General features: G+C 47.7%; 17 non-coding genes across 17 annotated transcripts; all 17 read right to left on the minus strand.

Moving 5' to 3' along the window:
- Positions 1-13,021: 13,021 nt before the first annotated feature.
- On the minus strand, positions 13,022-13,093 carry Trnar-ucu (transfer RNA arginine (anticodon UCU)). The gene has a single exon. It is a non-coding gene; the product is annotated as a tRNA-Arg (tRNA).
- A 6,588-nt stretch (positions 13,094-19,681) lies between these two features.
- Trnar-ucu (transfer RNA arginine (anticodon UCU)) lies at positions 19,682-19,753 on the minus strand. The gene has a single exon. It is a non-coding gene; the product is annotated as a tRNA-Arg (tRNA).
- A 4,674-nt stretch (positions 19,754-24,427) lies between these two features.
- Positions 24,428-24,499, minus strand: Trnar-ucu (transfer RNA arginine (anticodon UCU)). Its single transcript has one exon. It is a non-coding gene; the product is annotated as a tRNA-Arg (tRNA).
- A 4,292-nt stretch (positions 24,500-28,791) lies between these two features.
- On the minus strand, positions 28,792-28,863 carry Trnar-ucu (transfer RNA arginine (anticodon UCU)). The gene has a single exon. It is a non-coding gene; the product is annotated as a tRNA-Arg (tRNA).
- Positions 28,864-35,435: 6,572 nt separating this feature from the next.
- On the minus strand, positions 35,436-35,507 carry Trnar-ucu (transfer RNA arginine (anticodon UCU)). Its single transcript has one exon. It is a non-coding gene; the product is annotated as a tRNA-Arg (tRNA).
- A 5,117-nt stretch (positions 35,508-40,624) lies between these two features.
- Trnak-uuu (transfer RNA lysine (anticodon UUU)) lies at positions 40,625-40,696 on the minus strand. The gene has a single exon. It is a non-coding gene; the product is annotated as a tRNA-Lys (tRNA).
- An 877-nt stretch (positions 40,697-41,573) lies between these two features.
- Trnar-ucu (transfer RNA arginine (anticodon UCU)) lies at positions 41,574-41,645 on the minus strand. Its single transcript has one exon. It is a non-coding gene; the product is annotated as a tRNA-Arg (tRNA).
- A 1,789-nt stretch (positions 41,646-43,434) lies between these two features.
- Trnar-ucu (transfer RNA arginine (anticodon UCU)) lies at positions 43,435-43,506 on the minus strand. Its single transcript has one exon. It is a non-coding gene; the product is annotated as a tRNA-Arg (tRNA).
- Positions 43,507-51,879: 8,373 nt separating this feature from the next.
- On the minus strand, positions 51,880-51,951 carry Trnar-ucu (transfer RNA arginine (anticodon UCU)). Its single transcript has one exon. It is a non-coding gene; the product is annotated as a tRNA-Arg (tRNA).
- A 6,101-nt stretch (positions 51,952-58,052) lies between these two features.
- Positions 58,053-58,124, minus strand: Trnar-ucu (transfer RNA arginine (anticodon UCU)). Its single transcript has one exon. It is a non-coding gene; the product is annotated as a tRNA-Arg (tRNA).
- Positions 58,125-61,381: 3,257 nt separating this feature from the next.
- On the minus strand, positions 61,382-61,453 carry Trnar-ucu (transfer RNA arginine (anticodon UCU)). The gene has a single exon. It is a non-coding gene; the product is annotated as a tRNA-Arg (tRNA).
- Positions 61,454-62,806: 1,353 nt separating this feature from the next.
- Positions 62,807-62,878, minus strand: Trnar-ucu (transfer RNA arginine (anticodon UCU)). The gene has a single exon. It is a non-coding gene; the product is annotated as a tRNA-Arg (tRNA).
- A 3,740-nt stretch (positions 62,879-66,618) lies between these two features.
- Positions 66,619-66,690, minus strand: Trnar-ucu (transfer RNA arginine (anticodon UCU)). The gene has a single exon. It is a non-coding gene; the product is annotated as a tRNA-Arg (tRNA).
- Positions 66,691-68,523: 1,833 nt separating this feature from the next.
- Trnar-ucu (transfer RNA arginine (anticodon UCU)) lies at positions 68,524-68,595 on the minus strand. The gene has a single exon. It is a non-coding gene; the product is annotated as a tRNA-Arg (tRNA).
- A 7,521-nt stretch (positions 68,596-76,116) lies between these two features.
- Trnar-ucu (transfer RNA arginine (anticodon UCU)) lies at positions 76,117-76,188 on the minus strand. Its single transcript has one exon. It is a non-coding gene; the product is annotated as a tRNA-Arg (tRNA).
- Positions 76,189-79,918: 3,730 nt separating this feature from the next.
- Trnar-ucu (transfer RNA arginine (anticodon UCU)) lies at positions 79,919-79,990 on the minus strand. The gene has a single exon. It is a non-coding gene; the product is annotated as a tRNA-Arg (tRNA).
- A 5,050-nt stretch (positions 79,991-85,040) lies between these two features.
- Trnak-uuu (transfer RNA lysine (anticodon UUU)) lies at positions 85,041-85,112 on the minus strand. Its single transcript has one exon. It is a non-coding gene; the product is annotated as a tRNA-Lys (tRNA).
- Between the last annotated feature and the right edge of the window lie 31,851 nt (positions 85,113-116,963).

Consider the following 116,963-nt stretch of genomic DNA (forward strand, 5'->3'; position numbering starts at 1 on the left):
GGCTGCCAGAACCGAGGCCCTCGGTAAGTTTTCGCACGATAATAGGGTTCAGAAATGAGGGGCTCGTTAGGAAATACAGAAATAAATGCCGGCAGTCTACAACGCCAAAGAAGGCATAGGGGAATGATTAGACTATTTTTTATCGTTAGTGACGTTACATTTTTTTTTGTATTATTTACATCAGAAAGAAAGAAAAACACGCGCCCAGAGTGGGGACCGAACCCACGCCTTTCGATTAGATCTCGAATGCCTTACCCATTCGGCTATCTGGGCGACTGTGTTCTCCGTGACGTTGTGGGGTATTTATATTTACTACAACTGTATCTGACGCTTGAGGGTGGTAGCCAGCGCCACTTAGACTACACGGGGAGAAGGGGACCTTCTTTTTCAACCCCCGGGGCGGGACGGGAACGTCTACAGCCTGTCATAAGCGGCTAACTGGCGGGAAACCCTCTTATGCTACCTTGGCATCAAGGCTGCCAGAACCGAGGCCCTCGCTAAGCTTTCGCACGATAATAGGGTTCAGAAATGAGGGGCTCGTTAGGAAATACAGAAATAAATGCCGGCAGTCTACAACGCCAAAGAAGGCATAGGGGAATGATTAGAATATTTTTAATTGTTAGTGACGTTACATTTTTTTGGTATTATTTACATGAGAAAGATAGAAAAACACGCGCCCAGAGTGGGGACCGAACCAACGCCTTTCGATTAGATCTCGAATGCCTTACCAATTCGGCTTTCTGGGCGACTGTTATCTCCGTCACTTTCTGGGGTATTTATATTTACTACAACTGTATCTGACGCTTGAGGGTGGTAGCCAGCGCCACTTAGACTACACGTGGAGAAGGGGACCTTCTTTTTCAACCCCCGGGGCGTGACGTTAACGTCTACAGCCTGTCATAAGCGGCTAACTGGCAGGAAACCCTCTTATGCTACCTTGGCATCAAGGCTGCCAGAACCGAGGCCCTCTTTAAGCTTTCGCACGAATATACGGTTCAGAAATGAGGGGCTCGTTAGGAAATACAGAAATAAATGCCGGCAGCCTACAACGCCAAAGAAGGCATAGGGGAATGATTAGACAATTTTTTATCGTTAGTGACGTTACATTTTTTTTGTTATTATTTACATGAGAAAGAAAGAAAGAAAAACACGCGCCCAGAGTGGGGACCGAACCCACGCCTTTCGATGAGATCTCGAATGCCTTACCTATTCGGCTATCTGGGCGACTGTGTTCTCCGTCACTTTCTGGGGTATTTATATTTACTACAACTGTATCTGACGCTTGAGGGTGGTAGCCAGCGCCACTTAAACTACACGGGGAGAAGGGGACCTTATTTTTCAACCCCCGGGACGTGACGCGAACGTCTACAGCCTATCATAAGCCGCTAACTTGCGGGAAACCCTCTCATGCTACCTTGGCATCAAGGCTGCCAGAACCGAGGCCCTCGCTAAGCTTTCGCACGATAATAGGGTTCAGAAATGAGGGGCTCGTTAGGAAATACAGAAATAAATGCCGGCAGCCTACAACGCCAAAGAAGGCATGGGGGAATGATTAGACAATTTTTTATCGTTAGTGACGTTACATTTTTTTTGTATTATTTACATCAGAAAGAAAGAAAAACACGCGCCCAGAGTGGGGACCGAACCCACGCCTTTCGATTAGATCTCGAATGGCTTACCCATTCGGCTATCTGGGCGACTGTGTTCTCCGTGACTTTCGGGGGTATTTATATTTACTACAACTGTATCTGACGCTTGAGGGTGGTAGCCAGCGCCACTTAGACTACAAGGGGAGAAGGGGACCTTCTTTTTCAACCCCCGGGGCGGGACGCGAACGTCTACAGCCTGTCATAAGCGGCTAACTGGCGGGAAACCCTCTTATGCTACCTTGGCATCAAGGCTGCCAGAACCGAGGCCCTCGCTAAGCTTTCGCACGATAATAGGGTTCAGAAATGAGGGGCTCGTTAGGAAATACAGAAATAAATGCCGGCAGTCTACAACGCCAAAGAAGGCATAGGGGAATGATTAGAATATTTTTAATTGTTAGTGACGTTACATTTTTTTTTGGTATTATTTACATGAGAAAGAAAGAAAAACACGCGCCCAGAGTGGGGACCGAACCCACGCCTTTCGATTAGATCTCGAATGCCTTACCAATTCGGCTATCTGGGCGACTGTGTTCTCCGTCACTTTCTCGGGTATTTATATTTACAACTGTATCTGACGCTTGAGGGTGGTAGCCTGCGCCACTTAGACTACACGGGCAGAAGGGGACCTTCTTTTTCAACCCCCGGGGCGTGACGCGAACGTCTACAGCCTGTCATAAGCGGCTCTTTGGTGGAAAACCCTCTTATGCTACCTTGGCATCAAGGCTGCCAGAACCGAGGCCCTCGCTAAGCTTTCGCACGATAATAGGGTTCAGAAATGAGGGGCTCGTTCGGAAATACAGAAATAAATGCCGGCAGTCTACAACGCCAAAGAAGGCATAGGGGAATGATTAGAATATTTTAATTGTTAGTGACGTTACATCTTTTTTGGTAATATTTACATGAGAAAGAAAGAAAAACACGCGCCCAGAGTGGGGACCGAACCCACGCCTTTCGATAAGATCTCGAATGCCTTACCAATTCGGCTTTCTGGGCGACTGTGTTCTCCGTCACTTTCTGGGGTATTTATATTCACTCCAACTGTATCTGACGCTTGAGGGTGGTAGCCAGCGCCACTTAGACTACACGGGGATAAGGGGACCTTCTTTTTCAACCCCCGGGGCGTGACGCGAACGTCTACAACCTGTCATAAGCGGCTAACTGGCGGAAAACCCTCTTATGCTACCTTGGCATCAAGGCTGCCAGAACCGAGGCCCTCGGTAAGTTTTCGCACGATAATAGGGTTCAGAAATGAGGGGCTCGTTAGGAAATACAGAAATAAATGCCGGCAGTCTACAACGCCAAAGAAGGCATAGGGGAATGATTATACTATTTTTTATCGTTAGTGACGTTACATTTTTTTGTTATTATTTACATGAGAAAGAAAGAAAGAAAAACACGAGCCCAGAGTGGGGACCGAACCCACGCCCTTCGATTAAATCTCGAATGCCTTACGAATTCGGCTATCTGGGAGACTGTGTTCTCCGTCACTTTCTGGGGTATTTATATATACTACAACTGTATCTGACGCTTGAGGGTGGTAGCCAGCGCCACTTAGACTACACGGGGAGAACGGGACCTTTTTTCAACCCCCGGGGCGTGACGCGAACGTCTACAGCCTGTCATAAGCGGCTAACTGGCGGGAAACCCTCTTATGCTACCTTGGCATCAAGGCTGCCAGAACCGAGGCCCTCGCTAAGCTTTCGCACGATAATAGGGTTCAGAAATGAGGGGCTCGTTAGGAAATACAGAAATAAATGCCGGCAGTCTACAATGCCAAAGAAGGCATAGGGGAATGATTAGACTATTTTTTATCGTTAGTGACGTTACAATTTTTTTAATATTATTTACATGATAAAGAAAGAAAGAAAAACACGCGCCCAGAGTGGGGACCGAACCCACGCCTTTCGATTAGATCTCGAATGCCTTACCAATTCGGCTTTCTGGGCGACTGTTATCTCCGTCACTTTCTGGGGTATTTATATTTACTACAACTGTATCTGACGCTTGAGGGTGGTAGCCAGCGCCACTTAGACTACACGTGGAGAAGGGGACCTTCTTTTTCAACCCCCGGGGCGTGACGTTAACGTCTACAGCCTGTCATAAGCGGCTAACTGGCAGGAAACCCTCTTATGCTACCTTGGCATCAAGGCTGCCAGAACCGAGGCCCTCTTTAAGCTTTCGCACGAATATAGGGTTCAGAAATGAGGGGCTCGTTAGGAAATACAGAAATAAATGCCGGCAGCCTACAACGCCAAAGAAGGCATAGGGGAATGATTAGACAATTTTTTATCGTTAGTGACGTTACATTTTTTTTGGTATTATTTACATGAGAAAGAAAGAAAAACACACGCCCAGAGTGGGGACCGAACCCACGCCTTTCGATTAGATCTCGAATGCCTTACCAATTCGGCTATCTGGGCGACTGTGTTCTCCGTCACTTTCTGGGGTATTTATATTTACTACAACTGTATCTGACGCTTGAGGGTGGTAGCCTGCGCCACTTAGACTACACGGGCAGAAGGGGACCTTCTTTTTCAACCCCCGGGGCGTGACGCGAACGTCTACAGCCTGTCATAAGTGGCTATTTGGTGGAAAACCCTCTTATGCTACCTTGGCATCAAGGCTGCCAGGACCGAGGCCCTCGCTAAGCTTTCGCACGATAATAGGGTTCAGAAATGAGGGGCTCGTTCGGAAATACAGAAATAAATGCCGGCAGTCTACAACGCCAAAGAAGGCATAGGGGAATGATTAGAATATTTTTAATTGTTAGTGACGTTACATTTTTTTTGGTATTATTTACATGAGAAAGAAAGAAAAACACACGCCCAGAGTGGGGACCGAACCCACGCCTTTCGATTAGATCTCGAATGCCTTACCAATTCGGCTTTCTGGGCGACTGTGATCTCCGTCACTTTCTGGGGTATTTATATATACTACAACTGTATCTGACGCTTGAGGGTGGTAGCCAGCGCCACTTAGACTACACGTGGAGAAGGGGACCTTCTTTTTCAACCCCCGGGGCGTGACGTTAACGTCTACAGCCTGTCATAGGTGGCTAACTGGCAGGAAACCCTCTTATGCTACCTTGGCATCAAGGCTGCCAGAACCGAGGCCCTCGCTAAGCTTTCGCACGAAAACAGGGTTCAGAAATGAGGGGCTCGTTAGGAAATACAGAAATAAATGCCGGCAGCCTACAACGCCAAAGAAGGCATAGGGGAATGATTAGACAATTTTTTATCGTTAGTGACGTTACATTGTTTTTTGTTATTATTTACATGAGAAAGAAAGAAAGAAAAACACGCGCCCAGAGTGGGGACCGAACCCGCGCCTTTCGATTAGATCTCGAATGCCTTACCAATTCGGCTATCTGGGCGACTGTGTTCTCCGTCACTTTCTGGGGTATTTATATTTACTACAACTGTATCTGACGCTTGAGGGTGGTAGCCAGCGCCACTTAAACTACACGGGGAGAAGGGGACCCTATTTTTCAACCCCCGGGACGTGACGCGAACGTCTACAGCCTATCATAAGCCGCTAACTTGCGGGAAACCCTCTCATGCTACCTTGGCATCAAGGCTGCCAGAACCGAGGCCCTCGCTAAGCTTTCGCACGATAATAGAGTTCAGAAATGAGGGGCTCGTTAGGAAATACAGAAATAAATGCCGGCAGCCTACAACGCGAAAGAAGGCATAGGGGAATGATTAGACAATTTTGTATCGTTAGTGACGTTACATTTTTTTTTTATTATTTACATGAAAAAGAAAGAAAGAAAAACACGCGCCCAGAGTGGGGACCGAACCCACGCCTTTCGATTAGATCTCGAATGCCTTAACAATTCGGCTATCTGGGCGACTGTGTTCTCCGTCACTTTCTGGGGTATTTATATTTACTACAACTGTATCTGACGCTTGAGGGTGGAAGCCAGCGCCACTTAAACTACACGGGGAGAAGGGGACCTTATTTTTCAACCCCCGGGGCGTGACGCGAACGTCTACAGCCTGTCATAAGCGGCTATTTGGTGGAAAACCCTCTTATGCTACCTTGGCATCAAGGCTGCCAGAACCGAGGCCCTCGCTAAGCTTTCGCACGATAATAGGGTTCAGAAATGAGGGGCTCGTTCGGAAATACAGAAATAAATGCCGGCAGCCTACAACGCCAAAGAAGGCATAGGGGAATGATTAGAATATTTTTAATTGTTAGTGACGTTACATTTTTTTTGGTATTATTTACATGAGAAAGAAAGAAAAACACGCGCCCAGAGTGGGGACCGAACCCACGCCTTTCGATTAGATCTCGAATGCCTTACCAATTCGGTTTTCTGGGCGACTGTGTTCTCCGTCACTTTCTGGGGTATTTATATTCACTCCAACTGTATCTGACGCTTCAGGGTGGTAGCCAGCGCCACTTAGACTACACGGGGAGAAGGGGACCTTCTTTTTCAACCCCCGGGGCGTGACGCGAACGTCTACAGCCTGTCATAAGCGGCTAACTGGCGGGAAACCCTCCTATGCAACCTTGGCATCAAGGCTGCCAGAACCGAGGCCCTCGTTAAGCTTTCGCACGATAATAGGGTTCAGAAATGAGGGGCTCGTTAGGAAATACAGAAATAAATGCCGGCAGTCCACAACGCCAAAGAAAGCATAGGGGAATGATTAGACTATTTTGTATCGTTAGTGACGTTACATTTTTTTGGTATTATTTACATTAGAAAGAAAGAAAGAAAAACACGTGCCCAGAGTGGGGACCGAACCCACGCCTTTCGATTAGATCTCGAATGCCTTACCCATTCGGCTATCTGGGCGACTGTGTTCTCCGTGACGTTCTGGGGTATTTATATTTACTACAACTGTATCTGACGCTTGAGGGTGGTAGCCAGCGCCACTTAGACTACACGGGGAGAAGGGGACCTTCTTTTTCAACCCCCGGGGCGGGACGGGAACGTCTACAGCCTGTCATAAGCGGCTAACTGGTGGGAAACCCTCTTATGCTACCTTGGCATCAAGGCTGCCAGAACCGAGGCCCTCGCTAAGCTTTCGCACGATAATAGGGTTCAGAAATGAGGGGCTCGTTAGGAAATACAGAAATAAATGCCGGCAGTCTACAACGCCAAAGAAGGCATAGGGGAATGATTAGACTATTTTTTATCGTTAGTGATGTTACATTTTTTTTTTGCATTATTTACATCAGAAAGAAAGAAAAACACGCGCCCAGAGTGGGGACCGAACCCACGCCTTCCGATTAGATCTCGAATGCCTTACCCATTCGGCTATCTGGGCGACTGTGTTCTCCGTGACGTTCTGGGGTATTTATATTTACTACAACTGTATCTGACGCTTGAGGGTGGTAGCCAGCGCCACTTAGACTACACGGGGAGAAGGGTACCTTCTTTTTCAACCCCCGGGGCGGGACGGGAACGTCTACAGCCTGTCATAAGCGGCTAACTGGCGGGAAACCCTCTTATGCTACCTTGGCATCAAGGCTGCCAGAACCGAGGCCCTCGCTAAGCTTTCGCACGATAATAGGGTTCAGAAATGAGGGGCTCGTTAGGAAATACAGAAATAAATGCCGGCAGTCTACAACGCCAAAGAAGGCATAGGGGAATGATTAGAATATTTTTAATTGTTAGTGACGTTACATTTTTTTGGTATTATTTACATGAGAAAGAAAGAAAAACACGCGCCCAGAGTGGGGACCGAACCCACGCCTTTCGATTAGATCTCGAATGCCTTACCAATTCGGCTTTCTGGGCGACTGTTATCTCCGTCACTTTCTGGGGTATTTATATATACTACAACTGTATCTGACGCTTGAGAGTGGTAGCCAGCGCCACTTAGACTACACGTGGAGAAGGGGACCTTCTTTTTCAACCCCCGGGGCGTGACGTTAACGTCTACAGCCTGTCATAAGCGGCTAACTGGCAGGAAACCCTCTTATGCTACCTTGGCATCAAGGCTGCCAGAACCGAGGCCCTCTTTAAGCTTTCGCACGAATATAGGGTTCAGAAATGAGGGGCTCGTTAGGAAATACAGAAATAAATGCCGGCAGCCTACAACGCCAAAGAAGGCATAGGGGAATGATTAGACAATTTTTTATCGTTAGTGACGTTACATTTTTTTTGTTATTATTTACATGAGAAAGAAAGAAAGAAAAACACGCGCCCAGAGTGGGGACCGAACCCACGCCTTTCGATTAGATCTCGAATGCCTTACCAATTCGGCTATCTGGGCGACTGTGTTCTCCGTCACTTTCTGGGGTATTTATATTTACTACAACTGTATCTGACGCTTGAGGGTGGTAGCCAGCGCCACTTAAACTACACGGGGAGAAGGGGACCTTATTTTTCAACCCCCGGGACGTGACGCGAACGTCTACAGCCTATCATAAGCCGCTAACTTGCGGGAAACCCTCTCATGCTACCTTGGCATCAAGGCTGCCAGAACCGAGGCCCTCGCTAAGCTTTCGCACGATAATAGGGTTCAGAAATGAGGGGCTCGTTAGGAAATACAGAAATAAATGCCGGCAGCCTACAACGCCAAAGAAGGCATAGGGGAATGATTAGACAATTTTTTATCGTTAGTGACGTAACATTTTTTTTGTTATTATTTACATGAGAAAGAAAGAAAGAAAAACACGCGCCCAGAGTGGGGACCGAACCCACGCCTTTCGATTAGATCTCGAATGCCTTACCCATTCGGCTATCTGGGCGACTGTGTTCTCCGTGACTTTCTGGGGTATTTATATTTACTACAACTGTATCTGACGCTTGAGGGTGGTAGCCAGCGCCACTTAGACTACACGGAGAGAAGGGGACCTTTTTTTTCAACCCCCGGGGCGTGACGCGAACGTCTACAGCCTGTCATAAGCGGCTAACTGGCGGAAAACCCTCTTATGCGACCTTGGCATCAAGGCTGCCAGAACCGAGGCCCTCGGTAAGTTTTCGCACGATAATAGGGTTCAGAAATGAGGGGCTCGTTCGGAAATACAGAAATAAATGCCGGCAGTCTACAACGCCAAAGAAGGCATAGGGGAATGATTAGACTATTTTTTATCGTTAGTGACGTTACATTTTTTTTTGTATTATTTACATCAGAAAGAAAGAAAAACACGCGCCCAGAGTGGGGACCGAACCCACGCCTTTCGATTAGATCTCGAATGCCTTACCCATTCGGCTATCTGGGCGACTGTGTTCTCCGTGACTTTCTGGGGTATTTATATTTACTACAACTGTATCTGACGCTTGAGGGTGGTAGCCAGCGCCACTTAGACTACACGGGGAGAAGGGGACCTTCTTTTTCAACCCCCGGGGCGGGACGCGAACGTATACAGCCTGTCATAAGCGGCTAACTGGCGGGAAACCCTCTTATGCTACCTTGGCATCAAGGCTGCCAGAACCGAGGCCCTCGCTAAGCTTTCGCACGATAATAGGGTTCAGAAATGAGGGGCTCGTTAGGAAATACAGAAATAAATGCCGGCAGTCTACAACGCCAAAGAAGGCATAGGGGAATGATTAGAATATTTTTAATTGTTAGTGACGTTACATTTTTTTGGTATTATTTACATGATAAAGAAAGAAAAACACGCGCCCAGAGTGGGGACCGAAACCACGCCTTTCGATTAGATCTCGAATGCCTTACCAATTCGGCTATCTGGGCGACTGTGTTCTCCGTCACTTTCTCGGGTAATTATATTTACAACTGTATCTGACGCTTGAGGGTGGTAGCCAGCGCCACTTAAACTACACGGGGAGAAGGGGACCTTATTTTTCAACCCCCGGGACGTGACGCGAACGTCTACAGCCTGTCATAAGCGGCTAACTGGCAGGAAACCATCTTATGCTACCTTGGCATCAAGGCTGCCAGAACCGAGGCCCTCTTTAAGCTTTCGCACGAAAATAGGGTTCAGAAATGAGGGGCTCGTTAGGAAATACAGAAATAAATGCCGGCAGCCAACAACGCCAAAGAAGGCATAGGGGAATGATTAGACAATTTTTTATCGTTAGTGACGTTACATTTTTTTTTGTTAATATTTACATGAGAAAGAAAGAAAGAAAAACACGCGCCCAGAGTGGGGACCGAACCCACGCCTTTCGATTAGATCTCGAATGCCTTACCAATTCGGCTTTCTGGGCGACTGTGTTCTCCGTCACTTTCTGGGGTATTTATATTCACTCCAACTGTATCTGACGCTTGAGGGTGGTAGCCAGCGCCACTTAGACTACACGGAGAGAAGGGGACCTTTTTTTTCAACCCCCGGGGCGTGACGCGAACGTCTACAGCCTGTCATAAGCGGCTAACTGGCGGAAAACCCTCTTATGCGACCTTGGCATCAAGGCTGCCAGAACCGAGGCCCTCGGTAAGTTTTCGCACGATAATAGGGTTCAGAAATGAGGGGCTCGTTCGGAAATACAGAAATAAATGCCGGCAGTCTACAACGCCAAAGAAGGCATAGGGGAATGATTAGACTATTTTTTATCGTTAGTGACGTTACATTTTTTTTTGTATTATTTACATCAGAAAGAAAGAAAAACACGCGCCCAGAGTGGGGACCGAACCCACGCCTTTCGATTAGATCTCGAATGCCTTACCCATTCGGCTATCTGGGCGACTGTGTTCTCCGTGACGTTCTGGGGTATTTATATTTACTACAACTGTATCTGACGCTTGAGGGTGGTAGCCAGCGCCACTTAGACTACACGGGGAGAAGGGGACCTTCTTTTTCAACCCCCGGGGCGGGACGGGAACGTCTACAGCCTGTCATAAGCGGCTAACTGGCGGGAAACCCTCTTATGCTACCTTGGCATCAAGGCTGCCAGAACCGAGGCCCTCGCTAAGCTTTCGCACGATAATAGGGTTCAGAAATGAGGGGCTCGTTAGGAAATACAGAAATAAATGCCGGCAGTCTACAACGCCAAAGAAGGCATAGGGGAATGATTAGAATATTTTTAATTGTTAGTGACGTTACATTTTTTTGGTATTATTTACATGAGAAAGAAAGAAAAACGCGCCCAGAGTGGGGACCAAACCCACGCCTTTCGATTAGATCTCGAATGCCTTACCAATTCGGCTTTCTGGGCGACTGTTATCTCCGTCACTTTCTGGGGTATTTATATTTACTACAACTGTATCTGACGCTTGAGGGTGGTAGCCAGCGCCACTTAGACTACACGTGGAGAAGGGGACCTTCTTTTTCAACCCCCGGGGCGTGACGTTAACGTCTACAGCCTGTCATAAGCGGCTAACTGGCAGGAAACCCTCTTATGCTACCTTGGCATCAAGGCTGCCAGAACCGAGGCCCTCGCTAAGCTTTCGCACGATAATAGGGTTCAGAAATGAGGGGCTCGTTAGGAAATACAGAAATAAATGCCGGCAGTCTACAACGCCAAAGAAGGCATAGGGGAATGATTAGACAATTTTTTATCGTTAGTGACGTTACATTTTTTTTTGTTATTATTTACATGAGAAAGAAAGAAAGAAAAACACGCGCCCAGAGTGGGGACCGAACCCACGCCTTTCGATTAGATCTCGAATGCCTTACCAATTCGGCTATCTGGGCGACTGTGTTCTCCGTCACTTTCTGGGGTATTTATATTTACTACAAGTGTATCTGACGCTTGAGGGTGGTAGCCAGCGCCACTTAAACTACACGGGGAGAAGGGGACCTTATTTTTCAACCCCCGGGACGTGACGCGAACGTCTACAGCCTATCATAAGCCGCTAACTTGCGGGAAACCCTCTCATGCTACCTTGGCATCAAGGCTGCCAGAACCGAGGCCCTCGCTAAGCTTTCGCACGATAATAGGGTTCAGAAATGAGGGGCTCGTTAGGAAATACAGAAATAAATGCCGGCAGTCTACAACGCCAAAGAAGGCATAGGGGAATGATTAGACTATTTTTTATCGTTAGTGACGTTACATTTTTTTTGTATTATTTACATCAGAAAGAAAGAAAAACGCGCCCAGAGTGGGGACCGAACCCACGCCTTTCGATTAGATCTCGAATGCCTTACCCATTCGGCTATCTGGGCGACTGTGTTCTCCGTGACTTTCTGGGGTATTTATATTTACTACAACTGTATCTGACGCTTGAGGGTGGTAGCCAGCGCCACTTAGACTACACGGGGAGAAGGGGACCTTCTTTTTCAACCCCCGGGGCGGGACGCGAACGTCTACAGCCTGTCATAAGCGGCTAACTCGCGGGAAACCCTCTTATGCTACCTTGGCATCAAGGCTGCCAGAACCGAGGCCCTCGCTAAGCTTTCGCACGATAATAGGGTTCAGAAATGAGGGGCTCGTTAGGAAATACAGAAATAAATGCCGGCAGTCTACAACGCCAAAGAAGGCATAGGGGAATGATTAGAATATTTTTAATTGTTAGTGACGTTACATTTTTTTGGTATTATTTACATGAGAAAGAAAGAAAAACACGCGCCCAGAGTGGGGACCGAACCCACGCCATTCGATTAGATCTCGAATGCCTTACCAATTCGGCTATCTGGGCGACTGTGTTCTCCGTCACTTTCTCGGGTATTTATATTTACAACTGTATCTGACGCTTGAGGGTGGTAGCCTGCGCCACTTAGACTACACGGGCAGAAGGGGACCTTCTTTTTCAACCCCCGGGGCGTGACGCGAACGTCTACAGCCTGTCATAAGCGGCTATTTGGTGGAAAACCCTCTTATGCTACCTTGGCATCAAGGCTGCCAGAACCGAGGCCCTCGCTAAGCTTTCGCACGATAATAGGGTTCAGAAATGAGGGGCTCGTTCGGAAATACAGAAATAAATGCCGGCAGTCTACAACGCCAAAGAAGGCATAGGGGAATGATTAGAATATTTTAATTGTTAGTGACGTTACATCTTTTTTGGTATTATTTACATGAGAAAGAAAGAAAAACACGCGCCCAGAGTGGGGACCGAACCCACGCCTTTCGATAACATCTCGAATGCCTTACCAATTCGGCTTTCTGGGCGACTGTGTTCTCCGTCACTTTCTGGGGTATTTATATTCACTCCAACTGTATCTGACGCTTGAGGGTGGTAGCCAGCGCCACTTAGACTACACGGGGAGAAGGGGACCTTCTTTTTCAACCCCCGGGGCGTGACGCGAACGTCTACAGCCTGTCATAAGCGGCTAACTGGCGGGAAACCCTCCTATGCAACCTTGGCATCAAGGCTGCCAGAACCGAGGCCCTCGTTAAGCTTTCGCACGATAATAGGGTGCAGAAATGAGGGGCTCGTTAGGAAATACAGAAATAAATGCCGGCAGTCCACAACGCCAAAGAAAGCATAGGGGAATGATTAGACTATTTTGTATCGTTAGTGACGTTACGTTTTTTTTGGTATTATTTACATGAGAAAGAAAGAAAGAAAAACACGTGCCCAGAGTGGGGACCGAACCCACGCCTTTCGATTAGATCTCGAATGCCTTACCAATTCGGCTATCTGGGCGACTGTGTTCTCCGTCACTTTCTGGGGTATTTATATTAACTACAACTGTATCTGACATTTGAGGGTGGTAGCCAGCGCCACTTAGACTACACGGAGATAAGGGGACCTTCTTTTTCAACCCCCGGGGCGTGACGCGAACGTCTACAGCCTGTCATAAGCGGCTAACTGGCGGAAAACCCTCTTATGCTACCTTGGCATCAAGGCTGCCAGAACCGAGGCCCTCGGTAAGTTTTCGCACGATAATAGGGTTCAGAAATGAGGGGCTCGTTAGGAAATACAGAAATAAATTCCGGCAGTCTACAACGCCAAAGAAGGCATAGGAGAATGATTATACTATTTTTTATCGTTAGTGACGTTACATTTTTTTGTTATTATTTACATGAGAAAGAAAGAAAGAAAAACACGAGCCCAGAGTGGGGACCGAACCCACGCCCTTCGATTAAATCTCGAATGCCTTACGAATTCGGCCATCTGGGAGACTGTGTTCTCCGTCACTTTCTGGGGTATTTATATTTATTACAACTGTATCTGACGCTTGAGGGTGGTAGCCAGCGCCACTTAGACTACACGGGGAGAAGGGGACCTTCTTTTTCAACCCCCGGGGCGTGACGCGAACGTCTACAGCCTGTCATAAGCGGCTAACTGGCGGGAAACCCTCTTATGCTACCTTGGCATCAAGGCTGCCAGAACCGAGGCCCTCGCTGAGCTTTCGCACGATAATAGGGTTCAGAAATGAGGGGCTCGTTAGGAAATACAGAAATAAATGCCGGCAGTCTACAACGCCAAAGAAGGCATAGGGGAATGATTAGACTATTTTTTATCGTTAGTGACGTTACATTTTTTTTTTGTTATTTTTACATGAGGAAGAAAGAAAGAAAAACACGCGCCCAGAGTGGGGACCGAACCCACGCCTTTCTATTAGATCTCGAATGCCTTACCAATTCGGCTATCTGGGCGACTGTGTTCTCCGTCACATTCTGGGGTATGTATATTGACTACAACTGTATCTGACGCTTGAGGGTGGTAGCCAGCGCCACTTAGACTACACGGGGAGAATGGGACCTTTTTTTTCAACCCCCGGGGCGTGACGCGAACGTCTACAGCCTGTCATAAGCGGCTAACTGGCGGGAAACCCTCTTATGCTACCTTGGCATCAAGGCTGCCAGAACCGAGGCCCCCGCTAAGCTTTCGCACGATAATAGGGTTCAGAAATGAGGGGCTCGTTAGGAAATACAGAAATAAATGCCGGCAGTCTACAATGCCAAAGAAGGCATAGGGGAATGATTAGACTATTTTTTATCGTTAGTGACGTTACAATTTTTTTAATATTATTTACATGATAAAGAAAGAAAGAAAAACACGCGCCCAGAGTGGGGACCGAACCCACGCCTTTCGATTAGATCTCGAATGCCTTACCAATTCGGCTATCTGGGCGACTGTGTTCTCCGTCACTTTCTCGGGTATTTATATTTAGAACTGTATCTGACGCTTGAGGGTGGTAGCCTGCGCCACTTAGACTACACGGTCAGAAGGGGACCTTCTTTTTCAACCCCCGGGGCGTGACGCGAACGTCTACAGCCTGTCATAAGCGGCTATTTGGTGGAAAACCCTCTTATGCTACCTTGGCATCAAGGCTGCCAGAACCGAGGCCCTCGCTAAGCTTTCGCACGAATATAGGGTTCAGAAATGAGGGGCTCGTTAGGAAATACAGAAATAAATGCCGGCAGCCTACAACGCCAAAGAAGGCATAGGGGAATGATTAGACAATTTTTTATCGTTAGTGACGTTACATTTTTTTTGTTATTATTTACATGAGAAAGAAAGAAAGAAAAACACGCGCCCAGAGTGGGGACCGAACCCACGCCTTTCGATTAGATCTCGAATGCCTTACCAATTCGGCTATCTGGGCGACTGTGTTCTCCGTCACTTTCTGGGGTATTTATATTTACTACAACTGTATCTGACGCTTGAGGGTGGTAGCCAGCGCCCCTTAAACAACACGGGGAGAAGGGGACCTTATTTTTCAACCCCCGGGACGTGACGCGAACGTCTACAGCCTATCATAAGACGGTAACTTGCGGGAAACCCTCTCATGCTACCTTGGCATCAAGGCTGCCAGAACCGAGGCCCTCGCTAAGCTTTCGCACGATAATAGGGTTCAGAAATGAGGGGCTCGTTAGGAAATACAGAAATAAATGCCGGCAGTCTACAACGCCAAAGAAGGCATAGGGGAATGATTAGACTATTTTTTATCGTTAGTGACGTTAAATTTTTTTGTATTATTTACATCAGAAAGAAAGAAAAACACGCGCCCAGAGTGGGGACCGAACCCACGCCTTTCGATTAGATCTCGAATGCCTTACCCATTCGGCTATCTGGGCAACTGTGTTCTCCGTGACTTTCTGGGGTATTTATATTTACAACTGTATCTGACGCTTGAGGGTGGTAGCCTGCGCCACTTAAACTACACGGGCAGAAGGGGACCTTCTTTTTCAACCCCCGGGGCGTGACGCGAACGTCTACAGCCTGTCATAAGCGGCTAACTGGCGGGAAACCCTCTTATGCTACCTTGGCATCAAGGCTGCCAGAACCGAGGCCCTCGCTAAGCTTTCGCACGATAATAGGGTTCAGAAATGAGGGGCTCGTTAGGAAATACAGAAATAAATGCCGGCAGTCTACAACGCCAAAGAAGGCATAGGGGAATGATTAGACTATTTTGTATCGTTAATGACGTTACATTTTTTTGGTATTATTTACATGAGAAAGAAAGAAAAACACGCGCCCAGAGTGGGGACCGAACCCACGCCTTTCGATTACATCTCGAATGCCTTACCAATTCGGCTTTCTGGGCGACTGTGTTCTCCGTCACTTTCTGGGGTATTTATATTCACTCCAACTGTATCTGACGCTTGAGGGTGGTAGCCAGCGCCACTTAGACTACACGGGGAGAAGGGGACCTTCTTTTTCAACCCCCGGGGCGTGACGCGAACGTCTACAGCCTGTCATAAGCGGCTAACTGGCGGGAAACCCTCCTATGCAACCTTGGCATCAAGGCTGCCAGAACCGAGGCCCTCGTTAAGCTTTCGCACGATAATAGGGTTCAGAAATGAGGGGCTCGTTAGGAAATACAGAAATAAATGCCGGCAGTCTACAACGCCAAAGAAAGCATAGGGGAATGATTAGACTATTTTGTATCGTTAGTGACGTTACATTTTTTTTGGTATTATTTACATGAGAAAGAAAGAAAGAAAAACACGCGCCCAGAGTGGGGACCGAACCCACGCCTTTCGATTAGATCTCGAATGCCTTACCAATTCGGCTTTCTGGGCGACTGTGTTCTCCGTCACTTTCTGGGGTATTTATATTTACTACAACTGTATCTGACGCTTCAGGGTGGTATCCAGCGCCACTTAGACTACACGTGGAGAAGGGGACCTTCTTTTTCAACCCCCGGGGCGTGACGTTAACGTCTACAACCTGTCATAAGCGGCTAACTGGCAGGAAACCCTCTTATGCTACCTTGGCATCAAGGCTGCCAGAACCGAGGCCCTCTTTAAGCTTTCGCACGAATATAGGGTTCAGAAATGAGGGGCTCGTTAGGAAATACAGAAATAAATGCCGGCAGCCTACAACGCCAAAGAAGGCATAGGGGAATGATTAGACAATTTTTTATCGTTAGTGACGTTACATTTTTTTTGTTATTATTTACATGAGAAAGAAAGAAAGAAAAACACGCGCCCAGAGTGGGGACCGAACCCACGCCTTTCGATTACATCTCGAATGCCTTACAATTCGGCTATCTGGGCGACTGTGTTCTCCGTCCCTTTCTGGGGTATTTATATTTACTACAACTGTATCTGACGCTTGAGGGTGGTAGCCAGCGCCACTTAAACTACATGGGGAGAAGGGGACCTTATTTTTCAACCCCCGGGACGTGACGCGAACGTCTACAGCCTATCATAAGCCGCTAACTTGCGGGAAACCCTCTCATGCTACCTTGGCATCAAGGCTGCCAGAACCGACGCCCTCGCTAAGCTTTCGCACGATAATAGAGTTCAGAAATGAGGGGCTTGTTAGGAAATACAGAAATAAATGCCGGCAGTCTACAACGCCAAAGAAGGCATAGGGGAATGATTAGACTATTTTTTATCGTTAGTGACGTTACATTTTTTTTGTATTATTTACATCAGAAAGAAAGAAAAACACGCGCCCAGAGTGGGGACCGAACCCACGCCTTTCGATTAGATCTCGAATGCCTTACCCATTCGGCTAACTGGGCGACTGTGTTCTCCGTGACTTTCTGGGGTATTTATATTTACTACAACTGTATCTGACGCTTGAGGGTGGTAGCCAGCACCACTTAGACTACACGGGGAGAAGGGGACCTTCTTTTTCAACCCCCGTGGCGTGACGCGAACGTGTACAGCCTGTCATAAGCGGCTAACTGGCGGGAAACCCTCTTATGCTACCTTGGCATCAAGGCTGCCAGAACCGAGGCCCTCGCTAAGCTTTCGCACGATAATAGGGTTCAGAAATGAGGGGCTCGTTAGGAAATACAGAAATAAATGCCGGCAGTCTACAACGCCAAAGAAGGCATAGGGGAATGATTAGACTATTTTGTATCGTTAATGACGTTACATTTTTTTTTGGTATTATTTACATGAGAAAGAAAGAAAGAAAAACACGTGCCCAGAGTGGGGACCGAACCCACGCCTTTCGATTAGATCTCGAATGCCTTACCAATTCGGCTATCTGAGCGACTGTGTTCTCCGTCACTTTCTGGGGTATTTATATTTACTACAACTGTATCTGACGCTTGAGGGTGGTAGCCTGCGCCACTTAGACTACACGGGCAGAAGGGGACCTTCTTTTTCAACCCCCGGGGCGTGACACGAACGTCTACAGCCTGTCATAAGCGGCTAACTGGCGGGAAACCCTCTTATTGCTACCTTGGCATCAAGGCTGCCAGAACCGAGGCCCTCGCTAAGCTTTCGCACGATAATAGGGTTCAGAAATGAGGGGCTCGTTAGGAAATACAGAAATAAATGCCGGCAGTCTACAACGCCAAAAAGGCATAGGGGAATGATTAGACTATTTTTTATCGTTAGTGACGTTACATTTTTTTTGTTATTATTTACATGAGAAAGAAAGAAAGAAAAACACGCGCCCAGAGTGGGGACCGAACCCAGGCCTTTCGATTAGATCTCGAATGCCTTACCAATTCGGCTATCTGGGCGACTGTGTTCTCCGTCACTTTCTGGGGTATTTATATTTACTACAACTGCATCTGACGCTTGAGGGTGGTAGCCAGCGCCACTTAGACTACACGGGGAGAAGGGGACCTTCTTTTTCAACCCAAGGGGCGTGACGCGAACGTCTACAGCCTCTCATAAGCGGCTAACTGGCGGGAAACCCTCTTATGCTACCTTGGCATCAAGGTTGCCAGAACCGAGGCCCTCGCTAAGCTTTCGCACGATAATAGGGTGCAGAAATGAGGGGCTCGTTAGGAAATACAGAAATAAATGCCAGCCGTCTACAACGCCAAAGAAGGCATAGGGGATGGACTATTTTTATCGTTAGTGACGTTACATTTTTTTGTTATTATTTACATGAGAAAGAAAGAAAGAAAAACACGCGCCCAGAGTGGGGACCGAACCCACGCCTTTCTATTAGATCTCGAATGCCTTACCAATTCGGCTATCTGGGCGACTGTGTTCTCCGTCACTTTCTGGGGTATTTATATATACTACAACTGTATCTGACGCTTGAGGGTGGTAGCCAGCGCCACTTAGACTACACGGGGAGAAGGGGACCTTCTTTTTCAACCCCCGTGGCGTGACGCGAACGTCTACAGCCTGTCATAAGCGGCTAACTGGCGGGAAACCCTCTCATGCTACCTTGGCATCAAGGCTGCCAGAACCGAGGCCCTCGGTAAGCTTTCGCACGATAATAGGGTTCAGAAATGAGGGGCTCGTTAGGAAATATAGAAATAAATGCCGGCACTCTACAACGCCAAAGAAGGCATAGGGGAATGATTAGACTATTTTTTATCGTTAGTGACGTTACATTTTTTTTTGTATTATTTACATCAGAAAGAAAGAAAAACACGCGCTCAGAGTGGGGACCGAACCCACGCCTTTCGATTAGATCTCGAATGCCTTACCAATTCGGCTATCTGGGCGACTGTGTTCTCCGTCACTTTCTGGGGTATTTATATTTACTACAACTGTATCTGACGCTTGAGGGTGGTAGCCAGCGCCACTTATACTACACGTGGAGAAGGGGACCTTCTTTTTCAACCCCCGGGGCGTGACGTTAACGTCTACAGCCTGTCATAAGCGGCTAACTGGCAGGAAACCCTCTTATGCTACCTTGGCATCAAGGCTGCCAGAACCGAGGCCCTCGCTAAGCTTTCGCACGACTATAGGGTTCCGAAATGAGGGGATGGTTAGGAAATACAGAAATAAATGCCGGCAGCCTACAACGCCAAAGAAGGCATAGGGGAATGATTAGACATTTTTTTATCGTTAGTGACGTTACATTTTTTTTGTTATTATTTACATGAGTAAGAAAGAAAGAAAAAACACGCGCCCAGAGTGGGGATCGAACCCACGCCTTTCGATTAGATCTCGAATGCCTTACCAATTCGGCTATCTGGGCGACTGTGTTCTCCGTCACTTTCTGGGGTATTTATATTTACTACAACTGTATCTGACGCTTGAGGGTGGTAGCCAGCGCCACTTAAGCTACACGGGGAGAAGGGGACCCTATTTTTCAACCCCCGGGACGTGACGCGAACGTCTACAGCCTATCATAAGCCGCTAACTTGCGGGAAACCCTCTCATGCTACCTTGGCATCAAGGCTGCCAGAACCGAGGCCCTCGCTAAGCATTCGCACGATAATAGGGTTCAGAAATGAGGGGCTCGTTAGGAAATACAGAAATAAATGCCGGCAGTCTACAACGCCAAAGAAGGCATAGGGGAATGATTAGACTTTTTTTTATCGTTAGTGACGTTACATTTTTTTTTGTATTATTTACATCAGAAAGAAAGAAAAACACGCGCCCAGAGTGGGGACCGAACCCACGCCTTTCGATTAGATCTCGAAGGCCTTACCCATTCGGCTATCTGGGCGACTGTGTTCTCCGTCACTTTCTCGGGTATTTATAATTACAACTGTATCTGACGCTTGAGGGTGGTAGCCTGCGCCACTTAGACTACACGGGCAGAAGGGGACCTTCTTTTTCAACCCCCGGGGCGTGACGCGAACGTCTACAGCCTGTCATAAGCGGCTATTTGGTGGAAAACCCTCTTATGCTACATTGGCATCAAGGCTGCCAGAACCGAGGCCCTCGCTAAGCTTTCGCACGATAATAGGGTTCAGAAATGAGGGGCTCGTTCGGAAATACAGAAATAAATGCCAGCAGTCTACAACGCCAAAGAAGGCATAGGGGAATGATTAGAATATTTTTAATTGATAGTGACGTTACATTTTTTTTTGGTAATATTTACATGAGAAAGAAAGAAAAACACGCGCCCAGAGTCGGGACCGAACCCACGCCTTTCGATTAGATCTCGAATGCCTTACCAATTCGGCTTTCTGGGCGACTGTGTTCTCCGTCACTTTCTGGGGTATTTATATTCACTCCAACTGTATCTGACGCTTGAGGGTGGTAGCCAGCGCCACTTAGACTACACGGGGAGAAGGGGACCTTCTTTTTCAACCCCCGGGGCGTGACGCGAACGTCTACAGCCTGTCATAAGCGGCTAACTGGCGGGAAACCCTCCTATGCAACCTTGGCATCAAGGCTGCCAGAACCGAGGCCCTCGTTAAGCTTTCGCACGATAATAGGGTTCAGAAATGAGGGGCTCGTAAGGAAATACAGAAATAAATGCCGGCAGTCTACAACGCCAAAGAAAGCATAGGGGAATGATTAGACTATTTTGTATCGTTAGTGACGTTACATTTTTTTTGTATTATTTACATGAGAAAGAAAGAAAGAAAAACACGTGCCCAGAGTGGGGACCGAACCCACGCCTTTCGATTAGATCTCGAATGCCTTACCAATTCGGATATCTGGGCGACTGTGTTCTCCGTCACTTTCTGGGGTATTTATATATTAACTATAACTGTATCTGACACTTGAGGGTGGTAGCCAGCGCCACTTAGACTACACGGGGATAAGGGGACCTTCTTTTTCAACCCCCGGGGCGTGACGCGAACGTCTACAGCCTGTCATAAGCGGCTAACTGGCGGAAAACCCTCTTATGCTCCCTTGGCATCAAGGCTGCCAGAACCGAAGCCCTCGGTAAGTTTTCGCACGATACTAGGGTTCAGAAATGAGGGGCTCGTTCGGAAATACAGAAATAAATGCCGGCAGTCTACAATGCCAAAGAAGGCATAGGGGAATGATTAGACTATTTTTTATCGTTAGTGACGTTACATTTTTTTGTTATTATTTACATGAGAAAGAAAGAAAGAAAAACACGAGCCCAGAGTGGGGACCGAACCCACGCCCTTCGATTAAATCTCGAATGCCTTACCAATTCGGCTATCTGGGAGACTGTGTTCTCCGTCACTTTCTGGGGTATTTATATATTAACTATAACTGTATCTGACACTTGAGGGTGGTAGCCAGCGCCACTTAGACTACACGGGGATAAGGGGACCTTCTTTTTCAACCCCCGGGGCGTGACGCGAACGTCTACAGCCTGTCATAAGCGGCTAACTGGCGGAAAACCCTCTTATGCTCCCTTGGCATCAAGGCTGCCAGAACCGAAGCCCTCGGTAAGTTTTCGCACGATACTAGGGTTCAGAAATGAGGGGCTCGTTCGGAAATACAGAAATAAATGCCGGCAGTCTACAATGCCAAAGAAGGCATAGGGGAATGATTAGACTATTTTTTATCGTTAGTGACGTTACATTTTTTTGTTATTATTTACATGAGAAAGAAAGAAAGAAAAACACGCGCCCAGAGTGGGGACCGAACCCACGCCTTTCGATTAGATCTCGAATGCCTTACCAATTCGGCTATCTGGACGACTGTGTTCTCCGTGACTTTCTGGGGTATTTATATTAACTACAACTGTATCTGACGCTTGAGGGTGGTAGCCAGCGCCACTTAGACTACACGGGGAGAAGGGGACCTTCTTTTTCAACCCCCGGGGCGTGACGCGAACGTCTACAGCCTGTCATAAGCGGCTATTTGGTGGAAAACCCTCTTATGCTACCTTGGCATCAAGGCTGCCAGAACCGAGGCCCTCGGTAAGCTTTCGCACGATAATAGGGTTCAGAAATGAGGGCCTCGTTAGGAAATACAGAAATAAATGCCGGCCGTCTACAACGCCAAAGATGGCATAGCGGATAGACTATTTTTTATCGTTAGTGACGTTACATTTTTTTTGTTATTATTTACATGTGAAAGAAAGAAAGAAAAACACGTGCCCAGAGTGGGGACTGAACCCACGCCTTTCTATTAGATCTCGAATGCCTTACCAATTCGGCAATCTGGGCGACTGTGTTCTCCGTCACTTTCTGGGGTATTTAGATTGACTACAACTGTATCTGACAATTGAGGGTGGTAGCCAGCGCCACTTAGACTACACGGGGAGAAGGGGACCTTCTTTTTCAACCCCCGGGGCGTGACGCGAACGTCTACAGCCTGTCATAAGCGGTTAACTCGCGGGCAACCCTCTCATGCTACCTTGGCATCAAGGCTGCCAGAACCGAGGCCCTCGCTAAGCTTTGGATGATAATAGGGTTCAGAAATGAGGGGCTCGTTAGGAAATACAGAAATAAATGCCGGCAGTCTACAACGCCAAAGAAGGCATAGGGGAATGATTAGAATATTTTTTATCGTTAGTGACGTTACATTTTTTTTTGTAATATTTACATCAGAAAGAAAGAAAAACACGCGCCCAGAGTGGGGACCGAACCCACGCCTTTCGATTAGATCTCGAATGCCTTACCCATTCGGCTATCTGGGCGACTGTGTTCTCCGTGACTTTCTGGGGTATTTATATTTACTACAACTGTATCTGACGCTTGAGGGTGGTAGCCAGCGCCACTTAGACTACACGGGGAGAAGGGGACCTTCTTTTTCAACCCCCGGGGCGGGACGCGAACGTCTACACCCTGTCATAAGCGGCTAACTGGCGGGAAACCCTCTTATGCTACCTTGGCATCAAGGCTGCCAGAACCGAGGCCCTCGCTAAGCTTTCGCACGATAATAGGGTTCAGAAATGAGGGGCTCGTTAGGAAATACAGAAATAAATGCCGGCAGTCTACAACGCCAAAGAAGGCATAGGGGAATGATTAGAATATTTTTAATTGTTAGTGACGTTACATTTTTTTTGGTATTATTTACATGAGAAAGAAAGAAAAACACGCGCCCAGAGTGGAGCCGAACCCACGCCTTTCGATTAGATCTCGAATGACTTACCAATTCGGCTATCTGGGCGACTGTGTTCTCCGTCACTTTCTCGGGTATTTATATTTACAACTGTATCTGACGCTTGAGGGTGGTAGCCTGCGCCACTTAGACTACACGGGCAGAAGGGGACCTTCTTTTTCAACCCCCGGGGCGTGACGCGAACGTCTACAGCCTGTCATAAGCGGCTAACTGGCGGGAAACCCTTTTATGCTACCTTGGCATCAAGGCAGCCAGAACCGAGGCCCTCGCTAAGCTTTCGCACGATAATAGGGTTCAGAAATGAGGGGCTCGTTAGGAAATACAGAAATAAATGCCGGCCGTCTACAACGCCAAAGAAGGCATAGGGGATGGACTATTTTTTATCGTTAGTGACGTTACATTTTTTTGTTATTATTTACATGAGACAGAAAGAAAGAAAAACACGCGCCCAGAGTGGGGACCGAACCCACGCCTTTCGATTAGATCTCGAATGCCTTACCAATAAGGCTATCTGGGCGACTGTGTTCTCCGTCACTTTCTGGGGTATTTATATTTACTACAACTGTATCTGACGCTTGAGGGTGGTAGCCAGCGCCACTTAGACTACACGGGGAGAAGGGGACCTTCTTTTTCAACCCCCGGGGCGTGACGCGAACGTCTACAGCCTGTCATAAGCGGCTAACTGGCGGAAAACCCTCTTATGCTACCTTGGCATCAAGGCTGCCAGAACCGAGGCCCTCGCTAAGCTTTCGCACGATAATAGGGTTCAGAAATGAGGGGCTCGTTAGGAAATACAGAAATAAATGCCGGCAGTCTACAACGCCAAAGAAGGCATAGGGGAAAGATTAGACTATTTTGTATCGTTAATGACGTTACATTTTTTTGGTATTATTTACATGAGAAAGAAAGAAAGAAAAACACGTGCCCAGAGTGGGGACCGAACCCACGCCTTTCGATTAGATCTCGAATGCCTTACCAATTCGGCTATCTGGGCGACTGTGTTCTCCGTCACTTTCTCGGGTATTTATATTTACAACTGTATCTGACGCTTGAGGGTGGTAGCCTGCGCCACTTAGACTACACGGGCAGAAGGGGACCTTCTTTTTCAACCCCCGGGGCGTGACGCGAACGTCTACAGCCTGTCATAAGTGGCTATTTGGTGGAAAACCCTCTTATCCTCCTCAGTCCCGGGGTACCCAAATGGGTACCACAACCATAAAGGCAATAGCTTTCCCCCATTCGAAACTAGCGTGTCAAAAGTTGTATCCCCGCCAAAAGCAGGCCTTGCTTTCACTAAGCCCCCCTAGGTGGCGCGATGTGTCCAGGAATCTCTGAAGAGCGAGGCGGCGAAAATGGCTTTCACCGGCGCGAGCGCTCGAATGCGTCCACCGGGTAAGAAGACCCAGAGTACCCAAATGGGTACCATCAAATTTTATAACTTTCGTTTGCTTTTCTGCTATTGTAATTTTTTTGCACTTATTTCTATGGACAATGAACCAAATAAAAGTTTGTTGTAGCATTTTTGTAGCATTTTCGAAGCATTGTAGAATTTCGAAAATATGGCCTCTTGCATTCCACATGCACTGAAACCCAGAGTACCCAAATGGGTACCATCAAATTCTATTACTTTCGTTTGCATTTTTGCTACTGTAATTTTTTTGCGTTTATTTCTATGGATATTGAATCGAATAAAAGTGTGTTACGAAAGATTTTTCTATTTCCGCATTCTTGGGTCTGAAGAGGTTATGCTACCTTGGCATCAAGGCTGCCAGAACCGAGGCCCTCGCTAAGCTTTCGCACGATAATAGGGTTCAGAAATGAGGGGCTCGTTCGGAAATACAGAAATAAATGCCGGCAGTCTACAACGCCAAAGAAGGCATAGGGGAATGATTAGAATATTTTTAATTGTTAGTGACGTTACATTTTTTTTGGTATTATTTACATGAGAAAGAAAGAAAAACACACGCCCAGAGTGGGGACCGAACCCACGCCTTTCGATTAGATCTCGAATGCCTTACCAATTCGGCTTTCTGGGCGACTGTGATCTCCGTCACTTTCTGGGGTATTTATATTTACTAAAACTGTATCTGACGCTTGAGGGTGGTAGCCAGCGCCACTTAGAATACACGTGGAGAAGGGGACTTTCTTTTTCAACCCCCGGGGCGTGACGTTAACGTCTACAGCCTGTCAAAAGCGGCTAACTGGCAGGAAACCCTCTTATGGTACCTTGGCATCAAGGCTGCCAGAACCGAGGCCCTCGCTAAGCTTTCGCACGAATATAGGGTTCAGAAATGAGGGGCTCGTTAGGAAATACAGAAATAAATGCCGGCAGCCTACAACGCCAAAGAAGGCATAGGGGAATGATTAGACAATTTTTATCGTTAGTGACGTTACATTTTTTTTTGTTATTATTTACATGAGAAAGAAAGAAAGAAAAACACGCGCCCAGAGTGGGGACCGAACCCACGCCTTTCGATTAGATCTCGAATGCCTTACCAATTCGGCTATCTGGGCGACTGTGTTCTCCGTCACTTTCTGGGGTATTTATATTTACTAAAACTGTATCTGACGCTTGAGGGTGGTAGCCAGCACCACTTAAACTACACGGGGAGAAGGGGACCTTATTTCTCAACCCCCGGGACGTGACGCGAACGTCTACAGCCTATCATAAGCCGCTAACTTGCGGGAAACCCTCTCATGCTACCTTGGCATCAAGGCTGCCAGAACCGAGGCCCTCGCTAAGCTTTCGCACGATAATAGGGTTCAGAAATGAGGGGCTCGTTAGGAAATACAGAAATAAATGCCGGAAGCCTACAACGCCAAAGAAGGCATAGGGGAATGATTAGACAATTTTTTATCGTTAGTGACGTTACATTTTTTTTGTTATTATTTACATGAGAAAGAAAGAAAAACGCGCGCCCAGAGTGGGGACCGAACCCACGCCTTTCGATTAGATCTCGAATGCGTTAACAATTCGGCTATCTGGGCGACTGTGTTCTCCGTCACTTTCTGGGGTATTTATATTTACTGCAACTGTATCTGACGCTTGAGGGTGGTAGGCAGCGCCACTTAAACTACACGGGGAGGAGGGGACCTTATTTTTCAACCCCCGGGACGTGACGCGAACGTCTACAGCCTATCATAAGCCGCTAACTTGCGGGAAACCCTCTCATGCTACCTTGGCATCAAGGCTGCCAGAACCGAGGCCCTCGCTAAGCTTTCGCACGATAATAGGGTTCAGAAATGAGGGGCTCGTTAGGAAATACAGAAATAAATGCCGGCAGTCTACAACGCCAAAGAAGGCATAGGGGAATGATTAGAATATTTTTTATCGTTAGTGACGTTACATTTTTTTTTGTAATATTTACATCAGAAAGAAAGAAAAACACGCGCCCAGAGTGGGGACCGAACCCACGCCTTTCGATTAGATCTCGAATGCCTTACCCATTCGGCTATCTGGGCGACTGTGTTCTCCGTGACTTTCTGGGGTATTTATATTTACTACAACTGTATCTGACGCTTGAGGGTGGTAGCCAGCGCCACTTAGACTACACGGGGAGAAGGGGACCTTCTTTTTCAACCCCCGGGGCGGGACGCGAACGTCTACACCCTGTCATAAGCGGCTAACTGGCGGGAAACCCTCTTATGCTACCTTGGCATCAAGGCTGCCAGAACCGAGGCCCTCGCTAAGCTTTCGCACGATAATAGGGTTCAGAAATGAGGGGCTCGTTAGGAAATACAGAAATAAATGCCGGCAGTCTACAACGCCAAAGAAGGCATAGGGGAATGATTAGAATATTTTTAATTGTTAGTGACGTTACATTTTTTTGGTATTATTTACATGAGAAAGAAAGAAAAACACGCGCCCAGAGTGGAGCCGAACCCACGCCTTTCGATTAGATCTCGAATGACTTACCAATTCGGCTATCTGGGCGACTGTGTTCTCCGTCACTTTCTCGGGTATTTATATTTACAACTGTATCTGACGCTTGAGGGTGGTAGCCTGCGCCACTTAGACTACACGGGCAGAAGGGGACCTTCTTTTTCAACCCCCGGGGCGTGACGCGAACGTCTACAGCCTGTCATAAGCGGCTAACTGGCGGGAAACCCTTTTATGCTACCTTGGCATCAAGGCAGCCAGAACCGAGGCCCTCGCTAAGCTTTCGCACGATAATAGGGTTCAGAAATGAGGGGCTCGTTAGGAAATACAGAAATAAATGCCGGCCGTCTACAACGCCAAAGAAGGCATAGGGGATGGACTATTTTTTATCGTTAGTGACGTTACATTTTTTTGTTATTATTTACATGAGACAGAAAGAAAGAAAAACACGCGCCCAGAGTGGGGACCGAACCCACGCCTTTCGATTAGATCTCGAATGCCTTACCAATAAGGCTATCTGGGCGACTGTGTTCTCCGTCACTTTCTGGGGTATTTATATTTACTTCAACTATATCTGACGCTTGAGGGTGGTAGCCAGCGCCACTTAGACTACACGGGGAGAAGGGGACCTTCTTTTTCAACCCCCGGGGCGTGACGCGAACGTCTACAGCCTGTCATAAGCGGCTAACTGGCGGGAAACCCTTTTATGCTACCTTGGCATCAAGGCTGCCAGAACCGAGGCCCTCGCTAAGCTTTCGCACGATAATAGGGTGCAGAAATGAGGGGCTCGTTAGGAAATACAGAAATAAATGCCGGCAGTCTACAATGCCAAAGAAGGCATAGGGGAATGATTAGACTATTTTTTATCGTTAGTGACGTTACAATTTTTTTATTATTATTTACATGAGAAAGAAAGAAAGAAAAACACGCGCCCAGAGTGGGGACCGAACCCACGCCTTTCGATTAGATCTCGAATGCCTTACCAATTCGGCTATCTGGGCGACTGTGTTCTCCGTGACTTTCTGGGGTATTTATATTTACTACAACTGTATCTGACGCTTGAGGGTGGTAGCCAGCGCCACTTAGACTACACGGGGAGAAGGGGACCTTCTTTTTCAACCCCCGGGGCGTGACGCGAACGTCTACAGCCTGTCATAAGCGGCTAACTGGCGGAAAACCGTCTTATGCTACCTTGGCATCAAGGCTGCCAGAACCGAGGCCCTCGCTAAGCTTTCGCACGATAATAGGGTTCAGAAATGAGGGGCTCATTAGGAAATACAGAAATAAATGCCGGCAGTCTACAACGCCAAAGAAGGCATAGGGGAAAGATTAGACTATTTTGTATCGTTAATGACGTTACATTTTTTTGGTATTATTTACATGAGAAAGAAAGAAAGAAAAACACGTGCCCAGAGTGGGGACCGAACCCACGCCTTTCGATTAGATCTCGAATGCCTTACCAATTCGGCTATCTGGGCGATTGTGTTCTCCGTCACTTTCTCGGGTATTTATATTTACAACTGTATCTGACGCTTGAGGGTGGTAGCCTGCGCCACTTAGACTACACGGGCAGAAGGGGACCTTCTTTTTCAACCCCCGGGGCGTGACGCGAACGTCTACAGCCTGTCATAAGTGGCTATTTGGTGGAAAACCCTCTTATGCTACCTTGGCATCAAGGCTGCCAGAACCGAGGCCCTCGCTAAGCTTTCGCACGATAATAGGGTTCAGAAATGAGGGGCTCGTTCGGAAATACAGAAATAAATGCCGGCAGTCTACAACGCCAAAGAAGGCATAGGGGAATGATTAGAATATTTTTAATTGTTAGTGACGTTACATTTTTTTTGGTATTATTTACATGAGAAAGAAAGAAAAACACACGCCCAGAGTGGGGACCGAACCCACGCCTTTCGATTAGATCTCGAATGCCTTACCAATTCGGCTTTCTGGGCGACTGTGATCTCCGTCACTTTCTGGGGTATTTATATTTACTAAAACTGTATCTGACGCTTGAGGGTGGTAGCCAGCGCCACTTAGACTACACGTGGAGAAGGGGACTTTCTTTTTCAACCCCCGGGGCGTGACGTTAACGTCTACAGCCTGTCAAAAGCGGCTAACTGGCAGGAAACCCTCTTATGCTACCTTGGCATCAAGGCTGCCAGAACCGAGGCCCTCGCTAAGCTTTCGCACGAATATAGGGTTCAGAAATGAGGGGCTCGTTAGGAAATACAGAAATAAATGCCGGCAGCCTACAACGCCAAAGAAGGCATAGGGGAATGATTAGACAATTTTTTATCGTTAGTGACGTTACATTTTTTTTGTTATTATTTACATGAGAAAGAAAGAAAGAAAAACACGCGCCCAGAGTGGGGACCGAACCCACGCCTTTCGATTAGATCTCGAATGCCTTACCAATTCGGCTATCTGGGCGACTGTGTTCTCCGTCACTTTCTGGGGTATTTATATTTACTAAAACTGTATCTGACGCTTGAGGGTGGTAGCCAGCACCACTTAAACTACACGGGGAGAAGGGGACCTTATTTTTCAACCCCCGGGACGTGACGCGAACGTCTACAGCCTATCATAAGCCGCTAACTTGCGGGAAACCCTCTCATGCTACCTTGGCATCAAGGCTGCCAGAACCGAGGCCCTCGCTAAGCTTTCGCACGATAATAGGGTTCAGAAATGAGGGGCTCGTTAGGAAATACAGAAATAAATGCCGGAAGCCTACAACGCCAAAGAAGGCATAGGGGAATGATTAGACAATTTTTTATCGTTAGTGACGTTACATTTTTTTGTTATTATTTACATGAGAAAGAAAGAAAGAAAAACGCGCGCCCAGAGTGGGGACCGAACCCACGCCTTTCGATTAGATCTCGAATGCCTTAACAATTCGGCTATCTGGGCGACTGTGTTCTCCGTCACTTTCTGGGGTATTTATATTTACTGCAACTGTATCTGACGCTTGAGGGTGGTAGGCAGCGCCACTTAAACTACACGGGGAGGAGGGGACCTTATTTTTCAACCCCCGGGACGTGACGCGAACGTCTACAGCCTATCATAAGCCGCTAACTTGCGGGAAACCCTCTCATGCTACCTTGGCATCAAGGCTGCCAGAACCGAGGCCCTCGCTAAGCTTTCGCACGATAATAGGGTTCAGAAATGAGGGGCTCGTTAGGAAATACAGAAATAAATGCCGGCAGTCTACAACGCCAAAGAAGGCATAGGGGAATGATTAGAATATTTTTTATCGTTAGTGACGTTACATTTTTTTTGTAATATATACATCAGAAAGAAAGAAAAACACGCGCCCAGTGTGGGGACCGAACCCACGCCTTTCGATTAGATCTCGAATGCCTTACCCATTCGGCTATCTGGGCGACTGTGTTCTCCGTGACTTTCTGGGGTATTTATATTTACTACAACTGTATCTGACGCTTGAGGGTGGTAGCCAGCGCCACTTAGACTACACGGGGAGAAGGGGACCTTCTTTTTCAACCCCCGGGGCGGGACGCGAACGTCTACACCCTGTCATAAGCGGCTAACTGGCGGGAAACCCTCTTATGCTACCTTGGCATCAAGGCTGCCAGAACCGAGGCCCTCGCTAAGCTTTCGCACGATAATAGGGTTCAGAAATGAGGGGCTCGTTAGGAAATACAGAAATAAATGCCGGCAGTCTACAACGCCAAAGAAGGCATAGGGGAATGATTAGAATATTTTTAATTGTTAGTGACGTTACATTTTTTTTGGTATTATTTACATGAGAAAGAAAGAAAAACACGCGCCCAGAGTGGAGCCGAACCCACGCCTTTCGATTAGATCTCGAATGCCTTACCAATTCGGCTATCTGGGCGACTGTGTTCTCCGTCACTTTCTCGGGTATTTATATTTACAACTGTATCTGACGCTTGAGGGTGGTAGCCTGCGCCACTTAGACTACACGGGCAGAAGGGGACCTTCTTTTTCAACCCCCGGGGCGTGACGCGAACGTCTACAGCCTGTCATAAGCGGCTAACTGGCGGGAAACCCTTTTATGCTACCTTGGCATCAAGGCAGCCAGAACCGAGGCCCTCGCTAAGCTTTCGCACGATAATAGGGTTCAGAAATGAGGGGCTCGTTAGGAAATACAGAAATAAATGCCGGCCGTCTACAACGCCAAAGAAGGCATAGGGGATGGACTATTTTTTATCGTTAGTGACGTTACATTTTTTTGTTATTATTTACATGAGAAAGAAAGAAAGAAAAACACGCGCCCAGAGTGGGGACCGATCCCACGCCTTTCTATTAGATCTCGAATGCCTTACCAATTCGGCTATCTGGGCGACTGTGTTCTCCGTCACTTTCTGGGGTATTTATATTTACTACAACTGTATCTGACGCTTGAGGGTGGTAGCCAGCGCCACTTAGACTACACGGGGAGAAGGGGACCTTTTTTTTCAACCCCCCGGGGCGTGACGCGAACGTCTACAGCCTGTCATAAGCGGCTAACTGGCGGGAAACCCTCTTATGCTACCTTGGCATCAAGGCTGCCAGAACCGAGGCCCTCGCTAAGCTTTCGCCTGATAATAGGGTTCAGAAATGAGGGGCTCGTTAGGAAATACAGAAATAAATGCCGGCAGTCTACAACGCCAAAGAAGGCATAGGGGAATGATTAGACTATTTTTTATCGTTAGTGACGTTACATTTTTTTTTGTTATTTTTACATGAGGAAGAAAGAAAGAAAAACACGCGCCCAGAGTGGGGACCGAACCCACGCCTTTCGATTAGATCTCGAATGCCTTACCAATTCGGCTATCTGGGCGACTGTGTTCTCCGTCACTTTCTCGGGTATTTATATTTACAACTGTATCTGACGCTTGAGGGTGGTAGCCTGCGCCACTTAGACTACACGGGCAGAAGGGGACCTTCTTTTTCAACCCCCGGAGCGTGACGCGAACGTCTACAGCCTGTCATAAGTGGCTATTTGGTGGAAAACCCTCTTATGCTACCTTGGCATCAAGGCTGCCAGAACCGAGGCCCTCGCTAAGCTTTCGCACGATAATAGGGTTCAGAAATGAGGGGCTCGTTCGGAAATACAGCAATAAATGCCGGCAGTCTACAACGCCAAAGAAGGCGTAGGGGAATGATTAGAATATTTTTAATTGTTAGTGACGTTACATTTTTTTTGGTATTATTTACATGAGAAAGAAAGAAAAACACACGCCCAGAGTGGGGACCGAACCCACGCCTTTCGATTAGATCTCGAATGCCTTACCAATTCGGCTTTCTGGGCGACTGTGATCTCCGTCACTTTCTGGGGTATTTATATTTACTACAACTGTATCTGACGCTTGAGGGTGGTAGCCAGCGCCACTTAGACTACACGTGGAGAAGGGGACCTTCTTTTTCAACCCCCGGGGCGTGACGTTAATGTCTACAGCCTGTCATAAGCGGCCAACTGGCAGGAAACCCTCTTATGCTACCTTGGCATCAAGGCTGCCAGAACCGAGTCCCTCGCTAAGCTTTCGCACGAATATAGGGTTCAGAAATGAGGGGCTCGTTAGGAAATACAGAAATAAATGCCGGCAGCCTACAACGCCAAAGAAGGCATAGGGGAATGATTAGACAATTTTTTATCGTTAGTGACGTTACATTGTTTTTTGTTATTATTTACATGAGAAAGAAAGAAAGAAAAACACGCGCCCAGAGTGGGGACCGAACCCACGCCTTTCGATTAGATCTCGAATGCCTTACTAATTCGGCTATCTGGGCGACTGTGTTCTCCGTCACTTTCTGGGGCATTTATATTTACTACAACTGTATCTGACGCTTGAGGGTGGTAGCCAGCGCCACTTAAACTACACGGGGAGAAGGGGACCCTATTTTTCAACCCCCGGGACGTGACGCGAACGTCTACAGCCTATCATAAGCCGCTAACTTGCGGGAAACCCTCTCATGCTACCTTGGCATCAAGGCTGCCAGAACCGAGGCCCTCGCTAAGCTTTCGCACGATAATAGGGTTCAGAAATGAGGGGCTCGTTAGGAAATACAGAAATAAATGCCGGCAGCCTACAACGCCAAAGAAGGCACAGGGGAATGATTAGACAATTTTTTATCGTTAGTGACGTTACATTTTTTTTGTTATTATTTACATGACAAAGAAAGAAAGAAAAACACGCGCCCAGAGTGTTTACCGAACCCACGCCTTTCGATTAGATCTCGAATGCCTTAACAATTCGGCTATCTGGGCGACTGTGTTCTCCGTCACTTTCTGGGGTATTTATATATACTACAACTGTATCTGACGCTTGAGGGTGGTAGCCAGCGCCACTTAAACTACACGGGGAGAAGGGGACCTTATCTTTCAACCCCCGGGACGTGACGCGAACGTCTACAGCCTATCATAAGCCGCTAACTTGCGGGAAACCCTCTCATGCTACCTTGGCATCAAGGCTGCCAGAACCGAGGCCCTCGCTAAGCTTTCGCACGATAATAGGGTTCAGAAATGAGGGGCTCGTTAGGAAATACAGAAATAAATGCCGGCAGTCTACAACGCCAAAGAAGGCATAGGGGAATGATTAGACTATTTTTTATCGTTAGTGACGTTACATTTTTTTTTGTACTATTTACATCAGAAAGAAAGAAAAACACGCGCCCAGAGTGGGGACCGAACCCACGCCTTTCGATTAGATCTCGAATGCCTTACCCATTCGGCTATCTGGGCGACTGTGTTCTCCGTGACTTTCTGGGGTATTTATATATACTGCAACTGTATCTGACGCTTGAGGGTGGTAGCCAGCGCCACTTAGACTACACGGGGAGAAGGGGACCTTCTTTTTCAACCCCCGGGGCGGGACGCGAACGTCTACAGCCTGTCATAAGCGGCTAACTGGCGGGAAACCCTCTTATGCTACCTTGGCATCAAGGCTGCCAGAACCGAGGCCCTCGCTAAGCTTTCGCACGATAATAGGGTTCAGAAATGAGGGGCTCGTTAGGAAATACAGAAATAAATGCCGGCAGCCTACAACGCCAAAGAAGGCATAGGGGAATGATTAGAATATTTTTAATTGTTAGTGACGTTACATTTTTTTTATATTATTTACATGAGAAAGAAACAAAAACACGCGCCCAGAGTGGGGACCGAACCCACGCCTTTCGATTAGATCTCGAATGCCTTACCAATTCGGCTATCTGGGCGACTGTGTTCTCCATCACTTTCTCGGGTATTTATATTTACAACTGTATCTGACGCTTGAGGGTGGTAGCCTGCGCCACTTAGACTACACGGGCAGAAGGGGACCTTCTTTTTCAACCCCCGGGGTGTGACGCGAACGTCTACAGCCTGTCATAAGCGGCTATTTTGTGGAAAACCCTCTTATGCTACCTTGGCATCAAGGCTGCCAGAACCGAGGCCCTCGCTAAGCTTTCGCACGATAATAGGGTTCAGAAATGAGGGGCTCGTTCGGAAATACAGAAATAAATGCCGGCAGTCTACAACGCTAAAGAAGGCATAGGGGAATGATTAGAATATTTTTAATTGTTAGTGACGTTACATTTTTTTTGGTATTATTTACATGAGAAAGAAAGAAAAACACGCGCCCAGAGGGGGGACCGAACCCACGCCTTTCGATTAGATCTCGAATGCCTTACCAATTCGGCTTTCTGGGCGACTGTGTTCTCCGTCACTTTCTGGGGTATTTATATTCACTCCAACTGTATCTGACGCTTGAGGGTGGTAGCCAGCGCCACTTAGACTACACGGGGAGAAGGGGACCTTCTTTTTCAACCCCCGGGGCGTGACGCGAACGTCTACAGCCTGTCATAAGCGGCTAACTGGCGGGAAACCCTCCTATGCAACCTTGGCATCAAGGCTGCCAGAACCGAGGCCCTCGTTAAGCTTTCGCACGATAATAGGGTTCAGAAATGAGGGGCTCGTTTGGAAATACAGAAATAAATGCCGGCAGTCCACAACGCCAAAGAAAGCATAGGGGAATGATTAGACTATTTTGTATCGTTAGTGACGTTACATTTTTCTTGGTATTATTTACATGAGAAAGAAAGAAAGAAAAACACGTGCCCAGAGTGGGGACCGAACCCACGCCTTTCGATTAGATCTCGAATGCCTTACCAATTCGGCTATCTGGGCGACTGTTTTCTCCGTCACTTTCTGGGGTATTTATATTAACTACAACTGTATCTGACACTTGAGGGTGGTAGCCAGCACCACTTAGACTACACGGGGATAAGGGGACCTTCTTTTAAGAGCGAATGCTCTTTATAAGCGACCCCAAACCATCCACCGCCGGCGTCGGCGGCGGCGTCCTCAGTGCTCTTTAAAGAAAAAAAACAGCATCCGGCGCCAGGTTTCGATCCGAGGACTTTGCGGGCCGCAGCGCGACGCGCTACCGACCAAGCCACAGACGCGACGGTGATATCAGTGTTAGACGCGCCTTATATCTTTAACGCATTCGAACTACGTCGTCAGCGGCGTGCGTTGGCGACTCAGCGGCGTTATAGCGGCTTGATAACTGTGTGGTGTACACGTGATACTACAAACCCGATGGAAGAGATGGAAGAGAAGGCGGCGAGGCGGTGGGCTGCGGGGGCCGAGCTCAAGCGCCGCAAGCGGGCCGACAACCGTGCATTCGCACTTTCACATTCTCCCCCTCGGGGAAATGCGGGGGAATTTTTTTCAACCCCCGGGGCGTGACGCGAACGTCTACAGCCTGTCATAAGCGGCTAACAGGCGGGAAACCCTCTTATGCTACCTTGGCATCAAGGCTGCCAGAACCGAGGCCCTCGCTAAGCTTTCGCACGATAATAGGGTTCAGAAATGAGGGGCTCGTTAGGAAATACAGAAATAAATGCCGGCAGTCTACAACGCCAAAGAAGGCATAGGGGAATGATTAGACTATTTTTTATCGTTAGTGACGTTACATTTTTTTTTTGTTATTTTTACATGAGGAAGAAAGAAAGAAAAACACGCGCCCAGAGTGGGGACCGAACCCACGCCTTTCGATTAGATCTCGAAAGCCTTACCCATTCGGCTATCTGGGCGACTGTGTTCTCCGTGACTTTCTGGGGTATTTATATTTACTATAACTGTATCTGACGCTTGAGGGTGGTAGCCAGCGCCACTTAGACTACACGGGGAGAAGGGGACCTTCTTTTTCAACCCACGGGGGGTGACGCGAACGTCTACAGCCTGTCATAAGCGGCTAACTGGCGGAAAACCCTCTTATGCTACCTTGGCATCAAGGCTGCCAGAACCGAGGCCCTCGCTAAGCTTTCGCACGATAATAGGGTTCAGAAATGAGGGGCTCGTTCGGAAATACAGCAATAAATGCCGGCAGTCTACAACGCCAAAGAAGGCGTAGGGGAATGATTAGAATATTTTTAATTGTTAGTGACGTTACATTTTTTTTTGGTATTATTTACATGAGAAAGAAAGAAAAACACACGCCCAGAGTGGGGACCGAACCCACGCCTTTCGATTAGATCTCGAATGCCTTACCAATTCGGCTTCCTGGGCGACTGTGTTCTCCGTCACTTTCTGGGGCATTTATATTTACTACAACTGTATCTGACGCTTGAGGGTGGTAGCCAGCGCCACTTAAACTACACGGGGAGAAGGGGACCCTATTTTTCAACCCCCGGGACGTGACGCGAACGTCTACAGCCTATCATAAGCCGCTAACTTGCGGGAAACCCTCTCATGCTACCTTGGCATCAAGGCTGCCAGAACCGAGGCCCTCGCTAAGATTTCGCACGATAATAGGGTTCAGAAATGAGGGGCTCGTTAGGAAATACAGAAATAAATGCCGGCAGCCTACAACGCCAAAGAAGGCACAGGAGAATGATTAGACAATTTTTTATCGTTAGTGACGTTACATTTTTTTTGTTATTATTTACATGAGAAAGAAAGAAAGAAAAACACGCGCCCAGAGTGGGTACCGAACCCACGCCTTTCGATTAGATCTCGAATGCCTTAACAATTCGGCTATCTGGGCGACTGTGTTCTCCGTCACTTTCTGGGGTATTTATATTTACTACAACTGTATCTGACGCTTGAGGGTGGTAGCCAGCGCCACTTAAACTACACGGGGAGAAGGGGACCTTATCTTTCAACCCCCGGGACGTGACGCGAACGTCTACAGCCTATCATAAGCCGCTAACTTGCGGGAAACCCTCTCATGCTACCTTGGCATCAAGGCTGCCAGAACCGAGGCCCTCGCTAAGCTTTCGCACGATAATAGGGTTCAGAAATGAGGGGCTCGTTAGGAAATACAGAAATAAATGCCGGCAGCCTACAACGCCAAAGAAGGCATAGGGGAATGATTAGACAATTTTTTATCGTTAGTGACGTTACATTTTTTTTGTTATTGTTTACATGAGAAAGAAAGAAAAACACGCGCCCAGAGTGGGGACCGAACCCACGCCTTTCGATTAGATCTCGAATGCCTTACCAATTCGGCTATCTGGGCGACTGTGTTCTCCGTCACTTTCTGGGGTATTTATATTTACTACAACTGTATCTGACGCTTGAGGGTGGTAGCCAGCGCCACTTAGACTACACGGGGAGAAGGGGACCTTTTTTTTCAACCCCCGGGGCGTGACGCGAACGTCTACAGCCTGTCATAAGCGGCTAACTGGCGGGAAACCCTCTTATGCTACCTTGGCATCAAGGCTGCCAGAACCGAGGCCCTCGCTAAGCTTTCGCACGATAATAGGGTTCAGAAATGAGGGGCTCGTTAGGAAATACAGAAATAAATGCCGGCAGCCTACAACGCCAAAGAAGGCACAGGAGAATGATTAGACAATTTTTTATCGTTAGTGACGTTACATTTTTTTTGTTATTATTTACATGAGAAAGAAAGAAAGAAAAACACGCGCCCAGAGTGGGTACCGAACCCACGCCTTTCGATTAGATCTCGAATGCCTTAACAATTCGGCTATCTGGGCGACTGTGTTCTCCGTCACTTTCTGGGGTATTTATATTTACTACAACTGTATCTGACGCTTGAGGGTGGTAGCCAGCGCCACTTAAACTACACGGGGAGAAGGGGACCTTATCTTTCAACCCCCGGGACGTGACGCGAACGTCTACAGCCTATCATAAGCCGCTAACTTGCGGGAAACCCTCTCATGCTACCTTGGCATCAAGGCTGCCAGAACCGAGGCCCTCGCTAAGCTTTCGCACGATAATAGGGTTCAGAAATGAGGGGCTCGTTAGGAAATACAGAAATAAATGCCGGCAGCCTACAACGCCAAAGAAGGCATAGGGGAATGATTAGACAATTTTTTATCGTTAGTGACGTTACATTTTTTTTGTTATTGTTTACATGAGAAAGAAAGAAAAACACGCGCCCAGAGTGGGGACCGAACCCACGCCTTTCGATTAGATCTCGAATGCCTTACCAATTCGGCTATCTGGGCGACTGTGTTCTCCGTCACTTTCTGGGGTATTTATATTTACTATAACTGTATCTGACGCTTGAGGGTGGTAGCCAGCGCCACTTAGACTACACGGGGAGAAGGGGACCTTCTTTTTCAACCCACGGGGGGTGACGCGAACGTCTACAGCCTGTCATAAGCGGCTAACTGGCGGAAAACCCTCTTATGCTACCTTGGCATCAAGGCTGCCAGAACCGAGGCCCTCGCTAAGCTTTCGCACGATAATAGGGTTCAGAAATGAGGGGCTCGTTCGGAAATACAGCAATAAATGCCGGCAGTCTACAACGCCAAAGAAGGCGTAGGGGAATGATTAGAATATTTTTAATTGTTAGTGACGTTACATTTTTTTTGGTATTATTTACATGAGAAAGAAAGAAAAACACACGCCCAGAGTGGGGACCGAACCCACGCCTTTCGATTAGATCTCGAATGCCTTACCAATTCGGCTTCCTGGGCGACTGTGATCTCCGTCACTTTCTGGGGTATTTATATTTACTACAACTGTATCTGACGCTTGAGGGTGGTAGCCAGCGCCACTTAGACTACACGTGGAGAAGGGGACCTTCTTTTTCAACCCCCGGGGCGTGACGTTAATGTCTACAGCCTGTCATAAGCGGCTAACTGGCAGGAAACCCTCTTATGCTACCTTGGCATCAAGGCTGCCAGAACCGAGGCCCTCGCTAAGCTTTCGCACGAATATAGGGTTCAGAAATGAGGGGCTCGTTAGGAAATACAGAAATAAATGCCGGCAGCCTACAACGCCAAAGAAGGCATAGGGGAATGATTAGACAATTTTTTATCGTTAGTGACGTTACATTGTTTTTTGTTATTATTTACATGAGAAAGAAAGAAAGAAAAACACGCGCCCAGAGTGGGGACCGAACCCACGCCTTTCGATTAGATCTCGAATGCCTTACTAATTCGGCTATCTGGGCGACTGTGTTCTCCGTCACTTTCTGGGGTATTTATATTTACTACAACAGTATCTGACGCTTGAGGGTGGTAGCCAGCGCCACTTAAACTACACGGGGAGAAGGGGACCTTATCTTTCAACCCCCGGGACGTGACGCGAACGTCTACAGCCTATCATAAGCCGCTAACTTGCGGGAAACCCTCTCATGCTACCTTGGCATCAAGGCTGCCAGAACCGAAGCCCTCGCTAAGCTTTCGCACGATAATAGGGTTCAGAAATGAGGGGCTCGTTAGGAAATACAGAAATAAATGCCGGCAGTCTACAACGCCAAAGAAGGCATAGGGGAATGATTAGACTATTTTTTATCGTTAGTGACGTTACATTTTTTTTGTACTATTTACATCAGAAAGAAAGAAAAACACGCGCCCAGAGTGGGGACCGAACCCACGCCTTTCGATTAGATCTCGAATGCCTTACCCATTCGGCTATCTGGGCGACTGTGTTCTCCGTGACTTTCTGGGGTATTTATATATACTACAACTGTATCTGACGCTTGAGGGTGGTAGCCAGCGCCACTTAGACTACACGGGGAGAAGGGGACCTTCTTTTTCAACCCCCGGGGCGGGACGCGAACGTCTACAGCCTGTCATAAGCGGCTAACTGGCGGGAAACCCTCTTATGCTACCTTGGCATCAAGGCTGCCAGAACCGAGGCCCTCGCTAAGCTTTCGCACGATAATAGGGTTCAGAAATGAGGGGCTCGTTAGGAAATACAGAAATAAATGCCGGCAGCCTACAACGCCAAAGAAGGCATAGGGGAATGATTAGAATATTTTTAATTGTTAGTGACGTTACATTTTTTTTATGTTATTTACATGAGAAAGAAACAAAAACACGCGCCCAGAGTGGGGACCGAACCCACGCCTTTCGATTAAATCTCGAATGCCTTACCAATTCGGCTATCTGGGCGACTGTGTTCTCCGTCACTTTCTCGGGTATTTATATTTACAACTGTATCTGACGCTTGAGGGTGGTAGCCTGCGCCACTTAGACTACACGGGCAGAAGGGGACCTTCTTTTTCAACCCCCGGGGTGTGACGCGAACGTCTACAGCCTGTCATAAGCGGCTATTTGGTGGAAAACCCTCTATTGCTACCTTGGCATCAAGGCTGCCAGAACCGAGGCCCTCGCTAAGCTTTCGCACGATAATAGGGTTCAGAAATGAGGGGCTCGTTCGGAAATACAGAAATAAATGCCGGCAGTCTACAACGCCAAAGAAGGCATAGGGGAATGATTAGAATATTTTTAATTGTTAGTGACGTTACATTTTTTTTGGTATTATTTACATGAGAAAGAAAGAAAAACACGCGCCCAGAGGGGGGACCGAACCCACGCCTTTCGATTAGATCTCGAATGCCTTACCAATTCGGCTTTCTGGGCGACTGTGTTCTCCGTCACTTTCTGGGGTATTTATATTCACTCCAACTGTATCTGACGCTTGAGGGTGGTAGCCAGCGCCACTTAGACTACACGGGGAGAAGGGGACCTTCTTTTTCAACCCCCGGGGCGTGACGCGAACGTCTACAGCCTGTCATAAGCGGCTAACTGGCGGGAAACCCTCCTATGCAACCTTGGCATCAAGGCTGCCAGAACCGAGGCCCTCGTTAAGCTTTCGCACGATAATAGGGTTCAGAAATGAGGGGCTCGTTAGGAAATACAGAAATAAATGCCGGCAGTCCACAACGCCAAAGAAAGCATAGGGGAATGATTAGACTATTTTGTATCGTTAGTGACGTTACATTTTTTTTGGTATTATTTACATGAGAAAGAAAGAAAGAAAAACACGTGCCCAGAGTGGGGACCGAACCCACGCCTTTCGATTAGATCTCGAATGCCTTACCAATTCGGCTATCTGGGCGACTGTGTTCTCCGTCACTTTCTGGGGTATTTATATTAACTACAACTGTATCTGACACTTGAGGGTGGTAGCCAGCGCCACTTAGACTACAAGGGGATAAGGGGACCTTCTTTTAAGAGCTAATGCTCTTTATAAGCGACCCCAAACCATCCACCGCCGGCGTCGGCGGCGGCGTCCGCAGTGCTCTTTAAAGAAAAAAAACAGCATCCGGCGCCAGGTTTCGATCCGAGGACTTTGCGGGCCGCAGAGCGACGCGCTACCGACCAAGCCACAGACGCGACGGTGATATCAGTGTTAGACGCGCCTTATATCTTTAACGCATTCGAACTACGTCGTCAGCGGCGTGCGTTGGCGACTCAGCGGCGTTATAGCGGCTTGATAACTGCGTGGTGTACACGTGATACTACAAACCCGATGGAAGAGATGGAAGAGAAGGCGGCGAGGCGGTGGGCTGCGGGGGCCGAGCTCAAGCGCCGCAAGCGGGCCGACAACCGTGCATTCGCACTTTCACATTCTCCCCCTTGGGGAAATGCGGGGGAATTTTTTTCAACCCCCGGGGCGTGACGCGAACGTCTACAGCCTGTCATAAGCGGCTAACTGGCGGGAAACCCTCTTATGCTACCTTGGCATCAAGGCTGCCAGAACCGAGGCCCTCGCTAAGCTTTCGCACGATAATAGGGTTCAGAAATGAGGGGCTCGTTAGGAAATACAGAAATAAATGCCGGCAGTCTACAACGCCAAAGAAGGCATAGGGGAATGATTAGACTATTTTTTATCGTTAGTGACGTTACATTTTTTTTGTTATTTTTACATGAGGAAGAAAGAAAGAAAAACACGCGCCCAGAGTGGGGACCGAACCCACGCCTTTCGATTAGATCTCGAATGCCTTACCCATTCGGCTATCTGGGCGATTGTGTTCTCCGTGACTTTCTGGGGTATTTATATATACTACAACTGTATCTGACGCTTGAGGGTGGTAGCCAGCGCCACTTAGACTACACGGGGAGAAGGGGACCTTCTTTTTCAACCCCCGGGGCGGGACGCGAACGTCTACAGCCTGTCATAAGCGGCTAACTGGCGGGAAACCCTCTTATGCTACCTTGGCATCAAGGCTGCCAGAACCGAGGCCCTCGCTAAGCTTTCGCACGATAATAGGGTTCAGAAATGAGGGGCTCGTTATGAAATACAGAAATAAATGCCGGCAGTCTACAACGCCAAAGAAGGCATAGGGGAATGATTAGAATATTTTTAATTGTTAGTGACGTTACATTTTTTTTGGTATTATTTACATGAGAAAGAAAGAAAAACACACGCCCAGAGTGGGGACCGAACCCACGCCTTTCGATTAGATCTCGAATGCCTTACCAATTCGGCTTTCTGGGCGACTGTGATCTCCATCACTTTCTGGGGTATTTATATTCACTACAACTGTATCTGACGCTTGAGGGTGGTAGCCAGCGCCACTTAGACTACACGGGGAGAAGGGGACCTTCTTTTTCAACCCCCGGGGCGTGACGCGAACGTCTACAGCCTGTCATAAGCGGCTAACTGGCGGGAAACCCTCCTATGCAACCTTGGCATCAAGGCTGCCAGAACCGAGGCCCTCGTTAAGCTTTCGCACGATAATAGGGTTCAGAAATGAGGGGCTCGTTAGGAAATACAGAAATAAATGCCGGCAGTCCACAACGCCAAAGAAAGCATATAGGAATGATTAGACTATTTTGTATCGTTAGTGACGTTACATTTTTTTTGGTATTATTTACATGAGAAAGAAAGAAAGAAAAACACGTGCCCAGAGTGGGGACCGAACCCACGCCTTTCGATTAGATCTCGAATGCCTTACCAATTCGGCTATCTGGGCGACTGTGTTCTCCGTCACTTTCTGGGGTATTTATATTAACTACAACTGTATCTGACACTTGAGGGTGGTAGCCAGCGCCACTTAGACTACAAGGGGATAAGGGGACCTTCTTTTAAGAGCGAATGCTCTTTATAAGCGACCCCAAACCATCCACCGCCGTCGTCGGCGGCGGCGTCCGCAGTGCTCTTTAAAGAAAAAAAACAGCATCCGGCGCCAGGTTTCGATCCGAGGACTTTGCGGGCCGCAGCGCGACGCGCTACCGACCAAGCCACAGACGCGACGGTGATATCAGTGTTAGACGCGCCTTATATCTTTAACGCATTCGAACTACGTCGTCAGCGGCGTGCGTTGGCGACTCAGCGGCGTTATAGCGGCTTGATAACTGCGTGGTGTACACGTGATACTACAAACCCGATGGAAGAGATGGAAGAGAAGGCGGCGAGGCGGTGGGCTGCGGGGGCCGAGCTCAAGCGCCGCAAGCGGGCCGACAACCGTGCATTAGCACTTTCACATTCTCCCCCTCGGGGAAATGCGGGGGAATTTTTTTCAACCCCCGGGGCGTGACGCGAACGTCTACAGCCTGTCATAAGCGGCTAACTGGCGGGAAACCCTCTTATGCTACCTTGGCATCAAGGCTGCCAGAACCGAGGCCCTCGCTAAGCTTTCGCACGATAATAGGGTTCAGAAATGAGGGGCTCGTTAGGAAATACAGAAATAAATGCCGGCAGTCTACAACGCCAAAGAAGGCATAGGGGAATGATTAGACTATTTTTTATCGTTAGTGACGTTACATTTTTTTTGTTATTTTTACATGAGGAAGAAAGAAAGAAAAACACGCGCCCAGAGTGGGGACCGAACCCACGCCTTTCGATTAGATCTCGAATGCCTTACCCATTCGGCTATCTGGGCGATTGTGTTCTCCGTGACTTTCTGGGGTATTTATATTTACTACAACTGTATCTGACGCTTGAGGGTGGTAGCCAGCGCCACTTAGACTACACGGGGAGAAGGGGACCTTCTTTTTCAACCCCCGGGGCGGGACGCGAACGTCTACAGCCTGTCATAAGCGGCTAACTGGCGGGAAACCCTCTTATGCTACCTTGGCATCAAGGCTGCCAGAACCGAGGCCCTCGCTAAGCTTTCGCACGATAATAGGGTTCAGAAATGAGCGGCTCGTTATGAAATACAGAAATAAATGCCGGCAGTCTACAACGCCAAAGAAGGCATAGGGGAAGGATTAGAATATTTTTAATTGTTAGTGACGTTACATTTTTTTGGTATTATTTACATGAGAAAGAAAGAAAAACACACGCCCAGAGTGGGGACCGAACCCACGCCTTTCGATTAGATCTCGAATGCCTTACCAATTCGGCTTTCTGGGCGACTGTGATCTCCATCACTTTCTGGGGTATTTATATTCACTACAACTGTATCTGACGCTTGAGGGTGGTAGCCAGCGCCACTTAAACTACACGGGGAGAAGGGGACCTTATTTTTCAACCCCCGGGACGTGACGCGAACGTCTACAGCCTATCATAAGCCGCTAACTTGCGGGAAACCCTCTCATGCTACCTTGGCATCAAGGCTGCCAGAACCGAGGCCCTCGCTAAGCTTTCGCACGAATATAGGGTTCAGAAATGAGGGGCTCCTTAGGAAATACAGAAATAAATGCCGGCAGCCTACAACGCCAAAGAAGGCATAGGGGAATGATTAGACAATTTTTTATCGTTAGTGACGTTACATTGTTTTTTGTTATTATTTACATGAGAAAGAAAGAAAGAAAAACACGCGCCCAGAGTGGGGACCGAACCCACGCATTTCGATTAGATTTCGAATGCCTTACCAATTCGGCTATCTGGGCGACTGTGTTCTCCGTCACTTTCTGGGGTATTTATATTAACTACAACTGTATCTGACACTTGAGGGTGGTAGCCAGCGCCACTTAGACTACAAGGGGATAAGGGGACCTTCTTTTAAGAGCGAATGCTCTTTATAAGCGACCCCAAACCATCCACCGCCGGCGTCGGCGGCGGCGTCCGCAGTGCTCTTTAAAGAAAAAAAACAGCATCCGGCGCCAGGTTTCGATCCGAGGACTTTGCGGGCCGCAGCGCGACGCGCTACCGACCAAGCCACAGACGCGACGGTGATATCAGTGTTAGACGCGCCTTATATCTTTAACGCATTCGAACTACGTCGTCAGCGGCGTGCGTTGGCGACTCAGCGGCGTTATAGCGGCTTGATAACTGCGTGGTGTACACGTGATACTACAAACCCGATGGAAGAGATGGAAGAGAAGGCGGCGAGGCGGTGGGCTGCGGGGGCCGAGCTCAAGCGCCGCAAGCGGGCCGACAACCGTGCATTCGCACTTTCACATTCTCCCCCTCGGGGAAATGCGGGGGAATTTTTTTCAACCCCCGGGGCGTGACGCGAACGTCTACAGCCTGTCATAAGCGGCTAACTGGCGGGAAACCCTCTTATGCTACCTTGGCATCAAGGCTGCCAGAACCGAGGCCCTCGCTAAGCTTTCGCACGATAATAGGGTTCAGAAATGAGGGGCTCGTTAGGAAATACAGAAATAAATGCCGGCAGTCTACAACGCCAAAGAAGGCATAGGGGAATGATTAGACTATTTTTTATCGTTAGTGACGTTACATTTTTTTTTGTTATTTTTACATGAGGAAGAAAGAAAGAAAAACACGCGCCCAGAGTGGGGACCGAACCCACGCCTTTCGATTAGATCTCGAATGCCTTACCCATTCGGCTATCTGGGCGACTGTGTTCTCCGTGACTTTCTGGGGTATTTATATTTACTACAACTGTATCTGACGCTTGAGGGTGGTAGCCAGCGCCACTTAGACTACACGGGGAGAAGGGGACCTTCTTTTTCAACCCCCGGGGCGGGACGCGAACGTCTACAGCCTGTCATAAGCGGCTAACTGGCGGGAAACCCTCTTATGCTACCTTGGCATCAAGGCTGCCAGAACCGAGGCCCTCGCTAAGCTTTCGCACGATAATAGGGTTCAGAAATGAGGGGCTCGTTATGAAATACAGAAATAAATGCCGGCAGTCTACAACGCCAAAGAAGGCATAGGGGAATGATTAGAATATTTTTAATTGTTAGTGACGTTACATTTTTTTTGGTATTATTTACATGAGAAAGAAAGAAAAACACACGCCCAGAGTGGGGACCCAACCCACGCCTTTCGATTAGATCTCGAATGCCTTACCAATTCGGCTTTCTGGGCGACTGTGATCTCCATCACTTTCTGGGGTATTTATATTTACTACAACTGTATCTGACGCTTGAGGGTGGTAGCCAGCGCCACTTAAACTACACGGGGAGAAGGGGACCTTATTTTTCAACCCCCGGGACGTGACGCGAACGTCTACAGCCTATCATAAGCCGCTAACTTGCGGGAAACCCTCTCATGCTACCTTGGCATCAAGGCTGCCAGAACCGAGGCCCTCGCTAAGCTTTCGCACGAATATAGGGTTCAGAAATGAGGGGCTCCTTAGGAAATACAGAAATAAATGCCGGCAGCCTACAACGCCAAAGAAGGCATAGGGGAATGATTAGACAATTTTTTATCGTTAGTGACGTTACATTGTTTTTTGTTATTATTTACATGAGAAAGAAAGAAAGAAAAACACGCGCCCAGAGTGGGGACCGAACCCACGCATTTCGATTAGATTTCGAATGCCTTACCAATTCGGCTATCTGGGCGACTGTGTTCTCCGTCACTTTCTGGGGTATTTATATTTACTTCAACTGTATCTGACGCTTGAGGGTGGTAGCCAGCGCCACTTAAACTACACGGGGAGAAGGGGACCCTATTTTTCAACCCCCGGGACGTGACGCGAACGTCTACAGCCTATCATAAGCCGCTAACTTGCGGCAAACCCTCTCATGCTACCTTGGCATCAAGGCTGCCAGAACCGAGGCCCTCGCTAAGCTTTCGCACGATAATAGGGTTCAGAAATGAGGGGCTCGTTAGGAAATACAGAAATAAATGCCGGCAGCCTACAACGCCAAAGAAGGCATAGGGGAATGATTAGACAATTTTTTATCGTTAGTGACGTTACATTTTTTTTGTTATTGTTTACATGAGAAAGAAAGAAAGAAAAACACGCGCCCAGAGTGGGGACCGAACCCACGCCTTTCGATTAGATCTCGAATGCCTTAACAATTCGGCTATCTGGGCGACTGTGTTCTCCGTCACTTTCTGGGGTATTTATATATACTACAACTGTATCTGACGCTTGAGGGTGGTAGCCAGCGCCACTTAAACTACACGGGGAGAAGGGGACCTTATTTTTCAATCCCCGGGACGTGACGCGAACGTCTACAGCCTATCATAAGCCGCTAACTTGCGGGAAACCCTCTCATGCTACCTTGGCATCAAGGCTGCCAGAACCGAGGCCCTCGCTAAGCTTTCGCACGAATATAGGGTTCAGAAATGAGGGGCTCCTTAGGAAATACAGAAATAAATGCCGGCAGCCTACAACGCCAAAGAAGGCATAGGGGAATGATTAGACAATTTTTTATCGTTAGTGACGTTACATTGTTTTTTGTTATTATTTACATGAGAAAGAAAGAAAGAAAAACACGCGCCCAGAGTGGGGACCGAACCCACGCATTTCGATTAGATTTCGAATGCCTTACCAATTCGGCTATCTGGGCGACTGTGTTCTCCGTCACTTTCTGGGGTATTTATATTAACTACAACTGTATCTGACACTTGAGGGTGGTAGCCAGCGCCACTTAGACTACAAGGGGATAAGGGGACCTTCTTTTAAGAGCGAATGCTCTTTATAAGCGACCCCAAACCATCCACCGCCGGCGTCGGCGGCGGCGTCCGCAGTGCTCTTTAAAGAAAAAAAACAGCATCCGGCGCCAGGTTTCGATCCGAGGACTTTGCGGGCCGCAGCGCGACGCGCTACCGACCAAGCCACAGACGCGACGGTGATATCAGTGTTAGACGCGCCTTATATCTTTAACGCATTCGAACTACGTCGTCAGCGGCGTGCGTTGGCGACTCAGCGGCGTTATAGCGGCTTGATAACTGCGTGGTGTACACGTGATACTACAAACCCGATGGAAGAGATGGAAGAGAAGGCGGCGAGGCGGTGGGCTGCGGGGGCCGAGCTCAAGCGCCGCAAGCGGGCCGACAACCGTGCATTCGCACTTTCACATTCTCCCCCTCGGGGAAATGCGGGGGAATTTTTTTCAACCCCCGGGGCGTGACGCGAACGTCTACAGCCTGTCATAAGCGGCTAACTGGCGGGAAACCCTCTTATGCTACCTTGGCATCAAGGCTGCCAGAACCGAGGCCCTCGCTAAGCTTTCGCACGATAATAGGGTTCAGAAATGAGGGGCTCGTTAGGAAATACAGAAATAAATGCCGGCAGTCTACAACGCCAAAGAAGGCATAGGGGAATGATTAGACTATTTTTTATCGTTAGTGACGTTACATTTTTTTTTGTTATTTTTACATGAGGAAGAAAGAAAGAAAAACACGCGCCCAGAGTGGGGACCGAACCCACGCCTTTCGATTAGATCTCGAATGCCTTACCCATTCGGCTATCTGGGCGACTGTGTTCTCCGTGACTTTCTGGGGTATTTATATTTACTACAACTGTATCTGACGCTTGAGGGTGGTAGCCAGCGCCACTTAGACTACACGGGGAGAAGGGGACCTTCTTTTTCAACCCCCGGGGCGGGACGCGAACGTCTACAGCCTGTCATAAGCGGCTAACTGGCGGGAAACCCTCTTATGCTACCTTGGCATCAAGGCTGCCAGAACCGAGGCCCTCGCTAAGCTTTCGCACGATAATAGGGTTCAGAAATGAGGGGCTCGTTATGAAATACAGAAATAAATGCCGGCAGTCTACAACGCCAAAGAAGGCATAGGGGAATGATTAGAATATTTTTAATTGTTAGTGACGTTACATTTTTTTTGGTATTATTTACATGAGAAAGAAAGAAAAACACACGCCCAGAGTGGGGACCCAACCCACGCCTTTCGATTAGATCTCGAATGCCTTACCAATTCGGCTTTCTGGGCGACTGTGATCTCCATCACTTTCTGGGGTATTTATATTTACTACAACTGTATCTGACGCTTGAGGGTGGTAGCCAGCGCCACTTAAACTACACGGGGAGAAGGGGACCTTATTTTTCAACCCCCGGGACGTGACGCGAACGTCTACAGCCTATCATAAGCCGCTAACTTGCGGGAAACCCTCTCATGCTACCTTGGCATCAAGGCTGCCAGAACCGAGGCCCTCGCTAAGCTTTCGCACGAATATAGGGTTCAGAAATGAGGGGCTCCTTAGGAAATACAGAAATAAATGCCGGCAGCCTACAACGCCAAAGAAGGCATAGGGGAATGATTAGACAATTTTTTATCGTTAGTGACGTTACATTGTTTTTTGTTATTATTTACATGAGAAAGAAAGAAAGAAAAACACGCGCCCAGAGTGGGGACCGAACCCACGCATTTCGATTAGATTTCGAATGCCTTACCAATTCGGCTATCTGGGCGACTGTGTTCTCCGTCACTTTCTGGGGTATTTATATTTACTTCAACTGTATCTGACGCTTGAGGGTGGTAGCCAGCGCCACTTAAACTACACGGGGAGAAGGGGACCCTATTTTTCAACCCCCGGGACGTGACGCGAACGTCTACAGCCTATCATAAGCCGCTAACTTGCGGGAAACCCTCTCATGCTACCTTGGCATCAAGGCTGCCAGAACCGAGGCCCTCGCTAAGCTTTCGCACGATAATAGGGTTCAGAAATGAGGGGCTCGTTAGGAAATACAGAAATAAATGCCGGCAGCCTACAACGCCAAAGAAGGCATAGGGGAATGATTAGACAATTTTTTATCGTTAGTGACGTTACATTTTTTTTGTTATTGTTTACATGAGAAAGAAAGAAAGAAAAACACGCGCCCAGAGTGGGGACCGAACCCACGCCTTTCGATTAGATCTCGAATGCCTTAACAATTCGGCTATCTGGGCGACTGTGTTCTCCGTCACTTTCTGGGGTATTTATATATACTACAACTGTATCTGACGCTTGAGGGTGGTAGCCAGCGCCACTTAAACTACACGGGGAGAAGGGGACCTTATTTTTCAATCCCCGGGACGTGACGCGAACGTCTACAGCCTATCATAAGCCGCTAACTTGCGGGAAACCCTCTCATGCTACCTTGGCATCAAGGCTGCCAGAACCGAGGCCCTCGCTAAGCTTTCGCACGATAATAGGGTTCAGAAATGAGGGGCTCGTTAGAAAATACAGAAATAAATGCCGGCAGTCTACAACGCCAAAGAAGGCATAGGGGAATGATTAGAATATTTTTAATTGTTAGTGACGTTACATTTTTTTTGGTATTATTTACATGAGAAAGAAAGAAAAACACGCGCCCAGAGTGGGGACCGAACCCACGCCTTTCGATTAGATCTCGAATGCCTTACCAATTCGGCTATCTGGGCGACTGTGTTCTCCGTCACTTTCTCGGGTATTTATATTTACAACTGTATCTGACGCTTGAGGGTGGTAGCCTGCGCCACTTAGACTACACGGGCAGAAGGGGACCTTCTTTTTCAACCCCCGGGCCGTGACGCGAACGTCTACAGCCTGTCATAAGCGGCTATTTGGTGGAAAACCCTCTTATGCTACCTTGGCATCAAGGCTGCCAGAACCGAGGCCCTCGCTAAGCTTTCGCACGATAATAGGGTTCAGAAATGAGGGGCTCGTTCGGAAATACAGAAATAAATGCCGGCAGTCTACAATGCCAAAGAAGGCATAGGGGAATGATTAGAACATTTTTAATTGTTAGTGACGTTACATTTTTTTTTGTATTATTTACATGAGAAAGAAAGAAAAACACGCGCCCAGAGTGGGGACCGAACCCACGCCTTTCGATTAGATCTCGAATGCCTTACCAATTCGGCTTTCTGGGCGACTGTGTTCTCCGTCACTTTCTGGGGTATTTATATTCACTCCAACTGTATCTGACGCTTCAGGGTGGTAGCCAGCGCCACTTAGACTACACGGGGAGAAGGGGACCTTCTTTTTCAACCCCCGGGGCGTGACGCGAACGTCTACAGCCTGTCATAAGCGGCTAACTGGCGGGAAACCCTCCTATGCAACCTTGGCATCAAGGCTGCCAGAACCGAGGCCCTCGTTAAGCTTTCGCACGATAATAGGGTTCAGAAATGAGGGGCTCGTTAGGAAATACAGAAATAAATGCCGGCAGTCCACAACGCCAAAGAAAGCATAGGGGAATGATTAGACTATTTTGTATCGTTAGTGACGTTACATTTTTTTTGGTATTATTTACATGAGAAAGAAAGAAAGAAAAACACGTGCCCAGAGTGGGGACCGAACCCACGCCTTTCGATTAGATCTCGAATGCCTTACCAATTCGGCTATCTGGGCGACTGTGTTCTCCGTCACTTTCTGGGGTATTTATATTAACTACAACTGTATCTGACACTTGAGGGTGGTAGCCAGCGCCACTTACACTACACGGGGATAAGGGGACCTTCTTTTTCAACCCCCGGGGCGTGACGCGAACGTCTACAGCCTGTCATAAGCGGCTAACTGGCGGAAAACCCTCTTATGCTACCTTGGCATCAAGGCTGCCAGAACCGAGGCCCTCGGTAAGTTTTCGCACGATAATAGGGTTCAGAAATGAGGGGCTCGTTAGGAAATACAGAAATAAATGCCGGCAGTCCACAACGCCAAAGAAAGCATAGGGGAATGATTAGACTATTTTGTATCGTTAGTGACGTTACATTTTTTTTGGTATTATTTACATGAGAAAGAAAGAAAGAAAAACACGTGCCCAGAGTGGGGACCGAACCCACGCATTTCGATTAGATCTCGAATGCCTTACCAATTCGGCTATCTGGGCGACTGTGTTCTCCGTCACTTTCTGGGGTATTTATATTTACTACAACTGTATCTGACGCTTGAGGGTGGTAGCCAGCGCCACTTAGACTACACAAGGAGAAGGGGACCTTCTTTTTCAACCCCCGGGGCGGGACGCGAACGTCTACAGCCTGTCATAAGCGGCTAACTGGCGGGAAACCCTCTTATGCTACCTTGGCATCAAGGCTGCCAGAACCGAGGCCCTCGCTAAGCTTTCGCACGATAATAGGGTTCAGAAATGAGGGGCTCGTTAGGAAATACAGAAATAAATGCCGGCAGTCTACAACGCCAAAGAAGGCATAGGGGAATGATTAGAATATTTTTAATTGTTAGAGACGTTACGTTTTTTTGGTATTATTTACATGAGAAAGAAAGAAAAACACGCGCTCAGAGTGGGGACCGAACCCACGCCTTTCGATTAGATCTCGAATGCCTTACCAATTCGGCTATCTGGGCGACTGTGTTCTCCGTCACTTTCTGGGGTATTTATATATACTACAACTGTATCTGACGCTTGAGGGTGGTAGCCAGCGCCACTTAAACTACACGGGGAGAAGGGGACCTTATTTTTCAACCCCCGGGACGTGACGCGAACGTCTACAGCCTATCATAAGCCGCTAACTTGCGGGAAACCCTCTCATGCTACCTTGGCATCAAGGCTCCCAGAACCGAGGCCCTCGCTAAGCTTTCGCACGATAATAGGGTTCAGAAATGAGGGGCTCGTTAGGAAATACAGAAATAAATGCCGGCAGCCTACAACGCCAAAGAAGGCATAGGGGAATGATTAGACAATTTTTTATCGTTAGTGACGTTACATTTTTTTTGTTATTATTTACATGAGAAAGAAAGAAAGAAAAACACGCGCCCAGAGTGGGGACCGAACCCACGCCTTTCGATTAGATCTCGAATGCCTTAACAATTCGGCTATCTGGGCGACTGTGTTCTCCGTCACTTTCTGGGGTATTTATATTTACTTCAACTGTATCTGACGCTTGAGGGTGGTAGCCAGCGCCACTTAAACTACACGGGGAGAAGGGGACCTTATTTTTCAACCCCCGGGACGTGACGCGAACGTCTACAGCCTATCATAAGCCGCTAACTTGCGGGAAACCCTCTCATGCTACCTTGGCATCAAGGCTGCCAGAACCGAGGCCCTCGCTAAGCTTTCGCACGATAATAGGGTTCAGAAATGAGGGGCTCGTTAGGAAATACAGAAATAAATGCCGGCAGCCTACAACGCCAAAGAAGGCATAGGGGAATGATTAGACAATTTTTTATCGTTAGTGACGTTACATTTTTTTTGTTATTGTTTACATGAGAAAGAAAGAAAGAAAAACACGCGCCCAGAGTGGGGACCGAACCCACGCCTTTCGATTAGATCTCGAATGCCTTAACAATTCGGCTATCTGGGCGACTGTGTTCTCCGTCACTTTCTGGGGTATTTATATATACTACAACTGTATCTGACGCTTGAGGGTGGTAGCCAGCGCCACTTAAACTACACGGGGAGAAGGGGACCTTATTTTTCAACCCCCGGGACGTGACGCGAACGTCTACAGCCTATCATAAGCCGCTAACTTGCGGGAAACCCTCTCATGCTACCTTGGCATCAAGGCTGCCAGAACCGAGGCCCTCGCTAAGCTTTCGCACGATAATAGGGTTCAGAAATGAGGGGCTCGTTAGGAAATACAGAAATAAATGCCGGCAGTCTACAACGCCAAAGAAGGCATAGGGGAATGATTAGAATATTTTTAATTGTTAGTGACGTTACATTTTTTTTGGTATTATTTACATGAGAAAGAAAGAAAAACACGCGCCCAGAGTGGGGACCGAACCCACGCCTTTCGATTAGATCTCGAATGCCTTACCAATTCGGCTATCTGGGCGACTGTGTTCTCCGTCACTTTCTCGGGTATTTATATTTACAACTGTATCTGACGCTTGAGGGTGGTAGCCTGCGCCACTTAGACTACACGGGCAGAAGGGGACCTTCTTTTTCAACCCCCGGGGCGGGACGCGAACGTCTACAGCCTGTCATAAGCGGCTAAGTGGCGGGAAACCCTCTTATGCTACCTTGGCATCAAGGCTGCCAGAACCGAGGCCCTCGCTAAGCTTTCGCACGATAATAGGGTTCAGAAATGAGGGGCTCGTTAGGAAATACAGAAATAAATGCCGGCAGTCTACAACGCCAAAGAAGGCATAGGGGAATGATTAGAATATTTTTAATTGTTAGTGACGTTACATTTTTTTTGGTATTATTTACATGAGAAAGAAAGAAATACACGCGCCCAGAGTGGGGACCGAACCCACGCCTTTCGATTAGATCTCGAATGCCTTACCAATTCGGCTATCTGGGCGACTGTGTTCTCCGTCACTTTCTCGGGTATTTATATTTACAACTGTATCTGACGCTTGAGGGTGGTAGCCTGCGCCACTTAGACTACACGGGCAGAAGGGGACCTTCTTTTTCAACCCCCGGGGCGGGACGCGAACGTCTACAGCCTGTCATAAGCGGCTAACTGGCGGGAAACCCCCTTATGCTACCTTGGCATCAAGGCTCCCAGAACCGAGGCCCTCGCTAAGCTTTCGCACGATAATAGGGTTCAGAAATGAGGGGCTCGTTAGGAAATACAGAAATAAATGCCGGCAGCCTACAACGCCAAAGAAGGCATAGGGGAATGATTAGACAATTTTTTATCGTTAGTGACGTTACATTTTTTTTGTTATTATTTACATGAGAAAGAAAGAAAGAAAAACACGCGCCCAGAGTGGGGACCGAACCCACGCCTTTCGATTAGATCTCGAATGCCTTAACAATTCGGCTATCTGGGCGACTGTGTTCTCCGTCACTTTCTGGGGTATTTATATTTACTTCAACTGTATCTGACGCTTGAGGGTGGTAGCCAGCGCCACTTAAACTACACGGGGAGAAGGGGACCTTATTTTTCAACCCCCGGGACGTGACGCGAACGTCTACAGCCTATCATAAGCCGCTAACTTGCGGGAAACCCTCTCATGCTACCTTGGCATCAAGGCTGCCAGAACCGAGGCCCTCGCTAAGCTTTCGCACGATAATAGGGTTCAGAAATGAGGGGCTCGTTAGGAAATACAGAAATTAATGCCGGCAGCCTACAACGCCAAAGAAGGCATAGGGGAATGATTAGACAATTTTTTATCGTTAGTGACGTTACATTTTTTTGTTATTGTTTACATGAGAAAGAAAGAAAGAAAAACACGCGCCCAGAGTGGGGACCGAACCCACGCCTTTCGATTAGATCTCGAATGCCTTAACAATTCGGCTATCTGGGCGACTGTGTTCTCCGTCACTTTCTGGGGTATTTATATTTACTACAACTGTATCTGACGCTTGAGGGTGGTAGCCAGCGCCACTTAAACTACACGGGGAGAAGGGGACCTTATTTTTCAACCCCCGGGACGTGACGCGAACGTCTACAGCCTATCATAAGCCGCTAACTTGCGGGAAACCCTCTCATGCTACCTTGGCATCAAGGCTGCCAGACCCGAGGCCCTCGCTAAGCTTTCGCACGATAATAGGGTTCAGAAATGAGGGGCTCGTTAGGAAATACAGAAATAAATGCCGGCAGTCTACAACGCCAAAGAAGGCATAGGGGAATGATTAGACTATTTTTTATCGTTAGTGACGTTACATTTTTTTTTTGTATTATTTACATCAGAAAGAAAGAAAAACACGCGCCCAGAGTGGGGACCGAACCCACGCCTTTCGATTAGATCTCGAATGCCTTACCCATTCGGCTATCTGGGCGACTGTGTTCTCCGTGACTTTCTGGGGTATTGATATTTACTACAACTGTATCTGACGCTTGAGGGTGGTAGCCAGCGCCACTTAGACTACACGGGGAGAAGGGGACCTTCTTTTTCAACCCCCGGGGCGGGACGCGAACGTCTACAGCCTGTCATAAGCGGCTAAGTGGCGGGAAACCCTCTTATGCTACCTTGGCATCAAGGCTGCCAGAACCGAGGCCCTCGCTAAGCTTTCGCACGATAATAGGGTTCAGAAATGATGGGCTCGTTAGGAAATACAGAAATAAATGCCGGCAGTCTACAACGCCAAAGAAGGCATAGGGGAATGATTAGAATATTTTTAATTGTTATTGACGTTACATTTTTTTTGGTATTATTTACATGAGAAAGAAAGAAAAACACGCGCCCAGAGTGGGGACCGAACCCACGCCTTTCGATTAGATCTCGAATGCCTTACCAATTCGGCTATCTGGGCGACTGTGTTCTCCGTCACTTTCTCGGGTATTTATATTTACAACTGTATCTGACGCTTGAGGGTGGTAGCCTGCGCCACTTAGACTACACGGGCAGAAGGGGACCTTCTTTTTCAACCCCCGGGGCGGGACGCGAACGTCTACAGCCTGTCATAAGCGGCTAACTGGCGGGAAACCCTCTTATGCTACCTTGGCATCAAGGCTGCCAGAACCGAGGCCCTCGCTAAGCTTTCGCACGATAATAGGGTTCAGAAATGAGGGGCTCGTTAGGAAATACAGAAATAAATGCCGGCAGTCTACAACGCCAAAGAAGGCATAGGGGAATGATTAGAATATTTTTAATTGTTAGTGACGTTACATTTTTTTTGGTATTATTTACATGAGAAAGAAAGAAAAACACGCGCCCAGAGTGGGGACCGAACCCACGCCTTTCGATTAGATCTCGAATGCCTTACCAATTCGGCTATCTGGGCGACTGTGTTCTCCGTCACTTTCTCGGGAATTTATATTTACAATTGTATCTGACGCTTGAGGGTGGTAGCCTGCGCCACTTAGACTACACGGGCAGAAGGGGACCTTCTTTTTCAACCCCCGGGCCGTGACGCGAACGTCTACAGCCTGTCATAAGCGGCTATTTGGTGGAAAACCCTCTTATGCTACCTTGGCATCAAGGCTGCCAGAACCGAGGCCCTCGCTAAGCTTTCGCACGATAATAGGGTTCAGAAATGAGGGGCTCGTTCGGAAATACAGAAATAAATGCCGGCAGTCTACAACGCCAAAGAAGGCATAGGGGAATGATTAGAATATTTTTAATTGTTAGTGACGTTACATTTTTTTTGGTATTATTTACATGAGAAAGAAAGAAAAACACGCGCCCAGAGTGGGGACCGAACCCACGCCTTTCGATTAGATCTCGAATGCCTTACCAATTCGGCTATCTGGGCGACTGTGTTCTCCGTCACTTTCTGGGGTATTTATATTTACTTCAACTGTATCTGACGCTTGAGGGTGGTAGCCAGCGCCACTTAAACTACACGGGGAGAAGGGGACCTTATTTTTCAACCCCCGGGACGTGACGCGAACGTCTACAGCCTATCATAAGCCGCTAACTTGCGGGAAACCCTCTCATGCTACCTTGGCATCAAGGCTGCCAGAACCGAGGCCCTCGCTAAGCTTTCGCACGATAATAGGGTTCAGAAATGAGGGGCTCGTTAGGAAATACAGAAATAAATGCCGGCAGTCCACAACGCCAAAGAAAGCATAGGGGAATGATTAGACTATTTTGTATCGTTAGTGACGTTACATTTTTTTTGGTATTATTTACATGAGAAAGAAAGAAAGAAAAACACGTGCCCAGAGTGGGGACCGAACCCACGCCTTTCGATTAGATCTCGAATGCCTTACCAATTCGGCTATCTGGGCGACTGTGTTCTCCGTCACTTTCTGGGGTATTTATATTCACTCCAACTGTATCTGACGCTTCAGGGTGGTAGCCAGCGCCACTTAGACTACACGGGGATAAGGGGACCTTCTTTTTCAACCCCCGGGGCGTGACGCGAACGTCTACAGCCTGTCATAAGCGGCTAACTGGCGGAAAACCCTCTTATGCTACCTTGGCATCAAGGCTGCCAGAACCGAGGCCCTCGGTAAGTTTTCGCACGATAATAGGGTTCAGAAATGAGGGGCTCGTTAGGAAATACAGAAATAAATGCCGGCAGTCCACAACGCCAAAGAAAGCATAGGGGAATGATTAGACTATTTTGTATCGTTAGTGACGTTACATTTTTTTTTGTATTATTTACATGAGAAAGAAAGAAAAACACGTGCCCAGAGTGGGGACCGAACCCACGCATTTCGATTAGATCTCGAATGCCTTACCAATTCGGCTATCTGGGCGACTGTGTTCTCCGTCACTTTCTGGGGTATTTATATTTACTACAACTGTATCTGACGCTTGAGGGTGGTAGCCAGCGCCACTTAGACTACACGGGGAGAAGGGGACCTTCTTTTTCAACCCCCGGGGCGGGACGCGAACGTCTACAGCCTTTCATAAGCGGCTAACTGGCGGGAAACCCTCTTATGCTACCTTGGCATCAAGGCTGCCAGAACCGAGGCCCTCGCTAAGCTTTCGCACGATAATAGGGTTCAGAAATGAGGGGCTCGTTAGGAAATACAGAAATAAATGCCGGCAGTCTACAACGCCAAAGAAGGCATAGGGGAATGATTAGAATATTTTTAATTGTTAGAGACGTTACGTTTTTTTGGTATTATTTACATGAGAAAGAAAGAAAAACACGCGCCCAGAGTGGGGACCGAACCCACGCCTTTCGATTAGATCTCGAATGCCTTACCAATTCGGCTATCTGGGCGACTGTGTTCTCCGTCACTTTCTGGGGTATTTATATTTACTTCAACTGTATCTGACGCTTGAGGGTGGTAGCCAGCGCCACTTAAACTACACGGGGAGAAGGGGACCTTATTTTTCAACCCCCGGGACGTGACGCGAACGTCTACAGCCTATCATAAGCCGCTAACTTGCGGGAAACCCTCTCATGCTACCTTGGCATCAAGGCTGCCAGAACCGAGGCCCTCGCTAAGCTTTCGCACGATAATAGGGTTCAGAAATGAGGGGCTCGTTAGGAAATACAGAAATAAATGCCGGCAGCCTACAACGCCAAAGAAGGCATAGGGGAATGATTAGACAATTTTTTATCGTTAGTGACGTTACATTTTTTTTGTTATTATTTACATGAGAAAGAAAGAAAGAAAAACACGCGCCCAGAGTGGTGACCGAACCCACGCCTTTCGATTAGATCTCGAATGCCTTAACAATTCGGCTATCTGGGCGACTGTGTTCTCCGTCACTTTCTGGGGTATTTATATATTAACTACAACTGTATCTGACGCTTGAGGGTGGTAGCCAGCGCCACTTAAACTACACGGGGAGAAGGGGACCTTATTTTTCAACCCCCGGGACGTGACGCGAACGTGTACAGCCTATCATAAGCCGCTAACTTGCGGGAAACCCTCTCATGCTACCTTGGCATCAAGGCTGCCAGAACCGAGGCCCTCGCTAAGCTTTCGCACGATAATAGGGTTCAGAAATGAGGGGCTCGTTAGGAAATACAGAAATAAATGCCGGCGGTCCACAACGCCAAAGAAGGCATAGGGGAATGATTAGACTATTTTTTATCGTTAGTGACGTTACATTTTTTTTGTTATTATTTACATGACAAAGAAAGAAAGAAAAACACGCGCCCAGAGTGGGGACCGAACCCACGCCTTTCAATTAGATCTCGAATGCCTTACCAATTCGGCTATCTGGGCGACTGTGTTCTCCGTCACTTTCTGGGGTATTTATATTTACTATAACTGTATCTGACGCTTGAGGGTGGTAGCCAGCGCCACTTAGACTACACGGGGAGAAGGGGACCTTCTCTTTCAACCCCCGGGGCGTGACGCGAACGTCTACAGCCTGTCATAAGCGGCTAACTGGCGGGAAACCCTTTTATGCTACCTTGGCATCAAGGCAGCCAGAACCGAGGCCCTCGCTAAGCTTTCGCACGATAATAGGGTTCAGAAATGAGGGGCTCGTTAGAAAATACAGAAATAAATTCCGGCAGTCTACAATGCCAAAGAAGGCATAGGGGAATGATTAGACTATTTTTTATCGTTATTGACGTTACATTTTTTTTTGTAATTATTTACATCAGAAAGAAAGAAAAACACGCGCCCAGAGTGGGGACCGAACCCACGCCTTTCGATTAGATCTCGAATGCCTTACCAATTCGGCTATCTGGGCGACTGTGTTCTCCGTCACTTTCTCGGGAATTTATATTTACAACTGTATCTGACGCTTGAGGGTGGTAGCCTGCGCCACTTAGACTACACGGGCAGAAGGGGACCTTCTTTTTCAACCCCCGGGCCGTGACGCGAACGTCTACAGCCTGTCATAAGCGGCTATTTGGTGGAAAACCCTCTTATGCTACCTTGGCATCAAGGCTGCCAGAACCGAGGCCCTCGCTAAGCTTTCGCACGAAAATAGGGTTCAGAAATGAGGGGCTCGTTCGGAAATACAGAAATAAATGCCGGCAGTCTACAACGCCAAAGAAGGCATAGGGGAATGATTAGAATATTTTTAATTGTTAGTGACGTTACATTTTTTTTGGTATTATTTACATGAGAAAGAAAGAAAAACACGCGCCCAGAGTGGGGACCGAACCCACGCCTTTCGATTAGATCTCGAATGCCTTACCAATTCGGCTTTCTGGGCGCCTGTATTCTCCGTCACTTTCTGGGGTATTTATATTCACTCCAACTGTATCTGACGCTTCAGGGTGGTAGCCAGCGCCACTTAGACTACACGGGGATAAGGGGACCTTCTTTTTCAACCCCCGGGGCGTGACGCGAACGTCTACAGCCTGTCATAAGCGGCTAACTGGCAGGAAACCCTCCTATGCAACCTTGGCATCAAGGCTGCCAGAACCGAGGCCCTCGTTAAGCTTTCGCACGATAATAGGGTTCAGAAATGAGGGGCTCGTTAGGAAATACAGAAATAAATGCCGGCAGTCCACAACGCCAAAGAAAGCATAGGGGAATGATTAGACTATTTTGTATCGTTAGTGACGTTACATTTTTTTTGGTATTATTTACATGAGAAAGAAAGAAAGAAAAACACGTGCCCAGAGTGGGGACCGAACCCACGCCTTTCGATTAGATCTCGAATGCCTTACCAATTCGGCTATCTGGGCGACTGTGTTCTCCGTCACTTTCTGGGGTATTTATATTCACTCCAACTGTATCTGACGCTTCAGGGTGGTAGCCAGCGCCACTTAGACTACACGGGGATAAGGGGACCTTCTTTTTCAACCCCCGGGGCGTGACGCGAACGTCTACAGCCTGTCATAAGCGGCTAACTGGCGGAAAACCCTCTTATGCTACCTTGGCATCAAGGCTGCCAGAACCGAGGCCCTCGGTAAGTTTTCGCACGATAATAGGGTTCAGAAATGAGGGGCTCGTTAGGAAATACAGAAATAAATGCCGGCAGTCCACAACGCCAAAGAAAGCATAGGGGAATGATTAGACTATTTTGTATTGTTAGTGACGTTACATTTTTTTTGGTATTATTTACATGAGAAAGAAAGAAAAACACGTGCCCAGAGTGGGGACCGAACCCACGCATTTCGATTAGATCTCGAATGCCTTACCAATTCGGCTATCTGGGCGACTGTGTTCTCCGTCACTTTCTGGGGTATTTATATTTACTACAACTGTATCTGACGCTTGAGGGTGGTAGCCAGCGCCACTTAGACTACACGGGGAGAAGGGGACCTTCTTTTTCAACCCCCGGGGCGGGACGCGAACGTCTACAGCCTGTCATAAGCGGCTAACTGGCGGGAAACCCTCTTATGCTACCTTGGCATCAAGGCTGCCAGAACCGAGGCCCTCGCTAAGCTTTCGCACGATAATAGGGTTCAGAAATGAGGGGCTCGTTAGGAAATACAGAAATAAATGCCGGCAGTCTACAACGCCAAAGAAGGCATAGGGGAATGATTAGAATATTTTTAATTGTTAGAGACGTTACGTTTTTTTGGTATTATTTACATGAGAAAGAAAGAAAAACACGCGCCCAGAGTGGGGACCGAACCCACGCCTTTCGATTAGATCTCGAATGCCTTACCAATTCGGCTATCTGGGCGACTGTGTTCTCCGTCACTTTCTGGGGTATTTATATTTACTTCAACTGTATCTGACGCTTGAGGGTGGTAGCCAGCGCCACTTAAACTACACGGGGAGAAGGGGACCTTATTTTTCAACCCCCGGGACGTGACGCGAACGTCTACAGCCTATCATAAGCCGCTAACTTGCGGGAAACCCTCTCATGCTACCTTGGCATCAAGGCTGCCAGAACCGAGGCCCTCGCTAAGCTTTCGCACGATAATAGGGTTCAGAAATGAGGGGCTCTTTAGGAAATACAGAAATAAATGCCGGCAGTCCACAACGCCAAAGGAAGCATAGGGGAATGATTAGACTATTTTGTATCGTTAGTGACGTTACATTTTTTTTGGTATTATTTACATGAGAAAGAAAGAAAGAAAAACACGTGCCCAGAGTGGGGACCGAACCCACGCCTTTCGATTAGATCTCGAATGCCTTACCAATTCGGCTATCTGGGCGACTGTGTTCTCCGTCACTTTCTGGGGTATTTATATTCACTCCAACTGTATCTGACGCTTCAGGGTGGTAGCCAGCGCCACTTAGACTACACGGGGATAAGGGGACCTTCTTTTTCAACCCCCGGGGCGTGACGCGAACGTCTACAGCCTGTCATAAGCGGCTAACTGGCGGAAAACCCTCTTATGCTACCTTGGCATCAAGGCTGCCAGAACCGAGGCCCTCGGTAAGTTTTCGCACGATAATAGGGTTCAGAAATGAGGGGCTCGTTAGGAAATACAGAAATAAATGCCGGCAGTCCACAACGCCAAAGAAAGCATAGGGGAATGATTAGACTATTTTGTATCGTTAGTGACGTTACATTTTTTTTTGTATTATTTACATGAGAAAGAAAGAAAAACACGTGCCCAGAGTGGGGACCGAACCCACGCATTTCGATTAGATCTCGAATGCCTTACCAATTCGGCTATCTGGGCGACTGTGTTCTCCGTCACTTTCTGGGGTATTTATATTTACTACAACTGTATCTGACGCTTGAGGGTGGTAGCCAGCGCCACTTAGACTACACGGGGAGAAGGGGACCTTCTTTTTCAACCCCCGGGGCGGGACGCGAACGTCTACAGCCTGTCATAAGCGGCTAACTGGCGGGAAACCCTCTTATGCTACCTTGGCATCAAGGCTGCCAGAACCGAGGCCCTCGCTAAGCTTTCGCACGATAATAGGGTTCAGAAATGAGGGGCTCGTTAGGAAATACAGAAATAAATGCCGGCAGTCTACAACGCCAAAGAAGGCATAGGGGAATGATTAGAATATTTTTAATTGTTAGAGACGTTACGTTTTTTTGGTATTATTTACATGAGAAAGAAAGAAAAACACGCGCCCAGAGTGGGGACCGAACCCACGCCTTTCGATTAGATCTCGAATGCCTTACCAATTCGGCTATCTGGGCGACTGTGTTCTCCGTCACTTTCTGGGGTATTTATATTTACTTCAACTGTATCTGACGCTTGAGGGTGGTAGCCAGCGCCACTTAAACTACACGGGGAGAAGGGGACCTTATTTTTCAACCCCCGGGACGTGACGCGAACGTCTACAGCCTATCATAAGCCGCTAACTTGCGGGAAACCCTCTCATGCTACCTTGGCATCAAGGCTGCCAGAACCGAGGCCCTCGCTAAGCTTTCGCACGATAATAGGGTTCAGAAATGAGGGGCTCGTTAGGAAATACAGAAATAAATGCCGGCAGCCTACAACGCCAAAGAAGGCATAGGGGAATGATTAGCCAATTTTTTATCGTTAGTGACGTTACATTTTTTTGTTATTATTTACATGAGAAAGAAAGAAAGAAAAACACGCGCCCAGAGTGGTGACCGAACCCACGCCTTTCGATTAGATCTCGAATGCCTTAACAATTCGGCTATCTGGGCGACTGTGTTCTCCGTCACTTTCTGGGGTATTTATATATTAACTACAACTGTATCTGACGCTTGAGGGTGGTAGCCAGCGCCACTTAAACTACACGGGGAGAAGGGGACCTTATTTTTCAACCCCCGGGACGTGACGCGAACGTGTACAGCCTATCATAAGCCGCTAACTTGCGGGAAACCCTCTCATGCTACCTTGGCATCAAGGCTGCCAGAACCGAGGCCCTCGCTAAGCTTTCGCACGATAATAGGGTTCAGAAATGAGGGGCTCGTTAGGAAATACAGAAATAAATGCCGGCGGTCCACAACGCCAAAGAAGGCATAGGGGAATGATTAGACTATTTTTTATCGTTAGTGACGTTACATTTTTTTTGTTATTATTTACATGAAAAAGAAAGAAAGAAAAACACGCGCCCAGAGTGGGGACCGAACCCACGCCTTTCAATTAGATCTCGAATGCCTTACCAATTCGGCTATCTGGGCGACTGTGTTCTCCGTCACTTTCTGGGGTATTTATATTTACTATAACTGTATCTGACGCTTGAGGGTGGTAGCCAGCGCCACTTAGACTACACGGGGAGAAGGGGACCTTCTCTTTCAACCCCCGGGGCGTGACGCGAACGTCTACAGCCTGTCATAAGCGGCTAACTGGCGGGAAACCCTTTTATGCTACCTTGGCATCAAGGCAGCCAGAACCGAGGCCCTCGCTAAGCTTTCGCACGATAATAGGGTTCAGAAATGAGGGGCTCGTTAGAAAATACAGAAATAAATTCCGGCAGTCTACAATGCCAAAGAAGGCATAGGGGAATGATTAGACTATTTTTTATCGTTATTGACGTTACATTTTTTTTTGTAATTATTTACATGAGAAAGAAAGAAAGAAAAACACGCGCCCAGAGTGGGGACCGAACCCACGCCTTTCGATTAGATCTCGAATGCCTTACCAATTCGGCTATCTGGGCGACTGTGTTCTCCGTCACTTTCTGGGGTATTTATATTTACTACAACTATATCTGACGCTTGAGGGTGGTAGCCAGCGCCACTTAGACTACACGGGGAGAAGGGGACCTTCTTTTTCAACCCCCGGGGCGTGACGCGAACGTCTACGGCCTGTCATAAGCGGCTAACTGGCGGGAAACCCTTTTATGCTACCTTGGCATCAAGGCTGCCAGAACCGAGGCCCTCGCTAAGCTTTCGCACGATAATAGGGTGCAGAAATGAGGGGCTCGTTAGGAAATACAGAAATAAATGCCGGCCGTCTACAACGCCAAAGAAGGCATAGGGGATGGACTATTTTTTATCGTTAGTGACGTTACATTTTTTTGTTATTATTTACATGAGAAAGAAACAAAGAAAAACACGCGCCCAGAGTGGGGACCGAACCCACGCCTTTCTATTAGATCTCGAATGCCTTACCGATTCGGCTATCTGGGCGACTGTGTTCTCCGTCACTTTCTGGGGTATTTATATTTACTTCAACTGTATCTGACGCTTGAGGGTGGTATCCAGCGCCACTTAGACTACACGGGGAGAAGGGGACCTTTTTTTTCAATCCCCGGGGCGTGACGCGAACGTCTACAGCCTGTCATAAGCGGCTAACTGGCGGGAAACCCTCTTATGCTACCTTGGCATCAAGGCTGCCAGAACCGAGGCCCTCGCTAAGCTTTCGCACGATAATAGGGTTCAGAAATGAGGGGCTCGTTAGGAAATACAGAAATAAATGCCGGCAGTCTACAATGCCAAAGAAGGCATAGGGGAATGATTAGACTATTTTTTATCGTTAGTGACGTTACAATTTTTTTATTATTATTTACATGATAAAGAAAGAAAGAAAAACACGCGCCCAGAGTGGGGACCGAACCCACGCCTTTCGATTAGATCTCGAATGCCTTACCAATTCGGCTATCTGGGCGACTGTGTTCTCCGTGACTTTCTGGGGTATTTATATTTACTTCAACTGTATCTGACGCTTGAGGGTGGTAGCCAGCGCCACTTAGACTACACGGGGAGAAGGGGACCTTCTTTTTCAACCCCCGGGGCGTGACGCGAACGTGTACAGCCTGTCATAAGCGGCTAACTGGCGGAAAACCCTCTTATGCAACCTTGGCATCAAGGCTGCCAGAACCGAGGCCCTCGCTAAGCTTTCGCACGATAATAGGGTTCAGAAATGAGGGGCTCGTTAGGAAATACAGAAATAAATGCCGGCAGTCTACAACGCCAAAGAAGGCATAGGGGAATGATTAGACTATTTTGTATCGTTAATGACGTTACATTTTTTTTTGGTATTATTTACATGAGAAAGAAAGAAAGACAAACACGTGCCCAGAGTGGGGACCGAACCCACGCCTTTCGATTAGATCTCGAATGCCTTACCAATTCGGCTATCTGGGCGACTGTGTTCTCCGTCACTTTCTCGGGTATTTATATTTAGAACTGTATCTGACGCTTGAGGGTGGTAGCCTGCGCCACTTAGACTACACGGTCAGAAGGGGACCTTCTTTTTCAACCCCCGGGGCGTGACGCGAACGTCTACAGCCTGTCATAAGCGGCTATTTGGTGGAAAACCCTCTTATGCTACCTTGGCATCAAGGCTGCCAGAACCGAGGCCCTCGCTAAGCTTTCGCACGATAATAGGGTTCAGAAATAAGGGGCTCGTTCGGAAATATAGAAATAAATGCCGGCAGTCTACAACGCCAAAGAAGGCATAGGGGAATGATTAGAATATTTTTAATTGTTAGTGACGTTACATTTTTTTTGGTATTATTTACATGAGAAAGAAAGAAAAACACGCGCCCAGAGTGGGGACCGAACCCACGCCTTTCGATTAGATCTCGAATGCATTACCAATTCGGCTTTCTGGGCGACTGTGTTCTCCGTCACTTTCTGGGGTATTTATATTCACTACAACTGTATCTGACGCTTGAGGGTGGTAGCCAGCGCCACTTAGACTACACGTGGAGAAGGGGACCTTCTTTTTCAACCCCCGGGGCGTGACGTTAACGTCTACAGCCTGTCATAAGCGGCTAACTGGCAGGAAACCCTCTTATGCTACCTTGGCATCAAGGCTGCCAGAACCGAGGCCCTCGCTAAGCTTTCGCACGAATATAGGGTTCAGAAATGAGGGGCTCATTAGGAAATACTCAAATAAATGCCGGCAGCCTACAACGCCAAAGAAGGCATAGGGGAATGATTAGACAATTTTTTATCGTTAGTGACGTTACATTTTTTTTGTTATTATTTACATGAGAAAGAAAGAAAGAAAAACACGCGCCCAGAGTGGGGACCGAACCCACGCCTTTCGATTAGATCTCGAATGCCTTACCAATTCGGCTATCTGGGCGACTGTGTTCTCCGTCACTTTCTGGGGTATTTATATTTACTACAACTGTATCTGACGCTTGAGGGTGGTAGCCAGCGCCACTTAAACTACACGGGGAGAAGGGGACCTTTTTTTTCAACCCCCGGGGCGTGACGCGAACGTCTACAGCCTGTCATAAGCGGCTAACTGGCGGGAAACCCTCTTATGCTACCTTGGCATCAAGGCTGCCAGAACCGAGGCCCTCGCTAAGCTTTCGCACGATAATAGGGTTCAGAAATGAGGGGCTCGTTAGGAAATACAGAAATAAATGCCGGCAGTCTACAATGCCAAAGAAGGCATAGGGGAATGATTAGACTATTTTTTATCGTTAGTGACGTTACAATTTTTTTATTATTATTTACATGATAAAGAAAGAAAGAAAAACACGCGCCCAGAGTAGGGACCGAACCCACGCCTTTCGATTAGATCTCGAATGCCTTACCAATTCGGCTATCTGGGCGACTGTGTTCTCCGTGACTTTCTGGGGTATTTATATTTACTTCAACTGTATCTGACGCTTGAGGGTGGTAGCCAGCGCCACTTAGACTACACGGGGAGAAGGGGACCTTCTTTTTCAACCCCCGGGGCGTGACGCGAACGTCTACAGCCTGTCATAAGCGGCTAACTGGCGGAAAACCCTCTTATGCAACCTTGGCATCAAGGCTGCCAGAACCGAGGCCCTCGCTAAGCTTTCGCACGATAATAGGGTTCAGAAATGAGGGGCTCGTTAGGAAATACAGAAATAAATGCCGGCAGTCTACAACGCCAAAGAAGGCATAGGGGAATGATTAGACTATTTTGTATCGTTAATGACGTTACATTTTTTTTGGTATTATTTACATGAGAAAGAAAGAAAGAAAAACACGTGCCCAGAGTGGGGACCGAACCCACGCCTTTCGATTAGATCTCGAATGCCTTACCAATTCGGCTATCTGGGCGACTGTGTTCTCCGTCACTTTCTCGGGTATTTATATTTAGAACTGTATCTGACGCTTGAGGGTGGTAGCCTGCGCCACTTAGACTACACGGTCAGAAGGGGACCTTCTTTTTCAACCCCCGGGGCGTGACGCGAACGTCTACAGCCTGTCATAAGCGGCTATTTGGTGGAAAACCCTCTTATGCTACCTTGGCATCAAGGGTGCCAGAACCGAGGCCCTCGCTAAGCTTTCGCACGATAATAGGGTTCAGAAATGAGGGGCTCGTTCGGAAATACAGAAATAAATGCCGGCAGTCTACAACGCCAAAGAAGGCATAGGGGAATGATTAGAATATTTTTAATTGTTAGTGACGTTACATTTTTTTTGGTATTATTTACATGAGAAAGAAAGAAAAACACGCGCCCAGAGTGGGGACCGAACCCACGCCTTTCGATTAGATCTCCAATGCGTTACCAATTCGGCTTTCTGGGCGACTGTGTTCTCCGTCACTTTCTGGGGTATTTATATTCACTACAACTGTATCTGACGCTTGAGGGTGGTAGCCAGCGCCACTTAGACTACACGTAGAGAAGGGGACCTTCTTTTTCAACCCCCGGGGCGTGACGTTAACGTCTACAGCCTGTCATAAGCGGCTAACTGGCAGGAAACCCTCTTATGCTACCTTGGCATCAAGGCTGCCAGAACCGAGGCCCTCGCTAAGCTTTCGCACGAATATAGGGTTCAGAAATGAGGGGCTCGTTAGGAAATACAGAAATAAATGCCGGCAGTCTACAACGCCAAAGAAGGCATAGGGGAATGATTAGACTATTTTTTATTGTTAGTGACATTAAATTTTTTTTGTATTATTTACATCAGAAAGAAAGAAAAACACGCGCCCAGAGTGGGGACCGAACCCACGCCTTTCGATTAGATCTCGAATGCCTTACCCATTCGGCTATCTGGGCGACTGTGTTCTCCGTGACTTTCTGGGGTATTTATATTTACTACAACTGTATCTGACGCTTGAGGGTGGTAGCCAGCGCCACTTAGACTACACGGGGAGAAGGGGACCTTCTTTTTCAACCCCCGGGGCGGGACGCGAACGTCTACAGCCTGTCATAAGCGGCTAACTGGCGGGAAACCCTCTTATGCTACCTTGGCATCAAGGCTGCCAGAACCGAGGCCCTCGCTAAGCTTTCGCACGATAATAGGGTTCAGAAATGAGGGGCTCGTTATGAAATACAGAAATAAATGCCGGCAGTCTACAACGCCAAAGAAGGCATAGGGGAATGATTAGAATATTTTTAATTGTTAGTGACGTTACATTTTTTTTGGTATTATTTACATGAGAAAGAAAGAAAAACACACGCCCAGAGTGGGGACCGAACCCACGCCTTTCGATTAGATCTCGAATGCCTTACCAATTCGGCTTTCTGGGCGACTGTGATCTCCATCACTTTCTGGGGTATTTATATTTACTACAACTGTATCTGACGCTTGAGGGTGGTAGCCAGCGCCACTTAAACTACACGGGGAGAAGGGGACCTTATTTTTCAACCCCCGGGACGTGACGCGAACGTCTACAGCCTATCATAAGCCGCTAACTTGCGGGAAACCCTCTCATGCTACCTTGGCATCAAGGCTGCCAGAACCGAGGCCCTCGCTAAGCTTTCGCACGAATATAGGGTTCAGAAATGAGGGGCTCCTTAGGAAATACAGAAATAAATGCCGGCAGCCTACAATGCCAAAGAAGGCATAGGGGAATGATTAGACAATTTTTTATCGTTAGTGACGTTACATTGTTTTTTGTTATTATTTACATGAGAAAGAAAGAAAGAAAAACACGCGCCCAGAGTGGGGACCGAACCCACGCATTTCGATTAGATTTCGAATGCCTTACCAATTCGGCTATCTGGGCGACTGTGTTCTCCGTCACTTTCTGGGGTATTTATATTTACTACAACTGTATCTGACGCTTGAGGGTGGTAGCCAGCGCCACTTAAACTACACGGGGAGAAGGGGACCCTATTTTTCAACCCCCGGGACGTGACGCGAACGTCTACAGCCTATCATAAGCCGCTAACTTGCGGGAAACCCTCTCATGCTACCTTGGCATCAAGGCTGCCAGAACCGAGGCCCTCGCTAAGCTTTCGCACGATAATAGGGTTCAGAAATGAGGGGCTCGTTAGGAAATACAGAAATAAATGCCGGCAGCCTACAACGCCAAAGAAGGCATAGGGGAATGATTAGACAATTTTTTATCGTTAGTGACGTTACATTTTTTTTGTTATTGTTTACATGAGAAAGAAAGAAAGAAAAACACGCGCCCAGAGTGGGGACCGAACCCACGCCTTTCGATTAGATCTCGAATGCCTTAACAATTCGGCTATCTGGGCGACTGTGTTCTCCGTCACTTTCTGGGGTATTTATATATACTACACCTGTATCTGACGCTTGAGGGTGGTAGCCAGCGCCACTTAAACTACACGGGGAGAAGGGGACCTTATTTTTCAACCCCCGGGACGTGACGCGAACGTCTACAGCCTATCATAAGCCGCTAACTTGCGGGAAACCCTCTCATGCTACCTTGGCATCAAGGCTGCCAGAACCGAGGCCCTCGCTAAGCTTTCGCACGATAATAGGGTTCAGAAATGAGGGGCTCGTTAGGAAATACAGAAATAAATGCCGGCAGTCTACAACGCCAAAGAAGGCATAGGGGAATGATTAGAATATTTTTAATTGTTAGTGACGTTACATTTTTTTTGGTATTATTTACATGAGAAAGAAAGAAAAACACGCGCCCAGAGTGGGGACCGAACCCACGCCTTTCGATTAGATCTCGAATGCCTTACCAATTCGGCTATCTGGGCGACTGTGTTCTCCGTCACTTTCTCGGGTATTTATATTTACAACTGTATCTGACGCTTGAGGGTGGTAGCCTGCGCCACTTAGACTACACGGGCAGAAGGGGACCTTCTTTTTCAACCCCCGGGCCGTGACGCGAACGTCTACAGCCTGTCATAAGCGGCTATTTGGTGGAAAACCCTCTTATGCTACCTTGGCATCAAGGCTGCCAGAACCGAGGCCCTCGCTAAGCTTTCGCACGATAATAGGGTTCAGAAATGAGGGGCTCGTTCGGAAATACAGAAATAAATGCCGGCAGTCTACAATGCCAAAGAAGGCATAGGGGAATGATTAGAACATTTTTAATTGTTAGTGACGTTACATTTTTTTGGTATTATTTACATGAGAAAGAAAGAAAAACACGCGCCCAGAGTGGGGACCGAACCCACGCCTTTCGATTAGATCTCGAATGCCTTACCAATTCGGCTTTCTGGGCGACTGTGTTCTCCGTCACTTTCTGGGGTATTTATATTCACTCCAACTGTATCTGACGCTTCAGGGTGGTAGCCAGCGCCACTTAGACTACACGGGGAGAAGGGGACCTTCTTTTTCAACCCCCGGGGCGTGACGCGAACGTCTACAGCCTGTCATAAGCGGCTAACTGGCGGGAAACCCTCCTATGCAACCTTGGCATCAAGGCTGCCAGAACCGAGGCCCTCGTTAAGCTTTCGCACGATAATAGGGTTCAGAAATGAGGGGCTCGTTAGGAAATACAGAAATAAATGCCGGCAGTCCACAACGCCAAAGAAAGCATAGGGGAATGATTAGACTATTTTGTATCGTTAGTGACGTTACATTTTTTTTGGTATTATTTACATGAGAAAGAAAGAAAGAAAAACACGTGCCCAGAGTGGGGACCGAACCCACGCATTTCGATTAGATCTCGAATGCCTTACCAATTCGGCTATCTGGGCGACTGTGTTCTCCGTCACTTTCTGGGGTATTTATATTTACTACAACTGTATCTGACGCTTGAGGGTGGTAGCCAGCGCCACTTAGACTACACGAGGAGAAGGGGACCTTCTTTTTCAACCCCCGGGGCGGGACGCGAACGTCTACAGCCTGTCATAAGCGGCTAACTGGCGGGAAACCCTCTTATGCTACCTTGGCATCAAGGCTGCCAGAACCGAGGCCCTCGCTAAGCTTTCGCACGATAATAGGGTTCAGAAATGAGGGGCTCGTTAGGAAATACAGAAATAAATGCCGGCAGTCTACAACGCCAAAGAAGGCATAGGGGAATGATTAGAATATTTTTAATTGTTAGAGATGTTACGTTTTTTTGGTATTATTTACATGAGAAAGAAAGAAAAACACGCGCTCAGAGTGGGGACCGAACCCACGCCTTTCGATTAGATCTCGAATGCCTTACCAATTCGGCTATCTGGGCGACTGTGTTCTCCGTCACTTTCTGGGGTATTTATATATACTACAACTGTATCTGACGCTTGAGGGTGGTAGCCAGCGCCACTTAAACTACACGGGGAGAAGGGGACCTTATTTTTCAACCCCCGGGACGTGACGCGAACGTCTACAGCCTATCATAAGCCGCTAACTTGCGGGAAACCCTCTCATGCTACCTTGGCATCAAGGCTCCCAGAACCGAGGCCCTTGCTAAGCTTTCGCACGATAATAGGGTTCAGAAATGAGGGGCTTGTTAGGAAATACAGAAATAAATGCCGGCAGCCTACAACGCCAAAGAAGGCATAGGGGAATGATTAGACAATTTTTTATCGTTAGTGACGTTACATTTTTTTTGTTATTATTTACATGAGAAAGAAAGAAAGAAAAACACGCGCCCAGAGTGGGGACCGAACCCACGCCTTTCGATTAGATCTCGAATGCCTTAACAATTCGGCTATCTGGGCGACTGTGTTCTCCGTCACTTTCTGGGGTATTTATATTTACTTCAACTGTATCTGACGCTTGAGGGTGGTAGCCAGCGCCACTTAAACTACACGGGGAGAAGGGGACCTTATTTTTCAACCCCCGGGACGTGACGCGAACGTCTACAGCCTATCATAAGCCGCTAACTTGCGGGAAACCCTCTCATGCTACCTTGGCATCAAGGCTGCCAGAACCGAGGCCCTCGCTAAGCTTTCGCACGATAATAGGGTTCAGAAATGAGGGGCTCGTTAGGAAATACAGAAATAAATGCCGGCAGCCTACAACGCCAAAGAAGGCATAGGGGAATGATTAGACAATTTTTTATCGTTAGTGACGTTACATTTTTTTTGTTATTGTTTACATGAGAAAGAAAGAAAGAAAAACACGCGCCCAGAGTGGGGACCGAACCCACGCCTTTCGATTAGATCTCGAATGCCTTAACAATTCGGCTATCTGGGCGACAGTGTTCTCCGTCACTTTCTGGGGTATTTATATTTACTACAACTGTATCTGACGCTTGAGGGTGGTAGCCAGCGCCACTTAAACTACACGGGGAGAAGGGGACCTTATTTTTCAACCCCCGGGACGTGACGCGAACGTCTACAGCCTATCATAAGCCGCTAACTTGCGGGAAACCCTCTCATGCTACCTTGGCATCAAGGCTGCCAGAACCGAGGCCCTCGCTAAGCTTTCGCACGATAATAGGGTTCAGAAATGAGGGGCTCGTTAGGAAATACAGAAATAAATGCCGGCAGTCTACAACGCCAAAGAAGGCATAGGGGAATGATTAGACTATTTTTTATCGTTAGTGACGTTACATTTTTTTTTGTATTATTTACATCAGAAAGAAAGAAAAACACGCGCCCAGAGTGGGGACCGAACCCACGCCTTTCGATTAGATCTCGAATGCCTTACCCATTCGGCTATCTGGGCGACTGTGTTCTCCGTGACTTTCTGGGGTATTTATATTTACTACAACTGTATCTGACGCTTGAGGGTGGTAGCCAGCGCCACTTAGACTACACGGGGAGAAGGGGACCTTCTTTTTCAACCCCCGGGGCGGGACGCGAACGTCTACAGCCTGTCATAAGCGGCTAACTGGCGGGAAACCCTCTTATGCTACCTTGGCATCAAGGCTCCCAGAACCGAGGCCCTCGCTAAGCTTTCGCACGATAATAGGGTTCAGAAATGAGGGGCTCGTTAGGAAATACAGAAATAAATGCCGGCAGTCTACAACGCCAAAGAAGGCATAGGGGAATGATTAGAATATTTTTAATTGTTAGTGACGTTACATTTTTTTTGGTATTATTTACATGAGAAAGAAAGAAAAACACGCGCCCAGAGTGGGGAACGAACCCACGCCTTTCGATTAGATCTCGAATGCCTTACCAATTCGGCTATCTGGGCGACTGTGTTCTCCGTCACTTTCTCGGGTATTTATATTTACAACTGTATCTGACGCTTGAGGGTGGTAGCCTGCGCCACTTAGACTACACGGGCAGAAGGGGACCTTCTTTTTCAACCCCCGGGGCGGGACGCGAACGTCTACAGCCTGTCATAAGCGGCTAACTGGCGGGAAACCCTCTTATGCTACCTTGGCATCAAGGCTGCCAGAACCGAGGCCCTCGCTAAGCTTTCGCACGATAATAGGGTTCAGAAATGAGGGGCTCGTTAGGAAATACAGAAATAAATGCCGGCAGTCTACAACGCCAAAGAAGGCATAGGGGAATGATTAGAATATTTTTAATTCTTAGTGACGTTACATTTTTTTTGGTATTATTTACATGAGAAAGAAAGAAAAACACGCGCCCAGAGTGGGGACCGAACCCACGCCTTTCGATTAGATCTCGAATGCCTTACCAATTCGGCTATCTGGGCGACTGTGTTCTCCGTCACTTTCTCGGGAATTTATATTTACAACTGTATCTGACGCTTGAGGGTGGTAGCCTGCGCCACTTAGACTACACGGGCAGAAGGGGACCTTCTTTTTCAACCCCCGGGCCGTGACGCGAACGTCTACAGCCTGTCATAAGCGGCTATTTGGTGGAAAACCCTCTTATGCTACCTTGGCATCAAGGCTGCCAGAACCGAGGCCCTCGCTAAGCTTTCGCACGATAATAGGGTTCAGAAATGAGGGGCTCGTTCGGAAATACAGAAATAAATGCCGGCAGTCTACAACGCCAAAGAAGGCATAGGGGAATGATTAGAATATTTTTAATTGTTAGTGACGTTACATTTTTTTGGTATTATTTACATGAGAAAGAAAGAAAAACACGCGCCCAGAGTGGGGACCGAACCCACGCCTTTCGATTAGATCTCGAATGCCTTACCAATTCGGCTTTCTGGGCGACTGTGTTCTCCGTCACTTTCTGGGGTATTTATATTCACTCCAACTGTATCTGACGCTTCAGGGTGGTAGCCAGCGCCACTTAGACTACACGGGGATAAGGGGACCTTCTTTTTCAACCCCCGGGGCGTGACGCGAACGTCTACAGCCTGTCATAAGCGGCTAACTGGCGGGAAACCCTCCTATGCAACCTTGGCATCAAGGCTGCCAGAACCGAGGCCCTCGTTAAGCTTTCGCACGATAATAGGGTTCAGAAATGAGGGGCTCATTAGGAAATACAGAAATAAATGCCGGCAGTCCACAACGCCAAAGAAAGCATAGGGGAATGATTAGACTATTTTGTATCGTTAGTGACGTTACATTTTTTTTGGTATTATTTACATGAGAAAGAAAGAAAGAAAAACACGTGCCCAGAGTGGGGACCGAACCCACGCCTTTCGATTAGATCTCGAATGCCTTACCAATTCGGCTATCTGGGCGACTGTGTTCTCCGTCACTTTCTGGGGTATTTATATTAACTACAACTGTATCTGACACTTGAGGGTGGTAGCCAGCGCCACTTAGACTACACGGGGATAAGGGGACCTTCTTTTTCAACCCCCGGGGCGTGACGCGAACGTCTACAGCCTGTCATAAGCGGCTAACTGGCGGAAAACCCTCTTATGCTACCTTGGCATCAAGGCTGCCAGAACCGAGGCCCTCGGTAAGTTTTCGCACGATAATAGGGTTCAGAAATGAGGGGCTCGTTAGGAAATACAGAAATAAATGCCGGCAGTCCACAACGCCAAAGAAAGCATAGGGGAATGATTAGACTATTTTGTATCGTTAGTGACGTTACATTTTTTTTGGTATTATTTACATGAGAAAGAAAGAAAGAAAAACACGTGCCCAGAGTGGGGACCGAACCCACGCATTTCGATTAGATCTCGAATGCCTTACCAATTCGGCTATCTGGGCGACTGTGTTCTCCGTCACTTTCTGGGGTATTTATATTTACTACAACTGTATCTGACGCTTGAGGGTGGTAGCCAGCGCCACTTAGACTACACGGGGAGAAGGGGACCTTCTCTTTCAACCCCCGGGGCGTGACGCGAACGTCTACAGCCTGTCATAAGCGGCTAACTGGCGGGAAACCCTTTTATGCTACCTTGGCATCAAGGCAGCCAGAACCGAGGCCCTCGCTAAGCTTTCGCACGATAATAGGGTTCAGAAATGAGGGGCTCGTTAGAAAATACAGAAATAAATTCCGGCAGTCTACAATGCCAAAGAAGGCATAGGGGAATGATTAGACTATTTTTTATCGTTATTGACGTTACATTTTTTTGTAATTATTTACATGAGAAAGAAAGAAAAACACGCGCCCAGAGTGGGGACCGAACCCACGCCTTTCGATTAGATCTCGAATGCCTTACCAATTCGGCTATCTGGGCGACTGTGTTCTCCGTCACTTTCTGGGGTATTTATATTTACTACAACTATATCTGACGCTTGAGGGTGGTAGCCAGCGCCACTTAGACTACACGGGGAGAAGGGGACCTTCTTTTTCAACCCCCGGGGCGTGACGCGAACGTCTACAGCCTGTCATAAGCGGCTAACTGGCGGGAAACCCTTTTATGCTACCTTGGCATCAAGGCTGCCAGAACCGAGGCCCTCGCTAAGCTTTCGCACGATAATAGGGTGCAGAAATGAGGGGCTCGTTAGGAAATACAGAAATAAATGCCGGCCGTCTACAACGCCAAAGAAGGCATAGGGGATGGACTATTTTTTATCGTTAGTGACGTTACATTTTTTTGTTATTATTTACATGAGAAAGAAACAAAGAAAAACACGCGCCCAGAGTGGGGACCGAACCCACGCCTTTCTATTAGATCTCGAATGCCTTACCGATTCGGCTATCTGGGCGACTGTGTTCTCCGTCACTTTCTGGGGTATTTATATTTACTTATACTGTATCTGACGCTTGAGGGTGGTAGCCAGCGCCACTTAGACTACACGTGGAGAAGGGGACCTTCTTTTTCAACCCCCGGGGCGTGACGTTAACGTCTACAGCCTGTCATAAGCGGCTAACTGGCAGGAAACCCTCTTATGCTACCTTGGCATCAAGGCTGCCAGAACCGAGGCCCTCGCTAAGCTTTCGCACGAATATAGGGTTCAGAAATGAGGGGCTCGTTAGGAAATACTCAAATAAATGCCGGCAGCCTACAACGCCAAAGAAGGCATAGGGGAATGATTAGACAATTTTTTATCGTTAGTGACGTTACATTTTTTTTGTTACTATTTACATTAGAAAGAAAGAAAGAAAAACACGCGCCCAGAGTGGGGACCGAACCCACGCCTTTCGATTAGATCTCGAATGCCTTACCAATTCGGCTATCTGGGCGACTGTGTTCTCCGTCACTTTCTGGGGTATTTATATTCACTACAACTGTATCTGACGCTTGAGGGTGGTAGCCAGCGCCACTTAAACTACACGGGGAGAAGGGGACCTTATTTTTCAACCCCCGGGACGTGACGCGAACGTCTACAGCCTATCATAAGACGGTAACTTGCGGGAAACCCTCTCATGCTACCTTGGCATCAAGGCTGCCAGAACCGAGGCCCTCGCTAAGCTTTCGCACGATAATAGGGTTCAGAAATGAGGGGCTCGTTAGGAAATACAGAAATAAATGCCGGCAGTCTACAACGCCAAAGAAGGCATAGGGGAATGATTAGACTATTTTTTATCATTAGTGACATTAAATTTTTTTTGTATTATTTACATCGGAAAGAAAGAAAAACACGCGCCCAGAGTGGGGACCGAACCCACGCCTTTCGATTAGATCTCGAATGCCTTACCCATTCGGCAATCTGGGCAACTGTGTTCTCCGTGACTTTCTGGGGTATTTATATTTACTACAACTGTATCTGACGCTTGAGGGTGGTAGCCAGCGCCACTTAGACTACGCGGGGAGAAGGGGACCTTCTTTTTCAACCCCCGGGGCGTGACGCGAACGTCTACAGCCTGTCATAAGCGGCTATTTGGTGGAAAACCCTCTTATGCTACCTTGGCATCAAGGCTGCCAGAACGGAGGCCCTCGCTAAGCTTTCGCACGATAATAGGGTTCAGAAATGAGGGGCTCGTTCGGAAATACAGAAATAAATGCCGGCAGTCTACAACGCCAAAGAAGGCATAGGGGAATGATTAGAATATTTTTAATTGTTAGTGACGTGACATTTTTTTTGGTATTATTTACATCAGAAAGAAAGAAAAAAACGCGCCCAGAGATGGGACCGAACCCACGCCATTCGATCAGATCTCGAATGCCTTACCAATTCGGCTATCTGGGTGACTGTGTTCTCCGTGACTTTCTGGGCTATTTATATTTACTACAACTGTATCTGACGCTTGAGGGTGGTAGCCAGCGCCACTTAGACTGCACGGGGAGAAGGGGACCTTCTTTTTCAACCCCCGGGGCGTGACGCGAACGTCTACAGCCTGTCATAAGCGGCTAACTGGCAGGAAACCCTCTTATGCTACCTTGGCATCAAGGCTGCCAGAACCGAGGCCCTCGCTAAGCTTTCGCACGATAATAGGGTTCAGAAATGAGGGGCTCGTTAGGAAATACAGAATAAATGCCGGCAGTCTACAACGCCAAAGAAGGCATAGGGGAATGATTCGACTATTTTTTATCGTTAGTGACGTTACATTTTTTTGGTATTATTTACATGAGAAAGAAAGAAAGAAAAACACGCACCCAGAGTGGGGACCGAACCCACGCCTTTCGATTAGATCTCGTATGCCTTACCAATTCGGCTATCTGGGCGACTGTGTTCTCCGTCACTTTCTGGGGTATTTATATATACTACAACTGTATCTGATGCTTGAGGGTGGTAGCCAGCGCCACTTAGACTACACGGGGAGAAGGGGACCTTCTTTTTCAACCCCGGGGGCGTGATGCGAACGTCTACAGCCTGTCATAAGCGGCTAACTGGCGGGAAACCCTCTTATCTAACCTTGGCATCAAGGCTGCCAGAACCGAGGCCCTCGCTAAGCTTTCGCACGATAATAGGGTTCAGAAATGAGGGGCTCGTTAGGAAATACAGAAATAAATGCCGGCAGTCTACAACGCCAAAGAAAGCATAGGGGAATGATTAGACTATTTTGTATCGTTAGTGACGTTACATTTTTTTTTGTATTATTTACATGAGAAAGAAAGAAAGAAAAACACGCGCCCAGAGTGGGGACCGAACCCACGCCTTTCGATTAGATGTCGAATGCCTTACCAATTCGGCTATCTGGGCGACTGTGTTCTCCGTCACTTTCTGGGGTATTTATATTTACTACAACTGTATCTGACGCTTGAGGGTGGTATCCAGCGCCACTTAGACTACACGGGGAGAAGGGGACCTTCTTTTTCAACCCCCGGGGCGTGACACGATCGTCTACAGCCGGTCATAAGCGGCTAACTTGCGGGAAACCCTCTTATGCTACCTTGGCATCAAGGCTGCCAGAACCGAGGCCCTCGCTAAGCTTTCGCACGATAATAGGGTTCAGAAATGAGGGGCTCGTTAGGAAATACAGAAATAAATGCCGGCAGTCTACAACGCCAAAGAAGGCATAGGGGAATGATTCGACTATTTTTTATCGTTAGTGACGTTACATTTTTTTTTGGTATTATTTACATGAGAAAGAAAGAAAGAAAAACACGCACCCAGAGTGGGGACCGAACCCACGCCTTTCGATTAGATCTCTTATGCCTTACCAATTCGGCTATCTGGGCGACTGTGTTCTCCGTCACTTTCTGGGGTATTTATATATACTACAACTGTATCTGACGCTTGAGGGTGGTAGCCTGCGCCACTTAGACTACACGGGCAGAAGGGGACCTTCTTTTTCAACCCCCGGGGCGTGACGCGAACGTCTACAGCCTGTCACAAGCGGCTATTTGGTGGAAAACCCTCTTATGCTACCTTGGCATCAAGGCTGCCAGAACCGAGGCCCTCGCTAAGCTTTCGCACGATAATAGGGTTCAGAAATGAGGGGCTCGTTCGGAAATACAGAAATAAATGCCGGCAGTCTACAACGCCAAAGAAGGCATAGGGGAATGATTAGAATATTTTTTATCGTTAGTGATGTTACATTTTTTTGGTATTATTTACATGAGAAAGAAAGAAAAACACGCGCCCAGAGTGGGGACCGAACCCACGCCTTTCGATTAGATCTCGAATGCCTTACTAATTCGGCTATCTGGGCGACTGTGTGCTCCGTCACTTTCTGGGGTATTTATATATACTACAACTGTATCTGACGCTTGAGGGTGGTAGCCAGCGCCACTTAGACTACACGGGAAGAAGGGGACCTTCTTTTTCAACCCCCGGGGCGTGACGCGAACGTCTACAGCCTGTCATAGGTGGCTAACTGGCGGGAAACCCTCCCATGCAACCTTGGCATCAAGGCTGCCAGAACCGAGGCCCTGGCTAAGCTTTCGCACGATAATATGGTTCAGAAATGAGGGGCTCGTTAGGAAATACAGAAATAAATGCCGGCAGTCTACAACGCCAAAGAAAGCATAGGGGAATGATTAGACTATTTTGTATCGTTAGTGACGTTACATTTTTTTTTGGTAATATTTACATGACAAAGAAAGAAAGAAAAACGCGCCCAGAGTGCGGACCAAACCCACGCCTTTCGATTAGATCTCGAATGCCTTACCAATTCGGCTATCTGGGCGACTGTGTTCTCCGTCACTTTCTGGGGTATTTATATTTACTACAACTGTATCTGACGCTTGAGGGTGGTAGGCAGCGCCACTTAAACTACACGGGGAGAAGGGGACCTTATTTTTCAACCCCCGGGACGTGACGCGAACGTCTACAGCCTGTCATAAGCCGCTAACTTGCGGGAAACCCTCTCATGCTACCTTGGCATCAAGGCAGCCAGAATCGAGGCCCTCGTTAAGCTTTCGCACGATAATAGGGTTCAGAAATGAGGGGCTCGTTAGGAAATACAGAAATAAATGCCGGCAGTCTACAACGCCAAAGAAGTCATAGGGGAATGATTAGACTATTTTTTATCGTTAGTGACGTTACATTTTTTTTGGTAATATTTACATCAGAAAGAAAGAAAAACACGCGCCCAGAGTGGGGACCGAACCCACGCCTTTCGATTAGATCTCGAATGCCTTACCAGTTCGGCTATCTGGGCGACTGTGTTCTCCGTGACTTTCTGCGGTATTTATATTTACTACAACTGTATCTGACGCTTGAGGGTGGTAGCCAGCGCCACTTAGACTACACGGGGAGAAGGGGACCTTCTTTTTAAACCCCCGGGGCGTAAGGCGAACGCCGACAGCCTGTCATAAGCGGCTAACTGGCGGGAAACCCTCTTATGCTACCTTGGCATCAAGGCTGCCAGAACCGAGGCCCTCGCTAAGCTTTCGCACGATAATAGGGTTCAGAAATGAGGCGCTCGTTAGGAAATACAGAAATAAATGCCGGCAGTCTACAACGCCAAAGAAGGCATAGAGGAATGATTACACTATTTTTTATCGTTAGTGACGTTAAATTTTTTTTTGGTAATATTTACATCAGAAAGAAAGAAAAACACGCGCCCAGAGTGGGGACCGAACCCACGCCTTTCGATTAGATCTCGAATGCCTTACCAATTCGGCTATCTGGGCGACTGTGTTCTCCGTGACTTTCTGGGGTATTTATATTTACTACAACTGTATCTGACGCTTGAGGGTGGTAGCCAGCGCCACTTAGACTACACGGGGAGAAGGGGACCTTCTTTTTCAAGCCCCGGGGCGTAAGGCGAACGCCGGCAGCCTGTCATAAGCGGCTAACTGGCGGGAAACCCTCTTATGCTACCTTGGCATCAAGGCTGCCAGAACCGAGGCCCTCGCTAAGCTTTCGCACGATAATAGGGTTCAGAAATGAGGGGCTCGTTAGGAAATACAGAAATAAATGCCGGCAGTCTACAACGCCAAAGAAGGCATAGGGGAATGATTAGACTGTTTTGTATCGTTAGTGACGTTACATTTTTTTTTGTATTATTTACATGAGAAAGAAAGAAAAACACGCGCCCAGAGTGGGGACCGAACCCACGCCTTTCGATAAGATCTCGAATGCCTTACCAATTCGGCTATCTGGGCGACTGTGTTCTCCGTCACTTTCTGGGGTATTTATATTTACTACAACTGTATATGACGCTTGAGGGTGGTAGCCTGCGCCACTTAGACTACACGGGGAGAAGGGGACCTTCTTTTTCAACCCCCGGGGCGTGACGCGAACGTCTACAGCCTGTCATAAGCGGCTAACTGGCGGGAAACCCTCTTATGCTACCTTGGCATCAAGGTTGCCAGAACCGAGGCCCTCGCTAAGCTTTTGCACGATAATAGGGTTCAGAAATGAGGGGCTCGTTAGGAAATACAGAAATAAATGCCGGCAGTCTACAACGCCAAAGAAGGCATAGGGGAATGATTAGAATATTTTTTATCATTAGTGACGTTACATTTTTTTTGGTATTATTTACATGAGAAAGAAAGAAAAACACGCGCCCAGAGTGGGGACCGAACCCACGCCTTTCGATTAGATCTCGAATGCCTTACCAATTCGGCTATCTGGGCGACTGTGTTCTCCATCACTTTCTGGGGTATTTATAATTACTACAACTGTATCTGACGCTTGAGGGTGGTAGCCAGCGCCACTTAGACTACACGGGAAGAAGGGGACCTTCTTTTTCAACCCCCGCGGCGTGACGCGAACGTCTGCATCCTGTCATATGCGGCTAACTGGCGGGAAACCCTCCTATGCAACCTTGGCATCAAGGCTGCCAGAACCGAGGCCCTCGCTAAGCTTTCGCACGATAATATGGTTCAGAAATGAGGGGCTCGTTAGGAAATACAGAAATAAATGCCGGAAGTCTACAAGGCCAAAGAAAGCATAGGTGAATGATTAGACTATTTTGTATCGTTAGTGACGTTACATTTTTTTTGGTATTATTTACATGAGAAAGAAAGAAAGAAAAACACGCGCCCAGAGCGGGGACCGAACCCACGCCTTTCGATGAGATCTCGAATGCCTTACCAATTCGGCTATCTTGGCGACTGTGTTCTCCGTGACGCGAACGTCTACAGCCTGTCATAAGCGGCTAACTGGCGAGAAACCCTCTTATTGCTACCTTGGCATCAAGGCTGCCAGAACCGAGGCCCTCGCTAAGCTTTCGCACGATAATAGGGTTCAGAAATGAGGGGCTCGTTAGGAAATACAGAAATACATGCCGGCAGTCTACAACGCCAAAAAGGCATAGGGGAATGATTAGACTATTTTTTATCGTTAGTGAAGTTACATTTTTTTTGTTATTATTTACATGAGAAAGAAAGAAAGAAAAACACGCGCCCAGAGTGGGGACCGAACCCACGCCTTTCGATTAGATCTCGAATGCCTTATCAATTCGGCTATCTGGGCGACTGTGTTCTCCGTCACTTTCTGGGGTATTTATATTTACTACAACTGTATCTGACGCTTGAGGGTGGTAGCCAGCGCAACTTAGACTACACGGGGAGAAGGGGACCTTCTTTTTCAACCCCCGGGGCGTGACACGAACGTCTACAGCCTGTCATAAGCGGCTAACAGGCGGGAAACCCTCTTATGCCACCTTGGCATCAAGGCAGCCAGAACCGAGGCCCTCGCTAAGCTTTCGCACGATAATAGGGTTCAGAAATGAGGGGCTCGTTAGGAAATACAGAAATAAATTCGGCAGTCTACAACGCCAAAGAAGGCATAGGGGAATGATTAGACTATTTTTTATCGTTATTGACGTTACATTTTTTTTGTTATTATTTACATGAGAAAGAAAGAAAGAAAAACACGCGCCCAGAGTGGGGACCGAACCCACGCCTTTCGATTAGATCTCGAATGCCTTACCAATTCGGCTATCTGGGCGACTGTGTTCTCCGTCACTTTCTGGGGTATTTATATATACTACAACTGTATCTGACGCTTGAGGGTGGTAGCCAGCGCCACTTAGACTACACGGGGAGAAGGGGACCTTCTTTTTCAACCCCCGGGGCGTGACGCGAACGTCTACAGCCTGTCATAAGTGGCTAACTGGCGGGAAACCCTCTTATGCTACCTTGGCATCAAGGCAGCCAGAACCGAGGCACTCGCTAAGCTTTCGCACGATAATAGGGTTCAGAAATGAGGGGCTCATTAGGAAATACAGAAATAAATGCCGGCAGTCTACAATGCCAAAGAAGGCATAGGGGAATGATTAGACTATTTTTTATCGTTAGTGACGTTACAATTTTTTTATTATTATTTACATGAGAAAGAAAGAAAGAAAAACACGCGCCCAGAGTGGGGACCGAACCCACGCCTTTTGATTAAATCTCGAATGCCTTACCAATTCGGCTATCTGGGCGACTGTGTTCTCCGTCACTTTCTGGGGTATTTATATTTACTACAACTGTATCTGACGCTTGAGGGTGGTAGCCAGCGCCACTTAAACTACACGGGGAGAAGGGGACCTTATTTTTCAACCCCCGGGACGTGACGCGAACGTCTACAGCCTGTCATAAGCCGCTAACTTGCGGGAAACCCTCTCATGCTACCTTGGCATGAAGGCTGCCAGAATCGAGGCCCTCGTTAAGCTTTCGCACGATAATAGGGTTCAGAAATGAGGGGCTCGTTAGGAAATACAGAAATAAATGCCGGCAGTCTACAACGCCAAAGAAGGCATAGGGGAATGATTAGAATATTTTTTATCGTTAGTGATGTTACATTTTTTTTGTATTATTTACATGAGAAAGAAAGAAAAACACGCGCCCAGAGTGGGGACCGAACCCACGCCTTTCGATTAGATCTCGAATGACTTACCAATTCGGCTATCTGGGCGACTGTGTGCTCCGTCACTTTCTGGGGTATTTATATTTACTGAACTGTATCTGACGCTTGAGGGTGGTAGCCAGCGCCACTTAGACTACACGGGAAGAAGGGGACCTTCTTTTTCAACCCCCGGGGTATGACGCGAACGTCTACAGCCTGTCATAGGCGGCTAACTGGTGGGAAACCCTCCTATGCAACCTTGGCATCAAGGCTGCCAGAACCGAGGCCCTCGCTAAGCTTTCGCACGTTAATATGGTTCAGAAATGAGGGGCTCGTTAGGAAATACAGAAATAAATGCCGGCAGTCTACAACGCCAAAGAAAGCATAGGGGAATGATTAGACTATTTTGTATCGTTAGTGACGTTACATTTTTTTTTGGTAATATTTACATGAGAAAGAAAGAAATAAAAACACGCGCCCACAGTGCGGACCGAACCCACGCCTTTCGATTAGATCTCGAATGCGTTATCAATTCGGCTATCTGGGCAACTGTGTTCTCCGTCACTTTCTGGGGTATTTATATTTACTACAACTGTATCTGACGCTTAAGGGTGGTAGCCAGCGCCACTTAGACTACACGGGGAGAAGGGGACCTTCTTTTTCAACCCCCGGGGCGTGACGCGAACGTCTACAGCCTCTCATAAGCGGCTAACTGGCGGGAAACCCTCTTATGCTACCTTGGCATCAAGGCTGCCAGAACCGAGGCCCTCGCTAAGCTTTCGCACGATAATAGGGTGCAGAAATGAGGGGCTCGTTAGGAAATACAGAAATAAATGCCAGCCGTCTACAACGCCAAAGAAGGCATATGGGATGGACTATTTTTTATCGTTAGTGACGTTACATTTTTTTGTTATTATTTACATGAGAAAGAAAGAAAGAAAAACACGCGCCCAGCGTGGGGACCGAACCCACGCCTTTCTATAAGATCTCGAATGCCTTACCAATTCGGCTATCTGGGCGACTGTGTTCTCCGTCACTTTCTGGGGTATTTATATTTACTACAACTGTATCTGACGCTTGAGGGTGGTAGCCAGCGCCACTTAGACTACACGGGGAGAAGGGGACCTTCTTTTTCAACCCCCGGGGCGTGACGCGAACGTCTACAGCCTGTCATAAGCGGCTAACTGGCGGGAAACCCTCTTATGCTACCTTGGCATCAAGGTTGCCAGAACCGAGGCCATCGCTAAGCTTTCGCACGATAATAGGGTTCAGAAATGAGGGGCTCGTTAGGAAATACAGAAATAAATGCCGGCAGTCTACAATGCCAAAGAAGGCATAGGGGAATGATTAGACTATTTTTTATCGTTAGTGACGTTACAATTTTTTTATTATTATTTACATGAGAAAGAAAGAAAGAAAAACACGCGCCCAGAGTGGGGACCGAACCCACGCCATTTGATTAGATCTCGAATGCCTTACCAATTCGGCTATCTGGGCGACTGTGTTCTCCGTCACTTTCAGGGGTATTTATATATATACTACAACTGTATCTGACGCTTGAGGGTGGTAGCCAGCGCCACTTAAACTACACGGGGAGAAGGGGACCTTATTTTTCAACCCCCGGGACGTGACGCGAACGTCTACAGCCTGTCATAAACCGCTAACTTTCGGGAAACCCTCTCATGCTACCTTGGCATCAAGGCTGCCGGAACCGAGGCCCTCGCTAAGCTTTCGCACGATAATAGGGTTCAGAAATGAGGGGCTCGTTAGGAAATACAGAAATAAATGCCGGCAGTCTACAACGCCAAAGAAGGCATAGGGGAATGATTAGACTATTTTGTATCGTTAGTGACGTTACATTTTTTTTTGGTAATAGTTACATGAGAAAGAAAGAAAGAAAAACACGCGCCCAGAGTGGGGACCGAACCCACGCCTTTCTATAAGATCTCGAATGCCTTACCAATTCGGCTATCTGGGCGACTGTGTTCTCCGTCACTTTCTGGGGTATTTATATTTACTACAACTGTATCTGACGCTTGAGGGTGGTAGCCAGCGCCACTTAGACTACACGGGGAGAAGGGGACCTTCTTTTTCAACCCCCGGGGCGTGACGCGAACGTCTACAGCCTGTCATAAGCGGCTAACTGGCGGGAAACCCTCTTATGCTACCTTGGCATCAAGGTTGCCAGAACCGAGGCCATCGCTAAGCTTTCGCACGATAATAGGGTTCAGAAATGAGGGGCTCGTTAGGAAATACAGAAATAAATGCCGGCAGTCTACAATGCCAAAGAAGGCATAGGGGAATGATTAGACTATTTTTTATCGTTAGTGACGTTACAATTTTTTTATTATTATTTACATGAGAAAGAAAGAAAGAAAAACACGCGCCCAGAGTGGGGACCGAACCCACGCCATTTGATTAGATCTCGAATGCCTTACCAATTCGGCTATCTGGGCGACTGTGTTCTCCGTCACTTTCAGGGGTATTTATATATATACTACAACTGTATCTGACGCTTGAGGGTGGTAGCCAGCGCCACTTAAACTACACGGGGAGAAGGGGACCTTATTTTTCAACCCCCGGGACGTGACGCGAACGTCTACAGCCTGTCATAAACCGCTAACTTTCGGGAAACCCTCTCATGCTACCTTGGCATCAAGGCTGCCGGAACCGAGGCCCTCGCTAAGCTTTCGCACGATAATAGGGTTCAGAAATGAGGGGCTCGTTAGGAAATACAGAAATAAATGCCGGCAGTCTACAACGCCAAAGAAGGCATAGGGGAATGATTAGACTATTTTGTATCGTTAGTGACGTTACATTTTTTTTTGGTAATAGTTACATGAGAAAGAAAGAAAGAAAAACACGCGCCCAGAGTGGGGACCGAACCCACGCCTTTCGATTAGATCTCGAATGCCTTACCAATTCGGCTATCTGGGCGACTGTGTTCTCCATCACTTTCTGGGGTATTTATATTTACTACAACTGTATCTGACGCTTGAGGGTTGTAGCCTGCGCCACTTAGACTACACGGGCAGAAGGGGACCTTCTTTTTCAACCCCCGGGGCGTGACGCGAACGTCTACAGCCTGTCATAAGCGGATATTTGGTGGAAAACCCTCTTATGCTACCTTGGCATCAAGGCTGCCAGAACCGAGGCCCTCGGTAAGCTTTCGCACGATAATAGGGTTCAGAAATGAGGGGCTCGTTAGGAAATACAGAAATAAATGCCGCCCGTCTACAACGCCAAAGAAGGCATAGGGGATAGACTATTTTTTATCGTTAGTGACATTACATTTTTTTTGTTATTATTTACATGTGAAAGAAAGAAAGAAAAACACGCGCCCAGAGTGGGGACCGAACCCACGCCTTTCTATTAGATCTCGAATGCCTTACCAATTCGGCTATCTGGGCGACTGTGTTCTCCGTCACTTTCTGGGGTATTTATATACACTACAACTGTATCTGACGCTTGAGGGTGGTAGCCAGCGCCACTTAGACTACACGGGGAGAAGGGGACCTTCTTTTTCAACCCCCGGGGCGTGACGCGAACGTCTACAGCCTGTCATAAGCGGCTAACTGGCGGGCAACCCTCTTATGCTACCGTGGCATCAAGGCTGCCAGAACCGAGGCCCTCGCTAAGCTTTCGCACGATAATAGGGTTCAGAAATTAGGGGCTCGTTAGGAAATACAGAAATAAATGCCGGCAGTCTACAATGCCAAAGAAGGCATAGGGGAATGATTAGACTATTTTTTATCGTTAGTGACGTTACATTTTTTTTTGTATTATTTACATGAGAAAGAAAGAAAAACACGCGCCCAGAGTGGGGACCGAACCCACGCCTTTCGATTAGATCTCGAATGACTTACCAATTCGGCTATCTGGGCGACTGTGTGCTCCGTCACTTTCTGGGGTATTTATATTTACTGAACTGTATCTGACGCTTGAGGGTGGTAGCCAGCGCCACTTAGACTACACGGGAAGAAGGGGACCTTCTTTTTCAACCCCCGGGGCGTGACGCGAACGTCTACAGCCTGTCATAGGCGGCTAACTGGTGGGAAACCCTCCTATGCAACCTTGGCATCAAGGCTGCCAGAACCGAGGCCCTCGCTAAGCTTTCGCACGATAATATGGTTCAGAAATGAGGGGCTCGTTAGGAAATACAGAAATAAATGCCGGCAGTCTACAACGCCAAAGAAAGCATAGGGGAATGATTAGACTATTTTGTATCGTTAGTGACGTTACATTTTTTTTGGTAATATTTACATGAGAAAGAAAGAAATAAAAACACGCGCCCACAGTGCGGACCGAACCCACGCCTTTCGATTAGATCTCGAATGCGTTATCAATTCGGCTATCTGGGCAACTGTGTTCTCCGTCACTTTCTGGGGTATTTATATTTACTACAACTGTATCTGACGCTTGAGGGTGGTAGCCAGCGCCACTTAGACTACACGGGGAGAAGGGGACCTTCTTTTTCAACCCCCGGGGCGTGACGCGAACGTCTACAGCCTGTCATAAGCGGCTAACTGGCGGGAAACCCTCTTATGCTACCGTGGCATCAAGGCAGCCAGAACCGAGGCCCTCGCTAAGCTTTCGCACGATAATAGGGTTCAGAAATGAGGGGCTCGTTAGGAAATACAGAAATAAATTCCGGCAGTCTACAACGCCAAAGAAGGCATAGGGGAATGATTAGACTATTTTGTATCGTTAGTGACGTTACATTTTTTTTGGTAATATTTACATGAGAAAGAAAGAAAGAAAAACACGCGCCCAGAGTGGGGACCGAACCCACGCCTTTCGATTAGATCTCGAATGCCTTACCAATTCGGCTATCTGGGCGACTGTGTTCTCCGTCACTTTCTGGGGTATTTATATTTACTACAACTGTATCTGACGCTTAAGGGTGGTAGCCAGCGCCACTTAGACTACACGGGGAGAAGGGGACCTTCTTTTTCAACCCCCGGGGCGTGACGCGAACGTCTACAGCCTCTCATAAGCGGCTAACTGGCGGGAAACCCTCTTATGCTACCTTGGCATCAAGGCTGCCAGAACCGAGGCCCTCGCTAAGCTTTCGCACGATAATAGGGTGCAGAAATGAGGGGCTCGTTAGGAAATACAGAAATAAATGCCAGCCGTCTAGAACGCCAAAGAAGGCATATGGGATGGACTATTTTTTATCGTTAGTGACGTTACATTTTTTTGTTATTATTTACATGAGAAAGAAAGAAAGAAAAACACGCGCCCAGAGTGGGGACCGAACCCACGCCTTTCTATAAGATCTCGAATGCCTTACCAATTCGGCTATCTGGGCGACTGTGTTCTCCGTCACTTTCTGGGGTATTTATATTTACTACAACTGTATCTGACGCTTGAGGGTGGTAGCCAGCGCCACTTAGACTACACGGGGAGAAGGGGACCTTCTTTTTCAACCCCCGGGGCGTGACGCGAACGTCTACAGCCTGTCATAAGCGGCTAACTGGCGGGAAACCCTCTTATGCTACCTTGGCATCAAGGTTGCCAGAACCGAGGCCCTCGCTAAGCTTTCGCACGATAATAGGGTTCAGAAATGAGGGGCTCGTTAGGAAATACAGAAATAAATGCCGGCAGTCTACAACGCCAAAGAAGGCATAGGGGAATGATTAGACTATTTTGTATCGTTAGTGACGTTACATTTTTTTTTGGTAATATTTACATGAGAAAGAAAGAAAGAAAAACACGCGCCCAGAGTGGGGACCGAACCCACGCCTTTCGATTAGATCTCGAATGCCTTACCAATTCGGCTATCTGGGCGACTGTGTTCTCCGTCACTTTCTGGGGTATTTATATTTACTACAACTGTATCTGACGCTTGAGGGTGGTAGCCAGCGCCACTTAAACTACACGGGGAGAAGGGGACCTTATTTTTCAACCCCCGGGACGTGACGCGAACGTCTACAGCCTGTCATAAACCGCTAACTTTCGGGAAACCCTCTCATGTTACCTTGGCATCAAGGCTGCCGGAACCGAGGCCCTCGCTAAGCTTTCGCACGATAATAGGGTTCAGAAATGAGGGGCTCGTTAGGAAATACAGAAATAAATGCCGGCAGTCTACAACGCCAAAGAAGGCATAGGGGAATGATTAGACTATTTTGTATCGTTAGTGACGTTACAATTTTTTTGGTAATATTTACATGAGAAAGAAAGAAAGAAAAACACGCGCCCAGAGTGGGGACCGAACCCACGCCTTTCGATTAGATCTCGAATGCCTTACCAATTCGGCTATCTGGGCGACTGTGTTCTCCATCACTTTCTGGGGTATTTATATTTACTACAACTGTATCTGACGCTTGAGGGTTGTAGCCTGCGCCACTTAGACTACACGGGCAGAAGGGGACCTTCTTTTTCAACCCCCGGGGCGTGACGCGAACGTCTACAGCCTGTCATAAGCGGATATTTGGTGGAAAACCCTCTTATGCTACCTTGGCATCAAGGCTGCCAGAACCGAGGCCCTCGGTAAGCTTTCGCACGATAATAGGGTTCAGAAATGAGGGGCTCGTTAGGAAATACAGAAATAAATGCCGGCAGTCTACAATGCCAAAGAAGGCATAGGGGAATGATTAGACTATTTTTTATCGTTAGTGACGTTACATTTTTTTTTTTGTATTATTTACATGAGAAAGAAAGAAAAACACGCGCCCAGAGTGGGGACCGAACCCACGCCTTTCGATTAGATCTCGAATGACTTACCAATTCGGCTATCTGGGCGACTGTGTGCTCCGTCACTTTCTGGGGTATTTATATTTACTGAACTGTATCTGACGCTTGAGGGTGGTAGCCAGCGCCACTTAGACTACACGGGAAGAAGGGGACCTTCTTTTTCAACCCCCGGGGCGTGACGCGAACGTCTACAGCCTGTCATAGGCGGCTAACTGGTGGGAAACCCTCCTATGCAACCTTGGCATCAAGGCTGCCAGAACCGAGGCCCTCGCTAAGCTTTCGCACGATAATATGGTTCAGAAATGAGGGGCTCGTTAGGAAATACAGAAATAAATGCCGGCAGTCTACAACGCCAAAGAAAGCATAGGGGAATGATTAGACTATTTTGTATCGTTAGTGACGTTACATTTTTTTTTGGTAATATTTACATGAGAAAGAAAGAAATAAAAACACGCGCCCAGAGTGCGGACCGAACCCACGCCTTTCGATTAGATCTCGAATGCGTTATCAATTCGGCTATCTGGGCAACTGTGTTCTCCGTCACTTTCTGGGGTATTTATATTCACTACAACTGTATCTGACGCTTGAGGGTGGTAGCCAGCGCCACTTAGACTACACGGGGAGAAGGGGACCTTCTTTTTCAACCCCCGGGGCGTGACGCGAACGTCTACAGCCTCTCATAAGCGGCTAACTGGCGGGAAACCCTCTCATGCTACCTTGGCATCAAGGCTGCCGGAACCGAGGCCCTCGCTAAGCTTTCTCACGATAATAGGGTGCAGAAATGAGGGGCTCGTTAGGAAATACAGAAATAAATGCCAGCCGTCTACAACGCCAAAGAAGGCATATGGGATGGACTATTTTTTATCGTTAGTGACGTTACATTTTTTTGTTATTATTTACATGAGAAAGAAAGAAAGAAAAACACGCGCCCAGAGTGGGGACCGAACCCACGCCTTTCTATAAGATCTCGAATGCCTTACCAATTCGGCTATCTGGGCGACTGTGTTCTCCGTCACTTTCTGGGGTATTTATATTTACTGAAACTGTATCTGACGGTTGAGGGTGGTAGCCAGCGCCACTTAAACTACACGGCGAGAAGGGGACCTTATTTTTCAACCCCCGGGACGTGACGCGAACGTCTACAGCCTGTCATAAACCGCTAACTTTCGGGAAACCCTCTCATGCTACCTTGGCATCAAGGCTGCCGGAACCGAGGCCCTCGCTAAGCTTTCGCACGATAATAGGGTTCAGAAATGAGGGGCTCGTTAGGAAATACAGAAATAAATGCCGGCAGTCTACAACGCCAAAGAAGGCATAGGGGAATGATTAGACTATTTTGTATCGTTAGTGACGTTACATTTTTTTTTTGGTAATATTTACATGAGAAAGAAAGAAAGAAAAACACGCGCCCAGAGTGGGGACCGAACCCACGCCTTTCGATTAGATCTCGAATGCCTTACCAATTCGGCTATCTGGGCGACTGTGTTCTCCGTCACTTTCTGGGGTATTTATATATACTACAACTGTATCTGACGCTTGAGGGTTGAAGCCTGCGCCACTTAGACTACACGGGCAGAAGGGGACCTTCTTTTTCAACCCCCGGGGCGTGACGCGAACGTCTACAGCCTGTCATAAGCGGATATTTGGTGGAAAACCCTCTTATGCTACCTTGGCATCAAGGCTGCCAGAACCGAGGCCCTCGGTAAGCTTTCGCACGATAATAGGGTTCAGAAATGAGGGGCTCGTTAGGAAATACAGAAATAAATGCCGGCAGTCTACAACGCCAAAGAAGGCATAGGGGAATGATTAGACTATTTTGTATCGTTAGTGACGTTACATTTTTTTTTGGTAATATTTACATGAGAAAGAAAGAAAGAAAAACACGCGCCCAGAGTGGGGACCGAACCCACGCCTTTCGATTAGATCTCGAATGCCTTACCAATTCGGCTATCTGGGCGACTGTGTTCTCCGTCACTTTCTGGGGTATTTATATTTACTACAACTGTATCTGACGCTTGAGGGTGGTAGCCAGCGCCACTTAAACTACACGGGGAGAAGGGGACCTTATTTTTCAACCCCCGGGACGTGACGCGAACGTCTACAGCCTGTCATAAACCGCTAACTTTCGGGAAACCCTCTCATGTTACCTTGGCATCAAGGCTGCCGGAACCGAGGCCCTCGCTAAGCTTTCGCACGATAATAGGGTTCAGAAATGAGGGGCTCGTTAGGAAATACAGAAATAAATGCCGGCAGTCTACAACGCCAAAGAAGGCATAGGGGAATGATTAGACTATTTTGTATCGTTAGTGACGTTACATTTTTTTTGGTAATATTTACATGAGAAAGAAAGAAAGAAAAACACGCGCCCAGAGTGGGGACCGAACCCACGCCTTTCGATTAGATCTCGAATGCCTTACCAATTCGGCTATCTGGGCGACTGTGTTCTCCATCACTTTCTGGGGTATTTATATTTACTACAACTGTATCTGACGCTTGAGGGTTGTAGCCTGCGCCACTTAGACTACACGGGCAGAAGGGGACCTTCTTTTTCAACCCCCGGGGCGTGACGCGAACGTCTACAGCCTGTCATAAGCGGATATTTGGTGGAAAACCCTCTTATGCTACCTTGGCATCAAGGCTGCCAGAACCGAGGCCCTCGGTAAGCTTTCGCACGATAATAGGGTTCAGAAATGAGGGGCTCGTTAGGAAATACAGAAATAAATGCCGCCCGTCTACAACGCCAAAGAAGGCATAGGGGATAGACTATTTTTTATCGTTAGTGACATTACATTTTTTTTGTTATTATTTACATGTGAAAGAAAGAAAGAAAAACACGCGCCCAGAGTGGGGACCGAACCCACGCCTTTCTATTAGATCTCGAATGCCTTACCAATTCGGCTATCTGGGCGACTGTGTTCTCCGTCACTTTCTGGGGTATTTATATACACTACAACTGTATCTGACGCTTGAGGGTGGTAGCCAGCGCCACTTAGACTACACGGGGAGAAGGGGACCTTCTTTTTCAACCCCCGGGGCGTGACGCGAACGTCTACAGCCTGTCATAAGCGGCTAACTGGCGGGCAACCCTCTTATGCTACCTTGGCATCAAGGCTGCCAGAACCGAGGCCCTCGCTAAGCTTTCGCACGATAATAGGGTTCAGAAATGAGGGGCTCGTTAGGAAATACAGAAATAAATGCCGGCAGTCTACAATGCCAAAGAAGGCATAGGGGAATGATTAGACTATTTTTTATCGTTAGTGACGTTACATTTTTTTTTTGTATTATTTACATGAGAAAGAAAGAAAAACACGCGCCCAGAGTGGGGACCGAACCCACGCCTTTCGATTAGATCTCGAATGACTTACCAATTCGGCTATCTGGGCGACTGTGTGCTCCGTCACTTTCTGGGGTATTTATATTTACTGAACTGTATCTGACGCTTGAGGGTGGTAGCCAGCGCCACTTAGACTACACGGGAAGAAGGGGACCTTCTTTTTCAACCCCCGGGGCGTGACGCGAACGTCTACAGCCTGTCATAGGCGGCTAACTGGTGGGAAACCCTCCTATGCAACCTTGGCATCAAGGCTGCCAGAACCGAGGCCCTCGCTAAGCTTTCGCACGATAATATGGTTCAGAAATGAGGGGCTCGTTAGGAAATACAGAAATAAATGCCGGCAGTCTACAACGCCAAAGAAAGCATAGGGGAATGATTAGACTATTTTGTATCGTTAGTGACGTTACATTTTTTTTTGGTAATATTTACATGAGAAAGAAAGAAATAAAAACACGCGCCCAGAGTGCGGACCGAACCCACGCCTTTCGATTAGATCTCGAATGCGTTATCAATTCGGCTATCTGGGCAACTGTGTTCTCCGTCACTTTCTGGGGTATTTATATTCACTACAACTGTATCTGACGCTTGAGGGTGGTAGCCAGCGCCACTTAGACTACACGGGGAGAAGGGGACCTTCTTTTTCAACCCCCGGGGCGTGACGCGAACGTCTACAGCCTCTCATAAGCGGCTAACTGGCGGGAAACCCTCTTATGCTACCTTGGCATCAAGGCTGCCAGAACCGAGGCCCTCGCTAAGCTTTCGCACGATAATAGGGTGCAGAAATGAGGGGCTCGTTAGGAAATACAGAAATAAATGCCAGCCGTCTACAACGCCAAAGAAGGCATATGGGATGGACTATTTTTTATCGTTAGTGACGTTACATTTTTTTGTTATTATTTACATGAGAAAGAAAGAAAGAAAAACACGCGCCCAGAGTGGGGACCGAACCCACGCCTTTCTATAAGATCTCGAATGCCTTACCAATTCGGCTATCTGGGCGACTGTGTTCTCCGTCACTTTCTGGGGTATTTATATTTACTGAAACTGTATCTGACGGTTGAGGGTGGTAGCCAGCGCCACTTAAACTACACGGCGAGAAGGGGACCTTATTTTTCAACCCCCGGGACGTGACGCGAACGTCTACAGCCTGTCATAAACCGCTAACTTTCGGGAAACCCTCTCATGCTACCTTGGCATCAAGGCTGCCGGAACCGAGGCCCTCGCTAAGCTTTCGCACGATAATAGGGTTCAGAAATGAGGGGCTCGTTAGGAAATACAGAAATAAATGCCGGCAGTCTACAACGCCAAAGAAGGCATAGGGGAATGATTAGACTATTTTGTATCGTTAGTGACGTTACATTTTTTTTTGGTAATATTTACATGAGAAAGAAAGAAAGAAAAACACGCGCCCAGAGTGGGGACCGAACCCACGCCTTTCGATTAGATCTCGAATGCCTTACCAATTCGGCTATCTGGGCGACTGTGTTCTCCGTCACTTTCTGGGGTATTTATATTTACTACAACTGTATCTGACGCTTGAGGGTTGAAGCCTGCGCCACTTAGACTACACGGGCAGAAGGGGACCTTCTTTTTCAACCCCCGGGGCGTGACGCGAACGTCTACAGCCTGTCATAAGCGGATATTTGGTGGAAAACCCTCTTATGCTACCTTGGCATCAAGGCTGCCAGAACCGAGGCCCTCGGTAAGCTTTCGCACGATAATAGGGTTCAGAAATGAGGGGCTCGTTAGGAAATACAGAAATAAATGCCGGCAGTCTACAACGCCAAAGAAGGCATAGGGGAATGATTAGACTATTTTGTATCGTTAGTGACGTTACATTTTTTTTTGGTAATATTTACATGAGAAAGAAAGAAAGAAAAACACGCGCCCAGAGTGGGGACCGAACCCACGCCTTTCGATTAGATCTCGAATGCCTTACCAATTCGGCTATCTGGGCGACTGTGTTCTCCGTCACTTTCTGGGGTATTTATATTTACTACAACTGTATCTGACGCTTGAGGGTGGTAGCCAGCGCCACTTAAACTACACGGGGAGAAGGGGACCTTATTTTTCAACCCCCGGGACGTGACGCGAACGTCTACAGCCTGTCATAAACCGCTAACTTTCGGGAAACCCTCTCATGTTACCTTGGCATCAAGGCTGCCGGAACCGAGGCCCTCGCTAAGCTTTCGCACGATAATAGGGTTCAGAAATGAGGGGCTCGTTAGGAAATACAGAAATAAATGCCGGCAGTCTACAACGCCAAAGAAGGCATAGGGGAATGATTAGACTATTTTGTATCGTTAGTGACGTTACATTTTTTTTGGTAATATTTACATGAGAAAGAAAGAAAGAAAAACACGCGCCCAGAGTGGGGACCGAACCCACGCCTTTCGATTAGATCTCGAATGCCTTACCAATTCGGCTATCTGGGCGACTGTGTTCTCCATCACTTTCTGGGGTATTTATATTTACTACAACTGTATCTGACGCTTGAGGGTTGTAGCCTGCGCCACTTAGACTACACGGGCAGAAGGGGACCTTCTTTTTCAACCCCCGGGGCGTGACGCGAACGTCTACAGCCTGTCATAAGCGGATATTTGGTGGAAAACCCTCTTATGCTACCTTGGCATCAAGGCTGCCAGAACCGAGGCCCTCGGTAAGCTTTCGCACGATAATAGGGTTCAGAAATGAGGGGCTCGTTAGGAAATACAGAAATAAATGCCGCCCGTCTACAACGCCAAAGAAGGCATAGGGGATAGACTATTTTTTATCGTTAGTGACATTACATTTTTTTTGTTATTATTTACATGTGAAAGAAAGAAAGAAAAACACGCGCCCAGAGTGGGGACCGAACCCACGCCTTTCTATTAGATCTCGAATGCCTTACCAATTCGGCTATCTGGGCGACTGTGTTCTCCGTCACTTTCTGGGGTATTTATATACACTACAACTGTATCTGACGCTTGAGGGTGGTAGCCAGCGCCACTTAGACTACACGGGGAGAAGGGGACCTTCTTTTTCAACCCCCGGGGCGTGACGCGAACGTCTACAGCCTGTCATAAGCGGCTAACTGGCGGGCAACCCTCTTATGCTACCTTGGCATCAAGGCTGCCAGAACCGAGGCCCTCGCTAAGCTTTCGCACGATAATAGGGTTCAGAAATGAGGGGCTCGTTAGGAAATACAGAAATAAATGCCGGCAGTCTACAATGCCAAAGAAGGCATAGGGGAATGATTAGACTATTTTTTATCGTTAGTGACGTTACATTTTTTTTTTGTATTATTTACATGAGAAAGAAAGAAAAACACGCGCCCAGAGTGGGGACCGAACCCACGCCTTTCGATTAGATCTCGAATGACTTACCAATTCGGCTATCTGGGCGACTGTGTGCTCCGTCACTTTCTGGGGTATTTATATTTACTGAACTGTATCTGACGCTTGAGGGTGGTAGCCAGCGCCACTTAGACTACACGGGAAGAAGGGGACCTTCTTTTTCAACCCCCGGGGCGTGACGCGAACGTCTACAGCCTGTCATAGGCGGCTAACTGGTGGGAAACCCTCCTATGCAACCTTGGCATCAAGGCTGCCAGAACCGAGGCCCTCGCTAAGCTTTCGCACGATAATATGGTTCAGAAATGAGGGGCTCGTTAGGAAATACAGAAATAAATGCCGACAGTCTACAACGCCAAAGAAAGCATAGGGGAATGATTAGACTATTTTGTATCGTTAGTGACGTTACATTTTTTTTTGGTAATATTTACATGAGAAAGAAAGAAATAAAAACACGCGCCCAGAGTGCGGACCGAACCCACGCCTTTCGATTAGATCTCGAATGCGTTATCAATTCGGCTATCTGGGCAACTGTGTTCTCCGTCACTTTCTGGGGTATTTATATTCACTACAACTGTATCTGACGCTTGAGGGTGGTAGCCAGCGCCACTTAGACTACACGGGGAGAAGGGGACCTTCTTTTTCAACCCCCGGGGCGTGACGCGAACGTCTACAGCCTCTCATAAGCGGCTAACTGGCGGGAAACCCTCTTATGCTACCTTGGCATCAAGGCTGCCAGAACCGAGGCCCTCGCTAAGCTTTCGCACGATAATAGGGTGCAGAAATGAGGGGCTCGTTAGGAAATACAGAAATAAATGCCAGCCGTCTACAACGCCAAAGAAGGCATATGGGATGGACTATTTTTTATCGTTAGTGACGTTACATTTTTTTGTTATTATTTACATGAGAAAGAAAGAAAGAAAAACACGCGCCCAGAGTGGGGACCGAACCCACGCCTTTCTATAAGATCTCGAATGCCTTACCAATTCGGCTATCTGGGCGACTGTGTTCTCCGTCACTTTCTGGGGTATTTATATTTACTACAACTGTATCTGACGCTTGAGGGTGGTAGCCAGCGCCACTTAGACTACACGGGGAGAAGGGGACCTTCTTTTTCAACCCCCGGGGCGTGACGCGAACGTCTACAGCCTGTCATAAGCGGCTAACTGGCGGGAAACCCTCTTATGCTACCTTGGCATCAAGGTTGCCAGAACCGAGGCCCTCGCTAAGCTTTCGCACGATAATAGGGTTCAGAAATGAGGGGCTCGTTAGGAAATACAGAAATAAATGCCGGCAGTCTACAATGCCAAAGAAGGCATAGGGGAATGATTAGACTATTTTTTATCGTTAGTGACGTTACAATTTTTTTATTATTATTTACATGAGAAAGAAAGAAAGAAAAACACGCGCCCAGAGTGGGGACCGAACCCACGCCATTTGATTAGATCTCGAATGCCTTACCAATTCGGCTATCTGGGCGACTGTGTTCTCCGTCACTTTCAGGGGTATTTATATTTACTGAAACTGTATCTGACGGTTGAGGGTGGTAGCCAGCGCCACTTAAACTACACGGCGAGAAGGGGACCTTATTTTTCAACCCCCGGGACGTGACGCGAACGTCTACAGCCTGTCATAAACCGCTAACTTTCGGGAAACCCTCTCATGCTACCTTGGCATCAAGGCTGCCGGAACCGAGGCCCTCGCTAAGCTTTCGCACGATAATAGGGTTCAGAAATGAGGGGCTCGTTAGGAAATACAGAAATAAATGCCGGCAGTCTACAACGCCAAAGAAGGCATAGGGGAATGATTAGACTATTTTGTATCGTTAGTGACGTTACATTTTTTTTTGGTAATATTTACATGAGAAAGAAAGAAAGAAAAACACGCGCCCAGAGTGGGGACCGAACCCACGCCTTTCGATTAGATCTCGAATGCCTTACCAATTCGGCTATCTGGGCGACTGTGTTCTCCGTCACTTTCTGGGGTATTTATATTTACTACAACTGTATCTGACGCTTGAGGGTTGAAGCCTGCGCCACTTAGACTACACGGGCAGAAGGGGACCTTCTTTTTCAACCCCCGGGGCGTGACGCGAACGTCTACAGCCTGTCATAAGCGGATATTTGGTGGAAAACCCTCTTATGCTACCTTGGCATCAAGGCTGCCAGAACCGAGGCCCTCGGTAAGCTTTCGCACGATAATAGGGTTCAGAAATGAGGGGCTCGTTAGGAAATACAGAAAGAAATGCCGCCCTTTTACAACACCAAAGAAGGCATAGGGGATAGACAATTTTTTATCGTTAGTGACGTTACATTTTTTTTGTTATTATTTACATGTGAAAGAAAGAAAGAAAAACACGCGCCCAGAGTGGGGACCGAACCCACGCCTTTCTATTAGATCTCGAATGCCTTACCAATTCGGCTATCTGGGCGACTGTGTTCTCCGTCACTTTCTGGGGTATTTATATTTACTACAACTGTATCTGACGCTTGAGGGTGGTAGCCAGCGCCACTTAGACTACACGGGGAGAAGGGGACCTTCTTTTTCAACCCCCGGGGCGTGACGCGAACGTCTACAGCCTGTCATAAGCGGCTAACTGGCGGGCAACCCTCTTATGCTACCTTGGCATCAAGGCTGCCAGAACCGAGGCCCTCGCTAAGCTTTCGCACGATAATAGGGTTCAGAAATGAGGGGCTCGTTAGGAAATATAGAAATAAATGCCGGCAGTCTACAATGCCAAAGAAGGCATAGGGGAATGATTAGACTATTTTTTATCGTTAATGACGTTACAATTTTTATATTATTATTTACATGAGAAAGAAAGAAAGAAAAACACGCGCCCAGAGTGGGGACCGAACCCACGCCTTTCGATTAGATCTCGAATGCCTTACCAATTCGGCTATCTGGGCGACTGTGTTCTCCGTCACTTTCTGGGGTATTTATATTTACTACAACTGTATCTGACGCTTGAGGGTGGTAGCCAGCGCCACTTAGACTACACGGGGAGAAGGGGACCTTCTTTTTCAACCCCCGGGGCGTGACACGAACGTCTACAGCCTCTCATGAGCGGCTAACTGGCGGGAAACCCTCTTATGCTACCTTGGCATCAAGGCTGCCAGAACCGAGGCCCTCGCTAAGCTTTCGCACGATAATAGGGTGCAGAAATGAGGGGCTCGTTAGGAAATACAGAAATAAATGCCAGCCGTCTACAACGCCAACAAAGGCATAGGGGAATGATTAGACTATTTTTTATCGTTAGTGACGTTACATTTTTTTGTTATTATTTACATGAGAAAGAAAGAAAGGAAAACACGCGCCCAGAGTGGGGACCGAACCCACGCCTTTCTATAAGATCTCGAAAGCCTTACCAATTCGGCTATCTGGGCGACTGTGTTCTCCGTCACTTTCTGGGGTATTTATATTTACTACAACTGTATCTGACGCTTGAGGGTGGTAGCCAGCGCCACTTAGACTACACGGGGAGAAGGGGAACTTCTTTTTCAACCCCCGGGGCACGACGCGAACGTCTACAGCCTGTCATAAGCGGCTAACTGGCGGGAAACCCTCTTATGCTACCTTGGCATCAAGGTTGACAGAACCGAGGCCCTCGCTAAGCTTTCGCACGATAATAGGGTTCAGAAATGAGGGGCTCGTTAGGAAATACAGAAATAAATGCCGGCAGTCTACAATGCCAAAGAAGGCATAGGGGAATGATTAGACTATTTTTTATCGTTAGTGACGTTACAATTTTTTTATTATTATTTACATGAGAAAGAAAGAAATAAAAACACGCGCCCAGAGTGCGGACCGAACCCACGCCTTTCGATTAGATCTCGAATGCGTTATCAATTCGGCTATCTGGGCAACTGTGTTCTCCGTCACTTTCTGGGGTATTTATATTCACTACAACTGTATCTGACGCTTGAGGGTGGTAGCCAGCGCCACTTAGACTACACGGGGAGAAGGGGACCTTCTTTTTCAACCCCCGGGGCGTGACGCGAACGTCTACAGCCTCTCATAAGCGGCTAACTGGCGGGAAACCCTCTTATGCTACCTTGGCATCAAGGCTGCCAGAACCGAGGCCCTCGCTAAGCTTTCTCACGATAATAGGGTGCAGAAATGAGGGGCTCGTTAGGAAATACAGAAATAAATGCCAGCCGTCTACAACGCCAAAGAAGGCATATGGGATGGACTATTTTTTATCGTTAGTGACGTTACATTTTTTTGTTATTATTTACATGAGAAAGAAAGAAAGAAAAACACGCGCCCAGAGTGGGGACCGAACCCACGCCTTTCTATAAGATCTCGAATGCCTTACCAATTCGGCTATCTGGGCGACTGTGTTCTCCGTCACTTTCTGGGGTATTTATATTTACTACAACTGTATCTGACGCTTGAGGGTGGTAGCCAGCGCCACTTAGACTACACGGGGAGAAGGGGACCTTCTTTTTCAACCCCCGGGGCGTGACGCGAACGTCTACAGCCTGTCATAAGCGGCTAACTGGCGGGAAACCCTCTTATGCTACCTTGGCATCAAGGTTGCCAGAACCGAGGCCCTCGCTAAGCTTTCGCACGATAATAGGGTTCAGAAATGAGGGGCTCGTTAGGAAATACAGAAATAAATGCCGGCAGTCTACAATGCCAAAGAAGGCATAGGGGAATGATTAGACTATTTTTTATCGTTAGTGACGTTACAATTTTTTTATTATTATTTACATGAGAAAGAAAGAAAAACACGCGCCCAGAGTGGGGACCGAACCCACGCCATTTGATTAGATCTCGAATGCCTTACCAATTCGGCTATCTGGGCGACTGTGTTCTCCGTCACTTTCAGGGGTATTTATATTTACTGAAACTGTATCTGACGGTTGAGGGTGGTAGCCAGCGCCACTTAAACTACACGGCGAGAAGGGGACCTTATTTTTCAACCCCCGGGACGTGACGCGAACGTCTACAGCCTGTCATAAACCGCTAACTTTCGGGAAACCCTCTCATGCTACCTTGGCATCAAGGCTGCCAGAACCGAGGCCCTCGCTAAGCTTTCGCACGATAATAGGGTTCAGAAATGAGGGGCTCGTTAGGAAATACAGAAATAAATGCCGGCAGTCTACAACGCCAAAGAAGGCATAGGGGAATGATTAGACTATTTTGTATCGTTAGTGACGTTACATTTTTTTTTGGTAATATTTACATGAGAAAGAAAGAAAGAAAAACACGCGCCCAGAGTGGGGACCGAACCCACGCCTTTCGATTAGATCTCGAATGCCTTACCAATTCGGCTATCTGGGCGACTGTGTTCTCCGTCACTTTCTGGGGTATTTATATTTACTACAACTGTATCTGACGCTTGAGGGTTGAAGCCTGCGCCACTTAGACTACACGGGCAGAAGGGGACCTTCTTTTTCAACCCCCGGGGCGTGACGCGAACGTCTACAGCCTGTCATAAGCGGATATTTGGTGGAAAACCCTCTTATGCTACCTTGGCATCAAGGCTGCCAGAACCGAGGCCCTCGGTAAGCTTTCGCACGATAATAGGGTTCAGAAATGAGGGGCTCGTTAGGAAATACAGAAAGAAATGCCGCCCTTTTACAACACCAAAGAAGGCATAGGGGATAGACAATTTTTTATCGTTAGTGACGTTACATTTTTTTTGTTATTATTTACATGTGAAAGAAAGAAAGAAAAACACGCGCCCAGAGTGGGGACCGAACCCACGCCTTTCTATTAGATCTCGAATGCCTTACCAATTCGGCTATCTGGGCGACTGTGTTCTCCGTCACTTTCTGGGGTATTTATATTTACTACAACTGTATCTGACGCTTGAGGGTGGTAGCCAGCGCCACTTAGACTACACGGGGAGAAGGGGACCTTCTTTTTCAACCCCCGGGGCGTGACGCGAACGTCTACAGCCTGTCATAAGCGGCTAACTGGCGGGCAACCCTCTTATGCTACCTTGGCATCAAGGCTGCCAGAACCGAGGCCCTCGCTAAGCTTTCGCACGATAATAGGGTTCAGAAATGAGGGGCTCGTTAGGAAATATAGAAATAAATGCCGGCAGTCTACAATGCCAAAGAAGGCATAGGGGAATGATTAGACTATTTTTTATCGTTAATGACGTTACAATTTTTATATTATTATTTACATGAGAAAGAAAGAAAGAAAAACACGCGCCCAGAGTGGGGACCGAACCCACGCCTTTCGATTAGATCTCGAATGCCTTACCAATTCGGCTATCTGGGCGACTGTGTTCTCCGTCACTTTCTGGGGTATTTATATTTACTAAAACTGTATCTGACGCTTGAGGGTGGTAGCCAGCGCCACTTAGACTACACGGGGAGAAGGGGACCTTCTTTTTCAACCCCCGGGGCGTGACACGAACGTCTACAGCCTCTCATGAGCGGCTAACTGGCGGGAAACCCTCTTATGCTACCTTGGCATCAAGGCTGCCAGAACCGAGGCCCTCGCTAAGCTTTCGCACGATAATAGGGTGCAGAAATGAGGGGCTCGTTAGGAAATACAGAAATAAATGCCAGCCGTCTACAACGCCAACAAAGGCATATGGGATGGACTATTTTTTATCGTTAGTGACGTTACATTTTTTTGTTATTATTTACATGAGAAAGAAAGAAAGAAAAACACGCGCCCAGGGTGGGGACCGAACCCACGCCATTTGATTAGATCTCGAATGCCTTACCAATTCGGCTATCTGGGCGACTGTGTTCTCCGTCACTTTCAGGGGTATTTATATTTACTACAACTGTATCTGACGCTTGAGGGTGGTAGCCAGCGCCACTTAAACTACACGGGGAGAAGGGGACCTTATTTTTCAACCCCCGGGACGTGACGCGAACGTCTACAGCCTGTCATAAACCGCTAACTTTCGGGAAACCCTCTCATGCTACCTTGGCATCAAGGCTGCCGGAACCGAGGCCCTCGCTAAGCTTTCGCACGATAATAGGGTTCAGAAATGAGGGGCTCGTTAGGAAATACAGAAATAAATGCCGGCAGTCTACAACGCCAAAGAAGGCATAGGGGAATGATTAGACTATTTTGTATCGTTAGTGACGTTACATTTTTTTTTGGTAATATTTACATGAGAAAGAAAGAAAGAAAAACACGCGCCCAGAGTGGGGACCGAACCCACGCCTTTCGATTAGATCTCGAATGCCTTAACAATTCGGCTATCTAGGCGACTGTGTTCTCCGTCACTTTCTGGGGTATTTATATTTACTACAACTGTATCTGACGCTTAAGGGTGGTAGCCAGCGCCACTTAGACTACACGGGGAGAAGGGGACCTTCTTTTTCAACCCCCGGGGCGTGACGCGAACGTCTACAGCCTCTCATAAGCGGCTAACTGGCGGGAAACCCTCTTATGCTACCTTGGCATCAAGGCTGCAAGAACCGAGGCCCTCGCTAAGCTTTCGCACGATAATAGGGTGCAGAAATGAGGGGCTCGTTAGGAAATACAGAAATAAATGCCAGCCGTCTACAACGCCAAAGAAGGCATATGGGATGGACTATTTTTTATCGTTAGTGACGTTACATTTTTTTGTTATTATTTACATGAGAAAGAAAGAAAGAAAAACACGCGCCCAGAGTGGGGACCGAACCCACGCCTTTCTATAAGATCTCGAATGCCTTACCAATTCGGCTATCTGGGCGACTGTGTTCTCCGTCACTTTCTGGGGTATTTATATTTACTACAACTGTATCTGACGCTTGAGGGTGGTAGCCAGCGCCACTTAGACTACACGGGGAGAAGGGGACCTTCTTTTTCAACCCCCGGGGCGTGACGCGAACGTCTACAGCCTGTCATAAGCGGCTAACTGGCGGGAAACCCTCTTATGCTACCTTGGCATCAAGGTTGCCAGAACCGAGGCCCTCGCTAAGCTTTCGCACGATAATAGGGTTCAGAAATGAGGGGCTCGTTAGGAAATACAGAAATAAATGCCGGCAGTCTACAATGCCAAAGAAGGCATAGGGGAATGATTAGACTATTTTTTATCGTTAGTGACGTTACAATTTTTTTATTATTATTTACATGCGAAAGAAATAAAGAAAAACACGCGCCCAGAGTGGGGACCGAACCCACGCCATTTGATTAGATCTCGAATGCCTTACCAATTCGGCTATCTGGGCGACTGTGTTCTCCGTCACTTTCATGGGTATTTATATTTACTACAACTGTATCTGACGCTTGAGGGTGGTAGCCAGCGCCACTTAAACTACACGGGGAGAAGGGGACCTTATTTTTCAACCCCCGGGACGTGACGCGAACGTCTAAAGCCTGTCATAAACCGCTAACTTTCGGGAAACCCTCTCATGCTACCTTGGCATCAAGGCTGCCGGAACCGAGGCCCTCGCTAAGCTTTCGCACGATAATAGGGTTCAGAAATGAGGGGCTCGTTAGGAAATACAGAAATAAATGCCGGCAGTCTACAACGCCAAAGAAGGCATAGGGGAATGATTAGACTATTTTGTATCGTTAGTGACGTTACATTTTTTTTGGTAATATTTACATGAGAAAGAAAGAAAGAAAAACACGCGCCCAGAGTGGGGACCGAACCCACGCCTTTCGATTAGATCTCGAATGCCTTACCAATTCGGCCATCTGGGCGACTGTGTTCTCCGTCACTTTCTGGGGTATTTATATTTACTCCAACTGTATCTGACGCTTGAGGGCTGTAGCCTGCGCCACTTAGACTACACGGGCAGAAGGGGACCTTCTTTTTCAACCCCCGGGGCGTGACGCGAACGTCTACAGCCTGTCATAAGCGGATATTTGGTGGAAAACCCTCTTATGCTACCTTGGCATCAAGGCTGCCAGAACCGAGGCCCTCGGTAAGCTTTCGCACGATAATAGGGTTCAGAAATGAGGGGCTCGTTAGGAAATACAGAAAAAAATGCCGGCCGTCTACAACGCCAAAGAAGGCATAGGGGATAGACTATTTTTTATCGTTAGTGACGTTACATTTTTTTTTGTTATTATTTACATGTGAAAGAAAGAAAGAAAAACACGGGCCCAGAGTGGGGACCGAACCCACGCCTTTCTATTAGATCTCGAATGCCTTACCAATTCGGCTATCTGGGCGACTGTGTTCTCCGTCACTTTCTGGGGTATTTATATATACTAAAACTGTATCTGACGCTTGAGGGTGGTAGCCAGCGCAACTTAGACTACACGGGGAGAAGGGGACCTTCTTTTTCAACCCCCGGGGCGTGACGCGAACGTCTACAGCCTGTCATAAGCGGCTAACTGGCGGGCAACCCTCTTATTCTACCTTGGCATCAAGGCTGCCAGAACCGAGGCCCTCGCTAAGCTTTCGCACGATAATAGGGTTCAGAAATGAGGGGCTCGTTAGGAAATACAGAAATAAATGCCGGCAGTCTACAATGCCAAAGAAGGCATAGGGGAATGATTAGACTATTTTTTATCGTTAATGACGTTACAATTTTTTTATTATTATTTACATGAGAAAGAAAGAAAGAAAAACACGCGCCCAGAGTGGGGACCGAACCCACGCCTTTCTATAAGATCTCGAATGCCTTACCAATTCGGCTATCTGGGCGACTGTGTTCTCCGTCACTTTCTGGGGTATTTATATATATACTACAACTGTATCTGACGCTTGAGGGTGGTAGCCAGCGCCACTTAGACTACACGGGGAGAAGGGGACCTTCTTTTTCAACCCCCGGGGCGTGACACGAACGTCTACAGCCTCTCATAAGCGGCTAACTGGCGGGAAACCCTCTTATGCTACCTTGGCATCAAGGCTGCCAGAACCGAGGCCCTCGCTAAGCTTTCGCACGATAATAGGGTGCAGAAATGAGGGGCTCGTTATGAAATACAGAAATAAATGCCAGCCGTCTACAACGCCAAAGAAGGCATATGGGATGGACTATTTTTTATCGTTAGTGACGTTACATTTTTTTGTTATTATTTACATGAGAAAGAAAGAAAGAAAAACACGCGCCCAGAGTGGGGACCGAACCCACGCCATTTGATTAGATCTCGAATGCCTTACCAATTCGGCTATCTGGGCGACTGTGTTCTCCGTCACTTTCAGGGGTATTTATATTCACTACAACTGTATCTGACGCTTGAGGGTGGTAGCCAGCGCCACTTAGACTACACGGGGAGAAGGGGACCTTCTTTTTCAACCCCCGGGGCGTGACGCGAACGTCTACAGCCTGTCATAAGCGGCTAACTGGCGGGAAACCCTCTTATGCTACCGTGGCATCAAGGCAGCCAGAACCGAGGCCCTCGCTAAGCTTTCGCACGATAATAGGGTTCAGAAATGAGGGGCTCGTTAGGAAATACAGAAATAAATTCCGGCAGTCTACAACGCCAAAGAAGGCATAGGAGAATGATTAGACTATTTTGTATCGTTAGTGACGTTACATTTTTTTTGGTAATATTTACATGAGAAAGAAAGAAAGAAAAACACGCGCCCAGAGTGGGGACCGAACCCACGCCTTTCGATTAGATCTCGAATGCCTTACCAATTCGGCTATCTGGGCGACTGTGTTCTCCGTCACTTTCTGGGGTATTTATATATACTACAACTGTATCTGACGCTTAAGGGTGGTAGCCAGCGCCACTTAGACTACACGGGGAGAAGGGGACCTTCTTTTTCAACCCCCGGGGCGTGACGCGAACGTCTACAGCCTCTCATAAGCGGCTAACTGGCGGGAAACCCTCTTATGCTACCTTGGCATCAAGGCTGCCAGAACCGAGGCCCTCGCTAAGCTTTCGCACGATAATAGGGTGCAGAAATGAGGGGCTCGTTAGGAAATACAGAAATAAATGCCAGCCGTCTACAACGCCAAAGAAGGCATATGGGATGGACTATTTTTTATCGTTAGTGACGTTACATTTTTTTGTTATTATTTACATGAGAAAGAAAGAAAGAAAAACACGCGCCCAGAGTGGGGACCGAACCCACGCCTTTCTATAAGATCTCGAATGCCTTACCAATTCGGCTATCTGGGCGACTGTGTTCTCCGTCACTTTCTGGGGTATTTATATTTACTACAACTGTATCTGACGCTTGAGGGTGGTAGCCAGCGCCACTTAGACTACACGGGGAGAAGGGGACCTTCTTTTTCAACCCCCGGGGCGTGACGCGAACGTCTACAGCCTGTCATAAGCGGCTAACTGGGGGGAAACCCTCTTATGCTACCTTGGCATCAAGGTTGCCAGAACCGAGGCCCTCGCTAAGCTTTCGCACGATAATAGGGTTCAGAAATGAGGGGCTCGTTAGGAAATACAGAAATAAATGCCGGCAGTCTACAATGCCAAAGAAGGCATAGGGGAATGATTAGACTATTTTTTATCGTTAGTGACGTTACAATTTTTTTATTATTATTTACATGAGAAAGAAAGAAAGAAAAACACGCGCCCAGAGTGGGGACCGAACCCACGCCATTTGATTAGATCTCGAATGCCTTACCAATTCGGCTATCTGGGCGACTGTGTTCTCCGTCACTTTCAGGGGTATTTATATTTACTGAAACTGTATCTGACGGTTGAGGGTGGTAGCCAGCGCCACTTAAACTACACGGCGAGAAGGGGACCTTATCTTTCAACCCCCGGGACGTGACGCGAACGTCTACAGCCTGTCATAAACCGCTAACTTTCGGGAAACCCTCTCATGCTACCTTGGCATCAAGGCTGCCGGAACCGAGGCCCTCGCTAAGCTTTCGCACGATAATAGGGTTCAGAAATGAGGGGCTCGTTAGGAAATACAGAAATAAATGCCGGCAGTCTACAACGCCAAAGAAGGCATAGGGGAATGATTAGACTATTTTGTATCGTTAGTGACGTTACATTTTTTTTGGTAATATTTACATGAGAAAGAAAGAAAGAAAAACACGCGCCCAGAGTGGGGACCGAACCCACGCCTTTCGATTAGATCTCGAATGCCTTACCAATTCGGCTATCTGGGCGACTGTGTTCTCCGTCACTTTCTGGGGTATTTATATTTACTACAACTGTATCTGACGCTTGAGGGTTGAAGCCTGCGCCACTTAGACTACACGGGCAGAAGGGGACCTTCTTTTTCAACCCCCGGGGCGTGACGCGAACGTCTACAGCCTGTCATAAGCGGATATTTGGTGGAAAACCCTCTTATGCTACCTTGGCATCAAGGCTGCCAGAACCGAGGCCCTCGGTAAGCTTTCGCACGATAATAGGGTTCAGAAATGAGGGGCTCGTTAGGAAATACAGAAAGAAATGCCGCCCTTTTACAACACCAAAGAAGGCATAGGGGATAGACAATTTTTTATCGTTAGTGACGTTACATTTTTTTTGTTATTATTTACATGTGAAAGAAAGAAAGAAAAACACGCGCCCAGAGTGGGGACCGAACCCACGCCTTTCTATTAGATCTCGAATGCCTTACCAATTCGGCTATCTGGGCGACTGTGTTCTCCGTCACTTTCTGGGGTATTTATATTTACTACAACTGTATCTGACGCTTGAGGGTGGTAGCCAGCGCCACTTAGACTACACGGGGAGAAGGGGACCTTCTTTTTCAACCCCCGGGGCGTGACGCGAACGTCTACAGCCTGTCATAAGCGGCTAACTGGCGGGCAACCCTCTTATGCTACCTTGGCATCAAGGCTGCCAGAACCGAGGCCCTCGCTAAGCTTTCGCACGATAATAGGGTTCAGAAATGAGGGGCTCGTTAGGAAATATAGAAATAAATGCCGGCAGTCTACAATGCCAAAGAAGGCATAGGGGAATGATTAGACTATTTTTTATCGTTAATGACGTTACAATTTTTTTATTATTATTTACATGAGAAAGAAAGAAAGAAAAACACGCGCCCAGAGTGGGGACCGAACCCACGCCTTTCGATTAGATCTCGAATGCCTTACCAATTCGGCTATCTGGGCGACTGTGTTCTCCGTCACTTTCTGGGGTATTTATATTTACTAAAACTGTATCTGACGCTTGAGGGTGGTAGCCAGCGCCACTTAGACTACACGGGGAGAAGGGGACCTTCTTTTTCAACCCCCGGGGCGTGACACGAACGTCTACAGCCTCTCATGAGCGGCTAACTGGCGGGAAACCCTCTTATGCTACCTTGGCATCAAGGCTGCCAGAACCGAGGCCCTCGCTAAGCTTTCGCACGATAATAGGGTGCAGAAATGAGGGGCTCGTTAGGAAATACAGAAATAAATGCCAGCCGTCTACAACGCCAACAAAGGCATATGGGATGGACTATTTTTTATCGTTAGTGACGTTACATTTTTTTGTTATTATTTACATGAGAAAGAAAGAAAGAAAAACACGCGCCCAGAGTGGGGACCGAACCCACGCCTTTCTATAAGATCTCGAAAGCCTTACCAATTCGGCTATCTGGGCGACTGTGTTCTCCGTCACTTTCTGGGGTATTTATATTTACTACAACTGTATCTGACGCTTGAGGGTGGTAGCCAGCGCCACTTAGACTACACGGGGAGAAGGGGAACTTCTTTTTCAACCCCCGGGGCACGACGCGAACGTCTACAGCCTGTCATAAGCGGCTAACTGGCGGGAAACCCTCTTATGCTACCTTGGCATCAAGGTTGACAGAACCGAGGCCCTCGCTAAGCTTTCGCACGATAATAGGGTTCAGAAATGAGGGGCTCGTTAGGAAATACAGAAATAAATGCCGGCAGTCTACAATGCCAAAGAAGGCATAGGGGAATGATTAGACTATTTTTTATCGTTAGTGACGTTACAATTTTTTTATTATTATTTACATGAGAAAGAAAGAAAGAAAAACACGCGCCCAGGGTGGGGACCGAACCCACGCCATTTGATTAGATCTCGAATGCCTTACCAATTCGGCTATCTGGGCGACTGTGTTCTCCGTCACTTTCAGGGGTATTTATATTTACTACAACTGTATCTGACGCTTGAGGGTGGTAGCCAGCGCCACTTAAACTACACGGGGAGAAGGGGACCTTATTTTTCAACCCCCGGGACGTGACGCGAACGTCTACAGCCTGTCATAAACCGCTAACTTTCGGGAAACCCTCTCATGCTACCTTGGCATCAAGGCTGCCGGAACCGAGGCCCTCGCTAAGCTTTCGCACGATAATAGGGTTCAGAAATGAGGGGCTCGTTAGGAAATACAGAAATAAATGCCGGCAGTCTACAACGCCAAAGAAGGCATAGGGGAATGATTAGACTATTTTGTATCGTTAGTGACGTTACATTTTTTTTTGGTAATATTTACATGAGAAAGAAAGAAAGAAAAACACGCGCCCAGAGTGGGGACCGAACCCACGCCTTTCGATTAGATCTCGAATGCCTTAACAATTCGGCTATCTAGGCGACTGTGTTCTCCGTCACTTTCTGGGGTATTTATATTTACTACAACTGTATCTGACGCTTAAGGGTGGTAGCCAGCGCCACTTAGACTACACGGGGAGAAGGGGACCTTCTTTTTCAACCCCCGGGGCGTGACGCGAACGTCTACAGCCTCTCATAAGCGGCTAACTGGCGGGAAACCCTCTTATGCTACCTTGGCATCAAGGCTGCAAGAACCGAGGCCCTCGCTAAGCTTTCGCACGATAATAGGGTGCAGAAATGAGGGGCTCGTTAGGAAATACAGAAATAAATGCCAGCCGTCTACAACGCCAAAGAAGGCATATGGGATGGACTATTTTTTATCGTTAGTGACGTTACATTTTTTTGTTATTATTTACATGAGAAAGAAAGAAAGAAAAACACGCGCCCAGAGTGGGGACCGAACCCACGCCTTTCTATAAGATCTCGAATGCCTTACCAATTCGGCTATCTGGGTGACTGTGTTCTCCGTCACTTTCTGGGGTATTTATATTTACTACAACTGTATCTGACGCTTGAGGGTGGTAGCCAGCGCCACTTAGACTACACGGGGAGAAGGGGACCTTCTTTTTCAACCCCCGGGGCGTGACGCGAACGTCTACAGCCTGTCATAAGCGGCTAACTGGCGGGAAACCCTCTTATGCTACCTTGGCATCAAGGTTGCCAGAACCGAGGCCCTCGCTAAGCTTTCGCACGATAATAGGGTTCAGAAATGAGGGGCTTGTTAGGAAATACAGAAATAAATGCCGGCAGTCTACAATGCCAAAGAAGGCATAGGGGAATGATTAGACTATTTTTTATCGTTAGTGACGTTACAATTTTTTTATTATTATTTACATGCGAAAGAAATAAAGAAAAACACGCGCCCAGAGTGGGGACCGAACCCACGCCATTTGATTAGATCTCGAATGCCTTACCAATTCGGCTATCTGGGCGACTGTGTTCTCCGTCACTTTCATGGGTATTTATATTTACTACAACTGTATCTGACGCTTGAGGGTGGTAGCCAGCGCCACTTAAACTACACGGGGAGAAGGGGACCTTATTTTTCAACCCCCGGGACGTGACGCGAACGTCTAAAGCCTGTCATAAACCGCTAACTTTCGGGAAACCCTCTCATGCTACCTTGGCATCAAGGCTGCCGGAACCGAGGCCCTCGCTAAGCTTTCGCACGATAATAGGGTTCAGAAATGAGGGGCTCGTTAGGAAATACAGAAATAAATGCCGGCAGTCTACAACGCCAAAGAAGGCATAGGGGAATGATTAGACTATTTTGTATCGTTAGTGACGTTACATTTTTTTTTGGTTATATTTACATGAGAAAGAAAGAAAGAAAAACACGCGCCCAGAGTGGGGACCGAACCCACGCCTTTCGATTAGATCTCGAATGCCTTACCAATTCGGCCATCTGGGCGACTGTGTTCTCCGTCACTTTCTGGGGTATTTATATTTACTCCAACTGTATCTGACGCTTGAGGGCTGTAGCCTGCGCCACTTAGACTACACGGGCAGAAGGGGACCTTCTTTTTCAACCCCCGGGGCGTGACGCGAACGTCTACAGCCTGTCATAAGCGGATATTTGGTGGAAAACCCTCTTATGCTACCTTGGCATCAAGGCTGCCAGAACCTAGGCCCTCGGTAAGCTTTCGCACGATAATAGGGTTCAGAAATGAGGGGCTCGTTAGGAAATACAGAAAAAAATGCCGGCCGTCTACAACGCCAAAGAAGGCATAGGGGATAGACTATTTTTTATCGTTAGTGACGTTACATTTTTTTTTGTTATTATTTACATGTGAAAGAAAGAAAGAAAAACACGGGCCCAGAGTGGGGACCGAACCCACGCCTTTCTATTAGATCTCGAATGCCTTACCAATTCGGCTATCTGGGCGACTGTGTTCTCCGTCACTTTCTGGGGTATTTATATATACTACAACTGTATCTGACGCTTGAGGGTGGTAGCCAGCGCCACTTAGACTACACGGGGAGAAGGGGACCTTCTTTTTCAACCCCCGGGGCGTGACGCGAACGTCTACAGCCTGTCATAAGCGGCTAACTGGCGGGCAACCCTCTTATGCTACCTTGGCATCAAGGCTGCCAGAACCGAGGCCCTCGCTAAGCTTTCGCACGATAATAGGGTTCAGAAATGAGGGGCTCGTTAGGAAATACAGAAATAAATGCCGGCAGTCTACAATGCCAAAGAAGGCATAGGGGAATGATTAGACTATTTTTTATCGTTAATGACGTTACAATTTTTTTATTATTATTTACATGAGAAAGAAAGAAAGAAAAACACGCGCCCAGAGTGGGGACCGAACCCACGCCTTTCTATAAGATCTCGAATGCCTTACCAATTCGGCTATCTGGGCGACTGTGTTCTCCGTCACTTTCTGGGGTATTTATATATACTACAACTGTATCTGACGCTTGAGGGTGGTAGCCAGCGCCACTTAGACTACACGGGGAGAAGGGGACCTTCTTTTTCAACCCCCGGGGCGTGACGCGAACGTCTACAGCCTGTCATAAGCGGCTAACTGGCTGGAAACCCTCTTATGCTACCTTGGCATCAAGGTTGCCAGAACCGAGGCCCTCGCTAAGCTTTCGCACGATAATAGGGTTCAGAAATGAGGGGCTCGTTAGGAAATACAGAAATAAATGCCGGCAGTCTACAATGCCAAAGAAGGCATAGGGGAATGATTAGACTATTTTTTATCGTTAGTGACGTTACAATTTTTTTATTATTATTTACATGAGAAAGAAAGAAAGAAAAACACGCGCCCAGAGTGGGGACCGAACCCACGCCATTTGATTAGATCTCGAATGCCTTACCAATTCGGCTATCTGGGCGACTGTGTTCTCCGTCACTTTCAGGGGTATTTATATTTACTACAACTGTATCTGACGCTTGAGGGTGGTAGCCAGCGCCACTTAAACTACACGGGGAGAAGGGGACCGTATTTTTCAACCCCCGGGACGTGACGCGAACGTCTACAGCCTGTCATAAACCGCTAACTTTCGGGAAACCCTCTCATGCTACCTTGGCATCAAGGCTGCCGGAACCGAGGCCCTCGCTAAGCTTTCGCACGATAATAGGGTTCAGAAATGAGGGGCTCGTTAGGAAATACAGAAATAAATGCCGGCAGTCTACAATGCCAAAGAAGGCATAGGGGAATGATTAGACTATTTTTTATCGTTAGTGACGTTACAATTTTTTTATTATTATTTACATGCGAAAGAAATAAAGAAAAACACGCGCCCAGAGTGGGGACCGAACCCACGCCATTTGATTAGATCTCGAATGCCTTACCAATTCGGCTATCTGGGCGACTGTGTTCTCCGTCACTTTCATGGGTATTTATATTTACTACAACTGTATCTGACGCTTGAGGGTGGTAGCCAGCGCCACTTAAACTACACGGGGAGAAGGGGACCTTATTTTTCAACCCCCGGGACGTGACGCGAACGTCTAAAGCCTGTCATAAACCGCTAACTTTCGGGAAACCCTCTCATGCTACCTTGGCATCAAGGCTGCCGGAACCGAGGCCCTCGCTAAGCTTTCGCACGATAATAGGGTTCAGAAATGAGGGGCTCGTTAGGAAATACAGAAATAAATGCCGGCAGTCTACAACGCCAAAGAAGGCATAGGGGAATGATTAGACTATTTTGTATCGTTAGTGACGTTACATTTTTTTTTGGTAATATTTACATGAGAAAGAAAGAAAGAAAAACACGCGCCCAGAGT

Source organism: Haemaphysalis longicornis, unplaced genomic scaffold (genome assembly GCF_048455015.1).
Source record: "Haemaphysalis longicornis isolate Haplotype H1 unplaced genomic scaffold, Haemaphysalis longicornis Haplotype H1 scaffold_11, whole genome shotgun sequence".
NCBI classification, from domain to species: domain Eukaryota; kingdom Metazoa; phylum Arthropoda; class Arachnida; order Ixodida; family Ixodidae; genus Haemaphysalis; species Haemaphysalis longicornis.